This window comes from Callospermophilus lateralis, unplaced genomic scaffold (assembly GCF_048772815.1).
Source record: "Callospermophilus lateralis isolate mCalLat2 unplaced genomic scaffold, mCalLat2.hap1 Scaffold_144, whole genome shotgun sequence".
Taxonomy (NCBI): domain Eukaryota; kingdom Metazoa; phylum Chordata; class Mammalia; order Rodentia; family Sciuridae; genus Callospermophilus; species Callospermophilus lateralis.
This window is the reverse complement of record NW_027512584.1, coordinates 730,939-875,117: the sequence shown is the minus strand read 5'-3', so window position 1 is coordinate 875,117 and position 144,179 is coordinate 730,939. Positions and strand designations below refer to the sequence as shown.

The window sequence follows — 144,179 nt, the reverse complement described above, 5'->3', positions numbered from 1 at the left end:
AGGCATATCCACATCAATGCTCATAGCAAAACAATTCACAATAGATAAACTATAGAACCAATTTATATGCTCTTCAATAGATGAATGGATAAGGAAAATATGGTCTATTTACACAGTGAAATGTTACTGAACATTAAAAGAGAATAAAATTATGGAATTGGGAAGTAAATGGGTGGAGTTAAAGAATATCATGTTAAGGTAAGTAAGCCAATCCTCCTAAATCAAAGACCTAATGTTTTCTCTGCTAAGTGGATGGTGATCCACAATGAGGAAAGTGGGAGGTAGCATGGAAGAAATGAAGAAACTTTGAATAAGACAACAAGGAGGGAGGTGATGGGAGATGGTATAGAGGTAGGTAAGATGGTGTAAAGAGATGAAAATCTTGTTGTATACAAATTAGAGGTTCATGGGTTTTGTAACTATACTTTCTGTACAACAAGAGAAATAAAATTGTGTGCTAATAGAGCAGAATGCATTTCACTTCATAGCACACAAGTTAGAATAAATTAATAAATTAATTGATCTTTAAAAATTCTGGAAAGAGACTTGCCTTTCCCTAGATCTATATATAAACATATATGTGCATATATATGTATATATTCTATATATAACATGCACATATTTAATGTATATAATTGATGAACAATTTTTTTTGTATTTCTAACATTTTTTTAAAGAAATCACAACAGACACATTACAATTCTTATTTCATGTATAGAACACAATTTTTCATCTCTGGTATATATATATAAAGTATGGTGATACAAATTTGTGTCCTCGTACATGTACTTTTGATGATGGTCTCTATCACATTCCACCATTCTTGCCCCCTTTCTTTTCCTTCCACCCCTATTCTTTATTGAGAATCCATCTATTTCTCTCATGCTCACCCTCCCTACCACATTATGAGTCAGCCTCCTTATATATTTTTTTGAATTGGCTAACATCATTTAGCATTATCTTCTCCAATGCTATCCATTTACCTGCAAATGCCCGATATGATTATATACCTAGAAGACTCAAAAAACTCCACCAGAAAACTTCTAGAACTAGTAAATAAATTTAGCAAAGTAGCAGGATAAAAAATCAACACCCATAAACCAAAGGCATTTCTGTATATCAGTGAAAAATCTTCTGAGAAAGAAATGAAGATAGATAACTACCCCATTTATAATAACTTCAAAAAAATAAGATACTTGGGAAGCAACTTAATAAAAAAGGTGAAAGACCTAAACAAGAAACACTACAGAACCCTAAAGAAAAAATTTAAAAAGACCTTAGAAGATGGAAAGATCAACCTTGATCATGAGTAGGCAGAATTAATATTTTCAAAATGACAATGCTACCAAAGCACTATACAGATTTACTGCAATCTGATCAAAACATTAATGGCATTCCTCACAGAAATAGAAAAAGCAACCATGAAATTTATCTGGAAAAATAAGAGACCAAGAATAGATAAAGTAATCCTCAGTAGAAAGAGTGAAACAGGTGGTATCACTATACCAGACCTACAGTCATACTACAGAGCAATGGTAACAAAAACAGCATTGCATTTGCAAAAAAAAAAAAAAAAAAAAAAAAACACAGACTGGTATAGAATAGAGGTCACAGAGACTAACCCCCCAAATATAATTATTATATATTAGACAAAGGTGTCAAAACATGCACTGGAGAAAAGATAGCCTCTTCAACAAACCACTATCTCTCAACATGCACAAAACTCAACTCCAAATGTATCAAGAACCTAGGAATTAAACCCAAGACTCTGTGTCTAATAGAATAAAACACAGGCTCTAATCTTCATCATGTGGGATTAGGCCCCAATTTCTTTAATAATACACCTATAGCATAAGAATTAAAACAAATAATCAATAAATGGGATAGAATCAAACTAAAAAGTTTATTCTCAGCAAAAGAAACAATCTGTGAGGTGAAGACAGAGCCTACCTTTTAGGAGGAATATTTTACCCCTCACATATCAGATAGAGCACTAATCTCTAGGATACAAAAAGAACTCAAAAAACTAAGTAAATAATAATAATAGTGATGATGATGATAATAATAATAATAATAATAATAATAATAATAATAATAATAGTAATAATAATAATATTAATAACCCAATCAAGAAATGGGCCAAGGATCTGAACAGAGAGTTTTTAGAAGAGAATATACAATCAATCAACATTTTTTTATTTATCTGATTGATTATGATCCTCCCTTTTCAGGAACAGTTCTGAAAAGGTTCAGTTTCTAAGAAAGGGAAACATGAGCAAGAATTATTCTCAATTCCCCTTTATAAATTATCAAATACAATTATCTATGTCATTTTCTAAACATAGCTGGACATGGGAAATATAGGTTTGGAACACAGAACATTTTTAATAGAAACACAGTGTAAAAGAAAGAAAAAAACATAATTATATGTACCACATTGAACCACAAGAGAAATGGAACCTGGAATTCAGAAAAGAAAGATTCAAACTTTTATACTTGGGAATGTGGATGACATGGATGCCTAAAGTGAAAAGGTTATTACAAGCTTTTGAAAGAAAATTCATGTGAGTGGCAGATAACGGTTAACCAAATAGAATCTGCTCAGTGTATTCCAGGGGCTTTGTCAGCTGTGCACTACAGAACATACAGGTATCCATAGCCTCCATGAAGAGCATTATTTATCTGTGCCCTCTGAAATTATTCCCATAGTACAGATGAAAAAACATGGGTATCTGGATACTAAGTGGCAATTCATCAGCCCACAGAAAACTACCCAGAGACAGAACTGTATGAAATTTCTTCAAAGACCATCAATGTATTTTTAGGTCCTAACACAGGGATGTCAGTCTGGAAAAATATTATTTTCTCTCCATTTTGAAGAGAGTGCATTGACAGTACATTTCAGGGGCAACATATATACATTTTTTCTTTAATGTTAAGAAACTCTTCAGAAACAGAGCTCCCAAGACAGATTTCTTAGAAGGGTAAATGCCTGGAGATTACAAAATAAAAAAAATAAAAAATAAATAAAAAAACAAACATCAGTGGCCCTGAGTGACTCAGTAAGGAAATAAATCTAAAAGGCTTATTAGAAACTGAAAAGCCAAAAAGTAACTATGTCTAAAAATAAATATGTTCATTAGTTGCTATCTCCACAACATGTCATTAAGAAAACAACAAATTATGTATGAATACTTTTGGATTGGCCTAATTTTATTCCATATGATTTCATATTAAATCCCCAAATCTAGATGATAGAATTCATGATTCACTGCCAAAAATATTACAGTAAAAAAATTTAAGGAGTGGATGTTTAGTAAGTATGTCATTTAACAATTTTATTACCATATAATTTTAAAGAAATTTATTCATTTTCCTGCAGCCATAGTGTAGAGAAATTCCTTACTTAATTTTCCTGTAGTAATTAACAAAGATAAGCCCTAGAATCCACTTTAAATAACCTAACCTTACAATCATACAAGAAATCTATAATAAATGATGAGTAAAGAAAAAAGTCAATTATAGAAATTTACACCTTTTTCTTTTTTTTGAAATCAATGTCTAGCTGCATTTTTGGATCCTTTTCTCATTTTTTAAGCCAAAATATATAAAAGACAGAAGTTTGAACTTCAAATTTATACATGAGATATGTTTATTAACTATAAAAATTCAAAATCTTTAGAAATTTAGAAATACAAAATAAAAACCCATCATGGAAAAAATTAGGTAATATTGATGAACATTTAAAACAAATTAATAATCATTAACTCAAAAGGAGTTTAAATTAGTATCTATTTGTGGAAACTATTTTGCTATTGAATATACATGATACTCCCCATCACAGAGACTTACTGAAATTAGAGCATATGTGATCATGATAGCATGTAAGTATGCAATGGTACTTACCCAAACACCTGAAGCCCAAGGGCATAGCTCAATACAGTATACATCTTGGAAGAGATAAATAATAATCTGTAGGAAAAATGGTGACTGTATGGCAATATGTAAATCAATGGATGTGTAACTGATGTGATTCTGCATTCTGTATACGGGGTAAAAATGGGAGTTCATATCCCACTTGAATCAAAGTGTGAAATATGATATATCAAGAACTATGTAATGTTTTGAACAACCAACATTAAAAATTAAAAAAAAAGAAGAAAAAATGTCACTGGGGCCAGTCACATTTCATAATATATCCAATTTAAAAAAGGGCATAAAACAGCATGTATAAATTTTCCATAGGTGCCTTATACAAGTGGTATTTCACATGTGTACATTTTTCGAAACAAAATGTGTAGAACTTATGAGAAAATAGAAGTCATAAAAAGCACATAAAAGACTGAATTATACATCCCATGTAAATAATATAACTCATCATTACAAAGGTGATCATTTTCCCCCAAATTAACTGACAATATATCTGACCAAAACTGCTATATACAAATAGAAATATATAACAGTGAAGTCTACTTTTATGTGCATTCTATAAAGCAATAATTAAAAAAACTGTAAGTAAATATATGATAGAAGAAAGCATGAGAATAGGGAAAGGGGAATTACTGGATACTGAAGGAGAGCAAATTATATTTCATGTTTTATGATAATGTCAAAATAAACCTGACTATTAAATACAACAATAATGCAATAATAAAAAAAATCATCAAGCTTTACTTTAAATGAAGTAAAAATCAAAGCATAAATTTTAAAAATACATCTGCAAAGTTATATGTAACTTTAGCCAAAAATCTTTTCAATTATAAGAGCAAAAAAAGAACTTATCATGGCCTACTATTCATATATTTTGTGAAAATATAATATTACAATAATAAAGAATCACAATATAAATAAGATCCCCATATGAATATATATATATGTATATATATATATATATATATATATATATATATATGTGTGTGTGTGTGTGTGTGTGTGTGTGTGTGTGTGTGTAAAAACAGTATGCTTTACTGCAATAGCAAATTCTACATAAATCAAACCTTAACAAAAATAATCTCAGCTACTTAGCTAGGGCCCTACTCAAAATAAATTTAAACCTGTTAGGGTGTTTATTGGTGAAAAGTCCTTGCTTCCCCAATGCTGAAGTATAACACTAGATAAGTTCTCCAACGCAGGTTTCGAGCAGAAAGTAGAAGCTTTATTAAAGGACAGTAGAAAAGACTTCTCCCAAGAAGACAAAGGGGACCAAAGTGGTAGAAACCATAAAAGAGATTTTTTTAAAACTTTAAAAAAAATTTAAGGTCTTATTACCTTTTTTAGAGCTAAGGTCTTCCTTCAGCTATCCTTCATTCCTGTCACATTGCTGTCCTTTGTTCTGTTATCTTGCAGTGTTGGAATGTAGGTGGGAAGACCCAAAGTATGGAGGACAGATGGGCTGAAGGATTAATCTGGGCAGGAAGGGCTTTTGGATTAGCATCTCCATGTTTGCTGTCAGCTGCTTCATTAAAATTTACTTGGGGTGGGCTTATGGCCTTAGGGACATTTTCTATTCCCCTTATCCTGGACTCCATCATCATTATGGAGTTTTGATTGATTTTACTGGAAATTAGACCCAATTTACCTAACTACACAAACTACCTATTCGTAAATCTGGCTCCACTACCAAGGATATGGCTAAGTAGTAAAGTATCCCTGAGTTCACCTAATTTTAACAAAATAATAATAATGAAGAAAGTAAAAATAAAAGAATGTCAAAATGAAAATTAGATAGCTAAAATCGAAATTAGGTACCAAAAAATGACAGCTCCTATACTGCAGGAAAATGGACGTTGGAGATTTGATTTTTATAATTATTCCACAAGTCAATCTCCAGCATCTGGTAAGATACTGGGTTGCAGGAACACACCTGCCACATGGTATTTTATGCAGATTCTGAGGATGCCATTTGAGCATAAGGAAGGCAGCAAACAGTCTCTGCCACTGACATGTTCCTCACCTGGTTGGCCAGTAGGACTGAGAACATAGTGGCCCAGTGGAGGAGTTAAGCCTGATGACTCCAGAGACTGCCCAGAGTCTCAATCTGCTAGCTCCTGTTTTCAACAGAGCCAGTCATGTGGTTCCAATAGTCCTTCCTCCCCCTGCCTCCCTTGCTAGGCCAATGCACACTCACCATTTCCTGGCTCTCAGGAGTAGGGCTACTTGGGATCTGCCGCAGTCTGGTTAGGCACAAAATAACCCGAGCCACAACAAAAACCTTGTAGATTCCAACAGCAACTCTTTATTCCTGAACTCTCATCGGCACTCTACATGCACGTTCTGGGGAAAAATACACCTCCACTGGGCTCTGCATCCCAAATACTCTCTGAATCCCAGAGAACTAACCGGGAACTCAAGGAGCAGACGCCTGAGGCAGCAGGATCCACTCTAAACCCGGATCCACCCTAATCCCTGAGCAAGGTCACCTTTCATACAATGTCACTGCAAATAACCTGGGTCCAAGGCAAGCCCATTTCCACAATGGAGAGTCCTCCCACTAAGCAACATTGGGTAGGCTGACAAGAAAATTGCCATGCTTCATTCCTACTTGGCTATGGCTCTCATCATGGATCCTCAGCTCCTTCATAGAAGAACAACCTGTGACTCTGAAGTGTGAGATTATAGATGGCATAAATGGAGAACTCAGGAGATAAGAAGTGAAAGTCTACCCTCTTCCTCCCTGATGACAGGAATGGACAGTTCCCACAAAATGCTCTTGATTGGAAGGGGCTTCAGATCATGAATATTGAATCTGAGAGAAGTGAGCCCTGTTTTGGAATGACAGGGAATATTATCAAATCCAGTCATGAATAAGGGCTAGAATCTCAGGTCGTTGAGTGCTGTGTTTTTTGTTTGTTTGTTTGTTTGTTTTGTTTTGTTTTTTGTTGTTTGTTTGTTTGTTTGTTTTTTAAATCTGAGAAATGTACCCCAGAGTCTCAGGCTGCTGTTATTTTAAGGTGATGTTTTTTTCCCATAAGTGGGAACTTAACCAACCAACAGAATATTTTTAGTTAAACTTACATATAAAGTCATTTCAGTTTATGGATTATATATGCTTCTATATTATTCAGGATTTAATATAAAATAATGACAATAATTATCAAATTGTGTTTATTTATTTTTTGATCTCTGTTCTTTTTAGGTGACAGATTGAACTTTGAACTGGGAAGAAAACCCCTAAAGTAAAAATGCCCAATAGAAACAAGGTTTCTTGTTGGGAACCATAGCATCTCCCTAGCAGCCACTAATCAGCATGAGACAGGGAAAATTCCTGGGATTCCAAATGACACTTCCGGTAGTTTATGGTGGTTAATAACATTTTGGGAAACCATATAGTTCAGCATATTCTCCCCTCATGGCCTAAGCCAATCTGTTCAAATGAATCCCCATCTTGTATTAACCAATCATGCTTACCCAACTTGTTCCCACTAGTGAATGTGCTAATCATGTTTTAGAGTTGTTTATGATATTCACAAGGTGTGTGATGATTTGCTAAGAGATGCTCTTGAAGCCAGATTTAAAATTAGGTAGTCAGTGTAGTTAGGTAAATCGGATCTAAAATGGAGGCCATGTTGAGAATGAATTCTGGGAAATGCAGGACAACTCATGGAATGTTAATGAAGTTCTGACAAAAGCCCTAGGCCCAAAGTCCATCACAAAGAAATGTTAATGAACAGCCCCAGAAGATTTAAAATAGCCCTTTCCAAAGAAATGTTAATGCAGTCCTTCAGGCCCAGATTAATTCTTTGGCCCACCAGTGTCCCACCCCTTGGGCCTTGGAACCTACATTCCATCACTGAAAGAACTATAAAAAGGGGAAACAACTACACTTCCATGGATTCCACCTCTTGGGTCCCCTTCTTCACTTTTCTGCTGTCCTTTAATAAACTTCTATTTTCCACTCTGACCTGGCCTCCACCTGCTTCTCTGATGTTGTACTTCAACAGTGGGGAAGCAAGGACTCCTCACAATCACCAGTCAACAGCAGTAACACTATGATATATGTGGGGTTTCTGCCTTTCCCAAAGAGTTATAAAACTGCAACTGCTGCAAACCCCGGGCTCAAGGCCTCTAAGACACCAGTTTCTGTGTGTGTGTGGAGGACTGAGCTTGCTTGCAATAAACACCTCTTTGATGTTTACATTGATCTTGGTCTCTGGTGGTCTTCTGGGGATCCCGCATTTGAGCATAACAGTCTCTCCTGAAACCCATGGGAAAAGAATTCAGCACTCCAGTTCTCTAGGACTGTAGTTTTATAGCACAAAAAATTACAAAATTGGGGTGACTTTAGAACTTACACGAATAACAGGATTTTTACAATCATAATACAAAGACACATAGTAGGTTAATGATCTAAATGGTTTATCACATAGGGAGTAAATTTAGATCACAATATCAGAATTTATGATGCAAACACTGAAGTTTCAGAGTGAGTTGTTATTTGGTCAGGGAAAGACAGAATTTATGAGTCATCACTAAAGTTTCATGGAGGGTTGTTATCTCATCAGGGAAAACCAGACATGGGTAAGTTCAAGGCACTGGTAGGCATTTCAAGCAAATTGACAAATCACAGTAATTGTTAATGAAGCAAAAATTAACTTTTCATGCCTTTGTGATGAGATGGCTCCCAATCTTAAAAGGAAATTAGGCTGGATTTTTCACAAGCTATGGCCATTGCTTTTAAAGTATATGTTTCATACTTTAACAAGTATGACAATTAAATTATTAATATTAATTACTAATTTTTTAAAAGACCGAATAAAATAGAAACTAAGGTATTTGTTATATTAATTGCGTAAAAATTTTTGATTAATATATTGATGATATAAACATGGAAAATTTTGACAATGATAAAAAGACATATAATATAAGGGATTCAATATTATAAGTCCCTCATGTAAAGTGGGTTAGTTCTTCAATGATTTTTTTCAATTTATTTTTAGGTCATTTTGAATTACACTTCTGCAAATGTTTTTTAAGTATACAAATTTAAGATTTTGTATTTTGTAAAGTAGAAAAATGGCAGATTTGAGCTTCTGTCAGGATTTTAAAACTTATAAGCCATGTGGGGCACTTTAGCACTTTTTAAAAAAATATTTGCATACAGTCCAATTTTAGAGGGGAATGAGTTGGAGATATAGTCTATAGTCCTGAGTGAAAGAGAAATTGCCTTAGGCTATTTCTAAAGCTTTTAACTTTTCTAACTTCAAAATTTTTGGTGATATGAAAAAAAATTATTTATTTTAAGAAATGAATTGGTTGAAATTAACTATTTATCTTTCCTGCATTATTTTTCACTTTCATTGATTTTTTTATAAGAACTAAAAGAACAGAATTCCAAAAGTGTTCCATGTAAATTTAAAGGTATGTTTCTAATAATCAAGATAGAAAGCAGAAGCAAAACATCATCTAATTTGGTGGTTCTGCCTGAAACTAGAGAGTTACTTAATTATTTCTGCTATTATTCACTAGGTTCCTGAGGTTGCAGAAATCACCAACCAACACAGAGAAAAGTCTTTTTAGTTTGTTTCTAACAACCAATTCAAGGTAAAATACACTAGTATCACTGTAGTTTCAGACCAAAGTGTGTTTGTAAATAATAAAAATATGTATACACAAATATATAAATAAATATAAAATAAAATATAATATTAGATTTTTTCCTGGATAATCATTTTGTACATATTTCCCTTTAGACACAGTTCTGGGAACAAAGTGTCACAAAAAAGACATAAATCCTACATTGCTACACAGAGTAATTAAGGCACATACTAGGAGCTTGGTATAAAACTTGGCACAGAAAACATAAATAACTAGAGAACATCATAGAGTATTATAGCTAAGTGCTAAGTAGCAAATTCATAGTCTTTAAGTACATTAAGAGACAAGTTATCATAGCAAATTTTGTAACTTAGTTGCTGCTAATTTAGAGAGTTAGAGATATTAATTAAGAGATGGTTTTATGTAGATTTTTGGTTTAAAAAGGGAAAGATCAAATAATGGAAGTGATTTAAACCTGAGCAATAATATTTTTCTGCATTCAGTAACTTTTTTGCAGACATATGAATTATAATTAATTCCATCCAGTAAAATGCAGAAATAGTATAAAGATTTTTCACTAGAAGTAAAACTACTTAAAAGAGAAAAAAACTTCCATTCCTGTCCAAATGTTTATTCCTGACAAAAAGACTGCTTCTTTTGAACCATTTCTGTAGATATGATTTTTTATAATACATATTTTGGTGATTTTTGCATATTACTTAATATATTTATGCTTCACATTTTCTATTTTGTCCTATTTTACTACCTATATTCTGAAAGAAAAAATTTCTAACTCCTAAACACCCTTGATATTTGAGCGATCTTTTAATTTTTAAGCTTATATCATTTCTATAATGAATACTGTGCTTTCAGTAAAGAACGACTATTTTTTATGCACCTGGCTCATTTACAGGAGTTTTGTTGTGTTCTTTGGTTTTATTTACAGTGAAGTTAAAAAAAAAAGGTTAATGTTAAGCCAAAACACAAAGAAAAGACGACCAACTCAAATTTTAAATCTAATTAAATCAAGATTGTATTGTGGGCTGGCTGGGGATGTGGCTCAATCGGTAGCGTGCTCGCCTGGCATGTGTGCAGCCCGGGCTCAATCCTCAGCACCACGACAAAAAAAAGATGTTGTGTCTGCCGAAAACTAAATATATATATTAATTCTCTCTCTCTCTCTCTCTCTCTCTCTCTCTCTCTCTCTCTCTCTCTCTCACACACACACACACACACACACACACACTCTTTCTTAAAAAAAAAAAAGATTGTATTGTGTACACAAAAGCTGTCCAGGACTGTGTCTTATAAAATTTCATGCTAGAGATCATTACCCTAATCTTCAGGAAAAAGTTTTTACAGCACAAAAAGTTACTAAGGAGGTGGGTGTCTAAGGTACTTAAAGCTAACAAGATTTTGAAAATCATAAGACAAAGACAAAGAGCAGATTAAGGATCTACATGGCTAACATTTCAAGGTAGAAAATAAATTCAGCTCCAGACATTAGAATTTATGAGCTGCCACTGAGATTTAGAGAGAATTGTTATTTGGCCAGCAGGAGCCAGAATTTATGAGGCAACAGTAAGGTTTTAGAGAGGGTTGTTATCTGGTAAGGGATAGCAAGGCATAGGTGAATTCAAAACACAGGTAGAAATTGCAAGCAAGTTTAAATCATCAAAATATTGTCAGGCCAAAGAGAAATTTTAGTTTTCTTACAAAATACAAAAATTAACTTTTTACCTCTAAAAGCTCTAAGAGAAGATATTATGTATGTATGTATGTATGTATGTATGTATGTATGTATGTATATTTTCATATCTAATGGCTTCTGGCATTCCTTTGTTTGTGACCATAAATGCTTCTCTTCTGTGTTTATGGGGCTTCCAAAACAAAAAATATAGATAAGCCCTTCTCATAGGGAAGATTCTTCAAACATAGCAAGTAACTACCCTTTAACCCACATGGTCTGACAACCATATTATAGGATATGAAAGACCCTCCAATATGCTTGTTCTCCCAACCATTGTTTGCAAAGATTGACAAAAGTCAATTCATTACCCATAATGAGTGAGGTGAGTCTCTGCTCTGCAGTGCAGAACAGGAGGTAAAAGAGCCCCCAAAGTGAGTTTAAGACAGGGCTTTACATGACATAGCTGCCAAAATCCTAAAAACTAAAAAAAACATAAATTCAGAGAGAACCATACCCACATAATCTCATTTGACAGAATCAAATTCATAAGAGGAACAGAGGACAGAGGAAAATCTAAAGGGATTTAACTATATTTTCTTTTTTCTAAATTGCTGTTAAAGTCTCCCACAATTATAGAGTTCTGGATCTCCTCAGTTACTACTTTATCATTACCTTCAACCTACAATGCATGAGGCACACTGAATTTACCCTCATACTCATGTCCTTATCACCTATTTTTCTATTGAAATGCATATGAATATGAATATATTTTTCCCACATTTCCAAGATTCTACCCTGAAAATTTCTGTGATATCACTTCCCTGAAATGCATTTTCATTATTTCATGTCAGTTCATCTAAGTATTCCATATCATGTGTTGGAAAAGATGAGACAACTCTAAGGCCATTCTTATTTGATATTAATAAACTATAATTAAAATTCAACCTCAGTACCTCCACAGAACTTAAGTCTCATTCACCTTTCTCATTCATAGTGCTTTATTTTTTAAGTAAGTGGAAGAAATTTTTAAAGAACAGTAAGTGATTTAAAGCCATTCAGTGTAATTTAGAGGATCCCAAAAACCTATGGTTGTGGTTCTTAAAAAACCTTACCACTGAAAGATCTGGACTACACACCAGCTTGGACACTGATACTATGCTTCCATGGGAAATGGTTTCTTGGTTGTGAATATTGTCTTTCTCTTTTTCCTATAGTCTTGGAAATGTGTAGATTGTGTGATCTTTTAGAATCACTATTTTCAACACACATAGCATGAACCCATTTGATAATAGAAGACATCTATATTCTGAAAAAAATGACCCTTCACCAAGCCCTAAAGAAGTGATAAAATAATCTCTAGAAAAAATAACAGTCATCCATTAGATAATTTTTTAAAAAATACTAAGAATAAGTTTAGTTAGTAATACATTACTGTACTAGGAAAAGTAATATCAATGCAATTTTAATTTTTAAAGTTGTTTCTAATTACTACAAAGAGCGTATAAAAAGCTGGGTACATGGGCTGCAGTTGTGTCTCAGTTGTAGACTTCTTTGCTAGCATGTGCAAAGCACTGAGTTTGATTCTCAGCACTACATATAAGATTTTTTTGTTTTATTTTTTAAATACATGACAGTGGAATGCATCACAATTCTTATTAACGTATAAAACAACTTTTCATACCTCTGTTTGTATATAAAGTATGTTCACATCAATTTCTGTCTTCATATATGTACTTTATTTTTTTAAAGAGAGAGAGAGAGAGAGAGAGAGAGAGAGAGAGAGAGAGAGAGAGAGAGAATTTTCATATTTTTGTTTTTCTAGTGTTCAGTGGACACAACATCTTTGTTTGTATGTGGTGCTGAGGATCGAGCACCGGCTGCACGCATGCCAGGTGAGAGCACTACATCTTGAGCCACATCCCCAGCCCCATATATGTACTTTAGATAATAATGTCTATCACATTCCACAATCCTTGCTAATCTTTACACAACACTCCTACACTGGCTACTTCACATAAACTTGCTTCAGGGATTTAATGCATTAATCAAGTAGATTTTCTGCAACCTTTGCAGTGCTGTTGGAATGACTATTATAAAAATCTAAAATTGTCATTTATGGTGGCATATGCCTGAAATTATAGAAGCTACAGAAAATGACACAGGAGAATTGTTAGTACAAAGACAGTCTCAGTAACATAACAAGGCTACAATGAGCTTAATGAGAGCCAGTCTCAAAATACAATGTAAAAAAATGTAGATTTATCTCAGTGGTGTGCACCTCTGGGTTCAATACTCAGCACCAAACCATATAAAACTAAGAAAATATCTCATAATTAATTAGAATTCCAGGGTACAAAAATATGTAAAAATATTGGTGACAATATAAATTTAAGAAATATATTTTTATGAAAGTTTTAAGGTTCTTTGAAAGCCCAAAATAAAAATGCCACATAATTCACTAGTAATAGTTTGGGGAAGCAGTGCCAAATTGTACATGCTTGTACTCCCAGTGGCTTAGGAGAATAAGAGGTAGAAAACTAGGGATGCATTTTCAAGCTAAAGACCAGCCTCAAGAACTTGGCAAGTCCCAAGAAACTCAGTAAAACCTTCTCTCAAAAATAAAAAATAAATAAATAAAAGTGTTGGAGACTGGGTATGTAGCACACTGGTAAAGTGACCTAGGGTTAATCTCTAGTATTTAAATAAATAAAAAATATATAAATAATAATTCTCAGTAAAAAACAACTGTCATAGAATCCAGTAATAATAACTCTGGATATATATGTAAAAAATTTGGAATCCTTTTGCTAAGTATATTGCCACACATCTATTTTTATTGTACCTTTATTCAAAGTATCTACTAAAAGGAAACAAATATAGTTCCTTTTAGATGAAAGTATAAGAGAAAATGCCTTTCAGCTGCAAAGCATCCAATTAGTCCATCACTTTAGAAGCTACACACTTAAAATTCAAACTGGTCCCAAGAAGGCAAGACTCAAAAGAGTGGTGTTTTCTAAATACTCCCCAAATTTTGGAATCTCTGGGAACCTTGTTTCAGATATTCTAAAACTCAGAACTAGGTCATATGGAAGGTCAGAATGAGAACACAAGACAGTAAATTCTTTAATGGGGAATCTTAACTCACACACTGACATAACCAAAAGAAGTGTTGGAGATAAAAAATAGATTCTGTTTCACTGAAAAATATTATTGCTCAGGTTTAAATCACTTCCATTATTTGATCTTTTCATTTCTCTGGTTTTATACAAATTATATTTACATGAATTCACTTTTGTATACATGTACTTTGTATACAAAGTACCATCATTTCTAACCCATGATCCCTCCCCTCACCTCTCAACCCCCAAAAGTTTATTTTGATACACACTGATGTATGCTATGAAGTTATAGAAAAGAGTATATAACCTTATAATAATATGAACAGATAAAGTTTTGTAACTAATATAAAGCATAATAATAATAATAATAATAATAATAATAATAATAATAATAAACTTGCCATTTAGACATTAATAAATTATATATCTGGCACTATTGACATCTTTTCCAAAAAAATGACATCTTTTCCAAAAAAAGGGGGGGTTATTTGTGGGGGAAAATTGTATTCTATGCTTTCTTAATATCAAGAATAAATTATTTTCAGAAGTAATATATTTTTCAATATAAAAATAAAATAGAACGAGGTTCCATGGCACACACCTCTAATCCCATTGGATTTTGAGGCTAAGGCAAGATCATCCTGAGTTTAAAGCCAGCCTCAATAACTTAGCAAGGCCTGAAGCAACTATGTGTGACCCAGTCTCTGTGTGCCTTTGATTTAAAGTTTCAGTAAGCACTGGGCTTATGATTCTCTCAGGTCTTTGACCACTGAGTCCCCAAAACAGAGCCTTCCTCCAGTCCAAGTGAACTTTGTCCAAGGCCGTATTTTCATGAAATAACAACAGCATTCCTTCTTCTGACTCTGGGCAGATAGTGCCAGCCTCACAAGTACCAAAGAACCCAGAAGAGCCTCCCAGTTGTTCTTCTGTGCTGTGCTCACCATCTTGAAATCCTCAACAATTTCATCCTTGAACTTGTGCTCTGAAAGGGAAGCCTAGTGGAACAAAGGCAGTCCACAAGCACAGAGTCCCTGCATCAGGCATGGCCATCCTTCCTCACCTTCCCAGTCACCTGCAGAGCCTGCACCAAACCAGAAGCACATGAGGCTGGGGCTGGCAGAATGCCTTGTCAGTCAGCAGGATGCATAGTGAGTACCACAGGTGCATCATGAGGAGGCCGGAAGATAAGCTGCCTCAACAAGTTGCTCAGCACCTAACCACAGCTTGCTTTGAATGCAAAAAAAAAAAGAGAGCAGCAGCATTCTAAGAAATATGACTGACCAAAGAGCTGCCTAGTGGATTCCTGCCTCCTTTTACTCTGGAGTATTAGCCAACTGTTTGGGCTACAGTGAGGCCCACAGAGGAGACGGAGGAGAGGGCAGTGCCAAGGTGCTTCTCTTGCCAGCTCTCCTTGCTCATTGGCACACAAAAGGAATAAACTATTGATATCATCAGAAAGAGACAAATTTCAAAATAATTACCCTGAGTGAAAGAAGCCAAAAAATAAAAGTTCATGTGATAGAATTCCATTTACATAAAGCCCTAGAATAAGCAAACTAACCTACGGTGACAGTAGAGAGGGAGGTCAGTGGCTACCTGGAAAAAGGGGCAGAGAACCATGAGGATAGAAGTACAAAGAAATTTGGGGCAGTGATGGATCTGCTCATTCTCCTTATTGTGATGATGGTTTCCTGGGTGTGCACATGTGTCAGAACTGACAAAATCATACACTTTAAACATGAAGTCTATTTGTTATCAATTAGACCTCAATAAAACTGTCTTTAAAAAGAGCTACCTGAATTTTATAATTCTTATTTTAAATTGTCCCTTTTCCATCAGCATACCAAAAATCTTTCACTGTAGCAAACATAATCATGTAACTGCTCCAAATACACCGTTTCCCTTGACCTTTACTCTATATAAACATGACTGTAAAAGAAAATTGCTATTGGATAGAAAATTAAAGAAATTCGTCTTCCTGGTTTGCACAGTTGTCTGTTTACTGGCTTCAAATGAAGTCTGAATGTTTAGCTAAACTACCAGTACTGAAGGCTCAGTCACTGAATACTGAAAACATTACTTTTGCAAGCTGCCCTAAAGCAAATCTCTAATTCAAATAAATATTTACTGCACATGTGCTCTCTGAATGGCACTGTTGAAAGTGCTGGATTTCATGCAGAATAGACAGTACCGAATTACAAAGTTATTCCATGTCTTTTTGTGGAATAATTTGTAAGGTACAGCAACACTTAAATCACATGATGAAAGAATAGCAATGGAAACATGCCACAGCCTAGAACAGTGACTCTTCTAATTAAAGGTTAAAATACTAAATTTCAATGATAACATGACTGAAAAACTGTATCCTAGCACCTTAGAATTCCAAAATGACAAGTATCTCATATATTAAGTGAACTCAGAGAAAAGGTTTAACAATTATTCCACACACAGCAAGTATAGAGTCTACTAGCTCTAAGAAGTCCTTCTGGCTTTGAAATATAAAAGGATGTGAAGACAGACCCCAAATGATTTTTTTTAAATACCAATAACAAACAGGAAAATTTAAGTAAATATTCTAACAGGTGGTATTAAATATAACACTGTAACAGCACATTCTTCATTACTGAGCTCAGCTAACTGGACCAAGAATTGAAATTACTATATCTTTTAGAAGATACAACCTTAATTATTCATCATAAATATAACCATCCATAGCTCTGCCACAATATTCAAGACATTTTACAGCTTAGCAAGGATATCCATTTGAAAACCATCCACTATCCTTTTTCCCTTGCAATGAAACTACCCTTTAAGGTTTTTTCTCTAAAAGAACACAACACCTGTTCCATTTGTGCATGATGAATTGAAGCATTTTCTACTCTCATGTATAACTAATTAGAACTAGTGAATACTTTTGTTTAAAAAAAGAACCCAACAAACTCATGCCACGTCCATCAAAATCTATTAAAATCACTGCTCAGCGATAACTGTGGATGGCATGTGCTTCAGATTCCCGTAGAAGGTTACTCTTCTTCTAATTTTTTTCAGATTCTTCAGAACTGAAATGTTTTCTGTTCTCAAAGGTACAATTTTTCTAAACCATAAGCTTTTAGTGAATTTTGACTGACAAGATTACTCTGCACGTGTTCCAAACACATCATACCCAAATTCATATCTACATTAAACACTACTAATCCTCAGTGTTCAGTAACCATGGAACCTAGATCATGAGCTCTGCAAGCACAATATCCAAGTATTCTCATCTTTACTGAGAAGCAGTATCCACTAAAAGACAAAACCAACCATAGAATTCAGATATTGCATCTTCTATTTATTGATTTTTAGAGTTTTACAAATAAAAACAGCTTGCTTTAGGTAAATTGGTGAAAAAAGCACAGAAATTTAACTGCTTATAGTTAAAATTATATAAATTTACATCTCACCTCTAATACTGATTTTAATTAAAATTGTGAAATAACACCTGCTACAGCTTGAGTTCCATTGAAGCTAAGAGTCAATTTGTGGTTCCTTGTGATACATCTGCTGTCAATTACTGCCCTCCCATTGCATTTTACTTTGAAGAAAAACACTGTTGTGTGGAGTAAGAACTAATTTTAATTTGAAATGTTTTTTGCACTGTCCAAGGTCACTGAGCTACTTCCCATTACTAACAGCACAGAGTATGTCTTGAATCTTTTATCAAGAGGGCCCTAAATGGGACCACACCTGCCAGAGAATATGGATTCATCCCACCATGAGTACCTCCCATTTAATCTCAGCAAATTTATTTTTTTCTAGTTCACCTTAATCTGATCATCTGCCTTGGCATGGAGGAGAAAAAACATAGTGGCAGAGCTGTTGTGGGCAATAATTTATCTTCAAAGTTTTGGCATTCAACTAGCCTTCATTGTCATATCTTGCAAAACCAGACAAGATCAAGATCTCTTTAGTAAAATGGTATCTATGGAATGGCCTTACCAGCAATGCTATTATCAATCCTGACCATGTTTAAAGTGACTTTAAATATTCAAAACAATTCTGATCTTAAATGTAGCAGTGTTTATCACATAAGCAAATGATTCATGTCATCTTATATCACATAAGATATATAAATGATTAATTTATCATTCTTTTCTCCAAAAATGACTTTGTATTTCATTAATGAAAACAGAACAGTGAGTTTTCTGGGGAAGTGAGTATCAAACCCAAGGCCTCACACATGTGAGGCAAGCCACATCCCCAGCCCAGAAAGCTGGTGTTTGAATGATGCTGTTGGAGTAACAGTCTAATGCCAGCGCAGCCTTCCACTGTCCTCTGACCAAAATTGCTATTTAACTGCTACACACACTGATGGTTCATGGATTATATTCAGAAAAGAAGTTTACAGAAACCATATAACTTCCACCCTTATAGAATTGCTGTACACTATATTGTACTTTTTGAGATGAATAAAGAAATTTCAATTCAGACTTCACTAACATAGGAGCAAGAACCAGTTAAACAGCATCTACTGTTCTTTGTCCATTAAGAAAGACTGTTCAGCCAGGTTGGTGGCACACTCCTATAATCCCAGTGGCTTGTGATGTTATTTAATAATGAAATGATGTTATTTAATAATGGAAATTTTAGAAAGCTATCGGTTTTCAATGAGCTCATCTAAGGGGGGCCCTTATCATTGATTACAGCTTTTAAAGGAAGAGACACCAGAGAGCTTCTCTTTATTATTACCCACCCACCCCCCACAGTGAAGGAGCAAAAAGAAGAAGCCATGAGTATGCACAGCAGGAAGTCAGGAACAGTACCCTTCCCCAAACCTAACTATGCTAGCACACTGATCATGGGTTCCAGAACTATGAGAAAATAAATCTCTGTTGTTTACTGTACCAATGCCATGGGATTTTATTATGGCATCCCCAGCTGGCTAATGTATATAGAAATACAATATAATACATATTATATGAAGACACAACACTGATAGGTATTATAACATGCATGTATATATAAATACACATGGAAAAGTTGAAAAGAAACTTGATATTGCATTAATAATAAAATTTATTAGTGACAGAAGTCCAGAAATTATGATCTAACATCTGAAGCTATTTTAACAACAAAAAATTAATAAATAAGAAAGTTTCCCAAATTGTAAGTCACGATCTGAAATGGAATAGTCTAATTGAGACAATCTCACACATAAGCTAGAAAGGTCGTAAAAAAGGTAATGCATGAGCAGCCATGTCAGTAGCTACAAGAGGGTGGCACAGGTGGTGGAAGGAGGGGAATGCCTTTTGCTGAAAACCTCCAGTCTGAGTTGTTTAAGGTTAACACTAAGAAACTAAATGCAGGATGTCTGTTGGAGAAGGGGGTTTGGGAGAGACCACTCTGTGCACTTATGGATAAGTAGAAAAGAGGTCCAAGTTTGCTTTTGACGACATGGTCTTTTGTGCCTTTAATCTTGGCTGTTCTGCCACTGGAGTGCAGGGCTGGTGTGGGAGAGCAGAACCAAAATGCCTGGACTTCAGCAAGCTTTATCTCAGTCTATTAAGCCCCCTGGTGAGTTAAACAGCTCAGTTGAGAGGCATCAGTGCCTTCTGGAAAAATTAGTGTCAGTAAAGATGGGGAACAAGTCTCCATAAGCAGTAACAAGAGAAATATTTCTACAAAGCCATGGAAAATAAAGAAAGGAAGATTTGAAAAGAACAAAACAGGGGTTTTATACAGAGAATTTTGATTTGGGTATTATAGTGCTTAAAAAGGGAGTTTAAATAAGTGCCTTTGGCTCTTCCCAAAGCCTTTAATAAATTTAGTCAGCAAAAAAAGTGATGGTCCAAGAAAAGAAAGGCTCAAGTTTAAATTTATGAAGGATTTATTATACCTTATCTTTGAGAAGATTATATATATATAATCTTAAAGTTTAATAATAAAAATATCAATTTTGTTTCTACACTAGAACTCAAATTTCAAGACAAATGTAGCCTATTGAATCTATCAAACTGAAGAAACTCACAGAGTAGCTGATCTTTAGAATCATTAGATAGGACTGATTGGTTTGGCTGAGAAGTCAGCCAGCACACAGAAGACTACAGATTTTCTAGGTTATAAGTCATTGTCATAGTGTGATTTAAACACAAGATGAAATGAAAACGCATACCAATATTTCTCTAATATTTTTGCTGTTTTGTTTAATATCATTCAACAATTGGATATTTCTGTCTAGCAAAATAGAACTAGATTTCTACCTATTCAGTGAATGATTTTCTAAATTCCCATGTTTATTGATATTTTCTATTGGGATGAGGTAATTAGCACAAAAATACAGGGCACTTCTGGACTTTGAAAATTGAAGTTTGGTTTGTACCATGATTTTAGAGCTATTAACTCTGGGGAAGACCTGGGGTCTCTCCACTTGAATGGACTTTTATTTCATTTGCATCAAGTAGTTGTAGAATGATGAGTAGGGCCAAACTGTAGGATGTTTTCAGTAACACTTATCTAGTGTTAACTATGTAGCAGGCATAGACCTAAATATTTTGCATTTCAGGTCCAAAGTCATTTAGTCAGAATTCTAAAATACAAAAATTTTAGTTTTCGTTTGGAAGATTTACCCAGTAGTAAGAGAGGTGTGTTAAAGTCACCCAGTATTATTGTGTTATAGTCTATTTGATTCTTGAACATGAAAAAGGTTTGTTTGATGTACATAAGGAAAACTTTCATAAATCATATTTTTTGTAACTGAATAGAGAGCAAAATTTATTCAAACTCATTCAGCAACAAAACCTGATCTGATTTTTAGCTGCAGAAAGTGTTAATTTGGATTAGTGATTAGTGTCATAGATTCCTTTGGGATATTAATGTTATATATAGTATATTACACAAGTATTAATTAACTGTATGTGACTTATGGCATGGTATACAGTAACTTTATATAGTAAATATGAAGTGAATGTCCCATATTGTCTTTCTAAAATCACCAAAATTATAGATTTCAAAACTCAAGTATTTCAAGTAAAGAAATTGTTTGTTTCAAAATACTCTAAAGCACTTTAAAAAAACATCTTGCAGAAAAAAAATTGAGATAAAGAAAATGTGAATACATTGCTTAAGGCAGCATATCTAGCAACTAAGTGATGGATCTGAGATTTAAACCCAGGTAAAATGGCTCCAAAGCCCATGCTCTTAATCACTGCCCCCATTATATCACTTTCATTGATCTGCTAAATAAATCTTTCTGTGTTCTTATTATATAAAGATGAGAAAGAGAGAATGTGAGAATACAAATTTTCTTTAGTTATGATTAGCAGCTTCCTGTTTTTATCAGTCCGGATGCAACTAGGAAAATGGAGTCTCCAAATTATTCACTGAAGGGAATTCAAAATGGGCAACTGGTTACAAAAGCATAAGAAGAATTAAACGGCCTGGTAGGAGTCAACGAGGCAATCCCAAAATTAGCAAGACTCAGAAAGCTATCACTACCTTTAGGTCTCAAATAAGAAACAGAGGAGATGGCTTTACCAGAGGCTGGGCTCCAAGACCATCAGGAGTCGACCTTTGGACTGAAGTGCTGTCCTAAAGAGCAGCACTCTCTGCCTTGGAGATAATGCTCAAAGCAGGAAAGATGAGGAAAGACATCCTAGATTCATGCCTTCTCTCCTTCAGCCTCCTAAACCATCTCTATTATACAAGTCCAGCGAGAAGCCAATTAGTAGTAAAACCTGGAAACATAGGGGTAAGTCCTCTATGCCACAAAGCAGAGCCAAGTAAAAGAGCCAAAAATTTGAATTTGAGGATCAGATGATCAAATGATCACGTGATTATTCCTCAAGGTTGAGAGTGAAAGCATTGGATAACAGACCAATATCAATCTGAAAAGATTTGACAAGAGCTTACAAGACAAACCCTAACCAAATGGATCTCCCATATTTAGTTATTAAAATTTATTCATTAAGGACCTTTTATATGCCAGCTATGATCTGAAAGAGTATAAGCCTCCAAAGGTCAGAAAGCATAATTTGTTTATTTACAAAAACCACAATTTTCTTTTAGGAAAGTCAGTAGAATATAACAGACACTGGTATGGCAGTATGTATAAACATGGAAGTATAACCAATGTGATCCTGCAATTTGTACACATAGTAAAAATAAAAATTTATACCCCATTTGAATCAAAGGTATGATATATGATATGTCAAGATCATTTTAATGTTGTGAGCAACCAATAAAAAAATTTAATTCAAGCAACATAAATGAAAGGTGTAATTGAACTTCAGTACAAAGAGCCAATTGTTCACAAGATGGGAAGAACACTGTCATGGTAGCATGTACAAAAAAAAATGACTCAGACATTTTAGTCAAGAGAAAATTCCATGAGTCAACAAGATATAGACATGATTTTATCAGAAAAAAAAAATTGGTTGAATCTGGGGGTAGGGATACTAGGATGATATTCCTATCCTAAAACTTACTGGTCAGTTAAACTTGGAATGATTTTGAACTTCCAGCCATTCCCTTGTGAGAAAAGTAAATCAACTAAATCATGCACAGAAGAGAAGTGGAGTGGTTTAGATCCTCAAAATCATGTATGAATAACAACTAAAAAACCTACAAGTTTTTGAACTGAAGGATAAAAAGTTAGGAAGGTATATAAACATACTGCTCAAAGAATTTGAGGAGCAAGTAGTGGGTATGATCTACCTGCTCCAATTGAAAGAAACATGGCCTCCAACTGAGTCCTGCTTCCTAGATACCCATGCAGTGTCTGTGCTTTATATAACATAGAATTCCAATTACAGGTGTCTGGAACAGTCGTTGACAGTCAACCCTTAAGCCAGCCACTTATCCGCACCTGGAGTAAAAAGGTAAGTTGGCACCGATTCTCCTTAAATGGGGACTTCGACTGGAAAACACTGAAAGACTGAACCAGTTAGTAATAGAAGCCAAAGCTAAAAAAAAAGCCAGCAGTGTGTCCATGGCAAACAGAGACCATGTGTAAACTAAAAGAATGAAGAAACAAGACTCTTTATAAGTAGAGAGTATTCAGCTGCAGAAAGAAGAAAATAGCTAACTTCAGAGGGGCAGCCAAGGTGCTAAGAAATTGAGGTAGAAAGTGTCTGGAGAAATTCTAGATAGGGCAGAGGGGTTGGAGGGGAAGGGAGTGTGCATGGGGTTAGAAATGATAGTTGAATGTGATTATCATTATTACCCAAAGTAAATGCATGAAGACACAAATTGCTATGAATATACTTTGTATCCAGAGATATGAAAAATTCTGCTCTATATGTATAATAAGAATTGTAATGCATTCCACTGTCATATTTAAGTAAAAAATTTTAAAAAAGAAAAAAAAAAGTATGGGGAGAAAAAAGTGTCTGGAGAGTCAGTTCTGTTCCTGCTAACTTTTCTCCTTTGGTTCCATTCCATATGGATTCTTATAATAAGTTCCTTGTTTCTTAAGGTCATATTTATGAGTTTCTGCTCTTGCAATATATACATACATACTAAAACAAACAGTTTTGAGAATAAATGAATTTAAACAGTTTTGATTAGTCTTGAGATGTAAAAAACAATTGGTAGAAACTCCAGAAATTCCAACTCTTTCAAATAGTCCATTATACGTGAAATGTGCTGCAGAACGTAGCCACAGAGAGGCCCAAGCACACGCTGCCAGTCCCACGGTTGGAATTTAAGCCCAGGATATGCAGCTGTGAATGAACTACCTCCAAGGCCCTTTGGGGCCCTCAGACTACATCCTCTGATTATAGGTGCAAACTCTATAACTTCAAGTAATAGAGATGATTTTCATAATCTAAGAAAGGCCTCGTCTTCTCAAAAAGAATTCTGTCTTTTGTTTTTCTTTTACAATACTTTTCTGTCCAAAGTTTTGGCATCTTGAGCTTCTTTTCTTTCAAATATAAAATGACAAGCCCAACTACAGTTTTTAAGTTCAGTAAATAATGTTTTAAGAATTTGAGGTTTTAAGAAAAGAAACAGGTCATTTTGGCACCAATTTTTTTCCATTAATTTTTAAATTCATGTGTATTTTTTATTAAATTCAGTTCATATGATTTTGATTTATTTACACTTAGCTCCCTAACATGTGTGGTTAGCAATTTGATGACTATGCACCTTCTAATTAGTCTGTCTCAAAACCAGAAATTCATGTGTTGCCAACACCACCAAAGTGAAATCCAGCTGACACAAATCGAAGAAGCCACAAAATTAAAGACTGTTCTAAACTTGGTGATAAAAGTTCTCTTGTTCCCCAAAAGTTACAGACAAAACAAGTTCCAAGTATAGAGTATTTTACAAACTTTTTATGCAAACATGTGCTACACAGATAAATAGCAGTGGGACAGATGCCTCTTCTATTGCTCTGCTGCCATGATTACCAGAGCTTGTGATTATTGCTTCCTGTGGGGTTGTTATTGCATACCCAAAGAACTGGGGACCCTAGTCAAGAAAGCCAGTCAACCCGGTTGTTAGGCAGAGTGTGACCCAAACCCTCAGACAGAATGATTCTCATTCATAGAATTAGATAATGTTGAGTGTGGTGGTAACTTTGGAAATCGTCTTAGCCAATACTTCACTCTACCAATGTGTTTTAAATGGTTGTTTTGACATTTCCTATACATAACCTTTAAAATTCAGAAGACATTGGTCCAGGCATGCATTTAATTATAAAACTTAAGGCACATATGGAGCAGAGAGAAAATTTTCTAGGGAAACATAGAGAATTATGTTTTTGGATGCTTCTTTCTACTTATCCCTGAGACCTACAACATGCAAATGAATTTCCCCCTTTAAATATGTTAAAAAGAGTAATAGTACTACGAGGTATGTAAAATGAACATTAATTTCTCCTTATTGTATAAAATGTACATCTCATGTACAATTTATGTTGATAAAAATTCTAAACTTTCAATATGTATACACATGCCAACTTTCTGTGAACCAACATTGCATAAATCATATTCAAAACAAATACCAAAAATATATGACTTACATAATTAAACACTTATGTATTAAATTTACATATGGGAATAATCTTTCCAATTTAAATATATTGAGCCATGCTTGGGTCCATGTATTCAACAATGTTTGGGCAAAAAACTCCTTATCCAGAAGTTCTTTTCTTAATGAGTTCTAAAAACGTTTAGGCCACTGCCCTCAAGTCATTTTGAGTACCCTTAAAGTTAGAAATACAGGCCTAAGGTGGATCTTCCTATTGCTTTTTCTCAAAGCAGTGTCAGATTATCCCACCATATTTATAAGCTCTTGTCTTTTATTATTACATTTCTACTAATTAATGGGTTGGAAGATGGCTCATCTAACATGAACAGGCATTACCCAGACCACCACTCCTCCAAAATTCTCTTCCATTATTATTTTGCTCATAATCCCTCTGAGATATCTTCTCTGTAATCACCATGTAGCAGTGAGGAAGCACAGGTCTTCAAAGATTCAATGGTTCCTAATAACTCATCTTTTTTTTCCTGTCATTTAAAAATGTATTTCATAAATTAAAATCCTCCTTTTTAAGAAATTTCTTATTTCCCCAAAACTACTGCTGCTTCCCTTCCATCCACTCAAGTTGTACCCTGTATAGTCAAGTTTTACCTGTTACATAAATCCTTCCCTGAGCCCTAGGTGATCTATACCAACTTTGAACCTCTGCTGCACATACTCTATACCACCCGGTCTAGTCCACCATTATACATAAGCTTGGGTTCATTTGAATTGTTTCTTTATGTTGCTCCTATCCTCCAAGATATACTATAGATCCCTAAGAGGAAATTATTACCCTTTATATTATTTTCCTATTCTCACAGTGACCAGTAGACTGCAGAACCCAAAGTAGGTGTCAAATACAAGTCAGTTAGTAATTGGATAAATGTTAAAGTTTCTTTCTGTTTTACAAATGATAATAAAGCAATATTTCTGCCACAAGCTATCACAGGCTTGTTTCTTCTAAAATTACCTTTTAATTGATTAAAATATTTATCTATAAGGAATGTACCTATAACATTAATAAAAAGTAAAAAGCTTTGCAATAAAAGCCATCCTTTCTAATCACAAATTTGTTGAGCTAATAAGCTTTTAAGGTACTGATCTTCACCTTCCAGGAACTCACATTCTCCTGAGAAAAAATAAAGTCAATAAATCAAGATAAAATGTAAAAAGCCCTTCCAAAGAGACAAGTTCCACCACATCAAAGGCCAGAGAAGAACCCCCAGAGATTTCTTAATCAAACTCTACAATCTAGTGATTGTACACATTCTGAGTCACCTTTTCATTTGTCCTACTATGTAAAACCAGAGTACTTTAAAACAATAAGATTTATGATTTATATTGAGATTCACCGAAAACAGGCAATAGAGATAAGAAGTAATTTAGGAAAAAAGCAATGGATATCATATTTGGAGAAAGTAAATTCAGACAAATATAAAATATGAAGGTACATTCATGAAAATGTAGTTTTCTATTCAAAACAAAAGCCACACTCACCTGAAGCATCTATCTACTTTAATCATGTTATTTACTGTGGTTTTGCTTGTTCATGCCTGTGCAATTCCTTGTACATATACCTGGGGACTGGCAAGGTTCAGCTGGCTTCTATTCAGGACTATCTTTTGGTAAAAATTAGTGTAAGATGGAAATACTGTCTTTGCTTATTTGCAATCTTAATGTTACATGACAATGTCAAGATCTCACTGCAGATCAGTGTACATATCAAACCTGTGTCTTAAAACTCTTTGACCTTATTGTGAATACTCTTTTTCACATTTTTCTTTCACATTTCAGGATCTTATTATCCTTATGTTTGTATAAAAATATTACAATTAGATTTCATTTTCTTCCAGAATCAGTGAAATAGACCTCTGATATTACTTGCTTTGAAATAAGTATATCTCATAAGTCATGGCTGGCAGCAGAAGAAACAGTAAGGCTTACATATTTGGAAAAGAAATTTGAAACAGTAACCTCAATAAAGACTGGCCCAAGGTGGAAATAGAAACACATAAGAGATCTAGAGGGAAAAAATGTGTGTCATGTCCTTTTGAGTTTTCTAAATGATCATTGACAGTTGAAACAAAAATTATTACACTCCTTAATGTGGGTTTAAGTATATAAAAATACTTAAGACAATTGTATAAAAAATGGAGGAAGAAGGAATTTAAAGGTAGTAACAGTGAGTGAGAACACCCAGTCAACCATCCAACCACACAGATAGGCAATCAATACTCAATATTTTTCTATATTCCTAAGCTATGGTGTTCAATATATTGGGTGTTTTAAACACCTTTTTAATTATGGTATTTTCAATTCACAATAGGCTTACTGAGATATGGACCCATCAAAAGTCAAGCAGTATCTATAATCCAGAAGTACTTGAAATGATAAAAAAAAACAGTAGACTGTAACAAGTTATGTGTATATAATGCAATACCAAAACAACCATCAAAAACATCTGTACAGAGAGAAACTCTAAAAAAAGTGGATAAATCAACATGGTATTATTTTTAAAAATCTTCAAATAACTCACAGGAAGCCAAGAAAAAAGAGAAAAGTGAAAAAAGAAAAGTCAAACAAAACAAAAATAAAATAAATTTAACCACTAACAAATGAATGATTTCATATAATGCAAATTAGCTACATATACCAAGTAAATGAGACTGGTAAAGTAGATTTAAAAACACATTCAAACTATATTTTGTCTTAAAGAAACTCAAAGCAAGCATAGTGTTATAGATAAGTAGAAATAAAAGATAAAATAAGATAAACAGACATTAGTCAAAGGAAAGTAGAAGTAGCTACTTAATATCATATAAAGTAGACTTTAGAGCAAAGAAAAGTATTAGAGAAACTGATGGGCATTATAGAATGATAAAGTAGTTCTAAATGCATATGCAGAATATGTGAAGCAAAACCCAGTGAAACCAAAAGGAGAAATATGTACATCCACAAATATAGTTTAACATTCCACCTGAAACAACTGAAGGACTAGGCAGAAAGTCAGCAAGGACATACCATACTTGATCTTAGTCAGAAGCCAATAAGTGATCAGAAAGGATAGAGAAAGATTCAACAACACCAACCAACAGAATCTAATAGACATTTGTTGAACAGTTCACCCAATTACACACATTTTGTCAAGTTCTATGGATCAGAGATGCTCCTTGATTTATGATGGGGTTACTCCCAATAAAGCAACTGTAAATTGAGAATAGTGATTACATGGCTGACTGGGAAGCTGTGGCTCATTGTTGCAGCCTAGAATCCCAAAAGGGCATTGTACCAGCTGGGGTTAGCCTAGGAAAATATAACAATGCACAGTATCATTTGTACTGAATGTGTATCACTTTCACAACATTGTAAATTGAAAACAAAAATGTAAGTCAAACCATCCTAAGTCCTCACAGTCAGCCCTCTTTATCTGTGGATTTTGCATTCACAGATTCAACCAACTGAAGATTGAAAATATTCAGGAAAAAAATGCACCTGTAGTTAGCATGAATATGTTGTTTCTTGCCATTATTTTTTTAAACAATATACCACAACAACTATTTATATGATATTCACAAATTACATTAGATATTATGAGAAATCTAAAAAGGATTTAAAGTATGCAAGAGAATATATGTAGGTTTTATGAAAATACTGTGTGATATTGCTTAGGAGACTTGAGCGTCAGTGGATTTGGATATTCATGTCCAGGAGTCAATACCCTGTAGCTATCAAAAGTCAACTGTAGGCCTGGGGTTGTGGCTCCGCCATAGAGCGCTCACCTAGCATGTGTGAGGCCCTGGGTTTGATCCTCACCACCACATATAAATAAATAAAATAAAGGTATTGTGTCCATCAACAACTAAAACATACACACACACACACACAAAAAAAAATTAACGTCAACTGTATATATCAACGTAGACCACATCCTGACCTATAAAAGAAACTTCAAGAAATTGAACAATGTATTATCATACAATAATATACTCAAAGCAGAAATCTAGATCAGAAAGATAACAGGAAAATCTCCAAGCACTCTGAAACTAAACAACACACTTTCTAGCAATCCATGGGTCAAATAGGAAGCCTCAAGGGAAATTAAAAATGCATTGATCTGTATAACAATGAAAATACAATATATCTAAATTTGTGGGTGCAGCTAAAGCAGTGCTAAAAGGAAAATTTATGGCACTCAACATAATTAAGTCTCAAACAATAATGTAAGTCAATACATCAAGAATCTAAAAAAAGAAGAGCAAAATTAACCCAAATAAAGCAAAGGAAAAAAAATAAGAAAAATAAGCAGGAAAGCAACAGAACAAACCAATGAAGCAAAGAGTTGTTTCTCACAAAATTTCAATAAAATTAGCAACTCTAGGAATAGTGGTAAAAAATGGAAAAAGGCACAAATTATCAAGCATGAAATGGTATATCACTACAGATTCTGAAATCATCAAAAAAATTATATTAGAATACTATGAACAACTCTACACACACAGTTTTGACAATTTAGATAAAATAGTTCAATTCTTCTCAAAATAAAATATAGTACAATTTGTCCATGATTAAAGACATAATTTGAATAGTTCTAAAATTTTTAATGAAATTGAAATTGCAATTTTAAAAATAACTTCTGACCTGTTTTCTAGGCCCACATTGTTCACTGATGAATTCTGCCAATATCTAAAACAGAACTATTACATGGTGATACAAGCCAAATAGTGGAGCAGAAAAGAGCTGTACCTTCCTTTCCTCAATGAACACACCAATTCAACAACAATTCATGAACAAATTCTCTTTGTAAGAAATACAGAAACTAATTAAAAACTTCTACATTCCACACAAACAATAAACCAGACTCATCAAAAGTTAGGGAGATTTGGGGAACTTCTTACCAGAATCCATATGCCTGGCCAAACACTACACAATTTCTAAGAGACCCACCAGCTCACAGCTTCTATGAGAGAAGAATTGGTCTGCAGGTCCAATGCCCCAATTTCAGTGGGAGCTACCCAATGAACTAACATCTTTTTTGCCTATTGTGGTCTCAGATAGGTCCTCAAAATCCAGTTGCCTGAAGGAGAATAGAGACTGCAACTTGGGCTAGTAATCATATATGCTCAGTACAGATGCAGCATACAAAACACACATACATCCCTTCCAATTTCTCCCTGGGAAAAGAATGGGTTGATTATTATATATACACATATACTGCCCGACTTTTCCAGGGGTTCCCCGAAAACTGATTTCTTTCATGCCTATTCTAATAAATTTATGGCAGGGAGTTCAATTAGATATGCCTTACCAGAAATGCGAAAGGAAGTTATTCTCCTTGAAATTAATTGATACTAAACAGCAAAATTATTTATTATTATTATAGTATAAGATAGTATAAAACTTATCATTAAAGGTGCACATATAGAAAATTAAAAAATAGTTTGAGTCTTTGTATTCAATTAAACTTGTTATTACTAGCTTAAAAAGACTAATACAAGATATTTTGTGTAATCCCTATTGCAACCACATAGAAAATGGCTATAGAGATTACACAAAAGAAGAATCAAAACATCAACAACCCAATGAAGATATAAAGAGAGGAAAATATGTACAAAAGAACTACAAGACTAACAGAAAACATCTAATAGCACAGCAATAATAAATCCTCTCTCATCAAAAATTAACTTAAATATAAATTGATTAAACTCCTCAACCAAAAGATATAAAGATACCAGATGGATGTTTTTAAATGACCAAACTGTAGGCTGCCTACAAGAAACTCTAAAAATGTTCAAAAAAGTAGGAACAAATGGAAGTTCTTTACACATGTAAACTGAAAGCTAAGCAATGGAAAAGGATATTCCATGCAAATGGTAGGCTAAAAGGGAGTGGCTTTACTTATATCAGACAGACAATATATAACTTGAGTTAAAAATGGTTCCAAGGGACACAGAAGTACAAAAACAATTTTTTTTAAATTGTGTGTGTGCTTGCGTGCCCAACATCAGAGCGCTAAATGTGTAAATTGAACATCGACAAAACTGATAGGAAAAATAAATAGCAATATAATAATAGTAGGAGATTTCAATATCCCAATTTCAATAATGGATGGAATATCTAGAAAGAAGTCTAATAAGAAAACAAAAGACTTTAACATTACAAGCCAAATGGACCAGAGATGCATACACAACATTTCACCCAATAGCAGAGGAATACACATTCTTTTTAAGTGCACAATAAAAATTCTCCAGAATAAATCAAAAAAATTAACAAATTTAAGAAGTTTGAAATCATAGTAAGCATCTTTTTTGAACATAGTGAAACAAAAATAATAATAAACAGTAGAAAACTAGAAAATTCACAAATACATGGAATTAAACAACGCACTCTTGAGTAACCATGGAGTAAATAAAGAACTAACAGGGGGATTAGAAAATATTTTGAGACAAAGAAAAACAAACTAAAATATACCAATACTCATGGTATGCTGCAAAAGCAGGACTAAGAGAGTAGTTTATTGTGGAAAATGCCTACATTAAGAAGAAGAAAAACTTTAATAAACTAGATTTATGTGCCAAGGAAATAGAATATTGAAGAACAAACTAAATCTAAATATACCAGAATAATAGAAATAAAAATCACAGGAAAAAATTTAAAATAGATAACAGAAAAGCAATTTAAAGTCAAAAAATTAATAGCTGGTTTTCTGAAAAGATAAACAAAATTGACAAATTTTTACTACACTAAGAAAGAAAATCAATCAATAAGATCATGAATAAAGGAATAGACATAACTTTGTTGCCACAAAAATACAAAGGATTATAAGAGACCACTATGAACAATATACACCACCAAATGGTAATTTAGAAGTACATTTCAGTGATCTTATACCCTGACCAAATGGGATGTAGTCCTAGGATTCAAGGATGGTTCAGCATATGAAAGTCAATTAATGTGTGGCTTATCACATTAATATGATAAAGGATAAAACTCACGTTTTTCTCAATAGCTGCAGAAAATACTTTTGATAAAATATAATTCTCTTTCATAGTAAAAATGCTCAAAAAGTAGAAAAAAATGGAAAGTTCTTTACATAATAAAGCCTACATGTCCACAGCTAAAATCACACTTGATGATAAAAACTGAAACTTTTCCCCCCAGATCAGGAGTAAGAATTCCTCACCTAGTCAAAAATAGTACTGGGAGATTTATTTGGCAACAGAAAGAAATAAAAGGTATCCAACTTGGAAAGGAGGAAGAAAACTTGTCTTTGTTTACAGATAATGTGATACTATCGGGAGAGAGTCCTAAAAACTCCATTTTAAAAATACCTGTTATAGTTAGATGCTATGACACACACCTGCTACTGGGCAGGCTGAACTGAGGTAAGAGGTTCAAGACAAACCTCAGCAACATAGCAAAACCTGTCTAAATAAATAAATAAACATACTAATAAACTCAGTGAAGTTACAAGATGCAAGTTCAGCATCAACAAATATCACTTGTATTTCTATACATTAACAATGAATTTCATGAAAATGAAATTAGAAAAACAATCCCATTTTCAATAATAAAAGAATAAAATGCTCAAAAATAAATTTAAGCAAAAAGATAAAAGACTTACATACTAAAAACTACAAAGCACTGATGAAAAAAAAATTAAAGGGACACACAAGTGGAAAGACACTACTCTTCATATACTAAAAGACTTAATATCATTTAAATGTCAATACCTCCAAAGAAATAAAGAAATTCAGTGCCACCAGTCAAATCCCCAATGGCACTTTTTACAGAAATAGAAAATCAATCTGAAATTCATATGGAACCCCAAAAGATTGCCATAACCAAGTGATTTTGAGCATGAAACAAAGCTGAAGACATCACAATTACTGATTTGAAAATGAGACTACAAAGCCACAGTAATTAAAACAGTATGCATTTTTAATTTATATTCAAATATACCACAGTGAAACCCACAATTCTGTATAAATAATATGCACCAATCTTTTTTAAAAAAGCATAAAAAACACTATGGTAATGGCACAACAACCAACATATCATACAAAACAATGGAAAAAATAAAGAATCAAGAAATAAATTGATACACATCTGGCTAACTGATCTTCAAACAGGGTACTAACAATGCAAAGTAGGAAAAGGATAGTCACTTTAACAAATGGTATTGGAAAAATTGGATATTCACATGCAAATTTTATTGGGTCATTATCCTACATCATACCAAATACAAGTCCAAAGTGAATTGAAGACTTAAATCTAAGACCAGAAACTCTTAAAATTTTTAGAAGAAAACATGGGGAAAGCTTTGTAACATTATTCTTTGCAATGCAATCATATATGCATTCCCAAAAGTGCAGAGGAAATGCAATGAAAAATCATTCAGCCTTTAAAAAAGGAAACTCTAACCAGGCATGGTGGCGCCCACCTGTAATCCCAGTGGCTCAGGAGGCTGAGAGGGGAGAATTGCAAATTCAAAGACAGCCTCAGCAAAAGTGAGGCTCTAAGCAACTGGGTGAGACCCTGTCTCTAAATAAAATAAAAATAGGGCTGAGGAAGTGGCTCAGTGGCTGAGTGCCCCTGAGTTCAATTTCTGGTGAAGAAAGGAAGGAAGGAAGGAAGGCTAATATTTGCAACTACATGGTTGAACCTACAAAAAAAAAAAGTTAATTAAACCAGTCACAGAGGGCAATTACTTCCTGATCCAGTTCTATGAGAATAATAATCTAAAATAGTCAAATTTATAAAATCAAAGAGTGGCATGGTGGTTGCCAGGAGATGGGAGATTGAGGAGTTACTAATCAACAGACCTAAAGTCTTAAAAGAAAGATAAATAAATCATAATATTTACTTTAAAATTTTTTTCTTGTGGTTAAAAAATACAGTGTTATACATTTAAAATTTTAAAAGGGTAAATTTCATGTTAAGTGTTCATATCACCCATAAGAGAAAAATTTTCAAAAAGCATCCAAGATATTTTTAAAAGGCTAGAAAAGAATCAGTGAGTCCAAATGTTAAGTCTCTTCTGGAAAATAAGAAGACTGAACACTTCTTGATTTATTGTATGAAGCTAGTGTTGTTCTGATAACAAAACTAGGCAAAGGCAATATAAAATAAAGGAAACTACAGACAAACATTCTCATGACTACAGAATTATGATGAATGGATAAAAGAATTATGTACTATGATCAAGTAGGGTTTATTCCAGAGATGCAAGGAAGGTCCAAAATTTACAAGACAATCAATGTAATCTAACATGTTATCAAACTAAGGAAAAAGCTGCATGGTCATATCAACTAATGAAGAAAAATCATTTGGAAAAATTTAACACTCATTTGTAATAACTATCAGGAAAACAGGAATCTAGAGGAACTTCATCAACTTGAAATGGGCATCTACTAAAAAAAATGAAGCAAACATTCTTAATGGTAAAAAAAAAAAAAAAAAAAAAACAGAATAATTCCCCCTTAACATTGGGAACAAGGCAAGAGTGCCTGCTTTCACCATGTTGCTCATCACAGCACTGGAAATTCTACTCACTATATTAAGGCAGAAAAGGAAATCAAAAGCATGAAAGAAAAAATTAAAATGGCCTTATTTTCAAATAACATGATTATCCTCGTAGAAAATCTCAAGAAATATTCAAAAAGACAATCAATAAGTAAATTCAGAAAGGTTATAGAAGACAAGATAAAATAGAAAACTCAATTTCATTTGTTTATGTTAGTAATAAACATATGGATGCTGAAATCAGAAAGATAATGTGTGTGTTTTAGATTTGATGTGTTCCTCAAAGTTTCATGTGCCAGAAGCTCAGTCCCCAAGGTACAATATTGAAAGTTGGTGGACTTTTGAGAAGCAGGACCTAGTGGGAGGTGATTGAGTCTTGACCACCCTCATGAAGGGACTAATGCTGGTCTCCTGGGGTGGATTAGTTCTCTCAAGAGTGGATTAATTCCCACAATGCAGATTGTTATCAAATAGTGAAACTGGCTCCCCCACCCCGAGGCTCTCATTTCTTCTCTCACCATATGACCTCTCTCACATATGATTCCACCATATGATGCTATTCACCAGGAAATTCTCAACAGAAGTCAGTGCTGGAACAATATTCTTGGACTTCAGTATTTTGAGCTGAAGTAAACCTCTATTCTGTTTTTTAAATGTATTTTTAAACATTTATTATTATTTATTTATTATTTATTCATTTTTTCTAATTATTTATACATGACAGCAGAATGCATTTCATTTCCTTGTATACAAATGGAGCACAACTTTTCACTTCTCTGGTAGTACATGATGCAGAGTCACACCATTTGTCCAGTGATACATGTACCTTTGGTAATGATGTCCATCACATTCCACCATTTTACTTACCCCATGCCCCTTTCCTCCCTGCCTCCCATTTGCTCAATCCAAAGTTCCTTCATTCTTACCACCACCACCACCACCACCCCTGATTATGGGTCAGCATCCACTTAGCAGAGAGAACATTCACCCTTTTGTTTTTGAGGGATTGGCTTACTTCACTTAGCATGATATTCTCCATGCCATCCATTTACCTGCAAATCCCATAATTTTATTCTCCTTTAATGCTGAGTAATATTCCATTGTGTATATACACCACAGTTTCTTCTATCCAGTCATCTATTGAAGGTCATCTAGATTTTTTTCATGGTTTAGCTATTATGAATTGAGTTGCTATAAACATTTATGTAGCGGTGTCACTGTGTTATGCTTATTTTAAGACATCTGGGTATAGACTGAGTAGTGGGATAGCTGGGTCAAAAGTTGGTTCCATTTCAAGTTTTCTAAGGAATCTCCATACTGCTTTCCATAGTGGTTGCACAAGTTTGCAGTCCTACCAGCAATATGTGAGTGTACCTTTATCTCCACATCCTTGCCAACACTTAATATGGCTCAAATTCTTTATAATTGCCATTCTGACTTAATCTCAGTGGCTGAGGAGTTTGAAATAGGAGGATCTCAAGCTTGAGACCAGCTTCAGCAATTTAACAAGGGCCTAGGCAACTTAGTGAGACTTTGTCTCAAAAAAAAAAGAAAGAAAAATGGTGAGTCCCACTCCTACCGTGAGGGTTTTTAAGGCAAAGACTGCATGTATCCACCCCGAAGACTGAGATCATACTCCTTACAGTAAACTTTTATTGTTTGTAAAGTGTCCAGCTTTGAGTATGTTTTTATAACACAAAATGGACTAAAACACAATACTATGGACAGTTGCTAAAAGAAAAATAAATATTTAGGTGTAAATCTAACAAACTATGTCCAAGAATAGTATGCTTAAAGTGACACAATATTTACCAAAGAACATCTAAATAAGTGGAGAGGCATTCCATGTCAAGGCTTCATTCAGGAAAGTCACTGCTTAGGTAGACTAGAATACTTCATTTCCATTAAATTATGCATCAATTTAAATATGTTTTTTTTTAAAAACCAAAGATGAATTCAGTTTAATATGCTTTACATTTCTAAAATAGTGCCAAAATTTTCATACTCATATATATACAATGATTTGTATGTGTGTATGTGTACACTGGATGGATAGGTAGATAGATAGATAGATAGATAGATAGATAGATAGATAGATAGATAGATAGGTAGGTAGATAGATACACACACTGTATACATACATATGCTGTACAATTGGTTTAAATGTTTTGGTTAAGTTGAGTCATTATTTTTGACTGGCCACTTTAATTTAAAATGTGAACCCACAGTAGACTGAGAAGTGTTAAACAGAGAACAGATACTAATTTACTCATTGTTTGAAGTAATTGAGTTAAGAGTTAACTAGCCTAATCAATTCAGTCAAACAGACATTCTGACTGTGCTGCTAGAGGTATGTTTTAATGTTTTTAGAACCATAGAAATTGTGGACACTGGCATTTTTTAAAGATAATAAGTAATAAGTTGAAAGGTTTTGGTTGTTGTTGTTTGACCTTTTAGCAACATGCTTGGACTTAAGGAATAAAGTAAGAAATACCTGTGTGCTGTTTCTTGTTTTTTCTTTCTACTGATTAGATACTAAACTCCATCTTTATGCTCAGGCTTTCATTATTCATATGTAAATCCTGCTACACTTCCTATCTGGTCTCTGCCTCTAATTAATGTTCCCTCCAATTCTTTCTGAGAACCACACTTTTTAAAATAATATATTTCCCCATCTTCACTCCCAACTTCATTATGATTCAGTACTGTCAATTTCTTTAGCCCTTCACGATCTATCCAATCCCACTATTGAATCTTTGTTTCCTGCAATTCACGCCCCCCCACACACTTCATAGCTAGCAAGTGTCTTCACATACCCCTGTGATTACCCAAGTCTATCTTCATGTCTAGTATTTTCATGCCTGAAAATATTCCCTTACCAATTTTGCCACTTTCTGTGTCAACCTTCCTCTAATTCTCATGCTCTATTTAAGGCCACCATCTTTCAGCAATCATTCTGACTTCTCAGTCCACAGTCCACAGTCCACTGTGATTTCATCAAAGTTAGGCTAAGTTTTCCTCAGAATCAGAGTCAATAATGTGGTTCCTGATTGTTCTTTTATTCATTCATTCACTCATCTGCTCTACAAAAATATGCTGAGCACTTATGTATGTTAAGCTACTCTGCTAATTATAGTAATTATCTCACATCCCTTTGTTTCCATTCATGATTATATATTTGGTAAATAAAATGGATAATGCATTACTACCTTCATTTCCAGGCTCCTCAATACCCATATGGTTGACATAACCTCACCATTAATGTCATCAATATCAAATATCAATTGACCCACTTCTACCTATGGTCAGTACTCTCCTTGGCACTGGAAACTCAAAGATGTAAGATATACTACTACAATCACAGTTTACATGGAAAGGAAAGTAGCAGTGAATGGCAGGCACTATGTTAGAGCTCAGAAGAAGGAGCAATCACAGAGAACATAACAGAGATGACAAGGCTTTTGATGTTTTATGTTTTTGTAGTGGATCTTGTGGCGATCCACACAAATCTCTTTTTGCGGGCTAATGCACCTATTTCAGGCATGGAAATATCAACATCAACTGCTACAATCTTCACTGGGAAGTGATTCCCACTACAGTGAACTGCCTGTGCAAGGCTACAGTCTTCCCCAAGGGACAACCCACAGCAAGTCATTAGCCTATGAAGAAAATAAGGCTTAGACTCCTTTGTCTCAGTTTGAGTCAATTCTGAAGGACCAGTCACCTGGAGTTTCTGGGGTCAGCTGAGACCTCACCTGTGACTGCACTGCTATCCAGCTTCTCACTCTTCCCAGGGTTGCCTGTCTTGCTACTTCCCAAGGTTACTTCCCAAGAATACTCTTCAGTTAATTTTCGTCATGCCAACTCCCCATCTCATAGGCTGGTTCCAGGAAGACTAATCTGTATTTATGCTTTTGAAGGAAGGATTTTGTTATCCATAAAATTAGTTGTCTGTGAAACCTACTACATTAGTAGTAGTTATTAGCTGAAATAAGGTCAGGTTATGTTTTAGAACACTAACAAAAAGATAAAGTCAGAAGAAATTTTTTATCTCCATACTTGCCAATGTATGACATATGTATACATGATATCATAGATATGTGATATAGATGATATACATGTACTGTGTGATATAAAATACACAAGTGATGTGTATCACATACCAAAAACAATGTATGTTGTGTATCATAAGATAGAGGATATATAACACATATCACATTTGATATATCATATATGGTGATATAATATATATGTGGACATGTGGCAAACATTGAATTACAGATGTTTTGTTCTGCTATGCTTGCCCTTATAAGTTGTCACATGAAGGACAAAAAAAACAAAACACTTTTCACCTTAAGAACAGGATACTCTAGAAGACATAGAAGATCAGGTTGAAATATCCAACCTACCCAATAAAAGAATGTGGACCTATGGATGTCAAATTCTACTAGTACAAAAATCAGTTAAGCCATTCATCCTCATGGATAAAAGTAAGGAGCTGAGGGACAAATCGGGAGTGCTTCTCTAATTCTGTTTATTCCTAGAAAATATGGAACCAAGAGAACTAGGAAGAGAGTTCCCCGAACATGAATCTTAGTCAAATCGGAAGTAAAGGCTTTTGCTGAGTTGGAGGATGGGATGGAAATTCTGCTGTAGGAAATGTGATGGGGAGTCCGCAAAAGAATTGTGAGCAGCCATAAAATTCGAAAGCATGACTCTGTACAGATCCAGTCAGAATAGTTTTGTGATTTTCAATAGCAACATTCAACAATCCAGCTGTGTGATTTCTCACTCATATATTCCAGCACTGACCATACCAATCACTCAGTAAATATTGAGAAAACTAAATAGGTTATACTTTGAAGCTAGTACCAAGGATTTGAGAAATTTAAGTGTGGTATTAGATTAAGGCTAACACTTACCGCTGATGCACCTGAAACTACCAAGATAGAAAAAATACACACTCAAACTCATAAAATTTCTTGTGTCAAATGGTTTCTGAAACCAAATGTCTAACTCTCAGCACAAGTCTTATTTTTCTGGACAGTACCAAATTAGCTGAACAAGATTACTTGGTCTCACCAGCGTAATTCAAGCTAATGCAGAAGACCTATTTTGGAAAATTTTTTTTGGTAGCATGTAAATCTTTTTAGAATTTTTATTTAATCAATACACTGACAATGAAAAACTATAGTTTTAAATATTAGTAAAAATATCTTAAAATATGACCAGTTTCATCATCCTTGACTTAATTACTTACACAGAGTAACAACTGAACCTCACTTTACCTCAGTATAATGCCTATGATTTTTAATTCTGATCTGAAAAATGAAACATAAAACTAAGGGTATTCACAGAGTGCCCGTAGCTGTACAGTGTCACTGTAAGCACCACTGAGCTATAAAATAAGTGGGAGCCACAGTCTTTGCCTAGATAAGTGGGTGCTTAATGTGGCTTGCATACATTTTTCAAGTACAGCATAAAGCAAAAGAATGATTTGAGCACTAATTTAAAACTCCATTCAATTTTCACAGTAAAGTATATTTATTTTTGCCCAGATCTTAAATCTATCTGAATAAATGGCTTAAAATTTCTCCTTTGCAACTTTTTCACTGATGATTTGTTTATTTAACAAATTATTTCTCCAACAAATACTGTCATTCAAAGTAATTGAACATTCCCTAGCACTTGAGATAAATGTACAAAACCAGGTATAATCCCATTGGTAGTATTATTTCATGTTTTAAGACTTGTTTATGTGTCTCTAAGACTATTGTCATTTTTATTATACTTAAAAAAATAACTGTTGAGGTCGTCCTGTGACTGTATCACCAGTACAAATGTATGTGGTTATATAAAAATGGCATATTTAAACAGTTCAAAGTATATTGTTAAAAAAGAGCACCTCATTTTATCTGCAGAAGAAACTATTCTAGTTTGGAAAAATATCAATTTTAGGAGTCATTATTTCTAATAAAATACCATTTCTTGAAAAGTAGCAGTTTCATGAGAAAATGGAAAATTTATGAGAATTCTTTAAATGCAAAATGAGTCTAAACTGAGTTCAGCATTTTCTGGCCCAAAATAAATTTTCTTTTATCTCCAGAAATGCCAACAGGATTTTGTTTCCTCCATAGTCTTTATTCCCAAATGTACTTGGGAACCAACTTCTGACTCCAGACAAATGGCTGTTAGTTCCAGCTCTTACCTGCCAATTAACAATACTTTGGGAATCTGTGCCAGTCTCTGGGTCAGCTCCATGATGAGATTAAGGGACCTGTTTGTTTAGTTCATTAGCAGAAATTCGTTCCACCCAGGCAGAGCAAAGGGTGACGGTGGGGGTGGGGGCCTGGAGGGAACTGGGGCCCTCCTGGAATGGATCTTTTCTTTATTCTCTTTCTTTTCTTTCATTTTACACTAGAAACTGGGAAATGGAAGCACTGTTTCCCCTTCTGGTTGGTTCCCTACTTTCCCATTTCAGTTCCTTGATTGAGGCAGTAGGGTGGACAATAGAAGCCTCCCCTGCCCGCCCCTCACCCACCGGCTCCCCCAATTCCGGCTCCAGGCGGAGATTTGTCAGAACCCTTCAGTTGAGACTGATTATGATTGCAGCAGGTGGGCTGGATTTGACAGCGCTGAATCTAAGCAGCTTCTGACTGGGAGTGGGGGGGGGCGTGAAGGGGGTGGGGAGGGGGAGAAAGCTGGGGGTGGGAATCCCTTTACCGGAGCCTCCTGGTAGGAGCGCACGCTGTGCAGCCCAGCCAGGCGCTTTGGGGCAGCTCTTTAACACACGCCTCACAGGAAAGTGGCACTGCCGACTGGAGGAGGAATGAATGCCAAGGAAAGGTCCCATGGCTAAGAGGGCGCTGGGACACTGGCAGGCAGGCACAGGGGGCACTGGCAGCCGAGAACAACAAAGCAGAAGAACGCGAGGTGCCCCTGCTGTGGAGTGTGCGTGGCCCAGGCTTGCCATGGCAAGTTTGTTAACTCCAAACTCTGTGGCCAGAGCCTTGCTGCCCCCAAAGTGATGGCAATGCAAGGTCTCCCTCAAGGGGAAAGCGCCCACCCTGTCCCCAGCCTGCTGCAAAATGCTCCACCGAAGGCCAGGTAAGGAGACACCAACCCACACCCCTCCTAGGTGTGTCCCCAGCGAACGGCCTCCAGTGATGTACAAGCCCCCAGTTCTTCAGCTCCTTGGCTGTCCTGGGTCTCTGTGGACCTGTGACTGTCCTTCCTTGGTTTCCTAGTTCCACCTCTGCTCTCCATCGCTTTCGGTCATGGGTTGCCCGCCGTTTCCCTTTTACCAGATCCCAACGGCAGTGGGATCCCAAGTTCAGGGAGTTGGCGTGAGGTTAAGGGTTCTCTGTTCTCTGAAATCCCAAAGCTAGTGCCAGGACTTGAGAGGCAGGGAAGGCTGGAAGGTGGGTGGAATTCGGGTTAGTGAGTGTGCGCGCATCCGCCGCCCTGCTCCCAAACAACCCAAGCCGAAACTCAGCACAGCGTGCATGCGCTCGCACACACAGGCACACATCGGATTTTTCCACCTGTGGGGCCTCGCTTTTGTGTCGGAAGCGCAAATGAAAACATGCACACGTGCAGACACACTTCCACGTTTGCATCTTCCAGGGATTCCCGAAGGGCAGGAGTGTAGGCAGGCACAGAAGGGTGGGTCTTGGGTACCCTGGCCTACTCCATTGCACAGGGCTGGTATCCAGGTGATAGCAGAGTTTGGCGCCTTGGGGGCGGGGGATGGGGGAGACGGAGTCTGGTGAATTTGGCAAGTGCGGTACTGTGGCACGAGAAACCGACTCTCATCTGGGAGATGAGCAGTCAGGGCCACTGCCTGGCCAGCCCTCAGTAGGGTTGACCCCCACCTCGCACAGCCACTGCCCCTTCCCCTCCCCTTATGCACCTGATCCCTGACCTTGTCTGCCCAACCCAGGACCTTTTACTCAGGTGGCTCTTTTCTCCCAGCCACTGTCTGCCTCTGTTCACCAGGAGCGTGGACCCTGTTGCTAGTGGCAACTGCCTGTGCCCAAAGCTCAGCCCCTAAGCTGCTTAATGTTGATTGATGGGCAGAAATACGATATTTTCTGGAGTGGAGCTGAGCGGTTGCGGGTGCACTGGCCCTTTTGCCTCAGAATGTAACTTGGAGAAGATAAGTAAAATGCATGGAACCGATATATTAGCAGGGAGGCATCCTGGGAAGAGACTCCATCCCACAACCTTGGTGGCCCAGTGAGCTGCTGGCTGTTGAAGGTGGAGGCTTTCCAGGGCCCTGGACTGCTGCCTTATCCTAGGATCTAAAATGGGATGAAAGTGTTAGCACAAAGTTGCTGGGAGACTAGCAAATTAAACAAAATGAGTAGGCAATGACGTTACTTTCTTTAGATACAAAGCATTCTTGAGATATCCGCAAGTTTCTAGCATATATTTACTTGAGAAGTGAAGCAATTTTCTGTACTTAGAGAATATAAAAAAATGAGTTTGTGTTCCTTGTCTGAGCCATAATGAAGACAATTGAGGTTTGGAGCATATTTTACCCATTACTTTGAAAACTGGGCATATCTCACATGGATAAATGGGAGTTTCTGTTTTTTTTTTTTGATACATAATTTATAGGGAGCCAGTACTGTAGGGCTTCACGTAGATTTGTTCCCTTTCTCTGCTTCTTGAACATGCAGGGTGCAGGGCAGCCCTTCTGTGACTTCATTGTGAGTTTCATTTGTGACTTCCCTTCTGAAATAGTTTCTGGAATGATAGGTGATAGTTTTAAAAAATTGGCATTTCAGATATTATGCTACTGTACTTGTGTATCATTGTAAAGTTTTGTAAACAAGTTAGTATAAGTTGTTAGGGTTAGGTGCTAGCTCTGAGTTTGCCTAGATTACATATAAGCCAAAGAGAGAATCACAGAGTAAGGTTTATCGTGATGAAGGTTAGAGATAATCAGAGAGGTATTTACTGTTTCATATCCTGCGACTTCATGCCACTCATAGATGTGTAGGTTTTTTGCTAGAGTTTGTTTACTCAAAACTATTATACATTGAGTATCTCTTACCTGATGTGTTACCTTTGCATCAGTGTGACCAAAACATCTTACAAGTAAATCTCAGAGTAGGAAAAGTTTATTTTGGTTTATGGTTCCAGGGTTTTTTCCATGGTCAGGAGAATCCATTGCTCTGGGCCCAAGGTAAGGCAGAACATCATGGTGAAATATCCTGGTGCAGGAAAACAGCTTTGTTTCTGGCAGCCAAACAAAGAGGAAAAAGGGGGAAGAAGAGAGAAAGATCCATAAAAGAGATGAATCCTTCCAGGGCACCCCCAGTGACCTACCTCCTCCAGCCACACCCCACCTGCCTACAGTTACCACCCAGTTAGTCCATTCAAACTAGAATGAACTGACGAGATTACAGCTCTCATAATCCGATCATTCACTTTAATATTCCTGCATTAAAGCAGGAGCTTTTGGACAACACCTCATATCCAAATCATAACACTGGAAATGCTCAGGATCAGAAGTGCTTAGTATTTTGGAATTTTTTTTTTTAAATGAGTACTTGCACATGCATAATGAAACATCTTGGGTCTGGGGCCCACATATAAATGTGAAAATAATTTATGTTTTATATAAGTTATACATGTAACCTGAAGGTAATTTTGTAGAATATTTTCAGTACATCTATGTTTTGACTGCCGCCCATCACAGGAAGTCAAGTATGAAATTTTCTCCCTGTTGACATCTTGTCTATGCTCAAAACAGTTTGAATTTTGTAGCATTTTGGATTTTCAAATTGATGAGACTCCACCTATATTCTGTATTTGACATTCCAGGATATTAGTTTCATTCATAAATGTTACAAATTTTAGTTTACCTATGTCTCTAGGTTGGTTATATGTCAATGAAAAGGGCATAGTAAAAATATCTGTTGTCTACTTAGGAAGTAAAATTGGACATAGTGGGGGGAGGTAGCCCTTTTCTAAGGAAAATTCATTAACTTTGGATTCTGAAATGACTTTTAGAAAGAGATGGGGTTGATTCCAGCCTTAGGCATACTCTGATTTTTTAAATTTAACATGAGAGTTTTTAGCAGGGAAAGTTTTCGGCACTACACTAATAGCTAGTTTCTCCTGGAACGGGGTTGGCTATCTTTTCCACTGTCCTCCAATCTAGTGTTCCATTAATTATTCATTCATTTCATAAATACTTACTGAGGTGCTGTTTTAGAGATTAAGCCGCCTTGCTTCTAAGGCATAACTGTGCTGTTTCTTGCTTATCCACAGTCTCCTTTCAGATACCTGAAAGTTTCACCCTTTAGGGTACATGTAGGTTTGGTTCAAAGGCAGGATATGGGTGTTTGAGAGAATTTCCTACTGCATGGAGTATAGTGTTGCTGGCAGTAGCAGCTGTGAGGGCTGGAATTGTACCCTGGGAATTGCACTCTTTTATCCTTTTTCTTAAGAGAAATTGAGAAAGTTTTCTAAGGTGAACTCGGTTTTCATGTATCCCTTCAGCTCAGATAGTAGGTAGCAATGCATTAAATAAACAGCCCCTGTGAATTTGTCACTCATCTCCAAGTGTGGCTGTTTCATATTAGTAGACATAACATGACAAGGTGCTTCAAGGAGGATGCTGGTACTTAGATATTCAGGTAACCTGGCAGGTGGAAAGAGATGATAGGGAGGGAAAGAAGTGAATCATTTTTTATTGTGTTGGAAGGTATTGAACATAAGTCAGATTCTGTAGTGCTATGGGTAAAACTGGTGTCATAGTAGATGGATGTTTAGTAACTCAGTGTTGCTAAAACGGCCTGTAATATGGCTTTTGGTTATGAGTTCAAACTTTGGAATTCTTAGAGACCTGGACTCACAGCCTGAATTTATCACTCACAATTGATGTGATTTGGGGTTAAAGTTATTAATTTATTTAACCTATTTCCTCATCTGTAAAAATACAAAGAAAAGTTATGTGCATTTATAAAAAGTTAAGAGTAAATCTAACATATAAGAAGGGTTTAGAAGTGCTTAACAAACAAGAAACACAACAGATCTTAGTGGCTATGGTCTTCTGATGTTTTCATGTTGCTTTGAAAAAGGTGGCCTTTTTCATAAATCAACCTCATCTCTGAACCTTCTCTCAGCACCATGCAGAAAACAACCATTGTAAAGAATTTATAGTTTAAAGCAATTGTAGCCACTTCCAAAGGGAGCATGAGCCCTCCACAGTGTGACAGGAGATGATACCTTCCCTTGAGGAGCAACAGGTGTCAGTCAATAAGATAAACATTTTAGTTTACAAGGTAAGCCTAGAAAGTTTCAGTTAACATTTAGTTCACTAAATGCCTATGAAAGGCTCTGTACTGGGCTGCAAGAAATGCAAAAATGAAGGTTGACATGAGAAGTAACAGCATAATAATGAGGAACATTGAAACAAACATACCTGTCACTTATTAAGCCCTGGTATGTGTCGGACAAATACTATAATCACACCTTTAGACTTTTCAAATCTTTGGACTTCATATTAAGTCTTTATCTGTGAGGTGATGTCATTGTCTCCATTATAGAGATTTATAAAGTATAAACTTAAGCATCATACTAATATATTAATAACATAATAGAGCATGCAAAGTGCAGCATTATCCTACCAGATAAACCTACTGCAGGTGGATTTCTTTAATGTTTTGAATGAGTTGTTTGGGAATCTTGAATGTGATTCTTTATTAACTATGCTATCCCAAGTTGTATTAGTTTCAGCAATCTCTTGAGCCTACCACCTATTCATAGCATTATAGAAGTGAGAACAAGGAAAGATTGGGTCTTGTTAAACAGCCACTGAGAAATTTGTTCTTCCTTTTTCTATTCTTTGTTCATTTTCATTGCAAATGCCTCCATGGAAAAATATATTTTCTTCCATGTAAGGCTCTCTTAGTCTAAAGACCACATTGTCTTCAATTTTGTGATCCTATTTTCCTATGACATGAAATTTAAGCTACCAACATTTTTCCTTCATTGAATTCCTAGCAACTTTTGCATGTGTGCACATGCTAAGTAGTAAATGCAGTATTATAAGTAAAGTTAAATTAGCTCAGCTAACTGGCATTCTGGTCAGACTGAGCATATACCACACCTCCTAAGTGATAGGTGTTCCAATTCAACTATTATTTTCTTCACCTGTTTTTCTGTTGAGATTGTATAAAATAGACTGCCCATGCAAAATTCTGTCACAGTGTTTTTATTAAAGGAGCCCTAAATTTGACTGAATGACTACTACATGAAAAGGGAATCACATAGGCCTATCTAAATACTTTGTTTTGCATATGAATTTTAATCTTTAGTATCTTGTAGGGAAATGTGAATTAACTCCAGAAGGTAAGGATGAATTTACAACCCACCTTCCACTGTGTTCTAATATAAAGGAATTACACTGTAAAAATTTTTAGCCAAACAGCATTTCTATATACAGGCAGAAGGTCTCCTTTCCTGCCTTCTTTCATTAATTTCTGTATTCAACAGTTGACTCAACAGACTTATTAGGTGCCCACCATGTATTAGGCAATGGGTTAGGCTTAGAAGAGTGATTGCTACCAGCAGTGAGTAGTCTTAACACTGAACTCAATTTAGCAAGACAGAGTCATTGGTTCTCAAACCAGTAAACCAAAAAAAAAAAGTCAAACATTGCATGTTCTGCCCTCTTACTGCTCTTGACAGCCTTTAGATAAGACTTATTTTAGGCTATCTTATCCTTGTTGTGTTCATAAACAACATAAAATTGCTATTTCCTAAGACTTTGAGAAGGCAGAGGCTTTTTTCTTCCATACCTCAGTTTATTCTAATTTTTCCCTGACACATTTTCAGTTGTTGTTGTTGTTGTTGTTTTCTTGGTATTTGACACATAGTCAAAATTTAACAAATAACTGGTGAATAGAAGGAAGGAAGGAAAGAGAAGAAACTTACTGTATTAGGATTTAGCAAATTATCTGACTTGGGATTTAACATACTCCAGAAGGTCTGACCCTCTTTTTCTTTTCCTGTAAACCACTGTATTCTACCTTTGATCTTATCAGAGACAATCTTTTTTTTTTTTCCCATTGGGCAGTTCCCTTTGAATTGGTTGGTACACATGGCCTTGAGGTTACTTATTTGTTGTTTTGGCATTGGGGATGTTTTTGTAGACATTCTAGAATCCCGGTACAGCATTGTAGAAACTCCTTACCCACTCTGCCAAATTACTTCTACTCTGAGAATTTTATTCTATTGTAACATACCTCCCCCTTCCCTTTCTTACACTGACACAATTGCAACAGCCCACCTTATTTTCATTAAATGATATTTAGCACCTGCATGGTATAAAATCTTATTCTAGTTTTCATGAATTTATAGTAATTAGTTGTAAAATATGAATCGTTGTGAGCTGGTGATAAAAGTAGTTATCTATTCCAAACTCCCCCTAGGGCTTACAATTTAGGTGGAGAAACAGATGCCATCAGACAGAATACCAAAACCTTAGTGTGGAGCTGCTCTAGAAACATCAGTGCAGTAGGACATTAGAAGATGGAATGATGGATGAGACAGTAAAGTTAGGATATAGCTGGGAAGGAGGACAGGAGCTGACCCCGGTGGTACTTAGACCTGAGGAGCAGGAGAGCATAATCCATCAGTCAGCAGAGAGCCTGAACTTAGGAAGGTCATAAACAGCACTGAAAAGGGGGTTCTGAAGGTGTAGCAGTAGCAGGACCCAGTGATAAAGGTCGTACATTAAGTCTGTATGTTAAACAGTTTGGACTTTGTGTTCTGGGGCAGCTTTACCCAAAATGCAGCTTTCTGTATTACTGATTCTACTGGATATTGTAGGGGTCTTAATCAAAACAAGTTTCTGTGGTTGAAAAACTGAGAAAAAAAAACTGGGATAAGTTTTATTGAAGTTTTCTTCTGTGGAATTTCTTAGAGGGTATAATATGCTAACGTACATTATTAATATCTAAGAGCTTCCCTAAATAGTTTTGATCTCTGAATCTGTTTTTAATGGGGCTCCTTGTTAGGGGAGTTGTCTGTGAAGACTATTTTGGGAAATGTTGTTAGAAGACATTGATTTTGAGTCAGAGGCAATATTGGGTGGCTGGTGTTGGAACATGAATTTTCAAATGCTGCAAAGGATGGATCTGACCAGGGAGTGATGAGGGAACTTTGAGTCTTCTAGATGGATGTGATGAGGCCTGGATTTGTTGGTGAAGCATGTGAATGGGAACGAAGGGACAGATTTGAGGACCTTTTAGATATTTGGGTGAAAGAACCTTCACTTATCTGTGAATGGCCAGATGAAAAAAGGATTGCAAAGACAGAATTAAGAATGGCTCACATTTTTGAGATGTCTACATTAGGAGCCTGAGGTAGCAATCTCTGTATGGAATTCTTACCTTCTTTATCCTTGGCATAATCATCTAAGACCATGAGGTACTCCAAGAGTACTCAGAACACAAGGAGACAGGGATGTCTTTGTAGACATGTCCCTTTTGTAGCAACTGCTCTGTAGTCAAAATTCTTTCTTGCTATAAAACACTGAAAACACAATTTGGCAATGTCAAGCTATGTGTCAGGTATAATATTGCCCTAAGTGTTCCCGTGCAGTCCTGACCACTATTTGTCCTGTGGGGTGGCTGATATACACCCAGGAAGGAAGTATCTTCTACATGAAATTGACTCTACACCCTGCCATAGAGAATCTGGCTCTTTGGCTTAAGTGCACTCTTTTCTGTTCATCCTGAGAAACTTTATCAGAAAGACGGTGGACACAGTATAATGTTTTGGCCAACTCTCTTGTGTTTATTCATCTCTAGAGACACAAAGAATTTCAGCACACCATGTTGGAACCCATCATTTATCTGTCTCCTCTGCAAGGACTGGTCTGCAGATTTGTTCACAATCTTTACGTCCTGCTTTAGGTATGGGCCTGATGTTATACATCTGTCTCTTCAGTCATTCATGAAGTTATGTAGATTAATGCTTTCTTTTCCCATAATTATTTTATATCTATTTGACTAGAGTTCTTAACACTTTTAAAAATAGGCAGTGGAAGAAAGCAGCAGTGTAAAATGAAAAGCAGAGTTGTGTTTTCCCTCTTGAATTGTTCATCAGAGTACTAATGGTAAGTTTCCCAGTTTTCTTACATATTTATGAATATAAATGAATTTAACTGCTTAATTAATAACTCCTGTATCCTCTGTGTTTGCTTCTTTTCATGCCTACACTTGCTACAACTCTGTTCATGTATTTGGTAGCTTACAAATGATTCAAAGTAGTGGTGGTCATTAGTGTGACTATTTCTGAATATTTTTCTCCTTTATTGTTTGCACTTCCATAAAATATCTGAATCCTCTTAATTCCCCTGCCATATTGCTTATCTGCATTTCACAAGGGCCTTGAAAACCCTACATTGTGTTCCTTTGTGCTTTTGTTTGAAAGATTTCTTCCCACTGGTGTCTTATTAAATTAACTTGCGCTACAGAGATATATACCATTGTCTTTGAGTGTGTTGACTACTTCAGGCTGAAGAAGTTCATATTGATGCATAAATTCTTTGTTTGGCTGTCTACCTTGGATAAACTCACTATATCATTGCAAAATCGCTCCTTTTTAAAGGTGGTGGTTATATGTGTGCCATGTCTACATACTGACATCTATAGATGGAACCATTGTGGTGGATCCAACAGAGCTGGCTAGCTGTGGTTATTTGGCTAGCCAGAATTCAGGGCCTCATGTTGCTGCTTAATCCAAGGAGGCATGGCACACGAAGCCACAGCTGGGGAGGAGACTCTTATCGGGGACATTAATAAATGGCTTCTAGCATGCTTGATTGGAACAAGAACTTTTAACTGCACAGTGTATTTTTCTTCCATTAATTTTGGAATGATAACCAATGAATGGGAGATAATGTCATGTCTCTATCAGTTCATGTGCCCACATTTATTTTCTGTTCAGATGGTTACAATGCAATCAAGGTATTTTTCCAGATATTTTATCCTTTTTTTATAAACCAAAAATTGAATATGTTTTTTGGAATATTGGCTGTGCCTTTCAAAATGTGGATTTAAGTGTATTTTTCAGGGCTGGGGTTTGGCTCAGTGGTATAGTGCTTACCTAGCATGTGTGAGGCACTAGGTTTGAGTCTCAGCACCACATATAAAAAAATGAAATAAAGGTCCATTGACAATTAAAAAAATATTTTAAAATGAGTATTTTTCAGAGTTTTATGAGTGTTATTTGATTAAAAATACAAACATAAACAGTATATTATTAATATTCATAATAATAAAACACTTGTAATAGCCTTTTAGAAAGATTGGACAAAAGACATGTCAACTCAGCTGTAATCATACTAGAGTGTTCATTACTTTGGGAGCACAATTTTCCTAATGGGATGCTAATTCAAATAAAGGATTTAATGTAGAGGGCTACTCATAGTTTCTATCTTTATGTAACCAGGTTCAGAATAGTGGATAAGTTTCCCATTTGTCCAGTTAACAAATGACAACATGTCACATAAATAAATGTACACATGTATTGTATACTTATATTAACAGAGAATAGTACACTTGCCAAAAAAAACTTGAGTTGTGAATTCAGAATCAAATAGATTAGATTTTATTTCTAATTCTATCCTTATTTAAAAATGTTTATTGCATTAAGTAGATTGTTTTACTTAGTCTTAATTTAGTCATTGTTCCTTCCACTTTGAAATGTGAACTGCAATCTTTTGTTTATTCATGTATAGGCTTTGGGGCTTTGGAAAAGAATCCTTTGAAATCTTTAAGAGAAAGCATGTACTTGCTACTTATCATTTCATTCTCAGGAGTTGGCACATAATTGACTCTTTAATAAAACTTTTGTTCTTAATTCCGTGATCTAAGCTTTATATACTTATCATCTTATTCTACTTCTAAATGTTACTTACAATGAGAGAATCATATGTAAATTGGCGAATACTCCCACTACTAAGTAATGCCTTTGGAGGGCTGTTCTCATGCTCTTAGCTGCCTGCCACTGCCCACCCAAGAGGAAAGAGCTCATTCATGAGAAAACTTGTATCCTATACCATTGAACAGAGAGACAACTTTGGATACTTACCTGGGCCGGTCTGTGTTACAAATGACCTGATTTCTACTTCATTCCTCATATCTTGGTTGGAATGCAAAGAATGAGGTACAAACCATGTAGAAATAAAGAATGATCAAAATGAAATATTGGATAAAAAGGACTTTTGCAACACTGAGCCTTTTGTTTGTCCACCTCAGGACTGCCGAATAGACACATTTCCTGCAGTCATCACTAATACCATTTTTTTCTCTTCAGGAACAAAACTACCATCAGATAGTGGATCACACAGATGGAAAAATGTAGCTATTCCCTAAAAACTAGAGGTTTTATACTTTTTGTAGTTTTTTCTTCAAAAATATTAGTAAGGAGATGTTGTATTGAATAGTTGTCTGTGAGTTTATTTTGCATTTTTTCAAAAAGTAATGTGCTCCAAATTTCTTGAGACAAAAGCAGTGTTTATATGAATATTTTTTCCTGGAAAGAGACAGGAAAATACACATAGTTTGTAACCTGCTGCTTCTGTGATAACTATAAATTGATGAAAATTCAAGTTCACTGAACATTTCTTTACATTTGTATAGGACATTTTTTCTCTTGTTTGCAAAAGTCCTATTTATCCAATATTTCATTTTGATCTGTCAACAACCATAAAATTCTAAGAAGATATTTCCTTTTTATGAAATGATACTTTGGGGATTTAAATTTCTTTTTCAGTTTCATACAGCTAATGATGAGGTCAGGAGTCAAATTTGAGTTTTGAGGCTCCTAGTCTAAAGCTCTTTTAAATGTAATACAGTGCTTCCATTTATATTTTTTAAATTAAGTAATTAACGAGTAACACTCCCCACCCCCCACTAGTTCTCAATTCTTTAGCAGAAACCAGTATGTCTGGATCTGCCTGACCTTGGATGACTTAACTTCAACCAGCCTCACATATAAACTGGCATCCTTCGGCCCATATCAAATAGTTATAATGAAGATTAAACTAGATAATGTATGTGAAGGGTGAAGCGTATAGTAGAATTCAAAGATCCCTTTTCTTTATTTCTTCCTTTTTTCCTATATAACAAACAATCCTCAGAATTAATGTTTTAAATGACTTCAGTGGTACTACCTTTCATTTTGGGGAGTTGACTGGGTTCATCTGGGTCCATGCGCTCCTCATGACCTGATCTGGGGCTACCATCATCTGAGGGCTTAGCTGAACTGGAATAACCAAGGTGGCTGACTTAACATCTGATGCTTCCAGGAAGATGGGTGGAAGGCTGGGCTCAGCTGGGGTGCTGGGCAACTGGAGTTTCTCTCTCTCCCCTTATCATTTCCCCATGTGGTCCTTCCATCAGGATTGCTTACATGATTGCTCAGGATAAACATGGAAACTTCAAGACACTTCTAAGTTTGAGTCCTGGAACAGGATGTCATTTCTGCCACATATTATAGGTCACAGTGAGTCCAGTGAGTCACAGGACCAACCTATTTCCATTGTGAAAAGAGGCTACATCAGGGCATGAATAGTCATGGGTAGTCTGGGTCATGATAGGTTGTCCTTGTTCGACTACTGTAGTCATCATCATCTGAAAGTTTTTCAGTTGATCTAGAGCTTTCGCAGTAGAAAAATGACTGAAACAATGACAGCATGTGAAAAGGATTTTTCTGTTATTCTTAATTATTCCCAGAGTTGAAGGAAAGCAGATAACCTGGCGGTTCTTCTAAAGATCATCCTGGAGTGCTGGTTTCTTTCGTACTCTGAGGCACACATGGTAAAGAAAATGATGAAAGACATCTGGTCTTTCAATGGTTTGGGGTAACACTGCCTCACATTGGAATTTATAATTTTCAAGTACTTTACATATATTTTCCCTTTATTCTCACCTTACTGGAATGCACAAAGTTTCAGCATGACACGAGGAGTTTAAATGACTTTTCCAATGGCACATAACTTAAAAAGGTAGAAATAGAGCTTCAACTCAGAACTTTCACAACTGGATCACTGTCTTCCATCTTGGCTCCATTCTAAGGATACATACTATGGGATGAGGGGCAGGAAGCCTAGTGGGAGGAGAGTGCTTGAAGAAATCATGGGGTGATTAGAGGGCTCTTAATGCACTTCTTGTCATTGTCTGCCTTTATGGACACCAGTGTTTAACTTATTTTACCTCTTTCATTTGCTTCATTTGTGAAAAATACTGTCTCTATCATGGGATAGGGAAGAATAATTCTTGCCTAAGCTCTTTAGGGGCTTATCATCAGTATAAAGTAAATTATATAAATGGTCCAGCAGAATACCTGTCCTATAGTAAGTATATAAGACATATTCATTTTTCTTCCTCTCTCCATTTCTTAAATTGCTTTCTGAGGCATGAAGCTGAACTTGGATTATATTTTGAAATGCATTTAGCATTTGCAGTGCACTTTGTATCATGACCAATGAATGGAAAAGTTGAGGATTGCTTGCCTGGCTGCCCAGCAGGAACTCTGTTATGCTTACTTCTGAGACAGGCCACTTTGGCAAGGTTGGCATCTCTGCATGGAAACACAGGGCTCGTTATTCTGTCACAGGACTAGTGACCTGATTGAACACAACTGTCCAGGTCCTTACCCATGTCCCATTAAATTTGCTGTCTACAGACCCTCTTCCTTGGAGCTTATCACCTGTTTGAGAAGATGGTAAAGTGTGCTGGCTTGTTTTTGTAAATGACTGTTTTAGTAAAAGATTCTGTACCAGCAGCAAGTAAGTCATGAATTTAAATTTGCAGGCATTGTGCTGTACGACTTCAAAAGCCTTCCAGACCCTTTTTTGGTTGGCACGGAATGGAAGCATTCTGCATTTATATTTGTTGGTGCGTCTGGGCAACCTGGCTCTGGCCTCAGGAACCTGTGCTTTAAAATGAGGTAGCTGAATTCACTTCCCTGGGGCTGGAGGAAGTTCTTAGTATACTTCTTTTGCTTAAATCTATGACAGGGTAGAAGAAATGTATCCTCGGAGTTTAAAGGTGACCATTTCACAGCAGCAAAGCTCTGTGCTGTGGTCTCTTGTGATCTGATATGACAGTTCACGTATTACAGAGAGGAAAGCAGCCTCAGTCTGTGGCAACGCGTCTTTGAGTTTGTGACGTCGTTGGGAGAGATCATGCTTTGGTGTGTCTGCTTGTTTGTGACTAGAAAAAGAGCCCTGTGGTGACAATGGAAGCTCAAAGTGTCTTTTTTCTCTGCAACTGCTCTTAGGCATGCTTACATCAAACCAATACAAGCAGATGCATTTTTTAAGACCTCTGGGTAACATGATTTTACATTTTTTCTAAGTAACTTTTATTGTCAGGAACTCTCGCCTTATTGCTTATACATGTCTTTCCCATCTGAAAATGAAGCTGCTGGTCTCTTATTTGTTTAATCAGGAGATATGGGGATTAGAATGTCACTATCTTGTGACTAAGAATATTCCTGCTATTAGGAGGAAATTATTAACTCACTGTAGTTAACCTTACCCCGCATTGCATTCACTTTTTGATTCTTGAATGAAACTTAGGTTCATCAGATACCTTTTGCCTATTAAATTAAAATAAGAATGTAGTGAGTTACGGCCATGATTGACATTGAGAAAATTCCTTATAGTCTCACAGGCCTAAAATCTTGATTTCAAAGAACCACTGAAATCCATAAAATGTGGTTGATTACTTATGGGGCAGAAATATGCATCTGTGTCTGGTCTTCATTGCTATGAAAAGGAATAGGCTTTTTATGATAATTTTTGAGAGTTCATGTTTCTTTATATACACTGATTTAATTTGCATTTTCTAAATTTAATATATATGTTAAATTGTCAGGTAGCAAACTTCTGCTTTGGGTTAAAGTTGGGTAGAGTGCCTTGTGGAGTCAATAATGAATGATTTTATGTGTTTTTTGTTTTGTTTTGTTTTTGGCATCTTCCACTGCTAGATGGTGTGGTCTTCTCCTTAAAATCTATGTGTCTGATGATGTCAGACCCGTGTCACCAAATACAGACCAGCATGTTCATATAAGATCCAAAATGTCGTTGAGAGAGCTCAATGGCAGTCTCAGGGTCTGGGTCAAAATTCTTTTATCAGTTTTTTTGTTTCACTGTGTGATAGCGACTAGCAGCAGATGTTTTCTTTAAAGGCTAATAAAAGTAAATCTGAGAGAATTTGCTTCCAATTTAGGTTCTTCTCCACTGAGAAAATAGCCAGCAGTGCAGGAGGGAAGTGAGGAGCCAGTGGTCCTGTCCTCAGCTGCCTCTACGTGTTTCGGGAGGCATGCCTGGAGCACTTCCCTGCATGCCTAAAGCTGTGGTGTGAGCTGAGCTGTCTGCTTGGTGGGTACCAGGGTGAGGCAGACAGCCCAGCCATCTAAAGGCCCATCCAATGACAAATGTGAATTGGGTTATTCTGGCCTGCAGGTCCTGAATGCACAAGGCTTGGGCCACTGGCCAGCAGCCTCGCTCCCCGGGTCAATGGTCTGTTCGACTGAGTCCCTGGAGGCCGTCCTGGCTGACTGCTCACTCCATTTGCCATGCATTTTTCTCAGCCTTCCCTCCCTTCTTTGTGGAACTGCTTAGTGGTCAACTCACTGAAAGATGAAATTGTTTCTGATTAACTTGGTCACATAGCTGTAAATGAACATGTACTTCTTTTCCTGAGGAATATTTGTACATTTAATCAGAACCTCAAAGGCTTGAACCCAGTGTTTGTCCTTGTGTCCTGAAGTCACTTCCCTGATGTTGTCTCAAGAGCCAAGCATTTTCAGATGTCCTTGTTCTGTTTAAACTTCTCTCCTTATGCCAAAGTAAAAAACAGCAAAACATTGCCATGGCCCACAAGTTCTGCCTTGGTTTCCCTCTTCACTTACTTTCTTTCACTGCTCAAAAAGCACATTGCTGGCTGCTGGGCTCTTTTCTCCAGACTAATGACTCCTCATCTTTTAGGTCTCCGCTTAAACTTCCTCCATCCATAGACTCTGTCAGAGCCTTTCCCAGCCCCCACCATCTGCAGTGTGCATCCTGTACTTCCTTTGTGGTTCTCATCACATTCGTACATACAGTTTCAGGTCAGAATTTCTTGTTAGAGTGTCATGAACATAGAGACAATGTTTGTCTTGCTCATTATTCAGTACTGATGGTAGAGCTAACATGTGCAGGTCCTCATTGAACACTTACTGTAAGGAACTAGGAAAGAAAGGAAGAAGGGTACTTGGCATTAAGCAGCCTGGGGATGGTGGTACCTAGAGCAGCCTGAGAGGGTGTATGAGCTTCCTATCACTGCTGTAACAAGTTGCCACAAACTTAGTGGCTTGAAACAACACACCTATATTACCTCTCCGTTCTGGAAGTCGGGAGTCCTAAAATCAAGTTGTTGGCAGGGCTGCATTACTTTTCAAGGCTCTGTGGATGGAATGAAGCCCTTCCCACCTTCTCAAAGATGCTTGAATGCCTTGATTGTAGCCCTCTTCCAGCAACAGTATCACTTCAACCTTTGCTTCCATCATTGTACCTTCTTCTATTAATCTGGAATCTTTTGGTCCCTTGTATAAAAACCCTACTGATGATTCTGAGCCCACTCAGGTATTCCAGGATAATCTCCCCATCTCAAGATCCTTAATTACAACTGCAAACTCCCTTTTGCCATGTAAGAAAAAGATTAACATGTTCTGGAGATGAGGATGCCGATATGAGTTGAGGTAGAGGTGGGGACATCATTTTGCAAACCACTACTGGATTAGCTGTTTAAGCAAATGTGTCAGGGGGCATAATATAGATTTTGGGGTAGGAGAGGAGAGTGACTAAAATGTCAGGCATAGTTCAGGACAAACAAATTTAGTGGCGTCTCTGAGAGAGAACACAAATCAGAAAGTAAGATTATGGGCAGCGTCTAGGGATACTGCTAACCTAAAACTGGGCAGCAAAGAGGGAATTATTTTTTTTTCAGGATAGTGAAGTTGTAATTGAAATTGAGGAAGGAAGAAATAGAATTTCCCAAGGATCAGGGCTGCTCTGATGACTTGGTGTTAGAATAAGCTAGAGCAGCACAGCGTTGAGTAGGCAGTCTGGGCCGGATCTGTTTGGATAAAGGATGTTGCCATAAATCACTGTTACCCAATTGTATATAGAAGAGAATTCTTCTTGAATCTTGATGCCACATTTTACAACGTAGGGATCGAAGGCCTAGGAAATTCAAGTAGGTTGACCAAGGACACCTGGCTCCAATGCTGCCTTTCTTCTAGCTGTTGGATACCTTCTCTGAAATGTTCTCAGATGATCCTGTCCTATGTTCATTGCCCGCTTGTAGGAGGCACATGGTAAAGGAGAATCCCCATCTAAAACTAGTAGATTGCCTTTTGATGGAGCCTTGGGCGGCTGGTTTGATGAGAGATGGACAAAAGGAAATCCTTTCTGAGAGTGTATAGAAGGAAGTGGAACATGCCGATTTAAGAATGATCACAAGCAGTGTAGCTCAATGGGGCACCTGTTGTCAACAGAGCATAATCCCACCATCTTCTTATGGTATCTGTAATGAAATCCAGGGAGCTTGACCCAGGAGGCTGATATGAAAGGAACCGCATTGATCACTAGTATTTCCCCTTTTAGTGCCGATGGAGCCCATTTTCTTCCTGGGCAGTAAGAGTAGTTACTCCAGAATATCCACATTACTACTTGGGATGAATTTCTCAGCTGCTTGGAACACCTCATCAATAATATGATTGATCTATTAGCACACAATTAACACATGACCTTACTGGCAAAGAGACTACAGATAATCTGACAAAATTTTTAAAGTTTTCAGTTCCCTTTTCCTAGTCTAGTAACCCATTCAAAATATTTCAGAGTGATTCTGGGAAAACGTGACTTAAACTAGTCACGGCAGAAAAGGATGTAGTAAGGGAGAGGGTGTCAGAAATCACAAAACCATGGAGAAACAGACATAGGCAGAACAGGAAGGGAATATACACCTGAGATGTTCTGTGCCTGCCTCCATGTGTTTGCCAGGTTTCAAAATGAATGTAAGTCTTCTCTGCTCCTAGGATACACTTTTGTAAAGAAAACATATATTCATGTATTTAAGTGGGTCTTTAACTGTTAATGGATATTCTCCCACAATAAAGGCTTTGTGAGGCTGATTGGAATGCTTTTACCACATAAGACCTTGGGTTCCTAGGGGATTTTCCTTTTAATTTAAAGTGATGAGGGTGGGTACATAGGTGGAGGCTGCTTATTGGATTTTAATTTTATGCTATAAAATTTGAAAGGGTTGGGAAATTTTATGTGATTACAAATGAATAGTGCAAAACATTAAGGGGCTAGGAAAATGACATAGAACAAAATTGCTATATGTCAAATATTTTTACTGTTTCTTCATTTTTGATGTCAACATCATTAACGAGAGTATCATAAAACATCTGTTAGTCTCACAAGAGCTAAATTTATACAGTGAAAATTATGTTGGGAAACATGACAACCACCAAGATAATCGATTATTTTAAATAACAATTTGGTATAGATTTAAGGTGTACAGTGTGACAATTTAACGCACAAATACCATGTAGAATGATCAAGTCAGAAAAGTTTTCATCGCCTTTAACGTTTTTTAAAAAGTTTTAATACATAATGGTACAAATTTATGGGGTACAGTGTGATATTTCAACACATGTATATAACATGTACTGAAAAAATCAGGATAATTAATGCTTCCATCTCCTTATCATTACTTTTGTTTGCAGCTTTCAAGCTTTTCTAGTTCTTCATAAGATGTGTAAGAAGCCTGTGAATGATAGTCACTCTACTGTGCTATAGAACATTGTACTTACCATTTCTTCCCAACTGTTTAGGTACCTGTTATCCAGCTTCCTTCTGTCCCTCTCCACCAGTATCCTTCCCAGTCCCTACTAAGCACTATCATGCTTCTCATTCCCTGTAGCTCAGTTGTTGGGACATGCAAGAATTGGCTGCCCCAGCATTATAATCATTCCATATCTGCTATTTCTCTCTCCTTTTTTTCTGTTAAATTAAATCTTTATTCTTCTCTTTTCATCATTCATAAAATCCTGGCCCCAGTATAGGAACTCGCTGAATAGAACAATGGAAACTGATTGTGAAGTGTTACCTGTTCCTCATGCTTTCCCTCTAAATTCTCTAACTTTAAAACTGTATTATATATCCATTGTAAGTAGGGATGGTTTTAATTCTAATTGCTAAAGATCTTGCACATATTTTCATATATTTGTTGACCATTTGTATTTCTTCTTCTAGGAAGTGCCTCTTCAATTCTTTTGGCCGTTTATCACTTGGGTTATTTGGTGTTTTGGTGTTAAAATTTTTGAGTTCTTCATATTTCCTGGAGATTAATGCTCTATCTGAGGTGCAGGTGACAAAGATTTTTCTCCGATTCTCTAAGCTCTCTCTTCACATTCTTGATAGTTTCCTTTGATGTGAAGAAGATTTTTAGTTTGATACTGTCCCATTTATTTCCTTATTTATTGATTGATTCTTGATTTTACTACTTATGCTTTAGGATTCTTATTGAAGAAGTCTGACCCTAAGCTGACATGGTAGAGAGCTGGGCCTACATTTTCTTCTAGTAGGTTCAGAGGCTCTGATTGAATGTTGATCTACTTTGTGTTGAGTTTTGTGCAGGTGAGAGATAGGAGTTAAATTTTATTCTGCTGCATATGAATTTTCAGTTTTCTCAGCACCATTTGTTGAAGAAGCTATTTTTCCCAATGTATGTTTATGGCATCCTTGTCTAGTATGAGATGACTGTATTTATGTGGGTTTGTCTCTGTGTCTTCTACTTTGTATGATTAGTCCTCATGTCTGTTTTAGTGCCAATACCATGCCATTTTTTGTTGATAGGCACTAAGGGCAATTATCAAGAAATCAAGTAATAAAAGATGTTGATGAGGATTGAGGGAAAAAGTACACTCCTACATTGCTGGTGGCATTGAAAATTGGTGCAACCACTCTGGAAAATAGTACGGAGGTTTCTCAGAAAACTTGGAATGGAACCACCATTTGACCCAGTTATCCCATTCCTTGGCATGTACCCAAAGGACTCAAAATCAGCATACTATAGTGACTCACCCTCATTAACGTTTATGACAGTTCAATTCAAAATGACTAAGCTGTGGAACCAACCTAGGTGACCTTCAACAGATGAATGGATAAAGAAAATGTGGTACATGTACACAATGGGATATTACTCAGCCATAAAGAAGAATAAAATTATGGCATTTGCAGGTAAATGGATGGGACCAGAGACTATCACACTAAGTAAAATAAGCCAATCCCCAAAAACCAAAGGTCAAATGTTCTCTCTGATAGGTAGATGTTAACACACTATGTCAGAGTGGAGGGAGAATAGAAGTTCATTGGAGTAGACAAAGGGGAAACAATGGAAGGGAGGGAGGATGGGAATAGGAAAGGCAGAATGAATTGGACATAACTTTACTATGTTCAGGTCTGAATAAACACGAGTGAAACTCCACATCATATACCACCACCAGAATGAGGTCATAATTAGAATAAGTTATACTCCAGGTATCTATAATATGTCAAAATATACTCTACTGTCATATATATCTAAAAAGAACAAATAAACAAATAAATTAAAAGAATAGGGTGGTGTCTTTAATTTTTTGAAATCATTTACCAAAGTGTAACCTGCATTCCAATGAGCACACAAATCCAAAGCATATTGTTTTATCACAAAGTGAACACACCCATGTAATGGTATCAGATAAAGAAAATAAGTCAAGAATACACTTTGTATCCTGTTGTAGTCACCAGCAAAATCTATCATGATTTATAGTGCCATAAATTTGTTTTTTTCCTGTTTGAGGTTTATATAAGTAGGCTATTCAATACCTTTATTTTGATTTTTGTGCATTTTTTCATTTAATGTAATAATTATGATGCTTACCTATATTATTACAAGTAGTTTTATATATGTCATATATATATTTTTTAGTTATACATGGACACAATATTTTGCTTATTTATTTTTATGTGGTGCTGAGGATCAAAGCCAGTGCCACACATGCACAAGGTGAGCATTCTGACACTGAGCCACAACCTCAGCCCTTGCAAGTAGTTTTAAATTGTTACTGTGCTGTGTTCCATTAACTGCATATACCATAGCTTATTTATGAGTATTGATAGGCATTTGAATATTTTCCTGGCTTAGGGTTTTTGTGGAGCATATAGCTATTGAACATCTTGTACATATTTTTGTTAGATATTTTCTTGGCTCTTCAGTACACTTATGTTTAGGTGTACTAGGTACTACCAAACAGTTCACCAAACTGATTGTACCAATTTAGATCCCACCAGTAGTGAATGAGAGTTTTGTGTTCTCCATGTCTTTGATGATGGGCACTTGGTATTTTCAAGTCTTTATGTGGGTATAGATATTAAAAACACATATTTTCCTATTCTGTGGCTTTCTTCTTAATATTTTTGAACATATTTTTCTTGTGAAAAAAGAGAAGCCAGTTTGCCAGGCCCCCCTTCATGCTTAGTATTTGCTGTGCTTTAAGAAACTTTTGCTTATTCTGAGTGGTTGAGTTTTTTTTTTTTTTTAATAGTTGTTTTGCTGCTTTCTATCTTCTATGTATAGTTGCACTCCCTCAGGAATTGACATTGGACTGGTGGTTTGGGTTAAGAATCAGGAGTCATTTTCCTCCTATGGGTGTCCAGAATCATGTAATGAAAAGACGTTTCTTCCCTAAGTACATCCCCTTGTCACTTTTGTCATATATAATTATGTGAGAGTCTGTTTCGGGTTTTCCCTTCTGTCCAATGGGTCTTTTTGATTTTTTGTTTTTTGTTTTGTTTTTGCTTCAAAGACACTGTATTAATTCTTCCTTTGCAACTGTTCTTAATGTGCAGTGTAAGTCCTGTAACGTTTTTTGTCCATCTTTAAGATTGTCTTGGGCATCATAGATTTTAATGTTTTGAGTGTCATGCTAACTGTGCATAAAATAACACTCTATAAAGAGTCCGCTGTCAATAAATTTTATGAGACCAATGAGAGGTTAAAGAGAAAGGTGACACTGAAAACCAATGAGAGAAATCCATGCATGTTGGAAGATGTTATACTGTTCTGATTTTGCAAACTTCAAAATTCCTGAATTTGATGAGGGGAGGTCTTATATAGAGACATTGATTCTAAGGGGGATTTGATTAGGTGGTGGGAAGACTCTAATAATAAATTAAGGTGATAGTTGAAGTAGGAAAATGAATACAAAGAAAAACAGCTTTATTGTGTGCCAAAATAAAAGCTTAAATATAGTTAAGGATATAAAATAATAAAAAAATAAAAAGTGAAAAAAAACAGAAATTGATCTCTGGAGAAGGTTCCATTTTTGAGTGGGGTGTGAATAAAATCTGTGTAGAAAAAAAGGCTTTAGTCTTTCTTTATTTTTTTAACTTGTCAATCATTTTCCTACTGAGGGAGCCACAAAAGACAAATCTTAAATAGAAGGAAATTCTTGACCCCCAGTTTTAGCTCCTGTCTAAGTACATGTGTGGGCACAGAAAGAAAAAACACATGGACCAATGACATTATGGCAAGTCATGGTGATTATGTGCATTTCTACCTCAGAAGAGGAGACAAGAGGGGGATATAAATATGCAAACATTGTATTTCTTGGAGTGTATAAGGCAGGTTTCACAGGCTTTACTTCTTATTATCTGGACATTATGACTTTTTATTTATTTATTTTGGTACTGGAGATTGAACTCGGGAGCATCAGAAGCACTCAACCTCTCAGCCACATTCCCAGCCCTATTTTTATTTTATTTAGAGACAGGGTCTCACTGAGTTGCTTAGGGCTTCACCATTGCTGAAGTTGGCTCGAACTTGGTGATCCTCCTGCCTCAGCGTCCCAAGCTACTGGGATCACAGGAGTGAGCCACTGGCTGGATCTCTGAGTATAATGACTTTGTGATGGTTAATTTGAATTATTAACTTGATTGGATTAAGAAATGCTAAAGATCAAGAGGCTTCTGAGTGTGTCAATGAAGGTGTGTCTAGAAATACTTGGCATGTGCTATAGTGAACTGAAACAGAGAGTCTTCCTAAGCGTGGGCAGCACTGTCCAATAGAATGTTGACTTGGATGTAATAAAACTTGGAAGAACAAGAAAACAGCAGCAAATGAAGCTATTCTTCTTGAATGCGTTTTTTAAAAAAAAAATATAAGACATCGGAATGCATTACAATTCTTATTACAAATATAGAGTACAAATTTTCCTATCTCTGGTTGTATACAAAGTATATTCACACCAATTCGTGTCTATAATGTACTTTAGATAATAATGATCGTCACATTCCACCATTATTTATAACCCCATGCCCCATCCCTTGCCCTCCAACAACTCTGCCCTATCTAGAGTTTGTCTATTCCTCCCATGCTCCCTCTTCCTATCCCACTATGAATCAGCCTCCTCCAAGAAAACATTTGGCATTTGGTTTTTTGGGGGATTGCCTAACTTCACTTAGCATTATTTCCTCTAACTCCATCCATTTACCTGCAAATGCCATGGTTTTATTCTCTTTTATTGCTGAGTAATATTCCATATATATGTGTATAAATGCCACATTTTTTTAAAATCCTTGAGTTCTTGATTGCTGCTGTGATTGACTAAGGGTATCCGACTCTGGCGCCTTCATTCTTCCATGCCAACTCTGGCAATGATTGTCCAGGGAGTTTCCTGGAGCCTTCAGTGTCAGATTTACACAGCATGATTGATCCCTCTTTTTCTGAGGCTTCAGCCTCTTGGACTTTGCAGCTTCTGATTCCTCCAGCTCTCCAGCCTGTAGACAGCCATTTTGGATTACCCAGCGTCTGGTCATGTAAGCCAATCTACTAAATCCTCTTTTCATACTTCCTGTTGATTTTGTTCCTCCAAAGAACACTAATAAAGGCTCCTTGCAGCCTGATTAAGAAATACCTCCGTGTGTTTCCTAATTTAAATCCAAGGTGTCCAGTAAATATCAGAGCTTTAGCTTGAGCTAAAGCTGGAGCTAAAGCTGGAGAGGGCTTAGATGATTTGACCATATTGAAAAATGAAGATTCTAACCATGGAATCCACCAGTGTAAGGAATAATTTGATTTCATGTGGTTTGCCCAGAAAAGGGCCAGTTGGCCTTTGAAATATAGTTTCCATAGCTACTGGGTGGAATCAAAAGCAAATGCTATGGCAGAATATATTTCTATGCTACTTTTACTGCTCATGGTGACTACTAAGGCAAGCTATTCTGGAGATGAAATACTGGGAAGTGATACAGTGAGTGATTGACTTTCTTTTGGGGAATTTTATCATTTTTCTAAGATTTGACTAGAACTGCCTTTCTGTTAAAAAAAAAAAAGATCGTAGTAAAGGTCATCTTTCCAGATACAACTTTATTGAACAATGCCCTGCTAATTGTGACTTAAAAAATTTGGACTACAGTTAAATGATAGAAGAATCCAGGATTTGCTGCTCCTGGATATTTTTTTTCCTTTATGAGGAGTATAATAAAATGATTTCTCACAGGATCCTTAAAGTGTTTACTTTGAACTTTTCAGTATAATATGGTCAGCTAAAAATGCCAAGCACTTAACATCTAAGAAACATTATGACAGTTTGCTTTTTTTATTTGGGGATATAAAATATACACTGATGTATATCATGTAACCCTAGTTTTATAGTCATCTATCATTTGTATGAACAAAAAAAGACATTTATTCCTTCAATGTAAAAATATATGGCCTTCCCAATAATGACTCCCAGGTATGAAAGGAAGATAAATACACATTCACTTTGAGTTGTTGTTTATGTGTCTTTTAATTTGGGTCTGTGTATTCTTTTCTTTCTTGTTTTTCAAAAATGTTTTCTCATTCATTTATATTTCTTTTAAAACTGATAGATCAAAGTGACTATTTAGAAAGGTCTGGCTGATAGGCAGTGACAGTAACCTTTTCAAGACTGTTTTGAAGAGTACATTAACATGGCTAAAAGTTGCCTCTCTGTTTTCTGTCTGCACCAAACCTTCAATAAATCCATATTCCAAATAACAAGTATGATTTGGCTCAACAGATACAGTTTGGGGACACATATGTTCCTGTCTCATCCAACCAGGTTGCTTCCTCAAAGTCTCAGCTTATAGAAGTTCTAGGAACATTTTTGTTTGTCTCTGGGTATTATCTCTCAGATTGAGCTAGGTTCTTGATTTTAAAGCACTTTTACTCTTTATAAAATTTTTATTGATGTGTTATAATTATACATAATAGTAGTATTCATTGTGCCACATTCATACATGCCCTTAACATAATTTAATCAATCTCATTCCTCAGTACCTTCCCTTTCTCTTCCCTTCTTCCTCCCCAGTCCACTAGCTCTACTCAATTGATTTCCCTTCTATTACCTTTTTTTTAAAAAAAAAAATTTAATGACATGTCCTTTCCTTTTGTTGTAGTAGAGTATAATTCCAGGGGTAGGTCAGAGTTCATTTTTATAAATGTTCTATCTAATGTCTTTATAATTTAGAAAATGCATGCACTTAACCAAGTCAGATTATGATAGTATTTACTCTTTTTAGAAACTGGGATTAAGATGTTTTAAAATAGGGGTTGAACTGTTTGGTCTTGGTGAATTTATTTTTATTTATTTATTTGTTATTTATTTATTTATTTATTTTTATAGCGCTGGGATTGAACCCAGGGCCTTGTGCATGCAAGGCAAGCACTCTACCAACTGAGCTATATCCCCAGCCTCATTTTATTTTTAATGTCTAAGATATCCCTATATCCAGATCACTCATCTCATCCTGAAATTTAGAAGGCTGAACCGAGAAAGACCTTTGATCAAACCACATTCCTGGGGTCTTTGAGAAACAAAGACCTGAGACAGTAGATAAAAGTAAGAGAGGAGAAAAAGGTATTACTTCTTGGAATCCAGAGGAAAGATCACCAAAGACTGCCGTATTTTATGTCTCTGGGAACTTTCTTTGGAAAGGAAAGTCAATCCCAGGGATACAACTTGTGTCAACAGTTGAGCACCAGATAAAATGCCTGAATTTATAAATACAAATTGTATTTTGTAAACTTGATGTAAATAAATCCTTCTTGGGGAAGATCCAAAAGTCAGGTTCCAGAGCTAAAAGTCATCAGTGATTTTCATAATGTCTCTAAGATACGTTGAGCCTGTCAGTCAAAGCACGAAATATATATCTGTATGTGTGAATTTTTGTTAATTATTGCTGAGTAATACTGCTGAGCCTGAAAGAAAATGCCAAGAAGGGTAGAGAAGAGAGTTCTCTGACATTTAAAAGCAAACAATTTCTGGAATGAAGTTCCAGAAAACATCAATAATTGTTTATATGCAGTGTGTGGGAATCTTCCGCACAAAGCATACTAGCTTACTGGAGATTCCAACTTACTTTCTAAAAACCCAGTTTTCTTTGCCTGCTAGTCCCAGACTTGAAACAGAAAGCAAACCCTATGTTGAGGATTAATTTATAGAATAAGGAAATGATAAGGTGAGAAAGCTTAGAAACTTGTGATTCTTCTTTAATATATCAAAATTTTGGCAAAATTGCCTGTCTTTAAAGTCAGTGTTGTGGGAGGGTGGAAGCAAAGGAAAAAAATGTAATGTACTGAAATGTTTTTCTATTAAATAAGCTGAATATCCCATCCTGAAGGAAAATAGAGGCAGAAGACAGCCTTCTAATGAGTGCTTTGTGAATCAGATTATCAGAGCTTGCTTAGAGCATTCACCTAGTATTTCATGTGGAGGTGGTGGGTGGAGCTGCCATATCCCAGCTTGGGTCTGGGCCAGGGAAGCACACAGGAGAGCTTTTGCATTCTAGCTGTCCACTCTCGCCTGGTAAAAAGCACTTTGTGTATGTGGTATAAGTGGCCAAGTTATTTGTACACAATGGGAAGCTGAAATTTTATTTCCACATGAAATTAGTGAATAATGGCTTTCAAGTCTCACTGAATAAGCATGCCCAAGACACAGTCAGCATTTGAAGTCTGTTCTGGACATCAGCCATCTGGATGAAAGATAAATCAGTTATGCTGCTTCTTTGAGGGTGTCAGAAGTGGAGTGTGGCAAAGGCAAAGTGTCTGGGTACTGTACCAACATTGGGACTGTTGGTGTGATCAAGGTTTTTTACTTCTGTGAGCCCATGTCACTTTTGGTAGGGGCCTAATATCCTGAGCCATAAATGCTTATGCTTTCATCTCCAATTGAGATATATTTGGCCACCGTGTACCTACTAAAAGTTTTTTTTTTATTACTAAGATTTCTATTATACCAATTCTCAAAATATTCTTAAACATTAAGTTTGGATTGAACCTCTAAGAGAGTAGGTATTCTGTGTGCATGGCTAACTTACTATAGAGTGCACAGCTCTAGGCTTAATTAAATGATGGTGAGATTTATATTTTTCCCAAGTTGTCATGGAAGGGTTTCCTTTTCTACTGATTTAAAGACTAGTTGCTGAAAGATGATTTGAGAAAAGCTGATTTCATTTTTGGCAGAGTATGATTTTGTAAAGTAAGGCCACGGTTGTTTAAGTAGTAAGATGTTGGTAACTTTCCCACGTACTATAATTAAAGCGAAGACATGGAAACCAAACTGAGGGAAGCAGATGGAAGCATCCCATAGGTAAGTATGAATGTTTGTTTGCACAAATGAAACAAGTGTGCCAGCAAGATGTGTGATCATCTTCTTTCAATTATACCTGGCTTCAAATATTCAGTCCTCTTCCCTCAGCCTCCCAAGTCATTGACAGGCATGCATCACCACACCTGGATATTCTCATTTTCTAATATATACATTCTTTTCTTTAGATATGATAATGAAACTTGCCAAATTAAATTCAGGATTTTTTTTCTTGCCTCTGGATCATATTCTTTGTGTACATATCTCTGATTTGTCATCCAATATGTTTCTGTCATTGTCCTAACTAAGTTTCAAGGAAGATTTACTGCCACTTCTGCCCATACCAGATCAATTATAGCATTGATTAGACTAACCTATAGTCTAATCAATTTGGGCTTTTTCTAGTTCTAGTTAATTTGGGCTTTTTCCAGTTTTAAGACTTGATTTAAAGTATGTGCCTGGGCTGAGGTTATGGCTCAGTGGCAGAGCCTTTGCCTCCCACATGTGGAGCACTGGGTTCAATCCTCAGCACTACTTAAAAGTCAAAAAACAAAGATATTGTGTCTATGTATAATTAAAAAAAAATTAATAAAGTATGTGCTTGCCCTAAAACTTTAAACCATCAGTCTATAAGTAGCAGTTAGCTGTCAGTTCACTTTCCAGGTTTTTTGTTATGTTCATTGTTTTGTTTTGTTTTGTTTTAACTAATGTGATTTTTTCATTGTTTTACTTCTCTCATATTTCCTTAGCAAAGGGCATATATTTGTAGCCTAAGGCAAGAAATGGGATGGCTCTGTCACAAACCAAATATTTCTCAATAACCAGAAAGCATAAAAAGGACCCAAGTGAAACATGCTAATTTTCCCAAAATTTAGTTCCATAAGTCTTGCCTATAATTAGGCTGATAATAATTTTTAGTACCTAATGTCTTATTATTTATATATCAGTTATATATGAATTCATGTAATTAAAATGAGCATGCAAAGTCAAAAATTTTCTTCTGTCCTTAATAATTGTGCTTATTTGTGTGCTCAGAGAAGTAAGGATGTAAAAATGAGAATTTATACCCCATTTGATTCAAATGTATGATGTGTCAAGATCATTGTATTGTCATGAGCAACTAATAAAAAAAAAGCAAAATGAAAAAAATAAAAAAGAGAAGTAAGGATATAAACTGGCATAGTTCAGATTCTGTTGACATTTTATTTGGAGGATTTTGTCACTACTGAACTTTCTTTGCTTTTCAAACCTTTATCCATTTCTTTTCCTTCTATATTTTCTTACCATTCCTCTCCAAACCCTCTCCTGTCACAAAATGCTTTATTCCCTCATCATTGCCTTTCTGGCCTAATAACTACTAAATAATGCTGATCATTTAGAGAGCTTTTGTAAGATGGGTGGAATGATAACAAATATATGTAAAGAGCTTATTAGCACTTCATTGGTCCTGATGGTGGAGCTCAGTGAGACAGCCGAATCTTCTACTAAGTGATCCTCCCTGCACTTGTAGATACCTTTTCTGAGGAACGTGGGCTTCTTACAGGTGCTATGGTCTATCCTCAGAACTTTAGGGTTTTTGTGTCAAGTTTGTTTTAGGGCCAGTGAAAAATCATACTTCCTTATTTATCTACAGTATCAAAGTAGGTCACCCTGTAACCTATTTTGGTGGTTTGATTAAAAACCAGTTTTTAAAAAATAAATGCTTTAATCTTTATGATTCTCTTGTGTCTTTGATATCAATCATTGGGAATGATAAACATTTCAAAATGAGAAAAATCCTGGTACTGTGAAGATCATCTTCTGAATTTGGAAATGATCTTTTGATATTGTTTAAAATTTTCGTACAACTTAGGTGTTTGGCAGCAGGTACATTTTTCAGGTCCTGAAGTGTACAGATTACATTCCCAAAATATTTATAATTTCCTAATATTGTTCATAATTTTTTTCATTTAAGTAATTTCAGCTCTCAAGAAATGCAAAGTTAGAAAAAATAGATTTTATTCAATCTCTTAACTAGAATATTTTTCTATAACTTTAAAAAGAAGACCCGCTTCTTCAGCTGATTAATCATTGGTAATTTCTAGCTGTTTGTAGATTTCCTTTAAGTTTTCTGGGTAAGAATCAAGTGTTCCTGTTGATATTTCCTGAAGGTTCTGCTTGAACATAGCAACTTTGGCAGTTCTAGTTGTAGGTCTGTTAGTCCTCTTTAATGTTTCTTATAAAGCTATTTCAGCTGGAATATCAGTGCTTTATTTTAAAGATTTTTCTGATAAACAGAAAATCTTTATATCTTTCATTATTTAATATTATTGTCTCTGTACAGTTGCTCTTTATCTTATCTTTCAATGACTTGATTTTTCCAGGCCCCAAATTCTCACCAGTCCGTCTCCTTCAAAATCCATTCCAATTCCACAGCCCTTCCGACCAGCAGATGAAGATCATCGAAATCAATTTGGGCAACGAGACCGATCCTCATCTGCTCCCAATGTGCATATAAACACAATAGAACCTGTCAATATTGATGTAAGTATATAGCATTGCTAGAACTGAAATTTCAGGTCTGCTTCTTTATTTTCCTGTTATAATTATAAGGTAGATCAGAAACAAGTGCCATCTTTCATTTATCATTTATTTTAAATACTGGGCTTTATATGAATCACAGGTCAGAAAAGCCTGTCATCTTCTCTGGTGATATTAAATACTTCACTGGTGCCAAACTAGAGTTACTCTGACATTTTCCTTAATGACACTATCCCTGTAAAAGTTTTATCTTCAAATGAAAATAGTGTAAATATCAAAAGGATTGATAGAGGTCCTTGGGAATACATGAACTTCTCTAAAATTCTTATAAAATTGATTATGATTATGCTGTAAAAGTTATATATGAAATTAACAGTTTCAAATGGTACTGCCATAAGCTTGGCATTCTAACCACAAAACTTGATTCTTTGTATGTTTAAGAATTAGTGTAGGGCTGAGGTTGTGGCTCAGCGGTAGAGCACTCGCCTAGCACGTGCAAGACCCTGAGTTCAATCCTCAGCACCACATAAAATAAATAAACAAAAATAAATGTATTGTGTCCTACTACAACTAAAAAAAATAAATATTAAAAAAGAATTAGTTATGGTTGAAACTATAAGTTAAATTTTATTAAATGTTAAAAACAAAAACTTTATTACAAGCTGGGTATGATGGCTGTAATCCCAGCAGCTCAAGAGGCTGAGGCAAGAGGATTCCAAGTAAAGGGCCAGCCTCAGCAATTTAGTGAGGCCCTAAGCAACTTAGTGAGAACCTGTCTCAAAATGAAAAGGACTGGGGATGTGGCTCAGTGGTTATAAGTGCTGCTGGGTTTAAAACCCAGTACCAAAAAATAAATAAATAAAACTTTATCATAAATTTTAATTTCCATCCAAAAATCAGACTTTCTTCCCATATTTTACTATAAAACCTTTTCTCCACTGGTGGCTCAAGTAAGTGGCTTTCCTCTTGTGCCATTTTTCCTTAACTAGTAAATAGGGAAGGAAAATATGGAAATAAGGAGATTGTGAAATAAGAAATCAAACTATATTTCTAATCTCGGTTTGTTCTCATTGTATCCAAAATTTTAATCTTCATCTTTACTACTTTTGAGGGGGCTTGGGGGGTGCAGGGTATTGAACCCAGTGGTGTTTAACCACTGAGCCACATCCCCAAACCTTTGTTTTGTTTAGTTTGAGAAATGGTCTCGCTAAGTTGTTTAGGGCCTCACTAAGTTACTGAGGCTGGCCTCCAACTTGACAATCCTGCCTCAGCCTTTTGTTATCTTTACTGTTAAAACTAATGTCCTTTTAAATTGTTTCTCTTATTCTCTTCTTGTGACTACTGGTCTCCTGATCTCTCATAATTGAACTTTCAAAGTATCTCTCTGTATCTTGCCTTTTCCTCTTTCTCATAATCAGCCATTACCTTTTCCTTTTCATGTGTGTCTCAAACTGGTTCTCACTTATTGCCACAACCATTTAAATTTATATTTCCCACTTGAAGTACTTACTACATTTATCTCCTAAATGGATTTCCTTCCATTGATTTATCTATACTATCATCAAAATAATTTTCATAACACATTTATCATCCTCTCTTACTTTATTCTAAAACTTTCAGGGGATGGAGTTGTAGCTCAGTGGAAGAGCGCTTGCCTAGCTTGTGTGACGCACTATGTTTCATTCTCAGCACCACTTATAAAAAAAATAAAGGTCCATCAACAACTAGACAATATTGAAAAAAAAATTTCAGTGATTTACCATTGATTACAAGATAAAGTATGAATTTCATTCATGTTCAGTCACCTATTATCCCACTAAAAAGATGTACTTTTGACTCTGAGCTAGGCAATTAGTAATTAAAGATGAATTGGGACATGGTCTTTGCCTTTAAAGAAGTCACAGTTTTAGTGGATGAATCAGACATACAAATAAATAATCACAAAATATCTAATGAGAGTTTAGAGAATAATAAACTCTACCTCATTGGATGTAGGAATATTTAACAGAGAAAGGATAACATTGAAGCCAGATTGTAAAAGATGATTGAGTAGGAGTTTATTAAGTATACCAGGTAGGGAATTAGGAGTATGAGATATCAGCTCTAGACTTTCGAAAAAGTGGTCACATGGAGGATAGATGAATGAGTATTACATCTAAAGGCAAGATTGTCAATAATGTGGCTTTTGCAGTATTCTAAACAAGAGCCAGTAAAAGCTGAAACTGAAGTAGTAGCAATGATGTCAAGATAGCGAGTTGAAGGAAAGGAGACTATAAATTAGTGAATTCAAGATAAGATTCCTAAGAATCTGTAAAATGGCTACTAATTATGAATGTTTACTGTGTACCAGATACTGTGATAGTGCTATAAATAAATTTTCTTATTCTAGCCACATATAAATTCATGGGTTAAGTACTATTATTATCTTTAGTTCACTGTTAAGAAAATTAGAATAAAGTAAGAGTGAGAGAGGATGATAAATTTACAGAGATTAAAGAGTACACCAAGACCACAACACACAGCTGATAAGTATATTTGAACCTGGCCTTCCTTTCTTATGCTTACCCATTATACTGTATAGTAGTAAAGGAGGGAATTGAAAGAAGAGGAAGAATAGATAATGATGTCCTGCACAAGCTATGAGGAATTAAAGATGGATGGATATAGCTCTCTACAAACTGTATGACTTTATTTTCCAACTATTAGTGCTTACCTGGACACTTCTTTTTATGCCCAGTACATAAGAATTCAGAAATTATAGCTTATGTTATTATACAAATATTTATGGATGTAAAGGCAGGACCAAAAGTTCTTCTGATGGTTTTTGTTTATCATGCTGTAAGAGAAGAAACTACAAGGGAGTGGGAGAAAGTTTGAAATAATCAGATTTGGAAACTAGAACATCCTGTTTAACCTGGAACAAGTAAAAAGATTGTCGAGGAGTTTTAAGAACACATTTGAGATTGAAAAATGCAAGTTTATGTTGGTACTAGCTGTAGATTGTAAGAGTGAAGAAAGCCAAATTTGGTCAGTTCATAGTTGTTGTAAGTTTTGGGGTAGATGCAGCGAAAAGAAAGGGATATGGCCTTTCTCTTATGTGTCCTTGTGTCTAGAAGGCCCTTAACTATACTCCTGTTTTTCCAACCCTCCCTTAGACATTTCTTCAAATGCTTCCCCAATGATAAAATCCTTTATGTAGGACTAAAAATCTTATTGCCAAAAGCACTTGGTTGACAGTAACTTAGCAACAAACTGATATCTCTTCTATAATATTTTAAGTTGTTGTAATTATATCATTTAATTTTCATGAGTGTACATTTCTCTTACAATGAGTATAAACTTTCAAAACCACAGAAAGTTAATGAGACTACCAGAATTTTGTATTTATTGGTAGCGACACCCCTAATACCTAGCACCTTGTTTGAAGTTTTATATGCGTATTTATTGATTATTCTGTAGAAAATGTTGAAGACTTTATGTGATACATTGGACATGACAGAAATATACCTATAAATAATATTCTTTATTTTAGCTAGCAAACAAAAAGCTGCCTGTTGGCAAAGGGCCTTTTTAGATACATTTGGGGCCATTCAATCCCTCACATTTAAATTAAACTGAGTAAGCAAACTAATCCAAGTTCTGCCTATCAAGGTCCAAATTGTACAACAGAGTGACTTCCCTCCTACTAACACTGTTGTAACTGTATTTTAATAAAAATGACAAATTTAATAAAATTCTTATTTGAGCTATTTCAATCTTTTTCTCTCTTTTGTAGTATGTCCTTGTGCATCCATATTTTATGATGGTATTCAGTGTACTTTTAACTTTGTATTTTTCATCATATTGTGAATATGTTTCATGATTTAATCTTCATTATTGTTTTCAAGGTTGCATAATACTTCATTAAATTGATACTCCATAACTTACTTAACCATAATTTGTCAAAATGCCTATCATTGGGAAATAATTATTTCTGACTTTTTAGTATGATGGATAATGCTGCACTAAACATCTTTGTGCATATCATTTTTTCTTCTGAATTATTTCCTTAGGAAAAATTCCCAGAAGTGGAATTACAGGATCAAAGGGTATGGACATTTTTATGGCTCTTAATATGTGCCAGTAGAATTTCTTTAAGGATTGATGAAGCCATTGGTTTGAATGGCCTGAAATGGATTTCAGCATTTGATCAGGACTAAAAAGCCTTTCAGTTATAGGGTTAGGTTGACAAGTACTTCAAAATTTAGATTTTTATCATGTCCACTAGCTAATTTCATATTCTTTGTTTTGTGAAGTAATTGTAAGACAGGTGTTATTTTGAATTAACCTTTCTATTAATGTAGAGTGAAAATTCAATGTTGTTATTATTTTCTTACCATATGCTTTGAATAAATATACTTTACTATTTATTTGTAGGACTTGATTAGAGACCAGGGGTTTCGTGGTGATGGAGGTAAGTAGTGAGTTCAGTTTAAAAAAAAATGCTCAGGAAAAAATGCAATTGCTTTGCTGCTTATCTCCTTTATACTTGCTTCTTTCATGAAACACAGACACAGAGAAAAATAAGTAGCGAAAACCCAAATTTTTGTAGTATTTATCATTTATTGCTAATTTTAACTAATTCTTGACATGAATAGGAAATGAGAAAACACAAAAGGTAGTCTTAAATGTACCTTCTATAACTTAAATATTGTATCAAGAAGAAATCCTTAATTATTTTAACCACTTCGTTAACTTCTACCTCTCTTAAACGGATATTGATAAATTTCCTTTGGGGTCCTCCACTCATACTTAAAACTTGATTTTGCTAAATCATGACTTGGATTGCCTGCCAGAGCTCCTTAGTTTGTCAGACACTTCCCTTCAACTTTCTGGAAGTGTTTGAAATGTACCTTTTATTGAATAGCTAGCCCAGAATGGAAAAGCTCATCCTTGGATTAGTATAGTAAATAAAGCAAGCAAACAGAAATTTCTGTATCTTTCAGAATTTTTATCTTAAGAAACATCGCTTAAGAAAAAACTTTTTATAAGAATTTATCCCATTTAATGTTTTCTCAGAGATTGTATTTAAGACTGCCTTGAAGTTTTCTTGCAGGAGGTCCTCTGTATTTCTCTAATAAGGAAGACCTGCAGTATCATGGACAGAGCTGGTCTCTTCATTGTGACCTTCTGTATCTTCAAAATATCTAAGCCCAGACTCAGAGATATTTTCTAAGTAAACATTGTATAAACCATCTTTTGTTATATTTCTGTACACCTATGACGCTACCAAAATAATAAGCCTGCATTATGTACTCTGGACTTGGTATTGACTAGAGCACATAGTTATACAAAGGGTTTTTCTTCTGTTTGTTATTCCATGAACCTGCCAATTTAATGTTGCTGCCAGTTTGACTTTCATATGTCATAATAGCTGTGGCTTTTGATAATTTTGCCCAATACATCAAGCATTTAAATGTTGCCATCATGTTAGCATCACAGAGTTAACTTTGTCATAAACACTGCCTGCTTAGAATCTAAAATCAAGTGGCATTTCTTGTCCTTTTTATGAGTCACTTTTTAAAAAATGATTGGGATTTTATAAAAATAAGCAGGTTAAAGAAAAAAGTCCAGAATTATTTTGTGAAGCGGGCTTCAATTCATCTTATTTATTCCCCATGACTTCTTTCATTTCTTCTGTGTGTCTGTCTTCCTGTGTTTGCCTGCCCCTCTCTTTCTCTTCTAACAGCCCCCTTGAACCAGCTGATGTGCTGTCTTCGGAAATACCAATCCCGGACTCCCAGTCCCCTCCTACATTCTGTCCCCAGTGAAATAGTGTTTGATTTTGAGCCTGGCCCAGTGTTCAGAGGTAGTTGGGCTCTTCTTTCTTGTTTTCACCCAAAGCAAACTAAATATAAACTACAGATGCTGTTTGTGCCTCACCCTCACAGCGTGTGTTTGTAAGTGTGAGAGTTTTCAGTACTGAATTTCTGCTTGGCCTGGCTGGAATGCTCTGAATGTGCTTCTCACACATATTCACTACTACAAGTTTTCTGTATGCTGTCTGTCATAAATTTTTAAGAGAGAAAAAAAAATCTGAACTGAGAATTTTCCATCTTGTTATTTGTTACACTATTACATCTTGGTCTTGATAACTTAAACTCAGTGGGTGGGAACAAATAAGATGGGAGGGATCTTCAATATGGATTCCTTAAATTTTAATGTAGGTGATAACTTTGATTAACTATTTGTTAACAATTTTTGTGGTTTTTAAGAAAATTAAAATATAAATGGAAACCCCTATTAAAAATATTTTTTTAGGCTTTTGGCTTTTTTTTTTTTAATTTTGTAATATCAGCAATGCATTTTGGGTTTTGCTTTCATTCTTTGCCCCAATATGGGATGTGTATATTTTATGAAAAAATAGGGAATTGTTTTTAAAACAGAAAGATTTTATATTTTGGATATTTCAGAATACTTCAGAAACTCAGAGTAGTTATACTCTAATTATACCTTAATAGGAAGAAAAAGTTAGCAGTATAATTTTACTCTGCCTTTTATTTTGCCATATTTTAGTTCTTAAACTGACTTTAAAATTTGAAGTCAAAGTTGGTACAGATGTCTGGCTACAAATATTTTTTAAAGAATTATCTGGGTGCAGTGGTGTATACCTGTGATCCCAGCAATTTAAGGAGCTGAGGCAAGAGAGCCTCAGCAAGTTAGGGGAACCCTGCCTATCAAAATAAAAAAAAAAACGAAAAGGGCCCTGGCTAGGTCAGTAGTAGAGCATCCCTACTATGTTCAACCCTAGTACTGCCACAAAAAAAAAAAAAAAGGAATTATATTTACTGACTCTTGATCAATACTTTTTCAAAAAATAGTTGTAAATGGACACAATGTCTTTATTTTATTTATTTTTATGTGGCGCTGAGGATTGAATCCAATGCCTCACACATGGTAGGCAAGCGATCTACCACTGAACTACATCCCCATCCCCCTGTTACTTTTTTTTTATTAATTTTTTTATTTATATATGACAACAGAATGCATTACAATTCTTATTACACATATAGAGCACAATTTTTTCATATCTCTGGTTGTATACAAAATATATTCACACCAATTCGTGTCTTCATACATGTACTTTAGATAATGTCCATCACATTCCACCATGTAGCAATGGTGTTTTCAGTTTTGCTCTCTCAGCCCAGCTGTTACTCTGAAAAATCCATGAAATGGGATTGAATTTCATCCTGTACTGAATAATATGATTAAACTAAAGAATAAAATGTTACTAAGTAGACCAGAACTGTGTCACCTGGGTAAGCGATTAAGACTAATATGGTGTTGAAAATATCAATGGCAGGCAGAAAATGGATTATGCTCTAATTAAAAGACAAGTTAGACACCATTTTATTTTAGAAAACTGCCTGTGAGAGCATGGAAATTTCACATGCTATTATAGTATGATGTAACAATGGTAAAATTTCTACCCAGAATCACTTAGAAAGATTAAGATATTTCTCTTTTTTGGTACTGGAAATTGAACCCTGGGGTGCTTTACCATTGAGCTACATCCCTAGTCCTTTTTTGTTTTTATTTTGAGACAGGGTTTCACTAAGTTACCAAGGCTGGCCACAAACTTGCAATCTTTCTGCCTTGGCCTTCTGAGTCCCTGGTATTACCAGGGTGCACCCCTGTACCTAGCCCATATTTAACATTGAAATGTTTTTTTGACATCCTTGTTCTTTGAAAGACTATGGTCTCATCTCTACCATATGAGTTGTAATCTTTTAAATATATATATATATATATACCTGAAGACTTTATATATATATATATATATATATATATATATATATATATATATATATATTGCCTAGAAATCTTAGTCCTATTCAGTTGTATTCAAGCCTGACTCATTGTCCTGAGCCCCTCTGAACCAGATGCAACTCTACATAGACTTAGGATGTTTACCACTGAGTCAGTATTTGGAAATGTGCCCATCAGAAAGGTTCTAATCTTACCAACTGAGTCCACTTCCAAAGAGTACTCCTTGGGCTTACTTGGCATACAAAATATTGGCATTTGTAGTAACTTGCCTAAAAGGCCATAACATATACTCACTTATAAATGCAGAGATTTTCAGAAAATTTTAAGGAAACCTACTTGGCTTTGCTTACAGTCATTTTGTTATAAAGGTAACAAATAATCTATATTAGTCCAAAAAAAAAAAACCTCCAGGAACTACTGACACTGATCAATATTTCTTAAGTAGTAAAGCTTATAGTTTGGGGTTGTATTTAAATATTAGTGGCTAATATGAACAAGCCCTATATTTTCAATATTAAGGTAACATTAGAAAATATTTCCATTGGGGAGTTTCCATATTTTTTAATATTGATTGGCTATTGAAGTAGTACAATGAAAAGTTTCTATTTAAATATGTGTTATATAGGCTTTTTAATTGACTTCACTTTTTAAATTTTTCTTCAAAGACACAATTTTTTTTTTTATTAAGAGAATTTTTTTCCCCTAGACTTTGGACTAGGAAAAGTTAAACCAATAATATATCTATCATTAGATGTTTTAAAATTGTAATTAAGTTGGCCAGAAAACTAAAAAAAAAAAAAAATAGTACTAATCACCAATAGGCCTCTTTTGACTTGTTTTTTTCAAAAGGTCAGTATTTGAACATATACTACATTTTAATGACAAGTTTAAATCCAAATCTAAGTCCCCCCTTGCACTTTGTGCACCCCCTGATAAAGGAACTCACTCCCTTGCTCCTCCTTAATGGATACATTTTCCCTAATTTAGGATCAACCACAGGTTTGTCTGCAACCCCGCCTGCCTCATTACCAGGCTCACTCACTAATGTGAAAGCCTTACAGAAATCTCCAGGACCTCAGCGGGAAAGGAAGTCATCTTCCTCCTCAGAAGACAGGAATAGGATGGTAAGAATATTTATCTTTTTTTTCACTGGAGTCCTTTCTTTTTTGAAATCAGAGCCACATAAATGTCACTTTTAGATATGTTATATCTGTATATGATAAAAAATTCCCCTATCAAATTTAACAGTTGATTTTTGCTTAAGCATATTCCCACCACACCAATTTTCATTTTCATCTCTAATGTAAAAGGCAGTTTTGGAAGAGTAACAGTAGCATTCTGTTTCTAATAAGAAAAAAGAGCCAGGCATAGTGGTACACACCTGTAATCCCAGCTACTCAGGAAGCTGAGACAAAGATAGCAAGTTTGAGGCCAGCCTCGGTAACTAAACAAGACCCTGTGTCAAAATGAAAAATAAAAAGGGCTGAGGGACGTGGCTCAGTGGAAAGCACCCCTGGGTTCAAACCCCAGTACCTAAAATAAAATGAGGAAAAAAGAGTAAATAAAGTTTTGGAAAGCATGATTAAGCATACATATTCTAAAGGCTGAACTACAGTTCAAAAATCTACCAAGTGACATTTTTCCCTATTTGAAAAATTAACTTTCTGCTACTTGTTGGGAAGATGATCCTTTAACCCTACCAAAGTAATTGGAGATATAGATAGATAAATAGATAGATAGATAGATAGATGGATAGATAGATAGATAGATTTTTTTTTTAAGAGAGAGACCAGTTCAGATCTATAAGAAAATTTAACTCTGACTAGAAAAAAATAACTAGAAAAATTGTCTCCTGTTACTATAACATATTAGGTTAAATTTTTAGGTATTTGGAGGCAAAAACTTATCACAAATACATAATATTTATCTTGCCCTTATAGTCCTCCAAATAATACAAAGCTGGTTTTTCTTATTAATTTTAATAATAGGCATTTCTCACACATGCTCAATAAATAATTTTCATTTTTAAATAAATTGTTTCTATCCAAGTCTGACTTGTCTTAATTTTGTATATTTAATCATATTTTTAAAAAATTTTTTTTAGTTGTCGATAGATAGTTATTTATTTTTATGTGGTGCTAAGGATCAAACCAGTGCCTCACACATGGTAGACAAGCACTCTACCACAGAGCCACAACCCCAGCTCCTAGTCATACTTTTAACTATTATTTCTTCAGCTTTTGGTGAAAGAAGCGATATTATCTTCCTCATCTTGCTCCTCTCAGGCTTAGGTTAATATACTTCACGTGGAACATAAGGTTTCCCCTTTTTGTTTGGTTGGCCTAACTTGACTTTTGCACTATTTTTATCAAGAAAACACTTGGTAGACGGGATTCAAGTGATGATTGGGAGATTCCTGATGGACAGATCACAGTGGGACAAAGAATTGGATCTGGATCATTTGGAACAGTCTACAAGGGAAAGTGGCATGGTATGTATGTAATATTGTTGACATAGTCACAAGTCTCACAGTAATAGTATATGTGTAACCATTTTGATTTTTAAAAATCAAAGAATACTCACTATTTGCATCATTAAACTATTTTCATCAGATGCAGAAGTTCTCCCAAACTGTAACAAGAATTATGGGAAATAAAACCTAGGTTCACAGCAATCGGAACTCCTTTCATTATATTACTAATTATTTATTTATTTGTGTTTGTGTTGCTAGGGATCAAACCCAAGGCCTTGCCCATGGTAGACAGTTGTTCTCTCACTGAGCTATATGCCCAGCCCTTTTTATTTTTATTTTGAGAGGGTCTCATTAAGTTACCCAGACTGGCCTTGAACTTGTAGCTCTCCTGCCTCAGAGTAATTGGGAGTACAGACATGTGGCACCTCGCCTGACTGCAGTAATAATTTTTTAAAATTAAGATTCTCCAGATTAGCTGTTCCCCAAAATCTGGGTTGGTTTCTGTTTTTTTGTTTTGTTTTGTTTTGTCTTTTTAATACGAGAGTTTGAACCCAGGAGCTTTAACCACTGCACCACATCCCTAGCCCTTTTTTCAAATATATATTTTATTTGGAGACAGGGTCTCCTTGAGTTGTTTAGGGCCTTGCTAAACTGCTGAGGCTGCCTCAGCCTCCTGAGCTGCTGGAATTACAGGTATGTGTCATCACGCCCAGTGAATGAACAGATTTTTTTTAAATTGACCATATTTAGAGATGTGATTGTAGTGCTGCTGGTGGGAAAATAAATTGTTACAAATTTTCTATAAGACAATTTGGCAGTATGTGTATTGAGCCATTATTTGTATTATTATAAACATTATTATTATATATAATTTGGCAATATGTATATTGATGACATCCTTAGGAAGTAATGGGACAGGAATGGATAGTCATGTATAAAAGTATATTCATCAAAGATTTAGTAAGAATGCCAAGTGAAAATTTAAAAATTGATTAGATAAATAGATAAATAAATTGGATCCATACATGATTGTATAGGATTTTTCAAATGATATGCTAGAATTACATTTATTGATATGGAAGGTGTCTTTGGTGTATTAAATTGTATAAAAGCAGCATGTGTAATACCCCATATATGTTATATATATAATATAAAAAATTTCTATCAGAATTTTACTATATTTCTCATTTTTTATATATTCATAAATATTCACACTGCATTCATATATAAGCCTTATCATTCATATATAAAATGTCAGTGAGTGGCATTATGGTAATTTTTTTCTGTGTTCTTTCAAAATGTTTTTAAACATTGGTTTTAAGTGGTAGTAAGTTATATGGTACCACTGATAAAATGAATGTTGTATTATATTGATAATTAAGAGAAATCAATAATATATATATGTAAAAGCTTAATGTACATATAAAAAAGTGCATGTAAGTATACAAGTAGCTGAAATCTCAAAAAGTGAATAGATAGCCATGATCAACAAACAGAACATTACTGTCATACTAGAAGCTCCCCTGATGCCCCTTTCCAGTCACTCCTCCCCCAAGGTTAGCTACCAACCTGACTACAACAGGAATCATACAGCATGTACCCTTCAGTGTCTGGCCCCTTATGTTGTATTCAAGATTCATCTGTATTGTTGTTGTAAGTCATTCATTCTCTCTGTCAATTTTTCAATGTGTAAGCTGATTTCTTCTTCCATCTACTGTGTAATGAGCATTTGGATGGTTTCCAGTTTGATGCTATTCCAATGATGTTGCTATGAATATTTTTTTATATCTTTCAGAGATCATATAAATCTATTTTTGCTGGGTATACATACCTTGGAGAAAATTGTAGGACCATATGATGTGCATATGTCCAGTTTTATAGATACTACCAGCAATATTACAAAGTGGTTGTACCAATTTTCACTTTTAATGGTAGTATGTAAGAGTTATAGCTGTTTTACATAAACTTTTTTTAATTAGCTATAATTTTAATCATTTTTCTAATGAAAAGCATCATAAATAATCCATAACTTTGTACATAATGTTAACTGCTCTGATAAAGAAGTTTGAAGTTTTCAACTTTAAGCTAAGCTCCACTGGGACTCTTATCTCTAGTTTCAGTGTTCATTTAGTAAATATATCTCATTGAGTATTGTTAAATAATTGGAAAAATACTCTGGGTACTTACTTAAACTAAATTTCCAGGGAAAACAAGGTTGTCTATTTGGGGGTTGGTCTTTTGAAATACTAGTATAGGAGTATTGCTGTTAATTTCATTTTTATCCTTCAAAAATTAATGCAGTTTAGACAGTTAGGCATAATTTATTTGTAGTTTAACAGTGTTATGGATTTACAGTTATTATAATTAGTGGAAATCCCCAAGAATGTTTTATAGTTTTAAATTTTTAAAATTGGAATGACATTTGGAATGATGATTACCTTTTAGGTGATGTGGCAGTGAAAATGTTGAATGTGACAGCACCCACACCTCAACAGTTACAGGCCTTCAAAAATGAAGTAGGAGTACTCAGGTGAGCGTATGCAAATTACTGTTTTTAGGAGAAAGAAGTTATTATTATTAGCTTCTGTTTTCTGGTGGTAGCCACTATTAGCTTTACAATTTACTCAAAATGAATAAGTATATAGAGCCATAGGATGTCTAATTTTATTTTCGTTCAGCTTATTCTTTTAAGTGGTATTCATATTATTTGGTACAGCTGATAGAAAACTTAATTCTAGACTGAAGTAATGAAAATATAGTATTGTGACCATGTGAAATGGTAGTTTCACTTATGGTAATAATGCTCTCAAAATTCTAAGTGTTTCAGAATATCTTTTAGAGATTGCATTTACTCCTGTGCCTAGAACTTATGGAACATTTACAAATTAGAGTAAGTTCAAAGTAGGACAACTTAAGTGGGGAAGATTCTAGAACTGTAATTTGGAAAGACAGGGAGTCAACAAAACTGAGAATATTTAATCCAGAGAAGACTGTTAGAAAGAAAAGGGAAGAAAGTTGTGGAGTTTGGAGGAAAATGATTTTATCTCACAAGAAAACTTTCTAATACTAGAACCGTTTAAGAAGAAAAGTAGGTAGGGTAGCTCTATTCAATTAGTGAGCTTCCCATAAATTCAAGGTATTAAGCAACCTCTGCTTATTTGTCAGATATATTTTTTAAAAAAAGACATTTCTGAATAGGATGGGTGATTAGATAATTAATTAGATAATTCATCTAAATATATACTTATAATGCTTTTTATTTTTTTAATACCATTTTCTGTTCATTTTACTGCTTGACTACTTTGACTCCCTTTTAAGAATTGCTAAAGTTTATTGGCATTTACTATTTACCATCACTTTACTTTTACAGGAAAACACGACATGTGAATATCCTACTCTTTATGGGCTATTCCACAAAGCCACAACTAGCTATTGTTACCCAGTGGTGTGAGGGCTCCAGCTTATATCACCATCTCCACATCATTGAGACCAAATTTGAAATGATCAAACTTATAGATATTGTACGGCAAACTGCACAGGGCATGGAGTAAGTTCCATTCTGTTAAATCTCTTGTAAATTCCTTTTGAAGACAATTGAAGATGTTTTAAAGACTTGATACTTCTTTTGGATTGCATTTTAAATTACTGTTCAGCAGTATAAGGACACTAATGACTAGCAATATGATACAGAAATATAAAGCAGTCTTTCCCTAGTGCAGTCATCAAAACCTACAGTGACGAATACCAATAATTTCATAGTAAATATACAACTGAGTGTTTCACATTCAGTGATTTAAGTAAGCAGTAGAGACTCAGGAAACAAAAATAGATAAAAAATAAACTAAACTAAAAGTTATTTAACAATTGTATATATGTATATGTATATATACTTATATGTATATGTAATAATTGCTAATTATCCTTTCAAATCATTTTCACTAAGTGCCCCAAATTTTTTATTGCAAATAGGTCATTTAAGAAGTTAAAATGAAAATCCTCATTCTCATTCTTTTTGAGGGCTTCAGGTTTAGAGAGATATATATGTATATGTGTATATATGTATGTGTGTGTGTATATATATATATGTATATATATATAAAATTTTGTGGCATAATTGAAAATATAGTTATTTTTAAAATTTGCATAGCTTAAAATGGAGAACTGACTTAAAAGATAAATTTTGCATATAACTCTTAAGAGCAAATAAATAGGTAAACCAAAATATAAAATTAAATTTTGAAAACACATGAAATTCAATAAAGTAAACTAAGCATACTTTAAAAATATCCTAATTTAATATTTTGTAGTATACAAATTGTTTTCACATGCATAGGTTGTCCTTTAATGTTATGAAGTAGATATTTTTATTTTCTTTTTACAAATAAGGAAACAGTCTTTTAAGTGACTTGTGTAGGGACACACATTTAATAAATAGCAGAAAAGTTGTCTAACTCAGGATTTCCAGTACCAGCATTTTTTCCCTAAAAACCACTACGCTTTTTTTATTATTATTATAAAATTAGAATAAAAGGATATATGCAGGGGCTGGGGTTGTGGCTCATTGGTAGAGTGTTTACCTAGCACTAGGTTCAAACCTCAGCACCACATAAAAATGAAATAAAGAGATTGTGTCCATCTACAACTAAAAAATAAATATTAAAAAAAAATCACTTATAGAAAGTAGGTGTTGGAGCCAGGACTAAAAACTGGACCTTGTTCTTAAGTATTCCCTCTTCACCACCTTCTCTGGCTCAAAACCAGGTAATATATATGTAATTTTAGACTGTTTACAAACCTATTTTCAGCCAAAATGCTATACTGCATATTATTACTTTATTTAGAATAGTTCTACTTGTCTACTAAACTTAAAACACTCTCACCCTTTCAGATAAGTTGGAATCTGTATCTGTTCAAATCTAAATTTGAGGAATAAACCATGGCAAAAACAATAAACATTCAGAAAAAAAAAAAACTTATTTTCTTTCCCCCCACTGATCTCTTTCCTGTTTCTTTAACAGGCCAGGCATGCTCTGTCAGCACGTTTGTACTTGTTCTTTTCTATTTAATATACTTATGCTACAAATGTCCTTAAATTCTCTTTTCAAATATCCCTTCTTTTTTTTAAGACATGCCTTCTCAGATCACTTTAGATAAATAACAGGTCTCCCGCCCATCATGTCACTCTCTATTGCCCCTACCCTTGTTTGTTTGTTTTGTTGTTTAACACCCAATCCCACATAACTTGCTTTTCTCATTGTCTGCCCCCTTCACTAGAATGTAAACTGTATAAGGGCGGGGCTTTGTTTTGTTTGTTTCTCTATGCCTAATGCCTGGAATGGGGCCTGGCCTGGAATAGGTGCACAATAGGTATCTGTGACATGAAGAAATGCATGACTACACATAACTCTTTGTTATTGATAGGTTCATCTTCCAAAAGAGAGAAAAGCCAAATTCTTCTCATATCAAAACTGAGAAATGTCAAAGAAAATAAATAACAGCCAAAGAAGTAATAAAAGTGAATAATAGAAGGGAAAAGGGTTTATGATATAAAGAGGCAGCAAAATACAGTATTATAAGTTGTTTTTAGTGAGACACAGTTCACACTTCTGTAATCCCAGCTACTTGGGAGGTTGAGACAATAGGATCTCAAGTTCAAGGCCAGCATGAGGAATTTAAAATTTCAAGAGCCTGTCTCAAAATAAATTTAAAAGAAAAATCTAGCAACAGCGAAAGGGCAATGAAGTACCAGTGAAAACAAGTAAAACAAGTGACCGTAGAAAAGAACACTATCATTTTGGAATTGTGTAGTGTGGAAAATTGTCAGGGAAAAGGTGATATTTTTCCATCACTTTATGGTTTAAAATTATGCAGTCTATCTACTCCAAAACACTTTGTTTACATTTTTAAATTGTTCTCATTCTGTAATGAGTGTGCCTCACACACACATTCATTCTCTCTCTCTCTCTCTCTCTCCCCCCATATATATGTATATATATGTGTGTGTATATATGTGTATGTGTGTGTGTGTATATATATATATATAAATATGTGTACACGCACACGCGTGCGCACACACACATTTCCATCAGATTTATCCTAGATTTTAGTACCTGAAAAAGTACAAATTATAAACTGTAGACCCTCTAGCAGAGTTTACTTTTTATTACAAGCTTAAAATTAACCAAATAAAGTACAGCTTCTTCCCCACCCCCGGCCTTTTTTTTGTTTTGTTTCTTTTTATAAGATGGTTATATGCTTCTGGATAAATGTATCAACACATTGTACATTCCTGAAGACTTTGACAGGTTGAAAATTCTCCTGTTACAATGGCTTTGTGGGAACTGGGTTTGTAGATCAGTGTTAAAGCACTCACCTAGCACGTGTGAGGCCCTGGGTTTGATCCTCAGCACCACATAAAAACAAGTAAATAAAATAAAGGCATTGTGTCCAATTACACCTAAAAAATAAATATTAAAAAAAATGGCTTTGTGCCACGCATGGTGGCACTAACAATTAAGTCCACTTAACAGTGTACTTTTCCAAAGCCCTCATTTCAGAATAGTCTGCCCCCTGAATGTTTTCTATGTTCTATTTAAAATTATCTTTTTTGACTGTACAACACATTTCATTCTTAAGTCCCAAGGCATAAGCAAAACAGGAATACCCTAACCCATTGCTGGGTTGTGACCACTTAAAAAATAAAATCTTCAATAATTAGAAAAGCAGAACCACTGTGACATTCCAGTGGTGTTATCTTTATTGGTGGGCTACAGACTATAAGCAAACAATTAATGGGTGACATTTTTCCTGGGTGATTTTGTCTTTTTTTTTTTTTAAAGTACTTCAGAGACAGGAAAGAATATCCTAGGGTCACTTGAACAAAGCCATTCTTACAATTGATAATTATAGATTAACTCTATATTTAGGAGTCAAAATTTATCGAGTCTGTTTTATCATCTTCTCACCTGCCAGTCATTAATTCAGGCTAAGGACCAAGTTATTTTGAGAATATTGTCATTAAAGAAATTTCAGGTATGATCACTACATCATGCCATTTCTTTGTAGGACTTATAATTTCAGAGGGTATAGTTTTTAATTTAGCTTTACTAGAAAATGTACTAAATGTTAAATCAGGGAAGCACATAGAGAAAGTCATGGCCTGGTGATATGCTCACAGAAGCATTATATTCTGAAAATAAGATAATTAAAAAGAATTTTGAGATAAACTGCAACTGGCTTTTTTAAACAATGAAGAGTATCTGCCTCCTTTATTCATAAATAAACCTTATGAAAGGAAGATAAAAGGTGAATTTTAATTGAAAAGATGATGAACTTGTAAGAGTAATTGAATTCTAATTAGTCAAAGAATACTTAGAGTAAAAATGATTTTTGGAGAAGAGGATGCTGATAATAAGGAAAATGCAAGGTAAAACAAAAAGGCATCATTTTCACCTGCTAGAATTGGCAGAATGCCTAAATTTTGACAAGATCAAATGTTCATAAAAATTAGGGAAATTGATCACTGGGACATTCTGAATGGGACAAACCACACTGAGGGCATATCTGTAAGAACAGAAAAATGCTTGTTATATCTCCAGAAACACTAGTTTTTGTTCTAAGAGATGTGTTCAGGAAGAGATGTAATAATTTCATACTGTTAAAATAGTTTGTATTAGTAGAAGAACACTAAATAAAATATTGGCACATATATATAGTAGAATAACAGTTGAAAGAAATGAACAGTTAAAAGCAATACAATATAAAGTTAATTGAAAAGTAGCTGCTGCACAAAACCACTTAAAATTTTTTAAACAGCATTTTTTAAATTTTGGGATTTTTTTTGAAAATGGTGCACACCTATGTATAAAAAAAAAATAAAAGTGTTGAAATAAGAATTAACACGTACCAGTTCAGCAGTGGCTGCCTCCAGGAATGACAAAAAAGGATCAGGATGGGGGCAGCTATGACGGAGATATAGCACTAATTGTTTCTTCCTTTTAATAACAAAAAAAGATTTTATAGTTAAATTTTACTTTTATAACTTTTTTATAAGTATAGACTTTGAAAAATGATTAGCAGTAAATCATTAAATGATATGGTAAGATCTTGAATGATTTATATATTATACAGTTTTTAATTTCAAGGTAAATTTTTTTTTAAGAGAGAATGAGAGAGAGAGAGAGAGAGGGAGAGAGAGAGAGAATTTTTTTTTTTTAATATTTATTTTTTAGTTCTCGGCGGACACAACATCTTTGTTTGTATGTGGTGCTGAGGATCGAACCCGGGCCGCACGCATGCCAGGCGAGTGCGCTACCACTTGAGCCACATCCCCAGCCCTCAAGGCAAATTTTATTACAAGGAAATATAAAAACATTACAAAAATTTCAGAGAATATAAACACAAAGCACCAGTAAACTACCATCAAGAGATATCTTTAATACATTGATGTATGTTATGTATCCTTTCATTAATTGTGTATTATAATACTCTACACTGTGGTTTTGTTATTGGTTTTTAAGTATGGAATAATACTGGGTTTGCCTTCTTCAATCTTATTTTGAACCTCTTTACTGGTTAGTAAATATTATGTTCTGATCATAGTGTTCTACATACTACTGACTCACTATTTCCTTTTTTTTTTTAATACCAAGTATGTTCTCCAGTTTTAAACATACACACTGACATGGCCAGGCACAGTGGCACACGCCTTGTAATCCCAGCAGCTCCAGAGGCTGAGGCAGGAGGATCTCGAGTTCAAAGCCAGACTAGGCAACTTAGTGAAGTACCTGCAACTCAGTGAGACACTGTCTCTAAATACAAAATAGGGCTGGGGATGTGGCTCAGTGGCCAAGTGCCCCTGAGTTCAATCCCCAGTACCAAAAAAAAAAAAAAAAGATACACTAACATTTATTTATGTATTTAACAATTATATACACCATATTCAGACTATGTACATACAGACTTTATATAATGTACTTTATATAGACTCCCTCATTTGCTCTTCAGCAACCCTGTGAAGTAGATGCATTTACTATCCCCATTTTACTGATGAAGAAACCAGAATATAGAAAGGTAACATAACTTGCCCCAGGTAGTTTGGCTCCAGAGAGCAGTCTCTTAACCTTTGTACCATGTTGTTTTTCCAACTTATTTAATTCTTCCAACAACCCAGTGGGTCCCTAATGTCAAGCTGATTCATCACTCTTCCTGTCTCCTAGAGACTGTCATTATCTCCTCTGTCCTTAGACCTCCAAAACCGTTTTCCAGGAATAGTCCCCTGGTGGACCTTGCTGACCATTTCTTTAAGAAAATTGGAAGCTGGGCTGGGGATGTGGCTCAAGCGGTAGCGCGCTCACCTGGCATGCGTGCGGCCCGGGTTCAATCCTTAGCACCACATGCAAACAAAGATGTTGTGTCTGCCAATAATTAAAAAAAGAAAAAAGAAAAAAAAAGAAAATTGGAAGCACCTGCTATAACACCCACCCACCCACCCACCTACCTGCCTTCATGCCAAGTTGTTTTTCACTAAGAATCAAAGCCAACCACTCCACTGTGGTCCAGATCCCATTCTCCTTTGCTACTCAGAAAGGTCTTTTTAGTCAATCCTCCTATCTCTTGTTCATCAACAGTTTTTCCTTTGTTCCTGAATTACCTCCCTAAAAATCTTTCTTACAATGCACATTTGGCAGAATGCTTACAGTTGTTAATCTAGGTAGAAGATATATGAGGTGTTTATTGTATGCTTTCAACTTTCCTATATGTTTAAAATTTTCATAATAAATAAGTTGTGAGGGACTCTCTCTTAATACCGCTGTCCTCTTCAGCTATCTCGTTCCTCTTCAATAAAGCCTCTTAAGAAAGAGTTGATACTCATTGTTTAGTTTCTCTTCTCTCTTTTTATCTTGGAACCCACTCCAGTCAGGCTTTGGCCCTCTCCACTCCACAAAACACTTATAATAATACAGTTACTGATGACCTCCATGTTACTAAATCTAATGGTTAAATTTTTAGTCCTTAGTTTATTTGATCTTTCAGAAACAGAATGTAGTTAATCACATCCTTCTACTTGAAACATGTTCTTAATTGATTGGTTAATCCTGTTCTTAATGTCTTGGTATTCAAAATCTGGATAGTATCTGTACCACCTGGCAACTTTTTAGAAATGCTAAATCTTAGTTACCACCCCAAATCCACTGAATTGAAATCTACATTTTAACACTATCCCCAAATGATTTACATGGATATTGAAGTCTTAAAGAACAATACATTAAAGTATATTCTCCTCGTTGTCCCACTACTATCTGTTCATCAGTTGGTTTCTCAACCCCCTGGAGATCTCATCTAGTTTAATGGTTTGAAGAACCATCTAAATAACATTTATTGAGACTGCATACCTGTAATTCCAGTGACTCAGGAAGCTGAGATAGGAGGATCTTGAGTTCAAAGCCAGACTCGGCAACTTAGTGAAGTACCTGCAACTCAGTGAGACACTGTCTCTAAATATAAAAAAGGGCTGAGGATGTGGCTGAGTGGTTAAGTACCCCTGAGTTAAATAACCCAGAACCAAAATAAATAAATAAATTAATTAATTAAAAATAAATAAAATAAATAACATTTATCTGCCAGTCTCCGGTCAGTTCATTTTGTCTGTACTCAAGATTCATACTTAATATCTGTTTAACGTATCTATTTGACTGTCTAATGGGCCACTCAAATTTAATACATATAAAACTAAGCTGCTTGTCTTTTTCTTTGAGTCCATTCTTCCTGTATTCTACTTCGCTCGGCAACTTGCAGTTGTTCTTTGAGCTGTTTACATAGATCAAATATTACAATGATCCATGAATTGTTCTTTTTTTCACAGCACACAGTCATCAACTCTCATTGGGATCTTCTGCTTTTATCTCCAAGACAGAGAACAGTTGTTGCTTAGCAAATAGTGGGCTTTCATTAAATGTGGTTAAAAAAAATAAGAAGAAAAACAACCCAGCAAGATAAACATTATCACCTCCATATTATAGATTAGGAATTCAAACCCCTAATCTGTAATTATAAATGTACCCAAGGTTATATGGCTATTAAGGGACATAGTTGGATTTCAAACTCAAATCTTTGTGCTCAAAACCAATGTTCTTTCTGCCATGCCTGTCTGGTCATGTCACTTAAGTACTCTGGGTTCTTAAATTCCCATCTTCATGATTTTGAATTATTGGCTTTTTGCATGCCTCACAAATAAAGAAGTGAGGGTTAGAAAATCAAATAACATAAAAATACTGAAAACTTTAAAATCCAAATTAATACAAAAAGGGTGGTGTTTTCTTACAGAAGTTCTTTAGTTTTTGCTTTTGTTTTAAAGTTATCAGTCCACTTCAAATTAATTTTTGTATGTGTTATGACATATTTGTCAAGGTTTATTTTTTTCCTACATGAATATCCAGTTGTTGCAGCAATATTTGTTATAAAGAGTGTTCTTTCCTCCACTGAGATGCCTTGCTTTTGTAAATAAACAAATGTCATGCCTCTGATTTTATATTTGGACTTGGGAATGTTTGAAATAAACTTAAATAAAAGAAAGAATAGCATGGTTTTTGCTATTCCAGACAAAAATAGGATGTGCTGAAAAATAGAGATAGGCAGGCAGTGACTCTCTACAGAAAAACAGAGCGTTTGTCCTCATAATTCCATTTAGAAGATGAATGATATAGTATTTGAAGTCAAGAAAATTACCTTATAGTCATGATTTGAAGATTTCATATACAAACTATGCCTTGTTTTAATGACAGTGAGTAAAAAGTATGTGTACCACCATGAAAAAAAGAATAAAATCAAGAAGGTTTAAAGTTTTCTGTGGGTAAACAAGTAGCTTCTGATCTCCTAAGCAAGCACTTACTTCAAACAGGGGCAGTGAAAACCTCAGGTAGTCAAGTCACATACTACATAAATAAGGTTCCCCAACAGAAAAGAAAATCCTATATCCAATATATTAGAAGCTTTGAAGATCAGCAGGCTACTCTCACTTTTCTGTAATTTCACAGCTTTATGTTTTTGTTTTTGTTTTGGGTGGGGGATGTTTTATTCTGTTTTCTTTTTTGTTGGTGTTTTGTTTCTTGTGTATGTGGTACTGGGGTTCGAAACCAGAGGTGCTTTACCACTGAGCAACATCACCAGACCTTTTTATTTACTTTGAAACAGGGTATCTCTAAGTTGCCCTGGCTGGCCTCAACTTGCTGTCCTTCTGTGGCTGGGATTACAAGTGTGCACCACCACATCCAGCTATTTGATGTTTTGTTTTCTTTTGTTTGTGATACTGGGGATTGGACACAGGGGTGCTTTCCACTGAGCTATATCCCCAGTTTTTTTATTTTTTATTTTGAGCAGTGTTTCACTAAGTTGCTTAGTGTCTCAAAGATTGCTGAGGTTAACCTCAAACTTGTGAACATCCTGCCTCAGCTTCCCAAGTCTCTGGGATTCTAGGCATGTGCCACTGCACTCCACTCAATATAAATTTTATGATTATGTCATCGATTTCCAAACAAATATCTGCTGAGATTTTTTTTTAATGTGTACTTCAGTAAGTATAAAAGAGCCAGACAGACCTTGACTACACCTGGGTTCACTCCCTATTACAAAAAATTTAAAAACCTCCAAACTTTTCATATGGCAATGCAGTAACTAGAAATTTATAGTCAAGACACTTGAAAAAAGAACAAAGTTGAAGGATTTGTATTGTGGGATATCAAAATTTAAAGTGAAACCACAGTATTTATGACAGTGTGGTACTAGCTTAAGGACAGACAAAAATCAATGAAGCAAAATAGACAGTTTGGAAATAAATCCATAGATCCATAGTGATTTTATTTTCCTTTTCTTTACCAAGGTGCCAAGGCAGTTCTTGGGGTTGATCTTCTCAAAAAATGTTGCTAGAACAACTAGATATCCATTTGAAAAACATAAACCAGTAACCCTTACCAGACACATGACAAACATTTACTTGAATCAAAGACCTGAGACTACAATGTAAAAATCTAAATCTTCTATAAGAAACAGAGAAGAAAATTATTGTAGTCTTAAGGAGTTCTTTGGGGTAGGGAATTAAACCTAGAGGCACTTTACTACTGAGCTACATCCCCAGCCTATTTTTATCAGCAGGGTCTCGCTAAGTTGTTTAGGCCCTCACTAAATTGCTGGGGCTGACAATGCTCCTGCCTCAGCCTCCCAAGTCACTAAGATTACAGGCATTCACCATGTAGCAAAGATTTAAGTCACAAAAAGCAAGAACTTATTAATTTAAAACTTATTAATTAAAAAACTAATAAATTGGGGCTGGGGTTATGGCTCAGCAGTAGAGCGCTTTCCTAGTGTGTGCAAGGCCCTGGGTTTGATCCTCAGCACCACGTAAAAATAAATAAAATAAAGGTCTTGTGTCCAATTACAACTAAACAATAAATATTTTTAAAAAAACTAATAAATTGAATTTCATCAAATTTAAAATTGTCTTAAGACTCTATTCTTAAATTGAAAAAACAAGCCATGGACTTAGAGGGAATGTCTGTAAAACACATCATCTGATAAAAGACTGGAGAATATAAAGTATTCTTACAATAAAACATTATCACTCACTGAAAAAAATGGATGTAAGAATCTGAATGTGCCATGTGTCTATAATCCCAGTTACTAGAAAGTTTGAGGCCAGCCAACAGCTCAAGACTGTCTCAAAAAAAAAAAAAAGATTTGAAATCTTTATTATGGAATGTATGTAAATGGAAAATAAGCACAAAGATTTAATTTTTTTAGTTGATCAGAATACCTTTTTTAATTATTATTATTGTTTTAATGTGGTGCTGAGGATTGAACCCAGTGCGTCACGCATGCTAGGCAAGCACTCTACCACTGAGTTACAATCCCAGCCCCCCAAAAATTTTAACATAGTTAGACATTAGGAAAAGCAAATTAAAACGACAGTGCCATAGAACTACACCATTCAGAACGCCTGTAATCAGAACACTAGGTGTTGGCAAGGATGAAGAGCAACTTGGAGCTCAAATGAGGATTATAAGGATTTCAAATGAGACAACCATTTGGGGAAACAAATTGATAGTTTCTTTTAAACTTAACAAATGGGCAATTCTAATCTTACTTAACTAATCAAAAAGAAATAAAAAACATCAACAACAAAGATTTATACATGTATGTTTACAGTATTTTATTCATAATTACTAAAAAACAAAATGTCCAAATGGTACCTATCCAACAGTTAAATGGATAAGCTGTGGTATATTCATACCCCATAATACTTCAGGCAACCATCAGGTTGATCTCAAAATCATTATGCTAAGCAAAAGAAACCATATAATTCTTTTTATAAAAAATTCATAAAGATGAAAATAATCTATAGTGACAAAAAGAATTAACAATGGATATCTGGGGGTATTATTAATTGCAAAAATAGATGAAGAAACTTTTTGGGGTGGTGGATATTCTTTATATTGATTATGACAGGTCATTACACAATGGTATAAATTTGTTGGAACTTGTTTAATTAGACATTTAAAATTGAATCACTGTCTTATATAATTATACCTCAATAAGTTTTATTTTTTTAAGTGAAGGAAGGTAAAAACAAAGTGAAGTAGAATTTAAGTTCTACTATAAACCACAGCTGAAAAATCTGGAAACTACCTATTGGAGATTTTAATTATTTTTAAAGTGATAAATGATTGCTGACTATGGAGAAGTAGCAGAATGTCATTCCCTTCCATCTTGCTCACTTTCTACATCATGATTTTCAGGGGAACCAAAAAACATCAAAGTAGAAGAAAGACTATATGACACTGTTACCATGTCACATCAACCAGTTGAGACAGCTTCTAAATTTTCCAAGGGCAGCTAGGGTGTCAGAGGGAGTCAGCTTGCTGTCGTGAAGTTTGATGAACCTCTGTGGGATTGTGTAGAATTTGGTGAAAAAAGGCCAAAATGCAAGTGTCTGCTTAGTCCAGGTCTGAAGTTTTAAAAATAGTAGAAAATAGCAGCCAATTAACATGAGCCTAGAAGCTTTCACAAATAGATGATGATGTACTGCAGTATTTGAATTTCAGCACAGTAATTGAATAATATTGCTCCTGATTTTTTTCTGGGGAGGAAAGTTGTTTGGTTTTGGTTGTTGGTTTGGTTTGGTTTGACTTTGTTTGGTTTTGTTGATTTTCCTTTGGTACTAAGTGTTGAACCCAGAAATGCTCCACCACTGAGCTAGCTACATCCCCTTCCCTTTTCATTTTTTATTTTGAAACAAAGTCTCACTAAGTTGCCAAGGCTGGCCTCAGACTTGTGATCCTCCTGCCTTAGCCCCCTCCATTCACTGGAATACATGCATGATCCACCACACCCAACTTTCATATTCTTCTTAAAGATAAAATCAAGAGATGTAACACAAGTGGCAGCACTTAACTAGATTCATAACTGGATAAACAATCATACCTGAAAGTAGCAAGCTGGAAGATTTCTGCCTTTATTCCTCTCTTGTGAATGTGATGAGTATATTTAGCAGTACCTAGATGAGGACATCATTAGAATGCTTTTAAAACCTATTTTAGTGAAAACTAAAATTTTAATGTGGGGTTTTAGGCCGTATTTACAAAATATAAAATTTCATCCAGGTGTAAAGAACAGAAGTATGCAAATGGAGGAGGAGGAAGCATTTTTTTAATTATTAATATTTTTTTAGTTATACATGGACACAATATCTCTGTTTTTGTTTATTTATTTTTATGTGGTGCTAAAACCCAGCGCCTCACATGTGTGAGGTAAGTGCTCTGCCAGTGAGTCACAACCCCAGCCCAAGGAGGAAGCATTTTATAGGAGCAGTTTAAAAAGATAATTCTAGTGTTGTAATTAAACCTGAGAGTCCATTGAGTGACAATGGCTCACTTAAATTTTTTATGCTCACCACAAGGGACAGATGAAGATGGGAATCTCACTCCAGTTTGTGTTAGATCAAATCTGAAATGCTTACTTGGTTTGAGGCATCATCTTGTGCTCTGAAAAGAATGTTGAAAAACTTAATTTTAGGTAAGAATTTAAAAGGAATATACGGAAAACAAATTTTACTAGATAATTTTGCAGATCTAAGAATAATGATTCTATTGGTAGACATTTTTTCTTCAAGATAAGAAATTTCCTAAGAGAATTCTGTCAAGAGAATGTGATATTTAATTGATACCATGTTTGTCTTTCCTAGTATTTTTGAAAACCCATAACATTCGTAAACCTGTAATGTTCTCCTTAATGTCTTAAAAAGTTCAGAGAGAGGGCTAGTGGAATTATCCTAAATAATGCATAGACTTCTGTAGCCAAAGTCAGTTTATTCTTGTTCCCTTTCCTACCTGTCCCCCAACTGACTATGTGGTTGTTTATTTATTTGTTTTTGGCATCTTCCATTATAATGGGTCATTGCCTAGGAAATTGTTTTAGTGTCAACCTATATAAAATTATTTATGATACAATTAATGTGAAACTTTTTATTTTATAGGGTTGGGGTATGATGTGCATCCCGTTTTTTCTAGTTGGGGAAATAGCTTCTTTTTCTTCCAGCCTTCCATTATACAGACCTGGACTTTATTGTCACTTTAGTTGCAGAAATATTATAGAAAGAGAATTATTACATGAGATAAAAAGTAGGAAAGCAGGGGGTATAAGGTGATGGGGTATAAGGTGATGCTATTTCAAATTGCAGCCATTTGCAACTTTGGTCTTTAATACTTTATGCTGTCCAGCTTCTACTGGTAATAACCACTAGTTCAGCAATCACATTTATATTTTGTTAATTATCTGTTAAATTCCGGGACAGAAATTTTTTCTCCTCAGCTCCTCAGTTATATTTCTCTTTTATTCTAGTTCTATTGTTTTGCATTGAAAGGAACACCTTTATCAGGCTGGGGGTGTAGCAGAGTGGTAGAGTACCTGCCTAGCATGCACAAGGTTCTGGGTTCAATTCCTTCTACTGCCCCCCAAAATAAAAAGCATCTTTATCTGCACTCCTTTTAACTTCATCATGCCTCCATTTTCGTATGTATCTCCCATTGGTTTTGTTTGTTTCATCTCCCAGGAGAAGGAACCACTTTCAAAGACCAACACCTTTGCAGCACACTAGACCCTAGGGCTCTTTGACCTAGCTCCACCAACAACAACCCCATCATTTACCCCCTTTCTTTCTCATGGAGTCAGGTTCTCCCCATCTTGAAAAACCTTTTGATTAGAACACATTTATTTCCATCTGTTTTTAGCTTTCCATGTTACTGCAGAACTTTTCAAGCAGATGGTACCAATAATTGACATCAGATTTTCTTTCAATGGAAAAGTGACAGTGTGGTGTAGCAGAACAACACTCACCCTACAAAACAAGATAAGTTTTATATTGTGGTGTATGCTGTAAATGATAGAAATAGTGTGAGATTAGAAGTAATTGGAGGAGAAAGAATTACTTTGAATAAATAGTAATTTAAAATGAAAATTTTGTTCAAAAACTTAGTTTTAAAATCCTGATGACTGGGAGAATGAGGAAGTTTTAAATAAAGATCAGAAAACATGAAGAATCTCAATTATTTGGAAGTCTTCTATTTTTAGGTGTCCATTACATGATTTTGATCACATTATTTGGATTTTAATTTTTTATTTTAAAGCAGAATTTAATTCTTAATGGTCATTGTTAGATTTCAGAAGTCTCATCTGTTTTTTCCAGAATTAAATTTGAGTGGAGTTTATGTATATATCCTATTTATAGTTGATTCAACAGATATATTGAATATTTAACATACATGCCAGGTCTTATATTAGGCAGTGTAGATAAATGGAAATAAATTAATCAAAGCACTTTCCCTCAATGAACACAACTAAAGCCATTTGTGGCGGTACCATAGATGATTTAAACTTTAAGTTAGTTTTAAAATAGATCCACTGTGGTCATTATAGAGGAAGTCTGCTCCTCACTAGTTTCAGTAAGGTCCATTCACTGGAATACAGGCATGAACCACCACATCCAATTTTCATATAGTTTCAGTAAGGTCCTTTAAGAATATATCATACCACCTTTAAAAATAGTTGTAATTTACCCAACTTTTACATTATGGTGGAGTTTACATTCTAAATAGAAAGCAAACATAGGCACATTAAAAAAATAAATAAATCCAACTATTAAAATAATTACTAAATAAATTGAACAATGAAAGATCACTTTCAGTTGGGTTAATCATAGGAAAGCTTCACTTTGGAGTTAGAATTTGTGTTCCATCTTAAAGGACAAGTTTAAATATGTGATAAATAAAATGAAAGCTGATTTGGAGAGATGGGTACAGGTGGGAAGCATTGAATGTCAAAGTGTATTTATATGAAATTAATAAATAGGCTTCACAGGGTTGAAAGGTTTGTATTTTTTAACTAGTAAAAGATAAAGTGAAGTCTTTAAATATAAACAATATTTGGGCTGTAAATAATAGTGATATGTTTCTAAAATCCTAAATTCATTTATAGTCAACTAATTTATGTATAAAGAAGTTATCACAATGTACAGATTTTAATTGTATTGTGATTCTAAATAAATATTTATACCCCTAAGTATGTTCTGTAGATTCTGAGGCCAGAGTCCTTTAGCCTTACTCAGGTTTAAATGATGTTTTGTTTTTCAGTTACTTACACGCCAAGTCAATCATCCACAGAGACCTCAAGAGTAATAGTATCCTTCCTGAAATTTGTCCGCGAAGTTTGAAAACATCCTGACTTTTTCTTCTGCATTTTGTCTTCACATTATGTAAAAACAGTTTTCATGCTAAATTCAGTAAACTGTAAAGAATATTAATAAATCAGCTTGCATGAGAGTGTAGTAGAGAAGGATATAATAGCCTGCTTTTGGTTTCTGAATGATTGAGCACTATAAGAAAATCTATCTAAAGTCTTCATAATAGTAGGACTTTTTTTATTGCTTGCTCACATTCTGTCCACACTATAAAACAGATAAGTTTATAGCTATGTACTAGTTTCTTTCACCCCTCTGCCCTTGTTCAGGAATAGTTGAGATCTAATGGAAGGCTCTAAATTACATAGCAGTGAGATGAGAAAAAAAATTCTTTTTCCGTAAGCCCAGACTCAGACCCTGCCTGCTGCCATCTTTATTCCAGTAAAGAGCCTTTATAGATTCCCCAGAAATGCTAAAGTATATCTGGGCCTACATGATCAAAATCAAATGGGAAAGTTTCTAGAGCTCCCGAAGGCTTAAGAAAGCATCTCACCTCATCCTTGTACATTTTAAACTCCAAAAATTTTAAAAATAGTTTACTTAGGTTAAATACAACTAATTATTGTTTAAAACCTTTTTAATCAACTTTAGGAAATATGAAGTACTGTAGTTTATTAAAGACTATCATATTACAGAATTATAGAAAAACTAGATCTCTTACCTAAAATTTTCATAATCTTTGCTCTAATAGGAGAATTGAGATCTATTGTTTTCCTTTACTTACTACACCTCAGATATATTTCTTCATGAAGACCTCACGGTAAAAATAGGTGATTTTGGTCTAGCCACAGTGAAATCTCGATGGAGTGGGTCCCATCAGTTTGAACAGTTGTCTGGATCCATTTTGTGGATGGTAAGAATTGAGGCTGTTTCTCCATGGATTACATTTTTGGAACCTGAGATGCTGCTGAGTAACTAGAAAGTCATTGCAGGTTTCAACTATCGTATTTTCATAGTTCCCAGTATTTGGAAAAATCAATGTTTTATGTAAATAATTTTAACTTTTTTATCTTTAAAAAGAATGTACAAAATCAGTTTCACTATATTTTAAACAAAAATATATATTTATAAACAATGTTTAAAGTTTATTCAGAATTGTCCGTTTAAAAATATTTTGTGTTCAAAATGTCCTATGTGCACTGTTTAAAAAAAAAATAGGTTGTAATTTAAGGCAGGTGTGTTCTACAGCCATTATTGTGGTTTTGCTAAGAAAACTCTTCCTTTTAACAAAGAGTCTATTTTACAATCTTAATTGAGCCTAAACTGGAAAGTTACTTCCTTCAGACTGGAAAGAACAGTATGATTATGGGGCAGCTGGGAGAGGAAAGGCAAGAGAAAAAAATTGGGCAATTTTTAAGTATTAGCATTTATGCTTCCTTGCATAACTTATTTTCTCTTTCTTTATTCTTATTTTTGCTTTGTTGAAAAGAAGAAAGAGAAGTTCTAAAAGAAGGGAACAAAACTTCTGTGCAGTTACTGCAGCAGACAGTTAATCTCAGCAACTCAGGAGACTGAGACAGGAGGATTGAAAGTTCAAGGCCAGCCTCAGCAATTTAACAAGGCTCTAAGCAACTTAGGGAAACTATCTCAAGATTGAAAAAATTATAAAGGGCTGTGAATGTAGCCCAGAGTGGGTTCAATCCCCAGTGCCCCCCAAAATGTATAGGAATCATGCTATATGAATCAGCAGTTCTCAAAAGGATCCCTAAGACCTTTCATTGGGAGGAACCACAATAATCCCTTTGTAAGACCAGATTTTGTTCTTATCCTCTGATCAAAACAACACATAGCAACATATTAAGGGCAAGGAGTGTCGTTTGATTATAGAGTGCCACCCAGTATATGCTGGTTTGGATCCCCAGAGCTGCAAGAACAAAAGGAGAGAATGATTGAATAAAGAAGCAAATAGAATCCACCTGGTTGCTATTAAGCCAGATGTCAAAGAGAATCGAAGTACTATTCTTACTAACCTTTATTTTTTAAAATATTTTTTATTAAAAATGGGTGTTCTGTGTTGACATTAGTGGTTATTATTTTTAATATTTAAATGAATTAGTCAATATTTTAAGTTTCTTTGTTAAGTTTTAATATGATAAATAAGCCACAGATACAATCCACATAAACAAAAACTCTTTAGGGTCTTTAATAATTTTTAAGAATGAAAACAAGTCCTAGGACCAGCAAGTTTGAAAACTGCAGCTCTAAGCTAAATACAGATATCCCAGAAGTCTTAGTGTAATTTTAAGCTTTAAATAATTTAATATGCATTAAAACTTCTGGGACACTCTGCCAGAAACAGAAAAGTTGTGAGGGCTTGTGAAGCTGTATTTGCCAAATTCCTCAAACTATATGTAGCAGTGCCCAAGAAGGGAATTCCAGGGTAAGATTCCAAGTTTATCAAGATAGGCATAGGGTTAAATTGAGCTATGATTTCTTATGACAGTACATGGAATTAGGGCAAGTGGCAAGGTGGAAGAGAAGACATTGGACTTAGAGTCAGGAGATCTGTATTCTAGTAGTACTCTGGTCATTAACTTGCAGGTTTTTTAACCTCCTCTTACTCTCTCCATCTACAGTGTTGGGTTGGACTAGTGAATTTCTGAGGCCCTTTCTAAAATTCAGTAATTGTAGTTAGCTAAGTTTTTAAAAAATTCTTTAATATATGTTTAATGGTTTTAATTAATAATTAGAAATATGAGGCTAATTAATAATTATATTTGGATTGTGATTATAATTGGATTTCAGGACCCTTTAAAGTATATGCCTATAACAAAAATGGCAGAATATCCTAAGATGATAGGCAGAAACGGATTTTTAAGTGCTGAAATTGCAGAACCTAAAAAAACAAACCATGTACATTTTTTAAAGGTATGTTTATTTTAACTAGTGTGGGAGAATTGAGCCCAATCAAGTCTCCGGGTTTGTTCTTACTCTGAAAAATTTTAAGATTTTTCAGATAGTGTATTATTACACAGAAAGTTTATATTTCCTTCTAATTACTTTTGTTGATACCTGGATAGATAAATTCATCCTTTATGCTAAATTTTAAGGTAAGAGAATAGCCAATAATGTACTTCTTTGTTAAATAAATCTTTCTGGGTTGATACTGCCTTCAGAAGCAAATACAGAATAACCACAGAGTTTGATCAGAACTAACGTTATGTGGTCCTCTAAATTAATTATATTTGTCTTAAATTTCTTTTATGTATATCTTGAAAGAGAAATCTTTGTGAAAATTTTTACAAATTAAACTACTAAATTGAAGATCAGTTATGCATTTCTTGTAAATAGCTCGCATACAACTTTTCATCAAGCCATCCACCAACAACAGTGAAATAAAACTAATTTTTGAAAAGACATCTTCTGGGCTGAGGATATAGCTCAGTTGGTAGAGTGCCTGCCTCGAATACACAAGGCCCTGGATTCAATCCCCAGCAACACACACACACACACACACACACACACACACACACACACACATGGTTTTTACTCTGTCCCTCACAAAAATTAGTTTAGACTTTGAATATTATGTCTTTTATCATAACCGGCTTCTTGGTATTCTGGTTTGTTCATTTCATCAAAGTTGAAAGTGGTTTATTTTGTACTATATTACTTAAAAGCAACTATCATCAGAATGTATAACAAAAGCAAGTAGTAGCAAACTTCTCTTCCAACCCCATCTTTTGACTCCCTTTAGGTTCTTTCATAGATCTTTCATCAGTGTTCTCAATTTGGGTTAGATGTTAGAATCACCTGAAGAGCTTTAATGATCAATAACATTTGGGACCCACCCCAGGTTCAGATGTTAAATTACTGATTTGAGTGTAGTCTGGCCATTGTGAGGTTTAAAAGCTCCACAAATGGTCTGACTTGCAGCTGTAGTTAAAAGCCACTGCCTCTCCTTGTGAGATACCTGCCTTCCCACACCAGGAACCTTTTCCAGCAATTTTTGCAGTTAGTACAGCTTTTACTATCAAATTGATGTTTTCATTAATATTCTTGCAACTTCTTAATTCTTTCCAAATGAAACAAAACAGGAGATACTTTGCGAAGGAAGAAATCTTTTAAGCTAATTGTTAACCAATCATTGTATTTCATGTAAATTAGAAATATAGTTGTGCAATACAGTGACTGAAATATGTAAAAATGTGGCAGATAGTGATTTGGTCTATTTCTTTGCCAAGGACCAGCAGCCAAAAGATTTTTTTATACCATTTTTTTTCCTAAATCTACCTGCTGTCTATAGCTTTTGTTAAAGTTTCCATGAAATGTTTATACTACGTGTTTATTCCATGGCTTAACAGGGAATTCAAGTTTATCGGCCTTAAATTCTACCATTATTTTCTAAAGTGCCCTGAGATGAGGACAACCTTTTGTACCAATGGAAAAACTTAAGTTCTGAGACAATTACTGTAGTAGTTGTGCCTACTCTCAAGCATCTTATAGCTACAGGTCTAGTTTGTTGTTGTGTTGTTGTTGTTATTGTTTTTTTGCTCAATCAGGAATGAGAAGTGGAAACTGATTCTGATAGGGTAAGTCTTAGGAAGAAGTCAAATGGCAGTGATAGTATTTTGTTCAGAAAGAAAATTAGCTGATAAAATTATAAAGTCTTAGTCTTAGTAATGCATTATAGAATCTTACCTATAACTGCTTCTTTCAGAATCTATAGAGCAGGAGTTTTTTTTCTTCCTCTTTCTTAATTGGTTTCAGTTCTTTGACTATTAATAAGAGATGAGTTTTTTATGATAAAACACTGCTCTGGCAATTACAGTTTTTATTTCAGTCTTTATTCACTTGAAGTGAAGAATAAACTACAATATTTTTCTTCTTATGTTCTAACAGGCACCAGAAGTAATCAGAATGCAAGATAAAAATCCATACAGCTTTCAGTCAGATGTATATGCATTTGGGATTGTTCTGTATGAATTGATGACTGGACAGTTACCTTATTCAAACATCAACAACAGGGACCAGGTAAATATTTACCATCTCTTGGGGATTTATTTTAGTTTTTGTGTAAAAGCTCAGGTTAGCTATAGAAAGGAAGTATTGAGTCCTGGGTAAGCCTGAAGGATAGCTCTCTTGATCTTGGTGACCAGTTTTAGAAATCTTCTGTGCACTTTTGGCATAATAGCAGCATGTACTAAGACTTTTTCTCTGAAATGCTGGTACAGTGGAGTGAAATTCCTGATTTTGTAACTGAAAATTAGAGACACAACAGTAGATAATACTTAATGTTTCTTAACCAGAGCTCAAGTAGAAGAATGAACTCTGTAGCTATAATACTTAGGTGTTAAGCCTTTTACTCTTTGAGGATTGTGCCATCGGAGGTACTTGGCCATGAATGTCTTTGTATTGAATTTTTTTAAAATTAAGATTTTTTTAATTTTTAAAATCATGGAAGCAATGTTAAATCATGCTTTGAGTTTTCTACAATGAGAAGTCTAGTAAGAGGGAATTTTTTTTTTTTAACTTTTCTTCCTAAGTTACTGTTCTCTATCCCTTACCTTCTGAAAAGTACCAATACAGGTTCATGTAGCTCTTTGCATTTTCTGTCTTTTTACAATAAATTCATGTAGGCTTTTAAAACTAAGCAAGAAAAGTGAATTGCCTTTACTGAAACTGTCTTGGATACCTTAGCATTTAAATAGTATGTGTAAGGAGACAGAGATTCCAGCATTAACTGTTAATATGTTAGAAAATAAGAGTTGACAATGTAAACTGTAATTTGAAAATATTTAGACTTTTTGCATCAGAATTACCTGAGAAATTGCTTATAAGTGGAGACACCAGAGCAGATTCTCATTGCTTGGTGGATGGTTCAAGTACCCGTTTTTATGCTTCCCAGGTGATTCTGACTCATACCAGTGTTGAGAATCCCCAACCAGAGAACGAAAACAAAAAAGTATAAACTTTTTACATATTTTATCATGACTTCCCAACCTAATGAAATGATAGGTTTTATATATAAAAGTGATATATTTAAGTGATATATTTATTTTGATCAGTAGCTCAACTCTCTTTTTGATGATAACTTTTTCATTTAACTATCATGTGGTAACATAGATGTAATCCAACTTACCCTGAACTTTAGGCCTTCCTATTGAATCACTGTATCTTCTGTAGCCAGTGGGGGTCTTGATTCTTGCTTTGAGCATTTAAAAAAATGATTGCATTTCTATCCAGTTCATCATAAAGCTGAATTTTTAATTGCTGTTTTGTCTTTCTAATCATTTCATTAGCTTTAGAATGTTGAGTCTTAGTTTTGAGTGTTAAACAGTATAGAACTTCTATTTTGATGATCTTATGTCAAGCCTGCATGAAACTTAGATGGGGGGTGCAAAATACTAGTTAAAGAACACAATTGAAACACTAAACTGTACTTACGACAGATATAGATCACTGAGATGATTGATTGGATGATGGCAGTCTGATTAGCAAAATTTGAAAGCATCATGTGCTCTGTCTTTTACAAATGTAATTCAAGCATACAACAGCATAACACTCTGTGCCATGTTCACTTTTCCTATGGGTATTATTATTCCAAAGGAGTTACTAAGGATTTTTAGTTTAGTTTTAGCTGATTGATCATATAGACTACAAATTAATAAAAATTTGTGAACTTAAGATCTGTCAGTTTATTTTAATATAATTATAATATGGAAACAAATATTACTTTCTCCAAAATGTGGATAAAAGCATCCCAGAGTTCTGCACTCATCCACTTCTTGGCATTTTAGGTGCTTTGTCCTCCATGGGAGTATAATAAATGATGTGGCAAGGGCTTACTCTCCATGAGAGAAGTGAGTGAGTGACCAGCAGAAGGGTAAGGCCTTTACTAGTTAATTCTTTCTAGTACTATAGTTAGAGCCCCTGGAATTGGCCAGCCAGAAACCAAGTTAAGTATTTGCTAAAGGAGGTAGAGGTAAAAGAATGACATACTCTTCCTACTACCCCCATTCTGCTTCATTATCCTATAGCCTACTTTCTTCAAATGGTACTTTCCATGGAACTCCCCATTTTGAAAGAATAATTCTGGTCATTCTCAGTGAAATAACCCCAGATTGCTCCATTCATCTTCTTGATTTGAATTTTCTTTCACTTTCTCTTGAGTTCCATGGTTCTCAGATTAGACTTCTGTTTGAGAATCCAGGAATAATATTCTTTCTTTTTCATAGGAGATGGAACAACTGTTTCTTTACTATGCAGTGTAGGTACCATTCCTCTACACTTTCACCCCATAGTCTGAGGTGGCAGGTTGTTTCTTTAAACTGAGAGCAGGGCTGGGGTAAAGCAGTGTGATACATTGGCAGGCATGGCCTCAAGACCCGTGTTACCTGGTCATCTTACCTCTCTATGTGTCTTTTTTTTTTCCAATTATGAAAATCAGATCTAAAAATCAGGTTATTTACGAAAGTAAGTCTTTTAGCTCTCTGAGAGATGACCATTTCTGTTACTTTGCAAAGTAGTATACCATTTCTCCTTTACTTTTCTCAGTGCAGATTCTGAGAAATCACTTTTTCTCTCATTTGTTTTATTCTATCATTTCATTTTCCTCTCTAATCTCCCTCTTCTTCCCTCTTTAATCCTCTACTAAATGGGGATTAATAATAATGGGCTTATCTAAGCTAAGAATATTGACTATATCCTCATGGCTTTCTTTTCTTGGAATAGAAATATTGTGTATTTTTAGAAGAAAATAATAGATAACATATGTCAGTTATTTTAAGTATATTCCAGTTATTGGTGTATAACAAACCATCCAGAATGTAGTGTCTCAAAAGAATCTACAATCGGGCTGCTCCCAGTAAGGAAGATTTATCTGTTTAACATGGTATCGGCTAGAACAATGTGACTGGATGTTAAGAAGATCTGCTTCCAAATTGGCTCATTCACATACCTGACAAGTTGGTAGTAGCTGTCAGCTGGGAACTCAGTCAGGGCCATGGAATAGGGAACCCAATTCTTCACATAGGACTTTCCATAGTCCTTTCCAGAGGACTTCTTCAGGCTGCTTGTTCTTTCTCACAGCAAATTGCCTGGGTTCTAAGCATAGGCTCTCAAGAAACAGGAAATGATAAGTTCCAGTATCTTAATTAATACACAAATTATTTTAACAGAAAAGGTTTTTTAACATCTACTACATATAAAGCACTGTGGAATATAGAGACATTCAAAGATGAATAAAGCACAGTCTGACCTACCAATGGAATGTAGAGTTCTATTGAGGCAATATATGGGGTGATATTGAAAATGAGGGGATGAAGGGGAGGGTGTCAGAGTGCTGAATGTGTATTCCAAATAAGAACCAGTCCCAGATTTCAAGTTAATGTATAGATTTTGTGCATGTGTACCCCACGAATTTTCTCAAATTATATCCTGGAAAAGACTTGTCCTTTCGCTTTCCTGCTGTTTCATCATCACTGAGCTCCCCAACCCCAGCAGCAAAGGTCATCTGCCCTGTACTCCACAGAAACTAAAACAGTGAAGCATGTAAAAATGTAAGAGTTGTCTTTGATTTCTTTCTCCCATTCTTTCTGAAAGTCAGGTTTTTGAAAAATTTTGCATCTCTGTGAATGCTTTTAAATTAGCATCTAAGGAGCTGGGGGTATAGCTCAGTTGGAAGAGTGCTTGTCTCTCAAGCCCAAGGCCCTGGGTTCAATCCTCAGCACTAAAAAAATAAAAAATAAATAAATTAGCATCTAAGAAGTTTTACCTTAAGCTTGAGTAATTGCTAAGAATATAATTTTCTATTCAGTTAACATTTAAAATAAGGCTGGTATAACTAACTCCCTCTTTTTATTTAAAGTTTTTTGTTTTGTTGTTGTCCTGGGGATTAAACCCAGGGACACTTTACCACTGAGCTACATCCCCAGTTCTTTTTTCTTTTTTCTTTTTTAATTTGCGACAGGGTCTCACTAAGTTGCTTAGGACCTCACCAAATTGCTGAAGCTGGCCTCAAACTTGTGATTCTTCTATCTCAACATCCTGAGTTGCTAGGATTACAGGCATGAGACACCATACCTATCTACAATGCTTTTAAAAATGTATCTAGAGTAGAATGTATCAGTGGTAGAACACTTGCCCGGCATGCTGAGGCCCTGGATTTGATCCCCAGCACCCCCCAAATAAAAATATCTAGTAAAATCTAAAAACCATAATAATTTGATATACTATCACTTATTTTAAAAAAATATGATAGCTCTATGTTAATTTTTGAGGTAGGACATGATTCTTTTTTTTCCCCCCGAACTATTTTTGTAGTATTCTCTTTCACTCTCCAATTCTGTCCTAATGTAACACATTTCTATGCTTTAAAGCTTTTTAGTGATTATTCAAGTTACATATTTACAATAAAAAATATGGCTATAAGTTTAAACTTAGAATGTTTAAAATTTTTTCTGTTTTGGGTTGTTGATTTCTTAAAAATTCTGAATTATGCCATTGTTTCAATTTTTAATATGTAACTGATAAAAATAATGTAAGTTTTGATTAATAGAGAAGAGACAGTATAAAATTTTATTGAAATGTGTATCTTAATAAATAACACTGGGCTTTTGTTTATCCTTCAGTTGATTTATATATCTGTAGGTAAATACGATTTTTTGGTAGATGAGCCAAGGCTTAATATTGATCTTTTTTTTCCTTATTGTATTTTTAAAGAGGTAAATATTGAGAAATCTTATTAAGATAGGAAAGGTAGGAGTTTTATATAGCCATATGCAGAGTTTCATAATCCCCAAGATCAAAAGGACTCACTGAAAATTCTCTGAAGTCTGTTGTACTCACAGTTACAGTTTATTCTAATGAAGGAATGCAGATTAAAATCAGAAGGGAAAAGATACATGGAACAGAGTCCAAGAACATGTCTCAAGTGAAACTTCCAGTTATCTTCTTCCCATGGAGTTGTGGACAGTACTAAATTTCCTGGTAGTGGTATGTGACAATACACGTTGTATATTACCAATCAGGGAAACTTCCTGGGCCTTGGAGTCTAGAGGTTTTATTAGGACTTGGTTTTATAGGTGTGTAGCTGACTCTTGTGTAGTTGAACTCAATTTCCAGCTCCTTCAGGGGTCATGCTGATACTAAATGATCCAAAGACCCCTCTGTAAGTCACATTGTTAGCATAGACATCTGACATGGCCCAGAGTTCCCAGAGAAACAGGACAAGACATCCCCCTGGGCTTAGTGATTACTTCCCAGGAGCAAAGCACAAAGACCAGTCCTCTCTCTCTGAGTACACCATATCACTCAATTACTTGAATTCATTCCTAGATTATGCCAAAAATTATATAGTAATTTTTTTGGGGTGGGAGGGTACTGGGGATTGAACCCAGTGGTGCTTAACCACTGAGCCACATCCCCAGCCCTTTTTCATGTTTTTATTAGAGACAGAGTCTCACTGAATTGTTTAGTGCCTTGCCAAGTTGCTAAGACTGGCTTTGAACGTGCAATCCTCCTACCTCAGTCTCCTGAGCCCCTGGGATTACACCACTACACCCAGATATTATATAGTAACTTCTTAGAAACTATTTTAATGATCACTTGACAGTTTTGTTGGAAACAAAGAATTGGAAACCAACTTTGGTGCAAAAGGGGATTATTATTTACTCATTAGAGCTAAGTTAGATAATAATTTTTGGAAATATCCCTTTCATTCCTCCATAGTTTTCACAATCTGGAATAATGCATACTATATATAGTTAGATTCCATATGGGTAAAAAGTAAGCCTTTTTGTAAAGTAGAAAGACAGTTATGACAGAGGAGAAAGGGGAAAGAGGGTAAGATTTACTCTTTTACCTGAATGACTAGTTCTTGGGCAAGTCAGTTATTTGAAAGAGACATAAGTAAGTTGATGAGGTAGAAATTAATTCCCTTAAAACTATCATGTGTGTTTAATTCTGGTAAAATCTTCATGTAGCCCCAGAGATCTTTACCCTAGTTTGAAGATTACAAATTATGACATGGCTAATCAGTTAGCACAAATTTGTCATTCACCTTAAGGAGTTGTTAACTTACACATTCAAAACCTGTTGTGTCCAGAAGATTGTGTTAAATGTTAGAGGCTGAGGTAGTATAGATTTTTGAAAAGAGAGTGGGGCATAGTGGCACATGCCTGTAACCCCAGCAGCTCAGGAGGCTTAGGCAGCAGGATCACTAGCTTGAGGACAGCCTCAGCAATTTAGCTAGACCCTCAACAACTTCACAAGACCTGTCTCAAAAATAAAAAAATAAATAAGACTAGGGATGTAGCTTAGTGATAAAGCACCCCAGGGTTCAATACTCATTACCAAATAAATAAATAAATACAAATACAGAAGAAGATATGCATATATATGAGACACAATGCCTGCCTATAAGGACCTATAGTTTCATTGGGGAATTTACATAATCACAAAAGATTAATAACCATCTGATGCAGTAAATAGTCATAACAGCTATTGGTGGAAGGAGGGCATTATCATTTCTTGGTGTGAAAGGAAAGGTATGATGAGCAAGACTCATTTTTAGTTAGACCTTCAATTCTCCGGGATTTTACAGGACCCTGGGAAGGAGCTGAGGCCATATAAAACATGGTTAAAAGATTTCTATTGGGATGGTCTTATCCAGTTTGTTTGTTTGTTTGGTGCTGGAGATTGAACCCAAGGGCACTTTACCACTGAGCTACAACCCCAACCCTTTTTATTTTTGAGACAAGGTCTTGCTAAATTGCCCAGACTGATCTTGAGTTTGTGGGCCATGCCCAGCTCCAAACTCTTATATAGCTGCATTATCTTGGACAAGTTCTTAGATTTGTTTGAGCTTTGCGTTCCTAATTTGTAAAATAGGGTTAATACCTACCTTGTTAGAATTATTTTGAGTATTAAATTAGATGACATCTATAATTCAAGTGTACCAAAGTTTTTTTGGCCTTTCAGGGCTACCTTTTCCATTGATAGCCAAGTCAGCATATCTGAACTGCTGTCCTCTGTGAATGTAGGCAGTCCAGACTGTTTCTCAACTTTGAAGACCCCCTTGTTAAGTGCTTTACTTTTTCCTGGTTGTTGCTTGTAGTCACCTGTTGCTTCAAGGTATTATTCCAAGTTCCTGCTAGGATTCTGAGTCTCTTTCCTCCATTAAAGTGATTATACATCCTGGATTCAGAAGAGGGCAAGATGGAAGAAATCTGTGTCCCCTCAATATCTCTTCCCAAGCTTCATCCTTTTAACTGTACCATAGAGATCACATTGCAATTAAAACTTCACTTCAGACTCATAAACAAGGATCATTTGACACCAAACATTAACCTTGAATATATCTAAAATTCCATCAGCTCTGCCCAGAATGGGGGCTTTCTTACTAATTTCCTCCACCCTAGCATCTATTCCAGCCCTCTGGGACCTGTTCCTTCTAAGATCAAAACTCCCTCTCTTCAGATCCTCTCTTCCCAGATTCCCAAGACTCCTAACATCTGTTTTCATCTACCCTCAAAAGAGCTGAAAGGCTTTACCTTCTCTTCTCATGGGAAGGAGCTGAGGCCATATAAACATGGTTAAAAGATTTCTATTGGGATGGAAGAGGCTGTGATTCTGAGGTCCTATAACCAAATGCCCCATTAGAGTTTCCATAGCACTAGGGCAAATGATTGCTAAAAAGGTTAGCTTTTTGGTTCTTGCTACACATATGCAAAGGAGTTAGCCTAATACCCAACAATTAAAAGTACTCAATAACCCTTTTTTGTTTTGTTTTGTTTTTTGCTTTTGTTGTTGTTGAACTCAGGGGCACCTGACCACTGAGCTACATTCCCCAGCCCTATTTTGTATTTTATTTAGAGACAGGGTCTCACTGAATTGCTTAGCACCTTGCAGTTGCTGAAGCTGGCTTTGAACTCGCAATCCCTTCTGTCTCAGCCTCCCGAGCCACTAGGATTACACAGCTGCACCTGGCTCAGTAACCATTTTTTTTAAGGAAAGAAGAAACACTATCGGATCTGTGTGTTTCATAACAGTTACTGTCAGCGGGAACATAGACTACATAAGGAGAAACTAGCAGCACAGGAGTTAAGAGCCCTTTGGACAGCCCCAGGTCATGAAAATTTCAGATTGCAGCCCTTTGGGGATGGGTATTCCACAATCTCTGATATATAGGAACCCATATACTAGCATTGTTGGTTTTATCAAAGCATAAGATGTATTTAGAAAAGTACAAATGTCTTAAGTGTAGAGCTTATTGATTTTTCATTGTTTATATATTTTAACTTATATAAAAAATATGTGATTTACCTTTATTTTTCTCCAGATAATTTTCATGGTGGGACGAGGATACCTATCCCCAGATCTCAGTAAGGTACGGAGTAACTGTCCAAAAGCAATGAAGAGATTAATGGCAGAGTGCCTCAAAAAGAAAAGAGATGAAAGACCACTCTTTCCCCAAGTAAGAAAAAACTTTGTGCTAACTAAAAGAATAGCCTAACATTCAGAGGCAGATTTTCAAGCACTCCATGGAGCACACTGTTTGTTTCATAAGTTTAGATTCCATGTGATTATGTGCAGCCTCCACACAGGTAAAAACACAAAGATGGGTTTGTGAAAATTGAGCATAAGTTTGGACTCCCAACACAAAGTTTCAGAACATCTTTGCATTTATCCAGCATTTCTCAAACTTTTTGGTCACAGATTCTTTTATACATTTAGAAATTATGAAAGACCCCAAAGAACTTTTGCTTATGTAAGTAATAATTACTGTTTTCTAAACCAAAATCAATATTGAAAGAATAATGGTATTTACATTTTACATTCTTTTTCAAATGTCTTTAAAAAAAAAAACAACTGGATTTTTTGCTTTTACATTATGTTGCAGTATCTTACATTATATTGTTGCCTCTGAAAACTTGACTTGTAAAATGACAGTAAAAAGGCAAATAATATCTTAATATTGTTATGAAAATAGTTTTGACCCATGGACCTTTTAGAGGCCTATAACTCATACTTTGTGAACTGATGCTTATTCTTCTTGATGGTAAAGAGGTTCCAAGTTTCCCTTTCATACGAGGTCTTTTTAAGGGATATGCCCACCAGGCGCACAAAGAAAAGGCAATGAATACAGTCTTCTCTTCATGATTCTTTATAACTCTTCATTGCTTTTTTTTAATCTTTTCATGTTGTGAGACTAAAGTTAATAATCTTTAATAAACCACACAAAGAGCCAATGTGGTGTCGCTTACTTGGGAGGCTGAGGTAGAAGAGATCACTTTAGCCTAGAGTCTGAGGCCAGCCTGGGCAACATGTCTAGACTCCACCTCACAAAAAATTAAGAAAGAAAAAAAGGGGCTGGGGTTGTGGCTCAGCGGTAGAGTGCTTGCCTTGCGCGCATGAGGCCCTGGGTTCAATCCTCAGTACCACATAAAAATAAATAAGTGAAATAAAGGTATTGTGTCCAACTATACTAAAAAATAAATATTTTTTTTAAAAAAAGAAAGGAAAAAAGAAATAAACATCACAAAGAACTGAAACTAAGGTAACAAGCTTAAAGCATTTAACTATAACAGATAATATAAATGCAGCATTTTCTTATGCTTGGGAACTTCATGATAACGCTGTCTAAATATACCCCATGACAAATCAGTTGTTTAAAGTGGGAAGTACTTGTCAAGAGCTATGTAATGCTTTGAACAACTAATAAAAGTGGGAAGTACAGACTTCCATAGTTAATCTGTTATCATAATTGCTGGGACATTCCTTTGTGGTTCTTATGCCTTTGAATGTCAGTCCTAACTAGAGTACTTAGATAAGTCACCATTACAGAAATGAGATTCACTCATCCTTCATTTTTTATCCCAAAGTTTTTCTTCTCTAAAGAATTAAAGAAGGGGCTGGGGTTGTGGCTCAGCGGTAGAGCGCTCGCTTAGCTTGTGCGAGGCCCTGGGTTCGATCTTCAGCACCACATAAAAATAAAGGTATTGTATCCAACTACAACTAAAAATAAATGTTTAAAAGAGAAAAAAAATTAAAGAAGGTAGAATTGATGGTTATAGCAAGTGTCAAGGGCTGCCCCAGAAAAGAAAGGGGAGGCTAAATGGTTAAATGGATAGATAAATGATTTTATGTTCTATTACCCTACGTTGCTGTTACTTTAAGAAAGAGTTTTGGGATATTTTGCTTTGCTTTGCTTTGCTTTGCTTTGCTTTGGCTTGGTTTTTAATTCAGAAAACATCTGGATGAAAGACCAGTGTTGTTGAACATCAGCATCTGGGCCAGTACCATGATCTCTTTTCACATCCCAGGTGCTAACATTTCTTAAAGGGACAGAATTGTTCATACTTCTAAATATATCATTTCATTCATTTAGTGGTGTCAAAAATTGAAATGTGCATATGAATATGAATTTTCTAGATTAGTGGAGACTACTCCTTTAAGTATTATATTTAAATTTTCATTACAGGTTTGTTTTTGTTTAGTTTGTTGTTTTTCTGTGTGTGTGTATGTGTGTGTGCGTGTGTGTGTTTTACTGGGAATTAACTCAGGACATTCTGTTAATCTGTTATCATAATTGCTGACAGATAACTGATCAACATCCTCAACCCTGTTATTTCTTTTGTTTGTTTTTTGAGTCAGGGTTTCCCCAGGTTGCAGAGGCTAACCATGAACTTGGTGATACTCCTGCCTCAGCTTCCCAAGTAGCTGGGATTACAGGCATGTGCTGCCACACACAGCTTGTTAGAGGTTCTTTTCTTTTCTTTCTTTTTTTTTTTTTTTTTTTTTTTTGCGGTGCTGGGGGATTGAACCCACAGCCTTGTGCATGGAAGGCAAGCACTCTACCAACTGAGCTATATCCTCAGCCCCAGAGGTTATCTTTCTACACCATACAATTTTTCACCACATAAATCCTAAATGGCTAAAGATCTATATATAAAATATGAAATCATTTCTACAGTGTTGAAGAAGGAAAGGCTTTCCTAAACAAGAGGCAAATTTCGGAAATTATAAAGTTTAATATAGTATATATGCCTGCATTAAATTTTTTAAATTTCTACATTAGTAAAAAATAATATTAAAATTTAAAGAGAAAAATATATTTTTGATAGTTTTAACCCAGGAGCTACATGCCCAGCCCTTTTTTGTTTTTGTTTTTGTTTTTCATTTTGAGATATGGCCTCACTAAGTTGCTGAGGCTAGCCTTGAGGCAATCCTCTAAGCCACTGGGATTACAAGTATATGCCACTGCACCTGACTAATTGTAGCATATATAACAAAGGTGAACATTTTACAAAATCCGTAAGTAAGACAGTCAAAAGATCTGGCCATGGTGGAACACACATGTAATCCCAGCAACCCAAGAGGCTGAGGCAGGAGGATCACAAGTAGTAGAGTGCCCCTGAGTTTCATCCCTAGTAACACACACACACACACACACACACACACACACACACACAAAGACAAGTCAGTAGAAAGAGGGCAAAGAATATGAACAGGTGATGCGTAAAAGAAATACAAATGGTGAATGAATTTAGAAAAAGACAAAAATTTCTATGGCAGTTAGTAAAATGCCAAAATGGGATACACTTTGATTTTGCCTGTCAAAATTGTTGGTATCCAATACTGGGAACAATGTTGGGAGGTAGGAATTATTCTTTTAAGAATTTTTTTTTTGGGGGGGGTACTGTGTAGTGAGAAAGCAAATTGTTCAGGGTGTAGGAAATATTTGGTGTAGAAATCCATAAATTTTAAGTACTCTTAAAACCCTGTGCTATCAAACCTACTTCCATAAGTACTTGGGTATATAAAAAAAAAGTTTACTATAATAGATTAAATTTGAAGACATAAAAATGAAGGTAACTTTATAGATGGCATGGACATTAATGAGGGTAAAAAGAAAACAATGAGGAAAAAAGTGTATTATAAAAGGTGGTGAAGATGGGCTCTGTTTTTATATGTATATATTTATGTATAGGAAAGATCCAGAAGAAAGTATGATTATCCCTGGAGAATGGGATTTAAAGAACCTTATACTTTTTACTTTTTATGTTTGTTTTCATTAATTCATCACTTAGATACTAGTGATTGAGCCTAGAGGCACCTTTACCACTGAGCTATATCCCTAGCTCCTTTTTTATTTTTTTTTTATTTTGTCACTGGGTCTCACAGTTGCTGAGTCTGGCCTTGAACTTTAAATCTCCTGAGTCTGGCCTTGAACTTTAAATCTCCTGAGTAGCTGGAATTACAGGCGTGCACTAATGTACCCAGCTTAAATTTTATTTACTTGTTTTAGAATTCAAAAATTTTTGTAACATTGCTTATTTCTTTTTCTCCTTTTACTAGTCACTATAAAGATTATAGTTGACTTAAAAAATAATATTGGTAGTTCAGAACAGTAATAATAGTATTAGTGATAATTTCTGCTAAAATGTCATTGAGTACTTACTTTATGCCTGGCATTGTGCCAAGTCCTTTGTACACGTCTCATGATTATGAGCATGCATTATTATGCTGTATACTTTTATATCATGTTTCTTTTGTACCTTAAAATATGTGAATTTCTCTGCTTTGTATATTGTTATTTATTTGTAGACTTTCCCTGTCTTCACCATTCATTTGTCACTTCTCATTTATGAGACATACCACTAACAGTCTAGGTCAGTGGGGTCTTATTTATATGTGTGTGAACCAGTTCTCATTGCTGAGTTTCTTTAAAGGATAAGTTGCTCTGTTCTATTTAGAGCTAGCCATGTGGTATTTACTTATACTCTATCTTCTTTCCAAAAGGAACTTGTGGTCTGTACCAAACAAATATAATTGGTTTTAAATTTTTTTATTATTTACTGATCCAAATTTGGCAAATGATCTAAAACATAAAGAAAAGCTCTTAATGGAGTTACTTTCTCCGTTCAGTTTACAGAAATAAAAGTTGTAGTATCGGGGTGGTTTGTTTTGTTTTTTGTTAATTGCTTTTAGGGAAAAATACCAGCTTCTGTTTTTCTAGGCATTTATAATACTAAAAACAATGTAAGATTTCAGGTGCTTTTTTGTATGATGAGACTCTTAAAGATTTATGCCACCCAGGTTTTCATTCTGTTTTCTTTTTGTTTGTTTGTTTTCTTTTTCCATAGATTCTCGCCTCTATTGAGCTGCTGGCCCGCTCATTGCCAAAAATTCACCGCAGTGCATCAGAACCCTCCTTGAATCGGGTTGGTTTCCAAACAGAGGATTTTAGTCTCTATGCTTGTGCTTCTCCAAAAACACCCATCCAGGCAGGGGGATATGGTGCGTTTCCTGTCCACTGAAACAGATTAAATGAGTGAGAAATTAAAGGAGGGTAGCAACAAAGAGAAAATAAATGGACATGTGTTTGCTTGTATGTTATATCGAACAGGATATTCTTTTCTTTTTTAAGATGAGCCAAAGAACACTTGAGTGTTTAAACACTGGGTAAAATTGTTTCCCCCATCTAAAATCCATACCCTAATATTGGATTTAACCATGTGTTTGTGTGTAAAAACACACAAACATTACTAAAAACTGGCAGTGCCTCTTCCAGAGGCTTGATTTCCTGTTGTGAATTTGTTTTATTCTGTTGGTCGTTCTAATTATTAAACTTCAGTTTTCTCATGCAGCTTTTGTTATTAACTGTCAATCATCATTAGGGATGCCAGAGGAGATGCATATTCACAGAGGGGAACTTGACAATAGGTTAGTCTATGTTAAATAGGGCAAACCAAAGCAGATCTAATTTAGGAAGTCACTAGAATTGAATAATCCTGTTCTTATTCTACTTAATATTTTTACTACTTTGTAGAAAATCTTTTTACTACTTTGTAGAAAATTTGAATGTTTACCTCCTTAAAGCAAATGACTAAATTTCTTTTAATAAATTGTGGGTGTAAATGACCAACGATATTACTGAGGAGTAGCATGTTTGACATGAGTAAAATGGTTTAAATTTGGAATTTTAGTGGGAACGGGTTATAAATTGGAATTCCTTTTAGATTAGTTTTCTGTATATATATTAAGGATATCTTACATGAATAGAAGTCAAATTTCCTTACAATAAAAATGCATTGCCCCCTTATTCTTATTCTCATCTCCTTTTCCCAAAAATAACTTCACAGAATTTTCTAAGAACTTTAGGTAATTCTGGTTGCCACATAATTACATAATGATTTCTTCTTTAAGTTGCTACTTTAGAATATACTTATCTCTTGTGATATATATTATAGCAATCACTTTATCATTGTGTCTCATAAAATTTCTGTCCCCTTTAATATCCTTTGTCTAGCAAGATTCTGCTCTTGATGAATGCTTGCTCTTCTCTTTTTTGCATTCCACAATATGAAATTCTTCTAATACTTATATATTCTTGTGTAGAAAATGACTACACAAGTACTCTTCTACTATGATTCAAAGGGAATCAAAAAGTAGGGAGGCAGTGTTGTGTTCTTATCAAAGATACTGCCAACTCTACGTATAGTCCTCTGAACAAAAGCTAGACTCTTAACTACATCTTTACTTACTCATTTTAGATTTGTGCTAATTTTTCAATACAGCCAGCAACTGAAAGTTATTTCAGCAGACAGACATCTGCATATCCTTCTTCAAAGTCAATAAAGAAAAAAACTAGGAAAATTGTAACAATTATAATTTAGTTTTTAAATACCAGAGACAAACTTCTGAAATACTTTACTTGCATAGTTAGATTTAATTCAGGAAAACCACTCATTAATAACTATGGTGGCTGGGGTAGAGTGCTTGCCTCACATGTGTAAGGCACTGGGTTTGATTCTCAGCACCACATATAAATAAATGAATAAAATAAATGTCCATCAACAACGAAAAATAACTGTGACATACCTTTTGGCCCTCATTTAACTTAAGATAAGCATTGTGCCAAGCCTGTAATCCCAGAGGCTCAGGAGACTCAGGCAGGAGAATCACAAGTTCAAAGCCAATCTCAGCAATTTAGCAAGGCCCTAAGCGACTTAGTGAGACCCTTTCTCAAAATGAAAAATAAGGGCTAGGGATGTGGCTTAGTGGTTAAGCACCCCCAGGGTTCAATCCCTGGTACCAAAAAGAAAAAAGAATAAAAGAAAGGCATTGACATTATGACTTTATATATTGATTAGTGCCTTTCAAGATAGTAAAAAAGAACATTTTTTCATATTTAAAAAAAAATTAAGGCATAAAAGAATGTAACATGTTGCAAAACATCAAAGTTAATGATTTCTAAAACCTCCAGTGTCTCTAAAGATAGGAGGGTTACGTTAGTAAAGTTGTATGTATTCACAAAAAGAATAGCAGGCACCTGGCTAACAAAATTTTCACAAAATTGACTTAGTCTTGGAGTGCTCAAAAAGTTTTGGGAATTTTGAAATAAAGATCAGAGGGTTTTGTGTTTTTGTTTTTTGTTTTTCAGTGCTGGAGATTGACCCAGGCCCTTATGCATTTAAAGGATCTTTTTATTGATAGAACTCTTTGTATCATCTTCCAATATACCTGCCTTACTTATTTTTTCAGTAAAATTAATTTCTTTCTTTCTCCCCAACACTATCCAGCCCAGAAAACAATCCCACCACCCCAAGCCCCGCCATCTGCATTTGACTTCTTTCATTTCTTTTTTTTTTTTTTTTTGCTTGCCAGTGAGCATTGCTAAGCCCTGTTGAGCTGCTTAAGAACTCATACCCATAGACAGTGGAGCATCCCTCCAGAGGTTGCATAGTAATTTAATATCCCTTCCAAGTTTGGCTCACTAGATTAGTAGAAGAACCTGAAAAACATGGAAATATGGCAAGGGAGATGTTTAGATCAAAGAATAGAAATCTTTAGAATTAAATCAGCTTCTCTTTCTGTTTGTTTTATGCTGAGTTTTAGATACAGTCTCCAAAAAAGGAAAACCTTGGGGGCTGAGGTTGTGGCTCAGCAGTAGAGCGCTCATCTAACACACACGAGGCCCTGGGTTCAATCCTCAACACCCCATAAAAGTAAATAAATAAAATAAACGTGTTGTGTCCAACTAATATTAAATAATAAATATTTTTTTAAAAAAAGGAAAAACATAATTTTTTTCTAAGCATATGTAGAGCTACTCTTTCATTAGGTAATTGAAACAGGATGTTTGTTTTCTTGTGACTGATAACTTCTTTGCTAAGGCCTTGCCCTCAGATATTTTTTCAGTAAAATTGATTTCCTTCTTCAGAAGGCAACCTTGTTATAATATTTGCTTTACCTTTTAAAAGTTTTAAGAGTCAGTGATACGAAATAAGATTTGTTTTGAGGTAAGTAGTTTAAAGACCATAGAATTTGGCCAGGCACAGTGGCTCACGCCCATAATCCTGGCAGTTTGGGAGGCTGAGGCAGGAGGATCAAGAGTTTGAAGCCAGCCTCAGCAACTTAGTGAGGCTCTAAGCAACTTAGTGAGACCCTGTCTCTAAATAAAATACAAAATAGGGCTGGGGATGTGGCTCAGTGGTTAAGTGCCCCTGAATTCTATCTCTAGTAGCCCCAACACCACAAAAAAAAAAAAGACCACAGAAATCAAGAAATTGATTAAAATACTGAAAATAACCTTAAAATTTAATCAAGAAATTGATTAAAATACTGAAAATAACCTTCAAATCATAATGTACCCAAAAGTGAACAATGATGGTGAGTATGTTTGTATATTTCAAGTTTCTGTTAATATAATAGCTTCCTGTGATTGTGCTCTAAATTCTTCAGTCCCCAAGGTCTTAGTAATTTGGCTCTTCATTTTAATCAGTGCCAAATTCCTTAATCCTTTTAACTTTAAGGTAATAATTCTTTTACCCTTCCCTGATCTTCATTTTTGCAACACCATGGTTAATTGTTTAATAAAAGGAATCCCTGAATAGAAGTAAGGACTATCTGCTGTTCAATAACTAGTTGAAATCAGTGTGGGAAAACAGATTTTAATTATTAAAAATTGTTCAGGGGCTTGTTAATTGTTGAGAACCTGGGCTTTGGAGGGAGCACCTAGGTTAGCATTCCACAAGCATTCCACCATATTTATCTATCATATATACATATTTGGGTTCTTTCATACATTTCAACCATTTGGGGTTTTAAACTAGTGATAATGTTGCTAGTTTTGTAGTATATAACTAGTCACCTTTCAGTGAGATTTAAATAAAGTTTTACTGTCTTGAGGTTATTTTAGATAACTATTTTAAAATTAGCTCTTGTTCCACAGAGTGATCTTGGTGGATAAGTTGCTTGACCACTCTAAACCCCAACTTGCTCATCAATAAAATGAAGATAATAATAGGGTCTACCTCATAGGATTATTATGAGTGTCAGATGTAAATGTGTATAAAATGTTAAGTTGAGGCATCTGGTATGTCTGGCACTCAAAACAGTTGCTAATATCATCAGCATACAAATCTCAGGGTTCAACCAGTCATCAGGGTACTAGGTAATATGCTCTGCATTAGGACATGCTGACATTCTCTGGCAACCAAGTAGAATCTAACAGCCACGAAAAATTGGATAGGTTCTTCCTAGATTAATAGTGTATACATATAAGTGATTGCTTAGATCCTCCTCAGACACTGCTATGCAAAAAATGATGTTATAGCAGACTAAATTCTAATAATTGTCAATTATTAACCAACTCCCAGAAATTAACTTTAGTATTATATAGTAACGAGAACTGGCCTTGAGTTTACAAGTACCAGCTGTAGACAGAATGTTAGATGAAAAATAATGCCATGAAACTATCACAGTGGCACACACCTGTAATCCTAGCTACTTGGGAGGCTGAAGCAGGAGGATCACAAGCTCAAGGCCAGTCTTGGCAACTCAGACCCAAAATAAAATAAAAAGGACTAGGGAGGGCTGTGATTGTGCCTCAGTGGTAGAGCCCATGCCTAGTATATGTGAGGCTCTGGGTTCATCCTCAGCATCACATAAAAATAAATAAATAAATGAACAAGTTTGTTGTGCCCATCTACAACTAAAAGAAAAGTTTTTTTTTAAAGAATCTGAAATTTCTTTTAAAAAAAGACTAGTGATGTTAGTTTAGTGGTAAAGAGCCCTGATTCAATACCCGGTACAAAAAATATTAATAATTCCAGGAAGCTTCCAAATTTGTCAAGCTTGAAGAAATATAGTACCTCAAAGGGACTTTATGATTTAAAGAACTCTTTATGCAGAGAATTAAGTTCAGTGAAAAGTGCCTAGGTTTAATTTTTTATAGTTGGAAAAAGTAAAATTAACTAGAAAGTGGGAGGTCTGGACTTCCTCTCCTGTCAAATGTGTGATGTGGACAGATCATTAGACCTTTCAATTGGTTTGTACAAAATGAAGATAAGGGTTGGATTGTGGCTCAGTGGTAGCATGCTTGCCTAGCATTCGTGAGGTACTGGTTTTGATTCTCAGCACCACATACAAATAAATAAAATAAAGGTCCATCAACAAATTTAAAAAATGTAATTTTTGTAGTTGTAGATGGACAGCATGCCTTTATTTTATTTGCTTATTTTTGTATGCGATGCTGAGGATTGAACCCAGTGCCTCACATGTGCTAGGCTCTGCCACTGAGCCACAGCTCAGCCCAACAACTAAAAATTATTTTTATAAAAACAAGGATAATTTTTGCTTCTTCCTTGTTATAGTGACTTTCATTATATATGTAATATGATAGATGAAAATGAGTTGATAATTTAGAGAAGTATTATGCAAATTGACATTGCAATTGTACAACCAATTTCTTTTGAAATTTTGTTTTGAAACTATTTTTAGCTTGATCTAAACCATAACATATCAAACCCAGCTGTGAAACTATCTGCAGACTTGATATTTTATTGATATAGCTGAACCATACTTATCTATCATATATACATATTTGGATTCTTTCGTATATTTCAGCCATTGGGGTTTTAAACTAGTGATGATGTTGCTAGGTTTGTAGTATATAACTAGTCACCTTTCAATGAGATTTAAATGAAGTTTTACTACCTTGAGGTTATTTTTAGATAACTATTTTAAAACTAGCTCTTGTCCTCCCTTACAGGAGAATTTGCAGCCTTCAAGTAGTCACACCATCATGGCAGCATCTACTCTTTATTTAAGTCTTGTGTTCGTACAGTTTGTTAACATCAAAACACAATTCTGTTCCTCAAACCTTTTTTTAAAGATATAAAATTTTCAATGCATAAGCTGGTATGGAACAGAATGGAGTTTCCTTTCCAACAAAAGAGGGAAGAATGTTTTAGGAACCAGAATTCTCTGCTGCCAGTGTTTCTTCTTCACCACAAATACCACGTGCACACGTCTGCCCACTCCCAGGAAGAAAGAGGAGAGACCCTGAATTCTGACCTTTTGATGGTCAGGCATGATGGAAAGAAACTGCTGCTACAGCTTGGGAGATTTGCTATGGAAGGTCTGCCAGTCAACTTTGCCCTTCTAACCACCAGATCAGTTTGTGGCTGATCATCTGATGGGGCAGTTTCAATCACCAAGCATCGTTCTCTTTCCTGTTCTGGGATTTTGTTGTGGAGCTCTTTCCCCTGGCTACCATCAGTTAATTTCTGAGGAATGGAACAAAAATGCAGCATCCCCTTCCTGTATGGTATAAGTTCAGTCCTTGACAAATTCTATCACAGTGAAGCTCTATTTGATTGGAGGTTGAGCGGTAAGGAGGAGTCTGGGAGCAGAGGAAAAGGGAATGCTGCATCTTCTTCCGGACCTCCCAGGTCTCTAGCCTCTGGTTGCCTTGCTCCCTGGGGCTCTGCCTAACCATGCAGGCTGGACAGTGCTGGCACACACCGCCTTCTTTTCTCATTGGGTCCAGCAATGAAGATGAGAGTTGGGGACTTGTTTCCTCCACAATGTAGCAAATTCTCAGGAAAATACAGTCTATATCTTCCTCTAAGCTCTTCCAGTCACTGAGTAGTTATGTGGCTACTTTGTCCAGGGCCAAAATGCCATGGACAATATCTGATTAAAAGCTTGCAAAACTGCTTAATAACAGTTTTGAATGTGAGAAATTTATGTAATTAAATGTAAGGTACAGGTTTTAATTTCTGAGTTTCTTCTATTATATTTTTATTAAAAAGAAAATAATTTTCAGCTGTAATTGAATTGGAGTGAAATTATAGTTCCCACCAGAATTATATAGCCTGAAAACTGTATTTTTGTTACATAAACAACTTTTAAAGAAAGATCATTATCATTTTCTCTACCTAAATATGGGGAGTCTTAGCATAATGACAAATATTTATAATTTTTAAATTAATGGTACTTGCTGGATCCACACTAACATCTTTGCTAATAATCTCATTGTTTCTTCCAATTGATTCCAACACTACATCCTACATCCACTTTCTAGTCTTTTACCTAGAATATGCAACCTGAAATAAAAATGGTGGTATCTCTATTCATTCTCCTCCTTCCTTTTTTCCCAAGCCTGGTCTTCAAAAGGTTGGATAATTTTGCAGCTGAGTTCCCCAAGCAGAGAATAGGAAAATCTTAGGGATGTCAAGACTGAGGTAGGGTGTGTGAAGCCTACCATCAGTTGTTTTTATAGAAAGAGCTGCTGTGGTATTGAGAACCTAAATCTGTCTTGTCTTTTCACAATGGAAAATATAACCTAGTCATATCTTCCCTTGACCTTTATTAAAAGGCAGATTATAAATCACCAAAGTAGCAAAGAAAGTGACCAGATGTATTAATAGCAAATAATCTCCTTAGAATCACTTATCAGGATTGAGGAATTCAAATTAAATGAGATGTACTTAGCCCAAATGAGTCATAGCCAAGGACCTGAAGGAAATTCCACAGGACTTACATCAGGGAACCAGAAGTTAGTTAAATTTTTCAGATTATAATTCCTCTCCCACTATACTATATTTCATTAGATGAATTTTGCTAAAGTATCTTAATCAGAAGAAGGCCTATTGAAAATTTCATGGATTTAACAAAGGTTGTTCCAGTAAAATGAAATATATCCTAAGTTATTAACAGTTTTAACAATGTTGTGTTTTTACTGGTTGTTTTTATTTTTTTTTTAATTTTTATTGGTTTTGATTTGTTTGTTTGTTTGTTTTGTTTTGTTTTGTTTTGCAGTGCTGGGAATGGAACCCAGGCAAGTGCTCTACCACTGAGCCACATCCCCAGTCGGTGAAATGTTTTTAAGTCTTACATGAGCAGAGAAAATTTAGAAATCAAAAAGTTGTCTTCTGTGCATATGATGCTGCCTCTTTCTGAAAAGCATTGTTTATTTGTCCTTTTTAAATATATCTTTATAGATGGTTGTAAATATGGCTGTGTTCCCTTTACAAAGATTGACTCAGAGCTTAGATCCTCTCTGGAGAGAGCAGGGCTTGAATCGTATGTGGGTCCTGCTGAGGAGCAGAGCCTGCTCTGTGTGCTGGGCCTGCAAGCGGGGCCACCTCAGCATCTGGGACAACTCCAGCACACTTAGGGAGGAAGCTTAGCATTCCAGTTTTCTGAATGAAATACAGGGTAATACTTTTTATCCTCCTTTCATTTTAAAGTAGATTGCTGTATCATCTGAAAAGCTGATAAATGAAGCTGTGCCCAGAAGCCTGGCTCAGGGTTTTGAGAGATTTTTTAATAGAGAACTTTAGAAATAAATAAAATGTTTAAACCTTCCTTTTCTTTACTCCCATCAAATCATAGTTTTTCATTTTAGTTTACAAATGGCGAAAAAAGGAGTTTCTTTTGGGTTTTTTTTTTTTTAATTTTTTATGCTTATACTGCAGAAAGACTTGTTGAGCGCCTAAGAAAATAGAAGGAAGAAACCCTTGTTTGTGCAAAGCACTTTTTGAGTAATTTGTGGAGACAGTGTGTGGCTGCTTCACCCATCATCTTATAAGGCTGTAGCTGTCAATCTTGTCCATAAAGTGGTTGCAGTGCCTTCTGCGGGTATTTCATTTTGGTAGAAAGAATGAAGCCTTCTAAAAAATTTGAAAGCAACTATAAAAGATTGTTTTTAAATAATGTAATATTTCTTATGTTTTTTTTTCTTTATTATTAAACTGGGGTCTAGGACCCTGAAAATTGCCACAGAAATACTATTGACCCTCCCCCCAAAAATAACATGTTTTATAGAAGGGGTTTGTGAATAAAAAAAATCCAATGTGATCATTTGTACTTACATGCACTTTAAAAGACTTTGTCAAGCTATCAAATTCTGGTTCCTGAACATCCCATCCCTGATTGTATTTGAGGTTTAGTAGGTCATACTGAGGCATCCTAGAAGCTGAAATTTCATATAAGTTATGTTTATGTTGGTATTAGAGAGGAAGAACATTAAAAAGAAATAATTCCAGCCTTCAGCACTGTCAGCCCAAAACTTTGTAAACACCCTCATTCTTGTGTGGTGTGTCACAGCTCTTGTATCACAGCGCGCTATCTTGTATCCATCAGGCACCGCTGGAGCTGCAGCTCACCCCTCCTCAGACTCACCTTTCCCCACCCGCATACTCACCTCGCCAGGCTTTTGCAAATCTCTTCTACCTGTAGTTTGAAACACACTGCAGGGTTCAGGTGACCTCTTCAAAAAAACTACCTCCTCAGGATGAGGTAATGAATAGTTATTTATCTTAAAATATGAAAAGTCAGGAGCTTTAGAACATGAAGATGATTTAAGATTTTAACTTTTATGTGTACTTCTATTTGAACACTCTCATTTTGTCCTAAAGGGCATTATACATTTAAGCAGTGATACTGTTAAAAAAAAAAAAATTGTAGTTCGAATATCTGAATGTTGTTGGAAGTGGTGCCAGAATCTGTTTAGGGGTACGTTTCAGAATCTTAACCTGAAGTCAGTTGCATGGAGTTAAATAGTTAGGGTATCGCTTTACTACCAGTGATATGATCTTAGTTTTCAGTAGGCTCAGCAAGGTAGCACATCTTCATAATGAGTTAGCCACAGCTTTGTCATTTGCACAGATACTCATGAGAGACTGCCCAGCCAAGAGGGTAGAGTGACTGCCCTTTATGCAAGATTCTCCTTTTTGTCCCAGTTGGAGTTTTTAATGCTAGAATATCAGATGTCAACTGTTAGGCCGTAAACCACAGCCAGGACGGAAGGTTTACTGTGAGTAGGAATAGCAAGTAGCTTACAGGTCATAACAGGGAAATGGTGTAGGTGAGGCTCTAGAAAAATACCTTGACAATTTGCCAAATGATCTTACTGTGCCTTCATGATGCAATAAAAAAAAAAGCTAAAATTTTAGCAGAAATCAGTGATTTATGAAGAGAGCAGCCACTCTGGTTTAACTCAGCTGTGTTAATATTTTTTAGAGTGCAATTTAGACTGCAAAGATAAATGCACTAAAGAGTTTATAGCCAAAATCACATTTAAAAAATGAGAAAACACAAGTAAATTTTCAGTGAACAAAATTATTTTTTTAAAGCACATACTCCCTAGTATAGTCAGATATATTTATCACATAGAGCAACTAGGTTGAAAATACAATTCAGTGACATTTCTAGAGAAACTTTTTTCTACTCCCATCAGTTCTTCAAAGCATGGAACTTTTATACAACAGAAATGTTTGACAGACATTTTAAGAAACTGCTGTAGTTTAGTGTTGAAGTACTGTAATGCTGGGCAGCAATCATGTATTAACCTAATGAGAAAGGAGAAATTAAAATAGAGTAAAGAATTTGATTTGATTAGTTTCCAGAGTACTGCTGCCAACGTAGACACTGAATTTTCAGAGTTTGAAATGTAACTCACCTCCCAGACTTGTCTACAAAATGAAGCTGGACTGTGCTATTAATCCTGCTGTAGTGCATGGTGGGGGGCCAAGGAGGGCGATCTCTGGAGACCTCCTTTGTGAAGGGCCATTGGAATTGTGAATGACCTAGCAGGTATGTGTAAAACTGGACGTACTTCATGGTGTGGTTCTTGTATCTTGTTTCATTCCTCATCACCCCCAAGAAAGCCAATGTATTGTCCCCAGCACATCCTTTAGCTGTTTGGCTGAAATACTGAAATGAATTACTAATGCCCAAGGAGGGCAGTAGCACCTCTGCCTGCAGAGGCAATGATTTGTAACTGACCAGAGGAGAGTAAAGTGACCAGTGCATTTGTGGTACATGTTTCTAGCTCTGGTAAAGTTAAATACTGGTAAGATGTTTGTTATATCAGTACATTTGACCATAAGCTTTTTTTTAAGTAACTTAATTTCACTTTTGTTTAGACATTTAAATTAAAATTCAGTCCTAATTGTTGTTCATTGTGAGAAGGATATTTAACAGTTCCTATTGGGTATTTTTGAAGTAGAAAAGGACAGCATCTGAAGTCCTAAAATCTTAAGGTAACAGGTAAAAAAAATATATATATACATGAGGACACTTAGTCACCACCTCAACAAAGTGATCAAAGTAGATCCTTTATTTCAGCACCCACAATTTCAACTAATTTAGTTTCATTAATTACTAAATCACTTTCAAAAAACATTTATTTAGCCGTTTTGACTAATTGTAATGATATAACCAGTTGTGCATGAGGATGCAGCCAGTGTATCATTTTTTGTGGTGCATTTTTTGGTAAGGAATTCTATAGATTGAAGTACTCTTTGAAAACAGAACTAAAATATATTTATTCATGTTAGTATCAAAAAATTTTTTGTGCAAACCATTTCCTTCTCCTGGCAGGCTGAGTACATGATCCAGCACCCACAACCACTGGTTCCCATTGATAGTGTAGATGCAGGGGAATCGGGCAAGAAATGCATGAAGAGGTGCATAAGGAAAGGGTCTGTTGACAGGCTGGAATGGGGTTATGAGTTGAGGGGCTTCGTCATGTTTTGCTTTGAAAATCGCTCTCTTGCATTTGTGTTAAGCTTTTGATCCCATGTGTCTTGGTGGGATGTGAGTTACATAAGAAACTGCAGAGTAGCCTAAGCAACAGGGTTACCAGACTAGGCACAGATGGAGAGAAGGGACCAAAATGGGGTGGGGTGGCAGTTCAGTCTGGGGAATAGGGAAAAATAATGTGAGGGTAAGAAATAAACTATAATTGCCAGAAATAAAATGTAAGAGTGCAATAAGAGTGCTTTTTATTCTAAGCTGTGAACGGTTTTTTAAAAAAATCATTCCTAATACATTCACATATGTTCCATAGCTGATTAAAACCAGCTATGTAAACATATAATGCCTTTTTTTCATGTTAATTATCAACATAAGTGGCTAACCTTTATGTCTTATTTAAATATCTTCATCTTATATTAGTGTAAACCAGGGTGTGTGTGTGTGTGTGTGTGTGTGTGTGTGTGTGTATGTGTGTGTCTTGTGCACACATGTGTGCACTGTACCCTTTTCCTTTCTTCATTTGAAAATGAATTCATTGGGTCCTGTTTCCTTTGGCCATGCCATATGGTATAGCCTTGTTTGGCCTTCTTGATGTCGCCTGATTTGAAAGACTTATCACAGTGATATTTGTGGTAACCCCATTTGTTGGGTATACATCTGATCCTTTGCTCATTCAGCAGTTGCTGCTTCTCTTAAGATGGGATCATACAGCTGATCAGGGGATTGATTTGACCATTCATCATGCATTTTCTTTGGTAGTTATGATTACTCTTTGGTTTAGACTAAGGAAAAGGAAATCCCCCCGCTTTTCATGTACTTCTTGGTTTGAGGACAAGTCTCCTGTAAGGGAGAAGAAAGGGAAATGCTTTGTGTTTAAACTGCAGTGAATTAACGACTCCTGTTTCACCACCCCAAACCTTATGGCGGCTCACACATTCCTTTCTGTAATTGCCAGAGGTTTGGGTTTAGTTCACTTCAGTTCTGCTTAAGCATTATAAAAAGGCTCTCATGGAGTCTAGGGTGGCCCAGTAAAAAGGTGGGGGCTTTTTCATTGTCCTCAGACTTCTCTATACCTGCTTTGCAAAAATTACAATGGAGTAACTATTTTTAAAGCTTATTTTTCAATTCATAAGAAAGACATTTATTTTCAGTCAAATGGATGATGTTTCCCTCTTATCCTTAACCCTCAATGTTTGCTTGAATTTTTTTTTTTTTTTTTTAATTCTCCTCCATACCCACTTCCTGATACTTTGGTTCTCTTACCTGCTCAGGTCCCTTCATTTGTACTTTGGAGTTTTTCTCATGTAAATTTGTATAATGGAACATATTGTTCAGTTTGGATAGAAAGCATGGAGAATTTTTAAAAAGATAGCTGAAAATCAGATTGAAGAAATTTATTTCTGTGTAAAGTTATTTAAAAAACTCTGTATTATATAAAAGGCAAAAAAAGTTCTATGTATTTGATGTGAATATGCGAATACTGCTATAATAAAGATTGACTGCATGGAGAAGTCTTTTTCAAGATTATTTTTCTAGCACTTACAATGAATAACAAAATTAGTCAACAGTTTCGACAGGTAGTTCTTGCAGGCAGTGGAGACTGAGAAATACAGATTTTGTTTCATATATAGTGTCATTACTGCTTCGTGAATAGAAGCTAAAGTTGTCAAGCTTCCTGCATGCTACACTCTACGTGCTGTCCAACTTACATGTCTTACAGTGGTAACCAGTCTTTTATCAGGTGCTAGTGATGACCCTCAATTTGACAGTTTTGTGACCTTATGTTTCTTTAGTTTAAAATAAGCACTCTGTGTAATCACACAGTTCAAGTGTGTGCTTTAATTTGGTAAATTTAAAAATTAGTGTGTGGCCAGGCACAATGGCACACAATCCCAGTGATTCCAGGGCTGAGGCAGAAGAACAGCAAGTTCAAGGCCATCCTCAGCAATTTGGCAAGTTAGGCCCTGACTTAAAAACTTCAAAACAAGGGCTGGGGATGTAGCTCAATGGTAAAGCATCACTGCTTTCAATCACTAGAACCAAAAAAAGAAAAAATATATGTATAAATCTGTAGAAATTCACCTTCATATTTTTTTCCAAATGGTTTGACACAACTTGCACTTTCTACATTAACAGAATATGCTCACAAACATGCACTCATGTTTTCAACTTCATTCTTTTAAATTATATTAATAAGTTGTCTTTATGCTTTTGATTTCATGACCTGAATTTTGAAAAACACCTAAAATATCTTTAGACAAATATATATAAAATCACCAGATAAGGTTTCCAAAAGAGAAGTCAACAGTTTTAAAACTTCACCTGGAAATCCTGAGAACAGTATGAAAGACAGATAATTCCCCAAAGGGGCACAGGTCTAAGAATCTGGTTTCAGATTTTCATACCCTTCATGCCCCTCCAATCCTAAGAATGCTATCAAGACATTATTTTCTCTGAACTAGTTTTCTCATATGAAAAATGCAATTCTTTAATCCAAATATTAGAGAAACTAATTTTCGAAAAGAACTTCATTCGAGATTATGACAGTAATTTTGGCCTTTTCTATAAATATGTATTAGAAATTTCCATAAAATGTCCCAGAATAGTAAATTCTTCAGTTATTATAAAATGCTGTTACAGGAGCTGGGGCTGTAGCTCAGTGGTAGAGCACTTGCCTTGCACATGTGAGGCACTGGATTCAATCCTCAGCACCATATTAAAAAAAATGTAATAATAAACTTATTTTTTAGATGCCGTTACAAAGAACTGCTACACAAGCACTTCTGAAATTTTGTCAGGGGCTGTGATAATTCCATCTATTATCTGGGTTATGTAGTCTCCCCAGCTCAAAATGTTAATGCAGAGTTATTAAAGATAATCTGGCCCATGTCCTCTCCTATTAGGAACCATATGAAGTGCTGAAGGATATGCCTTGCCCAAGCTTGTGTAGCCAGGGCACAAGATCAACATATATTGTTTTGTTATGATCATGATGGCAATGGGAACTTTGGATAGAAATGGGTATTGACTCCAGGAACTAAGTTATGAGCTGGAAGTGCTAGATGTACTCACTAACCCCTGCCATCCTCAATAAGGTAAAGCCACTGATGCTGAGGCAGGTCACATGTGGCTTGGGTGGTTCCTGCTTCCTTGACACTGCTGGCCTGTGGACCATGGTGCTCCTGATGAGGTGGTGGGGGCAACAGGTGCTCCTTTCTATAGAATAATGCTAAGGGCAAGCAGAACCAAGATGACCACTGTTACCTTCTGATAACATGCACATGACAGGTGTTCCTTATACAGCACCTCATCTCAGATGCCTGTGTTATTTATAGTTTCCATAGGCAAACAGTTACTAAAATTTGACACTTGATCCTCAGCTGCCATCAGTAATGCTTTCACCAGCAAACTTTCAATTTATGCACATCTCTCCATCTACCAAGCCCACCCTGAAACTTACAGTGTACTTTTAGCTACTCATCAAGAGAGAAACCACTCTTAATTCTGTTTGTTTTGCTTTGGTTTGTTTTTGGCAAGCAAGGAGTGGTATTACATCTGTTGAATATTTATTATTTAAGTCTCTTTTCATAATGGAGGGTTTCCTAAAAAATCAAACATTTCTTTGGGTTGTCACATAAATTTAGCTTAGACCCAGGGGTCTAGAAATAATTACTTCCATTTAAGAGTACTTCTTTCATGCCAGGTGTAGTTCTAAGAGCTTTACATACTCATTGAATCCATTTTACAAAGGAGATTCAGACAAGGTAAGTAATTTGCCCAAATTCACAGCAAATAAATGGTAGACCTAGGAGTCAGATCCAGCAAGTTTAACTCCAGAGACTGTGTTCTCAAAAGCATTATGCCAGCTTTTCAAACTAAGTTGAGGCCCACTAGTGAGTAGTATAATCAGATTAGGAGGTCTCAACCAGCCATTCTTTTTAAGTAGGTAGAAGAGAATAAAGCAAAATTAAGTGTGCATCGTAGATAAGTATTGTTTCATAAAACTTTTGAGAAATTTAAATTTATAAGCATATTAATACATAAGGTAACATAAAATTAACTGTTAGATATAATAAAGTTTTATACCATGTTGCGCTGACTCAAATAATCCAGCTCCACCTAGAGCCAGCCAGCCAGGATTTGAACCTCAGCTCTCCTTCTAACTGCTGTGTGATTTGGCAAATTACCTAACCCATCCACCCCATAGCTCAATTTCTTCATCTTGTAAAATAGAAATAATAATGTGAGGATTTAATAAACTAACATAAAATGTTTGCAAGAGTGGTCTGGCCCACAGAAAGTCTTCAGTTATTTCCTTTATATACTGCCATCAAAATAATGTACTCAGGGTTGAGACTGGGGTCGGGGCTCAGTGATAGAGCATTTGCCTGGCACGTGTGGGGCACTGGGTTCAAACCCAAGCACTACATAAAAAAACTAAATAATGAACATCTACAAATAAAAATATTTTTTAAAAAATATTGTGCTTAACATCTCTTTTGGACCCTCACACATTTAAGTATTATCCCATATGCTATACAGCAAGATGGAGGCACACTCCTCTGAAAAGGCAGGAACAATTTTTTAATATCAACTCAAATTGATTTCATAGCCCAAGCCTGGTAAATGAGAATTCCAGTATTTTTTTTTTTTTTTTAGCATTTTAACTGTAGATGGACATAATATTGTTATTTTTTTATGTAGTACAGAAAATCAAACCCAAGTGATACCACTGAGCCACAACCCCAGCCCTCCAATATTCATTTTTTTAAATTCTTTTATATATATATTTTAGTTGTTGGTGGGCTTTATTTTCTTCATTTATTTATATGCATATTTATATGCCTAGATTATATATTATATTTATATGCTGAGAATCAAACCCAGTGCCTCACACATGTTGGGCAAGCACTTTAACACTGAGCCACAACCCCAGCCCATTTCCAGTATTCATTTTAACAAAAGAATTATATTTTAAAAGTTATCTTTTTGGGCTGGGGATGTGGCTCAAGCGGTAGTGCGCTCGCCTGGCATGCATGCAGCCTGGGTTCGATCCTCAGCACCACAAACAAACAAAGATGTTGTGTCTGCCGAAAACTAAGAAATAAATATTAAAAATATTCTCTCTCTCTCTCTCTCTCTCTCTCTTTCCCTCTCTCTCTCACTCTCTCTTTTAAAAAAAAAAAAAAATAAATAAATAAATAAAAGTTATCTTTTAGTTCAAGTCAAGCAAATATGATTTTTTAAAAAATATTTATTCTTAAGTTTTAGGTGGATACATTTATGTGGTGCTGAGGATCCAACCCAGTGCCTCGTGCATGCTAGGTGAGTGCTCTACCATTGAGCCACAACCCCAGCCCCAAGCAATTCTGATTTCTAAGGAAAAGAACTAATGAGATTATCTATTGAGTTCACTGTTGTAGATTATATTCTTTCTCCAAAAGAACTTTATTAAGGGGAAGACAACAGTGAGACCTAAAATGTACAAAACCAGACATGATGGTGCACACCTGTAATCTCAGCAACTCCTAAAGCTGAGGCAGGAAGATCCAAGTTCAAGGCCAACCTGGGCAACTTAGCAAGACCCTGTCTTGAGAAATAAAGGGCTGGGGGTGTAGCTCAGTGCCCCTGGATTCCACTGAAAAAATAGATTTTTAAAGTACAGAGCAACCTGATGGTCTTTTAAAAGTAAAGACCAAAACACTTTTGTGACCTGAGACAGTCGCCCCTACACAGGTTGTCTGCAGTACCCCTTGCATCAGGCCTACTAGGACTGTTGGAGCCGCCAATGGGGAAGGGGTCACTGTCTCATGCTGTTATTGTGCCCTCTCTGTAACAAGTGTAGAGAAGCAAAGGAGAAGAGGAAACCCAAGTACTACAAAATCAAGCTGAACGTGATGGTGCACGCGTGTAATCCCTGGAGGATTATAAATCTGAGGCCAACCTCAGCAATTTAGCAGATGCTTAAAAAAAATTAAAAAAATAAAAAGGACTAAGGATGTAGCTCTGTGGTAAAACACCCTGGGTTCAATCCCAAGGTGAAAAAAAGAAAAAGAAAGTGCCAGGCATGGTGGCACACGCCTGTAATCCTAGCAGCTCAGGAGGCTGAGGCAGAAAGATCGTGACTTCAAAGCCAGCCTCAGCAACTTAACAAGGCCCTAAGCAACTCAGTGAGACCTTGTCTCTAAATAAAATATAAAAGAGGGGGATGTGGCACAGTTGTTAAGCCCCCCCCTCCCGGGTTCAATCCCCGGTACTAACCCTGCTTAAGGCCTGCCGGAGGTTGCTCACAGCATTTAACATAAAATCTGAACTCATCATCATGTCCTACTAACATCATCTACTGCCACATTCTCCTCACTTGCTGAAACCACACTGGACTTTGTCTCAAACACAGCTGCCACCATTCCACCCTAGATCTTGCTTCTGCTGCTCCTTGTCCCTAACACACCTTTCCTTTAGGCTCTACTTGTTCCGCTCAAACATCTTCCCTGACAACCCACAAGAGCAGTACACCTACCTCACCCACTTCTAGCACATTACCCAGTGATATTTCCTTCAAAGCACTTAGTAAACCTCATGCAGTTACTGATTTACTGCTTGTCTTCCCTTCCTAAAATTTAAGTTTCCTGAGAATGGAATCTTAGTTGTCTTATAGCACTGAATCCCCAATGCCTAAATAGTCAAAAACTTTTAAAAAATGAATAGTAGTGCTTCTGGGCAAGTCAACAAGCTACCCTATATTGAAAACTTTTATCTGTGGATGAAGGAAAAGTCTGTCCCATCTATTCTCAGAATGCTGCAATGCTATAGAAAGTTGGAAAGTACTTTGCAACACATTTTAGAAAATCCTGTTTCATCTTGTCTCCCACTCTTCTGGTCCTAAGAATTAAAAGAAGAGATTTAAGAGTCCTACAAAAGGCCACTCAACACAATGCCCAGCCCATGGGAGACACACAGGCAATAAATGGTCTACACTGACCCCTAACCTCTACTCTTAGGACAAGAATCCACCTGCAGTAGAGAAATGGTGAGAGTGGCCACATTACCTGTCTACATGCATGTGAAGAAGATGTTAGCTAAGGAGGAGGCAGTTCTGCCCTGCAGTTATGCATGAGCTGTGGAGTCAAACCTTACCTCACCTTTACCAGGGTGCGATGCTCAGCAAGTAACTTCATCTCCATGTTCCTTAATGTCCTACGTTACAGAACACCCAAGGGAATGAGCTGAAAGGACAGGCGAACCACTTAGCACAGCAGATGGGGCCCAGGAAATAAAAGGTAGTTGTCACTACCAGAGAAACGATAACTCAGTTCTTCGTTCTTGGCTAAATCACTTTATTTTTTTGTTTATTGTTTTTCCAAATCACTTTAATATACAACTTTTAATGTACTCTATGAAGTCCATAATTTCTTGAAATTCTCACCTTGCTCCTGCAGGAAAACAAAAATGGAAAGTTTTAAGTATTTTTATACTTACTAATCAAAATTCACATTATTCAAGCATTTATTGAGCTCTGACCATGTGAGTAGCCTATAGAGGAAGAAGCAAAATCACGGTCTTTCAAAGGGTTTACATCCAGTCATCAACACAAAGTGTTAATGCAGGTGTGTATAGGAATACTGGAACACTTGGCAGAACACGGAGATTAGTGTTAGCTGGGCATGGGTACATAGGTTACACACCTGAATCCCTGAGACTTGGAGGCTGAGGCAGGAGGATCTTAAGTTCAAAACCAGCCTCAGCAATTTAGGGAGATCCTGTCTCAAAATAAAAAGGGGCTGGGGTTGTAGCTCAGTGGTAGAGCGCTTGCCTACCATGTGTAAGGCACTAGGTTCGATCCTCAGCACCACATAAGATAAATGGGACCCTAAAACTGTAATCTTAAGGAAAACTAATTTTTAAAAATATATAATAAAAAGGAAAATAAGACCAAAAGGGCAGAAGGAGCACAGGTGAAGATACTTAAAGCAAAAATTAGATACATGACATGATTAACTATGCTTCATGCTGCTAGAATATGCAGTTCCTTCAAGACTGTCAAAGGTACAAAATAAAAACAAATATGACAAAAAGGTAAAGAATAACAGAAATAGGAACTTAGGGAATACTTACTTGGAAAGAGCTGAGTGTACACTTTCAGTCTTCATCATCAGGAGGGATACCTAATTCCTCATCTGTCCACTGGGAAGGATCTGGATATGTAAAATGACCCTAGTCACACCATTCAAAAGAAAAAGAAGTCAGGCATCTAAGCTAAATGTAACTAATTAAATTTCAAAAGAAATCTTGGAAGAAAAAAAAAAAAGGAGTAAGGCTTACTGCCATATATACAGCCCTTAAGTACCACAGGAACAAATTCTCCCTTAATTAACTGTTGGCCCAACTATTGTTTAATCTGTTCATCATGCACAGTGGCCTGAATTTTTAAGTCTCCCCATTATGGAGGCACCAGCCTAAACCAATTTGTGATAGAATATAGGAGGAAGTGGAGGCAACACATTTCAAAGATACTGCATATCTGGACAATGTCTTAAATATAAATGTTTCCAACTCCTGTCATTCCTGCTATGAGATCTGGGAGCCTCAGGTTGATGTCAGCATCGTCAATCCTCACCTAGAAACAAATCTGTCTGTATCATCTCATGGTAGTAGCCAAGTATACTACTGACAACTGACCTACAATGAAACAGGTGTTTTAAACAGGAAATGTGCTGCCAGTTCACCTAAGCAGCTCTTTCAAAGAATTATTTTTAGGAGAAATGTAATGTAAAGCAACATGATGTTTCCAAATTTGTATACCATTTAAGGTTTTTTCCTATCTTGAAAACAAACTCAAATGTACTAAAAGCCAAAGTACTCTGGACCCACAAGCACAGATTTCAGAAAAATTAACTCATATCCAGGCCATTTTAATTTGACTGCCCTTGCCTCTGGAGAGACTGGAGAACACTAATAATCATTTAAGTATTTAATCCGCCAATGAATCCGCAGTTTAGATGGTAAGAGAATTAATTTCTCATCTCCCTTCCAAATATGAAAACCTAACAAAAACCATAAGATGTGGACCACCAAAATGTACGCGATCAGGTGAGGTCAAAAGGTAATGAGTTTCAGGCTGGGACTGTAGCTCAGTGGAAAAGCACTTGCCTAGCATGTGTCAGGCAGTGGGTTCAATTCTCAGCATACATATGAATAAATAAATTAAAGGTCCACTGACATCTAAAAAATATTTTTAAGAAAGAGGGGGGCACAGTGTCACACACCAATAATCCCAGTGGCTCAGGAGGCTGAGGCAGGAAGCCCATGAGTTCAAAGCCAGCCTCAGCAATGGCAAGTTGCTAAGCAACTCAGTGAGACCCTGTCTCTAAATAAAATACAAAACAGGGCTGTGGATGTGTTTCAGTGGCCCAGTGCCCCTGGGTTCAATCCCCATTACCAAAAAAAAAAAAAAAAAAAGGTAAGTTTCATTACCAATGGGATTCCTGCACAAATGTGGACAACACAGTAGTGAAGGGAATATATTCACACAAGAAATAATGGTCTAGAAACAGAAAAACAAGCTACACTGTTATCTTACCTTCCCTTTCCCTACTCAATAAAGGACAAGAAACTGCAGTCTCTGTACTTACCAACACAGCATCTGAGTCATGCCAAAAGCGCCAGAGAATCCAGAACCACATGGTCGCACTGAAGAACTCACCCAGGATCACCTGGTATCTGGTCAGCTGGGGAAACTGCCTATACTGAGGCTCAATATGCACACCACCACCAGCACTAGCAGACAAAACCAAATGGGAAATGATTTGCTATGTTTTCTTGATACTTCCTGGAAATTGAACCCAGCGGGACTCTACCACTGAGCCACATCCAAGCCCTTTTTATTTTTTATTTTGAGACAGTCTTGCTAAATTGCCAAGGATGGCCTCAAACTTGCAAATTCTCCTGCCTCAGCCTCCTAAATCTCTGGGATTCCAGGTGGGCAACACTGCACCTGGCTATATTTTCAAAGAAGTAAGCCGTCCAAAACCCTGAGTTACATCCTAGAAATTAAAGCTAACATTTCTTATCCCCTCCACCAAAGTACAGACAAAATGATAAAGGATTGTAATCCCTTTCATTTAGCTTGCTTTAAATGTGCATAGCACACTATGACTGTTATGTTCCACACTAGATTAACTACTACACTGAAACAAACTAGATAAGACACTCTGAGCAACCTTCCAAATCGAAAAAACTATCATAGATAAAATTAAATATTTAAGATATAAACAATATATAAAATTCATATATATTCCCACCCCCCACCAATATCACTGACCAGGCACAAAATTCAAGGGTAAAATCCAAGTAAAAACAAAGCCTCGAAACTAGTCAAGTGCCGAAGCTGTCATTTACCAACTGTCCTAGAACCTCCACCCTGACAGCTACAGGACAAAAGAGGCAGACTGAGTGAGACCAACCAAGACCAGCAGTCTAATTATTAGGCCCCATGGCAAAAGGGTGAATGAGAAATAAACCATGGAGAAGCCAGTCCTTAGGTAGATTTGCATCTGAATTCACACTACCAAGGTTGGCCTGTGGTCCCATAACCCAAGCCGAAAATTTAAAGTAATCTTGGATTGGTGGTGTCCTCAAGAGGCTACCAGAAGCAAGACCTCAAAGAATTCAAATAAAAGAGTATGTTCAAGGAAAACATGCTCACAACCAAAAAATACATCAAAGCAAGATACTATGAGTGAGTCCTGTAGGAAGGAAATAAATTGGGAAGAAACACCACCCAAAAAAATAACAGATGGAGCTGAAGGCTCACGCCTGTAATCCCAGAAACTCCAGAGACTGAAGCAGGAGAACCACAAGTTCAAGTCCAGCCTCATCCACTTAGCTAGACCCTGACTCAAAATAAAAAATAAAAAGGGCCGGAGCTGGAGCTGGGGCTGGGGTTGTGGCTCAGGGGTAGAGCTCACCTAGCAGACGTGAAGCACTGGGTTCAAACCTCAGCACCACATAAAAATGAAATATTGTGCTCACCTACAACTAAAAAATAAATATTTAAAAAACAAAGGGCTGGGGATGTGGCTCAGTGGTAAAGCACCCCTCCGTTGAATCCCCAGTACCAAAAAAAAAAAAAAAAGCAGCAGCAGCAAAACAGAATCGTTCCAACCTAGGATTTCTAAACGTCAAATTTAAAAAGCAAAAACGCCCTGTAGTCGTGAGATTCACGTTTTAGGGACATCCATCCATCAAGCCCTACTGTTTTCCGGCCTTACGACCTGCGGCTGCCCAGGATTCCCTCCAGGGCTCCGTCGCCTCCCGCCGGACTCTCGGGCTGTCCCACCCCAGCCCCCCGTTCTTTACCGCACGCGCACCGCCCCACAAACTCGGCCACCCGGACGGACCACAAGACCCAGCGTGCCCCGCGCGGAGGCGCGTGCGCGCGCACCGCCCAACCTCCCGCCTCAAGGTGAGGGCGTCCAGACTCGGCACCGGCCGTCAGTGCCGGTGGAGCGCTCGCCCCGCGCCCCACACTCACCTTCGTACTCCGCTGCCTCCACCCGTCCGTGCGCAGCAAACTCTGAAGAGGCGGCCTCCTCCGCGAGCGAAAGGCGCCAGTCGGGCCAGAGCCGACATGCTCCCAGCGTCCCGACAGCCGTCCCAGGCCGCCCGCCCTGCTTGCGTCACTTCCCGGATCCCCGCCCCGTGGCGTCACGGGCCGTCCTAGTCCCCCGAGGGAGACGGAGTGCGGGGAGGCAAGATCCAGGCGTTAGCAAGGTACGGTTCAAAGAGCTCCTATTGGCGCCGGCGTAGGGAGGCTGAGGTGAGCGGTTCTGGCCCGCCCGGGCGTGGGCTGGGCGGATCCTGGAGACCTGTGACTCCCGCTGGGCGAGGAGCGTTGTCCGCTCTGCCTGGCCAGAAAAACTACACGCTCACTCTGAGCTGGGTCCCCGTGCCCTTGCCACTCTCCTGCTCCCCCTGCACTGTTCTCCAGACTCCTATCCATAGGACGTCTAGTGCCGCATCCTTGCGGACCAGTGGTTCTTCCAAAGTATGAGTACGTAGACTGGTGGGATCAGAATCCCTGAGACGCCCAGTCCCAGATACTCAGGATCAAGTCTGAGTAGGGCCAAGGAATCTACATTAAGAAGGCTCCTAGTTCATTAGTCCTTAGGATGAATCCATTGACATTAATATATTGGGGTGCGGGGAGTGAACCCTGGAGAGCTCTATCACTGAGCTACACCCCTGGCCTTTTTGTTATTTATTTTTTGAGACAGAATCTACTCTGGCCTCAAACTTGGCGATCCTCCAGCTTCAGCCCCTGAAGTCGCTGGGATTAAAAATCCGCACCCCCCACCGCCCCACCCACCGCACGTGTTTCTGTCTCTTAATATTATCTTCTAGTCAATCGTGGATGGACCCCAAGCCTCTCTTGACTCCTCCCACCCCTAAATTCTTAAGGTCTCCCCAGATGGGTTGTAATTTCTCTCCGAACCTCCAGGCTTGCCTAAATTATAAAAAACTGCCAACCTCACACTTCGGAGATATCATTTTGAAATGATCTTGCTAAGTTCCACAGTATTTCACACTGAAAACTTCATATAGTCACAAATATGAGAAATAGGATGCCTTTGAAGCGAAGTATTGACTTGAATTTGTGGATGTGACTGCATTGAATATGATACCATTTCTTCTGTAGCCAGAGAGGGGACTCATGTGTGCCTTTAAAATCTGTGTTTCAGGAGGTAAGGCCACATAAAACTGATTGCTGAACTGCCTCAGGCCCTTGTGAACAACCTTGGTTTGACCCTTCTTTGCCCCTTTTCATTTTTATTTACTTATTTATTTTGAGACAGAGTCTTAAACTTGCAGTTCTCCTGCCTCAGCCTCCCAAATCACTGGGATGGCAGGTACACACCACCACGCTCCACACTGCAGTCTTACTTTTACACGTGCATTAATTAGAAAAAGGCATCCACTATTTGCTGGATGAAACTTGGTTTACTGGTTTATTGCAATAGAATGGCTTTCTCTGGACTACACTGGTTACTCTTTCTAATGACATGTGCAAACCTCTGAAATAGTCCATGAATTGGGAGAAAGCTACATGGCTGCTTGGCTCCCAGCAAAGAGCAATGCTGTGTTTCCAAGGCCACAAAACAAACACAGCTAAATTTTAAAACATATCATAGGAACTGGGAGCCCGAAGATCTGGAGTTCAAACCTCGCTCTGCCAATTAATTCTATGAATTTGGACACGTCACTTTTCCTCTCTGGGTGTCAACGCCCCTCGTCTGCAAGTGAGTTATTTAAGCTACTACCTGGCTCAAGCACATCAAAAATTTTCATTCCTTTGTTATATATTCCTTTCCGAGAAATAAAGTAATTCAGTAGAACTCAAATTCATTCACCCTCTTCATCTTTCTTACTAAATTAAAAAAAAAAAAAACAAACTCTTTAGACTTTAATGCTTGCTGTACTTAAAGCAATATATAGTTCAGGATCCACCAATGGTCTACAGATAGGTGGGTACTTTTTTGCATCACTTTCTGTTTTTTTAATATAAAGATTTTATGGTCTTAGCCAGATGTGGTGGTCAACAACTGTAATCCCAGAAACTCAGGAGGCTGAGGTTGAAAGGATCATAAATAAGGGCTAGGGGTGTAGCTCAAGGGTAAAGCAAACATGAGGCCCTGGTTTAATCCCTAGTCCTGGAAAAAAAGAAAAAAGTTTATGATCCCAGTCAATAAACTATAGTAACCATGAAACAATGAAGTATATTTGTTTTCCAGACATGCTTTAAAAACTCCTAGGGCAAATATCCCTTCCTGCCTTACAGGGTACAGGAGAACGCCCTGTTTTGGTTGTCAGATAAGCATAGTACTTGATAGCCACATTTCAGCAGCTAAGAGAAGGGATGTCACACCCTGGCACAGAGCTTTCAGCTTCTAAAAGCAGATCAAACTCCAGTGTAACACACTAGGAGAACAGACACCTAACCATACAGCACCTAACCCCAGCCTTGGTCTGAGATGAGAAGGGATGAAAAAAAAAAAATGTTGACAAAACTTGATGCTTTCACAATACCAGACCTTAAACTATAGTACGGAGCAATAGTAACAAAAACGGCATGGTGGTAGTGGCACCAAAATAGACTGGTAAACCACTGGTACAGAATAGAGGACACAGAGACAA

The 144,179-nt window shown here is 35.8% G+C and overlaps 2 protein-coding genes across 2 annotated transcripts; one reads left to right on the top strand and one right to left on the bottom strand.

Annotated features, from left to right (window-relative positions):
• Positions 1–41,720: 41,720 nt before the first annotated feature.
• On the top strand, positions 41,721–124,790 carry LOC143387506 (serine/threonine-protein kinase B-raf-like). The gene is made up of 17 exons (XM_077108121.1): positions 41,721–41,820; positions 42,117–42,290; positions 64,735–64,822; positions 70,983–71,142; positions 75,192–75,227; positions 75,556–75,592; positions 76,868–76,987; positions 79,939–80,075; positions 81,325–81,442; positions 83,870–83,954; positions 84,795–84,971; positions 100,102–100,148; positions 100,943–101,061; positions 105,051–105,182; positions 113,491–113,625; positions 118,298–118,451; positions 124,210–124,790. Exons 1-17 carry the CDS (start codon positions 41,721–41,723, stop codon positions 124,230–124,232), a joined length of 1,842 nt encoding a protein of 613 aa, XP_076964236.1. The 3' UTR covers positions 124,233–124,790.
• A 12,509-nt stretch (positions 124,791–137,299) lies between these two features.
• Positions 137,300–141,703, bottom strand: LOC143387971 (NADH dehydrogenase [ubiquinone] 1 beta subcomplex subunit 2, mitochondrial-like). Its single transcript, XM_076842035.2, has 4 exons — positions 141,520–141,703; positions 139,619–139,763; positions 138,102–138,200; positions 137,300–137,419 (listed from the first exon to the last, which is right to left on the bottom strand). The coding sequence occupies exons 1-3, from the start codon at positions 141,615–141,617 to the stop codon at positions 138,126–138,128; spliced, it is 318 nt and encodes a 105-aa protein (XP_076698150.2). The 5' UTR covers positions 141,618–141,703; the 3' UTR covers positions 137,300–137,419; positions 138,102–138,125.
• Positions 141,704–144,179: the final 2,476 nt, after the last annotated feature.

Excerpts from the sequence above, each read along its gene's own strand:
- LOC143387506 (XM_077108121.1), top strand. The coding sequence starts at position 41,721 with ATGGCTAAGAGGGCGCTGGGACACTGGCAGGCAGGCACAGGGGGCACT. Across the intron at positions 105,183-113,490 it reads ACATCAACAACAGGGACCAG|ATAATTTTCATGGTGGGACG; the intron begins GTAAATATTTAC and ends ATTTTTCTCCAG. Across the intron at positions 118,452-124,209 it reads CATCCAGGCAGGGGGATATG|GAGAATTTGCAGCCTTCAAG; the intron begins GTGCGTTTCCTG and ends CCTCCCTTACAG.
- LOC143387971 (XM_076842035.2), bottom strand. The coding sequence starts at position 141,617 with ATGTCGGCTCTGGCCCGACTGGCGCCTTTCGCTCGCGGAGGAGGCCGC. Across the intron at positions 139,764-141,519 it reads GGAGGCAGCGGAGTACGAAG|TGCTGGTGGTGGTGTGCATA; the intron begins GTGAGTGTGGGG and ends TTTGTCTGCTAG. Across the intron at positions 138,201-139,618 it reads ATGACTCAGATGCTGTGTTG|GGTCATTTTACATATCCAGA; the intron begins GTAAGTACAGAG and ends TGGTGTGACTAG.